This window comes from Jaculus jaculus, chromosome 1 (genome assembly GCF_020740685.1).
Source record: "Jaculus jaculus isolate mJacJac1 chromosome 1, mJacJac1.mat.Y.cur, whole genome shotgun sequence".
In the NCBI taxonomy this organism is placed as follows: domain Eukaryota; kingdom Metazoa; phylum Chordata; class Mammalia; order Rodentia; family Dipodidae; genus Jaculus; species Jaculus jaculus.
The window spans coordinates 220,212,624-220,356,802 of record NC_059102.1 but is presented as its reverse complement, the minus strand read 5'-3'; the positions used below and the strand labels follow the sequence as shown (position 1 = coordinate 220,356,802).

At 42.9% G+C, this 144,179-nt stretch overlaps 3 protein-coding genes and 3 pseudogenes across 4 annotated transcripts; 2 read left to right on the top strand and 4 right to left on the bottom strand.

Moving 5' to 3' along the window:
• The first annotated feature begins 20,188 nt into the window (after positions 1-20,188).
• LOC123458264 lies at positions 20,189-21,056 on the top strand (annotated as a pseudogene).
• A 27,490-nt stretch (positions 21,057-48,546) lies between these two features.
• Positions 48,547-50,320, top strand: LOC101603626 (annotated as a pseudogene).
• An 8,194-nt stretch (positions 50,321-58,514) lies between these two features.
• Ap1m1 (adaptor related protein complex 1 subunit mu 1) lies at positions 58,515-80,296 on the bottom strand. 2 transcript variants are annotated; one of them, XM_004665966.2, is made up of 12 exons: positions 80,135-80,295; positions 73,940-74,096; positions 72,305-72,372; positions 71,592-71,722; positions 69,901-70,048; positions 65,300-65,426; positions 64,256-64,398; positions 63,770-63,841; positions 63,223-63,381; positions 59,700-59,825; positions 59,285-59,360; positions 58,515-59,185 (listed from the first exon to the last, which is right to left on the bottom strand). In XM_004665966.2, the coding sequence occupies exons 1-12, from the start codon at positions 80,174-80,176 to the stop codon at positions 59,163-59,165; spliced, it is 1,272 nt and encodes a 423-aa protein (XP_004666023.1). In that variant the 5' UTR covers positions 80,177-80,295; the 3' UTR covers positions 58,515-59,162. The 2 variants fall into 2 exon arrangements, with proteins under 2 accessions (XP_004666023.1, XP_044990502.1); XM_045134567.1 differs by lacking the exon at positions 63,770-63,841 and having other exon boundaries at positions 80,135-80,296.
• An 11,753-nt stretch (positions 80,297-92,049) lies between these two features.
• Positions 92,050-95,734, bottom strand: Fam32a (family with sequence similarity 32 member A). Its single transcript, XM_004665965.2, has 4 exons — positions 95,610-95,734; positions 95,375-95,516; positions 93,114-93,167; positions 92,050-92,868 (listed from the first exon to the last, which is right to left on the bottom strand). The coding sequence occupies exons 1-4, from the start codon at positions 95,681-95,683 to the stop codon at positions 92,800-92,802; spliced, it is 339 nt and encodes a 112-aa protein (XP_004666022.1). The 5' UTR covers positions 95,684-95,734; the 3' UTR covers positions 92,050-92,799.
• Positions 95,735-106,591: 10,857 nt separating this feature from the next.
• LOC123454075 lies at positions 106,592-107,622 on the bottom strand (annotated as a pseudogene).
• A 5,342-nt stretch (positions 107,623-112,964) lies between these two features.
• On the bottom strand, positions 112,965-113,966 carry LOC123458248 (homeobox protein prophet of Pit-1-like). Its single transcript, XM_045142488.1, has one exon. It carries the CDS (start codon positions 113,964-113,966, stop codon positions 112,965-112,967), a length of 1,002 nt encoding a protein of 333 aa, XP_044998423.1.
• Between the last annotated feature and the right edge of the window lie 30,213 nt (positions 113,967-144,179).

Sequence of the window (144,179 nt, the reverse complement as noted above, 5' to 3'; positions counted from 1 at the left end):
CAGGCAAGTGCTTAACCACTAAGCCATCTCTCCAGCCCTTTATTTAATTTTTTTTTGTTTATTGTAACTGTTTTTAAGTTTATATGCTTCTGTGGAACTACTAACATACAACAGCCTCAAGATTTATGTTTAAATTTAGAAGTAATCAATACTGAGTTTGTTAGAAAATTTCTACAATTTCTAATAATGTGCAAGTCTGCTTACACACACACACACACACACACACACACACACACACACACACACAGTTTGTTTTTTTGAGGTAGGGTCTCACTGTAGCTCAGGCTGACCTGAATTTCACTATGTAGTCTCAGGATGGCAGCAAACTCATGGTGATCCTCTTACCTCTGCCTCCCAAGTGTTGGGCACTGCCAGCACAGGCTGGAGCATTCAGGATGCAGACCTGAGCTTCCAGGCAAGGCTAAGGACTCCCAGGCTACAGAAGGACACTTTCTCTCCAAGTCCAGCATTACAGAACTTAGGCTTTGCCCATAGCCCTGTGACCTTTGGCCAGTTGCTTAGGAAAGTCCTTATCAGCCAGCAGCCTTCACACAGCCCATCCCCCTGTAACCCTCTTCCCGCCACTGTGTAGATCACCTGACTCTCTCCCTACATGCTGGAATGAATGTCCCTAGGCATCGGTTAGGAACTTTTGAACCCATCAATCCTCTCAGGACCCTTTTCCCACTCTCAACTGCTTATAACTCTATTTCCCTACTGAATAAATGAAACTACTTTCTGAAGTCGTCTTCTGGGTGTACATCCTTTTGCGCTCATGGCCACTCAAGACCCTGCTCTCCACACTTTCCTGGATGCCTTCGGATAACTGCAGCCCTGAGGATCCAGGATTTCACACCTGAGTGCTGGGATTAAAGGTGTGTGCCACCATACCCAACTCTTGCTTTCATATTTTTTAAAAAAATGTGTTTCAGGAAAGTTATAAAAAAAGATGTTCCAAAATCAATAAATGATAAAAATTTATATGTATAGTCTGGGTAAATAGTATAAGTTAAGTCTGGTCTACTCTTTTATAAAAAGGCTATTTCAAAAAGATTTTTGAAGGCTTAATGGCTAAGGTGCTTGCCTGCAAAGCCAAAGAACCAAGGTTAAATTCCCCAGGATCCATGTAAGCCAGATGTACAAGGAGACATGTGCAGCTGGAGTTTGTATGCAGCAGCTGAAGGCCCTGGCATACCCATTATCTCTCCCTGCCTATTTCTCTCTCTCTCTCTTTCTCTGAAATAAGGAAAAATTAAATTAATAAAAAGTCTTTTGAGGACAAAAAATATCCTTAAATGGTCTTAAGATATAATATTAATATTAAAAGTCTTATGGTGGGCTGGGTAGATGGCTTAGTGGCTAAGGCATATGCCTGTGAAGCCTAAGGACCCAGGTTTGATTCTCCAGGTCCCACGTAAGCCAGTTGCACAAGGTTGCACATGTGTCTAGTGTTCATATTCAGTGGTTAGAAGCCCTGACATGCTCTCTCTCTCTCTCTCTCTCTTTCTCTCTCTCTCTCTCTTTCTGTCTCTAATAAATAGATAAATAAATAAAAAATAAATCTTAGAAAGATCTTATGGTAAGGACAATGAAAGTTTCTGTTGGTAGTTATGAGATGAACTAAGGAAGATAAAGTGGAGAAGGGACTTTAAATGTTGGATGTTAAATGTTTGATGGAAAAGATTGTTACAGAGTGGTTACATAGATTGTAAGGAAAAAGTATGCAGATGAAGGTATGAGTAAAGTGTGTGGATGAAGGTATGAGTAAGCTTAAACAGAGGGTTAGAGACAAAGTTGATTAACTAAGTCTTAAAGTATTTGATCATATTACAGACTTTTTGAGATATAACATGACTATTAGCCTAGGGCTTACAACAGTATGGCCCTGGCTGGTAGCAGGTTGCTATGGTGTTCAGGTTGTTAAAACCTTAATCCATTGATGCTAATCTCGTCATAATAATGGTTGTGAAAAACTGACTTTAGAGTACTCAACCAAGTTAGCTAGGTTCCTCTATTTGTCAACCTTTTAACTAAATTAAAATTGGCTCATTTGGTTATTATATCTAAAAGTCTGCTCAAAAAAAAAAAAATCTCACAAAGGAATTATTTACTCTCTTTTCCTATTTTATAAGGCAAATAGACCACATCTGGAGACACCAGACAGCATTTATCTGTCATGCACTTGGAAATTATTTACTTCATAGTGAACAGTAAAAGAAAATTTTAAACAAAATTATGTGATTTAAGATTTCATTCCTTGATTACTCCAACAATCAGTCTTAATACTTTAGATTTAACTTATATCATTACTGAGCAAGTTTACCAAAGTGTCATGGGCAGAATTATAGAGTGGATTAAAGTTTCAGTGGCTATAGATTGTGTTGTGAAACGTTGTGTATGTTTGAATTCACTATAGTTCTATAAAATTAAGTTGGAGAAGATTGAAAATATTTCTTTCAGGCTCAGCAGTTAAAGGTGCTTGTTTGCAAAGCCAGATACATACACATAGTGGAACATGCATTTGTACATTGTTTGGAGTGGCAAGCCCATTCCCTCTCTTTTCCATGAGACTTGTCTCTTTTTCCTTTAGATCATGGCAGTTTAGTCCAGTGCCTCAAGTATTCCAATTGTGATAAGCTTTAAAAATTATAAAGATTTTTGTGTCTTCATATTTAAGCCAAAAATGTTACTACATAATATAGATTTCTTGTTTATTTTCAATTCTGTTAGCAGATCTTTTGTTCATAATTTACTCTCATGCTCTTTAAATATGTGAACTCTAGTTTTTGTTAATATCAGACTTTTCTAGATATCAGAATATTGTATTTGGTTTATACAAAGTCCATGATATTTGGCTATCAATAAGCAAAACTATTCAGCTGAACCAATCGGTAGTAATAGAATATAAAAGAAAATGAAAGTTTTATTTATTTATTCATTTATTGATTTATTTTTGGTTTTAGGAGGTAGGGTCTCACTTTAGCTCAGGCTGACCTGGAATTCTCTATGTAGTCTCAGGGTGGCCTCAAACTCATGGTGATCTTCCTACCTCTGCCTCCCGAGTGCTGGGATTAAAGGCGTGCGCCACCACGCCCAGCCCTAGAAACTTTTAGAACTTACATTTCATTTGCTTTTTGACCAGTCAGATCATTAAAAATTTTGAAAATTATCTAAAGTTTTTCTTAATGTGTTTTTTTCTCCTGAAAAAAATTAAAAGCTCGGCTGATTTTTATTTATTTATTTATTTATTTATTTATTTATTTATTTATTTATTTATTGAGGTAGGGGGTTTCACTGTAGCCCAGGCTGACCTGGTACTCACTCTGTAGTCCCAGGCTGGCCTCCAACTCAGAGTGATCCTACCTCTGCTTCCCAAGTGTTGGGATTAAAGGCATATGCCACCACACCTGACTAAAACCCTGTAATTTTTTTTTTTTTGAGGTAGGGTCTCACTGTAGCCGAGACTGTCCTGGAATTCACTATGTAATCTCAACTCACGGAAGTTCTCCTACCTCTGTTTCCCAAGTGCTGGAATTAAAGACATGCGGCACTCTGCCTGGCTAAACCCTGTAATTTTAAGATGGTTCTTGTCTTGTTCATGCTGGTTTTGCTGGGTGGTTATCACTGAAGTTATAATCTAAACCTTATAAAAAGTGACTTAGTCATTGTAACTAAGTCACAATGTGACATTTGTTCTTAGGAAAACTGAGGAAGCTCCACATGTCTTAGGGAAATCCACTGTATACAAACAATGTTAATATAATTTGTCTAATCTTTATATATTCTAACAGTCATAAATATTTTTTATGTTAAGCTACAAAATTGTTCAATGGTGAAAGATACTTGTTTAAGGGCTAGAGAGATGGTTTAGTGGTTAAGCACTTGCCTGTGAAGCCTAAGGACCCTGGTTTGAGGCTCTATTCCCCAGGACCCATGTTATCCACATGCACAAAGGGGTGCATGCATCTGGAGTTCATTTGCAGTGGATGAAGGCCCTGGTGCTCCTATTTTCTCTCTTTCTTTCTCTCTATCTGCCTCTTTCTCTCTCTGTCTGTTGCTCTCAAATAAATAAATAAAAATGAACAAAAAATTAAAAAAAAACTTTTAAAAAAAAAGGTACTTGTTTAAGAAATCACTTTGTGAGGACTACTGGTCAAGATGGCATCTACTTAGCCACACTTCACCTTATGGGGAAGGAAAGGCAAGATGTTTGAGGATTTTTAGGGTCTGCAGATCCATTAAACCTCCAGTGGGAGGGCAAGGAGGAGCAAAGTAGGGAAACTGCTGATTCCCATGCTCTCAGGCAGCCCACCAGCCTCCCCAGCACCCCAAGCAGCCGTCCCAGCCACTGAACCACCAGGTTCCTCCTGCACTATTCACAGGCCAGCCAACTCACATTCTTTCCTCCCTCCCTTGGCTCTTTCCATTTCCACCACTGGGACCTTCGGCCTTTTTAGCCACCGCCCTGTCGTGCATGGACCAGAACCTCCTGCACTACCTGTAGGCTACATGGACCCAGGACAGCAGGGTAGCATTCCTTCCTCCCTCTCTTGGTTTTCCCAACACCAGGATTTTAGTCCCAGCTGTGACCACCTTCCCAGCTGCTACCTTGACATGCACAGATCAGGTCCTCCTACACTACCTGCAGACTTCATAGACCCAGGCCAGCAGGCTAGTATTCCCTCCTCCTTCCCTCAGTTTTCCTCTCCCTTTCTGACACTGGGACCACTGCAAATCCCCCCATGCTGAGTCACCTGACCTGCAGCAGTCCCATCCCCCCACCCCGCTGAGTCACAGGACCCTGCAGTCCCATCCACACCCCCCCCCATATGTGATCCCAATGGACTACACTGTCCCATCCCCTCACTCAACTGCATCATAGGACTAAGCAATCCCATCCTCCCTCCTACCCCACCCTACCACAACAGACAGGCCCCATTGCCATCATAAGCCTAACCGAGACAAACATAAAAGGGGATAATCTCTGAAGGCACGTCAAAGGTATACAACAGCTTCCTCCTAAATTAAATAAGATTCCTTCACTGTGGTGGGCAGACCATAGTGCAAAAGGAATAACATTAAAAATAAAATGGAAGTAAATCCGAAAAGGTTGTCCAGTCCCACATTGGAAGCCTCTAGTCAAAACATGGAAAAGACAACAGGATCAGAACCCCAAAATAAAGACACAAGCTATGCAACCATGGCCAAGCAATTGACATAACTTGCAGAAAATCAACAAAAGTTCAATAATTGTATGAATGCTGTCCTTGCTAGATTAGACCTAATAGAAAAGAACCAGGAAATGTTTCAAAAACAGTTAAAAAATCTGAAGGAGAATGGAAAAAAAGAGGACCTCAATGATCAGTTGGTTAACTTCAATGAAGATATAAATTAATGCAAAGAGCAATTCCAAGAAGCATTAAGAAAATCAGAAAATGATGTGAAAAGGGAACTCAACAGAGGGATGGATACTATACATAAAAAAGCAATAGAAAATACAAACCAAATTGAGCAAGTCCAAACCTCTATAGAAGCTCTCAAGAATAGAGTCAGTCGCATTCTCAAAGGAAGAAATATGAATGGCATATAAGCATCTAAAAAAATGTTCTACATCACTAGTCATCAGGGAAATGCAGATTAAAACTACATTGAGATTCCATCTCACTCCTGTCAGATTGGCCACCATCATGAAAACAAATGATCATAAATGTTGGTGGGGATGTGGAAAAACGGAACCCTTCTACACTGCTGGTGGGAATGCAATCTGGTCCAGCCATTGTGGAAATCAGTGTGGAGGGTTCTAAAACAGCTAAAGATTGATCTACCATATGACCCAGCTATAGCACTCCTAGGCATATATCCTAAGGACTCATCTCATTTCCTTAGAAGTAAGTGCTCAACCATGTTTATTGCTGCTCAATTTATAATAGCTGGGAAATGGAACCAGCCTAGATGTCCCTCAACTGATGAGTGGATAATGAAGATGTGGCACATTTATACAATGGAGTTTTACTCAGCAGTAAAGAAAAATGAAGTTATGAAATTTGCAGAAAAATGGATGGACCTGGAAAGGATTATACTAAGTGAGGTAACCCAGGCCCAGAAAGCCAAGCGCCACATGTTCTCTCTCATATGTGGATCCTAGCTACAGATGACTGGGCTTATGTGTGAGAATAAAAATCCTTAGTAGCAGAGGCCAGTAAGTTAAAAAGGAGACATAAAAGGAAGAGAAAGGAAGGGAGGAGGGTACTTAATAGGTTGATATTGTATATATGTAAGTACAATGATTGTGATGGGGAGGTAATATGATGGAGAATGGAATTTCAAAGGAGAAAGTGTGGGGGGGAGGGAGGGAATTAACATGGGATTTTTTTTATAATCATGGAAAATGCTAATAAAATTGTTTTTAAAAAGTTAGCTTCTGTAACGTGCTGGGACTCTATGTGTCACATGAATTGTCAATGTCAGTGCAAACTCAAGGGACAAATGGGATATGGAGGCAGCAGAACAGTCAAGCTGGGCAGGATGAAGATCAACAAGATAAAAGTAGCTTTGTGGGGGGTGGAAAGAGAAGGTGACTGTGGTGCTTTGATTCAGCTGTCCTGCATAAATTCAGGTGTTCTGAATGCTAGGTCCTCAGGTGATGGAGATTTGGGAATTAGTGCCTCCTGGAGGTGGTGTTATTGTTGGGGCGGGCTTATTGGTGTTATAGCCAGTGTCCCCATGACAGTGTTTGGCATGCTCTCCTGTTGCTATTGTCCATCTTATGTTGGCCAGGGGGTGATGTCCATCCTCTGCTCATGCCATTGTTCTCCCTGCCATCTTGGAGCTTCCCCTTGAGCCTATAAGCCAAAATAAACCTCTTCTCCCCACCCCCCAAAAAAAGAATAGAGTCAGTCATATGGTGAATAGAAACTCAGAACTGTAAGAGAAAAAAAAAAAAAAACAGAAGAAACAGTTTGTGAGTCTAAAAATTTGAATAAGTTCAAAAATTTTTGTAGGCATAACATGAGGGAACTCTAGGATACCCTTAAATGTCCCAACATTTAGATCATGGGAATACCAGAAGGGGAAGAAATTCAGACCAAAGGCATGGAGAAATTATTCAACAAAATTATCAAAGAAAAATTTCCTATCCACTCAAAAGAAAGTCCCATCAAGGTACAAGATGCTAACAGAATGCCAAACAGACTAGACCAAAGGAGAAATTCTCCAAGGCATGTTATCATTAAGACTCTAAACATCAATAACAAAGAGAAAGTCCTAAAAGCAGCTAAGGAGAAACAACATATTACATATAAAGGTAACCCCATCAGAATTACTTCAGACTTCTTAATGGAAACCCTGAATGCCCGAAAAGCCTAGACTATAACACTGCAAAGTCTAAGAACCTATGGCTTCCAACCCAATGTATCCCTCATAATAGATGGTGAAAGAAATACTTTCCATGATAAAAGTTAACTCTACAACTATATGCACACAAAGCCAAACCTACAGAGAGTACTTCAGGGAATTCTCCACTCAGAAGAGTCAAATAGCCAACCTCAAGTGCCTATAAGAATCAGATCACAATAACCAAACTCAGAAAAGGCACAAAAAACTTCAAAACCCGATAAAACACCAAATCACATAAACCACTACAATATGGCAGGGATTAAATTAAATGTCACATTTATTTCTCTAAACATTAATGGCCTTAATTTACCCATTAAGAGATATAAGCTAACAGGATGGATCAGAAAATTAGACCCCTCAATCTATGGTCTTCAAGAAACCCTCCTCAGGGCTGGAGAGATGGCTTAGCCTCTGAAACCTAAGGATCTACGCTCAATTCTCCATGTCCCATGTAAGCCAGATGCACGAGGTGGCGTATGCATCTGGAATTCTTTTGCAGTGGCTAGAGGCCCTGGTGTGCCCATTTTCTCTCCCCCTCCCTCTCTTTCTGTCTATAATAAATTTTACAAAAGAAAGAAAGAAACCCACCTCACCACTAAAGAGAGACACCTCCTCAGGGTTTCAGGCTGAAAAGATAGCAAATGATATTACAAGCAAAAAGAAATAAGAACCATGGGATATATTTTATAATCATGGAAAATGTTAATAAAAATTTTAAAAAAAGAAACAGTCATTCCTATACTAATATCAGATAAAACATACTTCAAACTAAAAATAAAAAAGACAAAGAATGCCACTTCTTACTTATTAAGGGAATGATCCAACAAGAGGATATCACAATCATTAATTTTATGCACCAAACACAGGTGCACCACAATTCATAAAGAAAACCTACTTGACAACAAAACAGAAATAAACACCAATATCATCATAGTCAGGGATTTCAATATTCCACTATCAGCAATAGATAGATCATCCAAACAGAAAAGTAAAAGGGAAGTAAGAGAGCTCAACACCAACATAGATTAATTAGACTTAACAGACATTTACAGAACATTCTACCCTAATCTACAGAATGCACATTCTTCTCAACAGCCCATGGGAAGCTTCTCTAAAACAGATCACATACTAGGCCATAAAACCTGCCTCTATACATTTAGGAAAATTGACATATTTTCCTGCATGATATCAGATCACAATGCCGTAATGCTAGAAATTAACAATAAGAGATACACCAGGAATCCTCCCAGCTCCTGGAAACAGAACAACACACTTTTAAACAATAAATGGGCAGTGGATGAAATAAAAAATGAAATTGCAAAATTTCTAGAACTGAATGAAAATGAGAGCACATCATACTAAACTTATGAGACACAATTAAAGCAGTCTTTAGGGGGAAATTCATAGCACTAAATGTCTTCATAACAAAGACAGAGAGATCTCAAATCAATAACCTAACTATCCACCTAAAGGAATTGGAAAAACAAGAAGAATCCAACCCTAAAAACTCCAGAGGGAAAGAAATAATCAAGATCAGAGCAGAAATTAATGAACTGGAAACTAAGAAAATTGATGGACCAAAGAGCTGGTTCTTTGACAAAAATAAACAAGATTGATAAACCCCTGACCAATTTGATCAAGAAAAAAAAAAAGAGAGAGAGAAAGAGAGATGCTTCAAATTAACAAAATTTGAAATGAAAAAGGAGTGTTCACAACAGACATAAGTGAAATTGGAAAGATCATCCGAACTTATTTCAAAAACCTCTACTCCACAAAACTTGATAATATGGAGGAAATGGACAAATTCCTGGACACATACCACCTACCAAAGTTAAACTCAGAGCAGATTAATCTCGTAAACAAACCTATCACAACCATCAAGATTGAAAAGGTAACCAAAATACTCCCCCAAAAGAAGAGTCCAGGACCAGATGGCTTCTCATCAAACCTTCATGGAAAAACTAAAACCAATTTTTCTCAAGCTGTGCTACATACTCAGAACAGGGAAAGCTTTCCAACTCCTTTTATGAAGCTAGTATCACCCTAATACCCTAAACAGACAGAGATGTCACAAGAAAAGAAAACTATAGACCTATTTTTATGATGAACTTATATGCAAAGATCCTGAACAAAATCCTTGAAAACCAAATTCAACAACACATCAAAAGCATTATCCATCTTGATCAAGTAGGCTTTATCCCAGGAATCCAGGGTTGGTTCAACATACAGAAATCTGTCAATGTAATACACCACATCAATAAGCTTAGAGGATCTCCATGAGTTCAAGGCCACCCTGAGACTACATAGCAAATTCCAGGTCAGCCTAAGCTAGAGAGACCCTGCCTCAAAAAACCAGATAAATAAACAAATAAATAGCTTAAACACAAAAACCATATGATCATATCAATCGATGTAGAAAAGGTCTTCAGCAAAATACAACATTACTTCATGATCAAAACATTGGAGATAACAGGCATGGACAATTTATATCTCAATATAATAAAGGCTATATGTAAAGCACCTAAAGCCCAAGTAATACTTAATGGGGAGAGACTGAAGGAATTCCCATTGAGATTTGGAACAAGAGTGGGGTATCCACTCTCACCTCTGCTCTTCAACACAGTACTAGAAGTCCTAGCTCAAGCAGGAGACAGGAGAAAGAAACAAAAGGGATATAAATCAGAAAGGAAGAAGTAAAGTTAGCCCTATTCTCAGATGACATGATTCTATACATAAGTGACCCGAAAACCTCTATATCAAAACTCTTAAAGATGACTAATTCCTTCCACAAAGTAGCAGATACAAAATCAATGCACAAAAATCAGTAGTCTTTCTATAGGCAAAAGACAAAGATACAGAGAAAGAAATTAGTGACATTGTCCCATTTCAATAGCAACAACAACAAAACATACCTTGACAATGATGTGAAAGACTTATATAATGAAAACATAAAAACACACAAGAAAGAAATTGATGAGGACTTGAGAAAATGGAAAGGCCTCCCATGCTCCATGCTCCTTGATAGACAGAATTAATATTATGAAAATAGCAATGTTACCAAAAGCAATATACAGATTTAATGCAATACTAATAAAAATCCCAACATTTTTCTAGAGTGAGACACTTCCTTGGAAAAAAAAAATGCTGTATTACAAAGACATACTTACAAAAACAACATGGTACTGGCATAAAAACAGGATTATAGAATAGAGGATCTGTACTCTGAGTTAAATAACTACAGCTACTTGGTATTTGACAAAGGCCCCAACAATGTAGACTGGAAAACAACAAATGGTGCTGAACAAACTGGATAGCCATATACCAGAAAATGAAGCTAGATCCACACATCACATTATGTGCAAAAGTCAATTCCAAATGGATCAAAGACCTCAATATAAAGCCAGAAACTTTGCCACTACTGGAAATAAAAAACAGGAGGAACTTTCCATGATATACAAGTGGGAAAAGACTTCCTTAACAAAACCCCAGTAGCTCAGGAACTTAAACAATCACTCAACCATGAAGCTGAAAAGTTTTTTCACCGACAAACAGAGCCAATAGACAGAATGGGAGAAAAAATTTGCCAGCTTTACAACTGAGAGAGGTCTAATTTCTCGAATCTACAAATATTCAAAAACCTAAACAATAATAATAAACCCACTCACTGGAGAGATGGCTTAGTGGTTAAGCGCTTGCCTGTGAAGCCTAAGGACCCTGGTTGGAGGCTTGATTCCCCAGGACCCACGTTCACCAAATGCACTAGGGGGCGCATGCATCTGGAGTTCATTTGCACACATGTCGGGAGTTCGTTTGCAGTGGCTGGAGACCCTGGCACGTCCATTTTCTCTCTATCTGCCTCTTTCTCTCTCTGTCTGTTGCTCTCAAATAAATAAAGGTAACAAAAAAATTTAAAAAAATAATAATAAAAACCCCACTCACAAAGTGGAGCAGAGAACTGAACAAGGAGTTCTCAGAGAAAATACAAATGGTCAACACACACTTAAGAAAGTATTCAACATCCTTAACCATCAGGGAAATGCAAATTAACCCAACTGTGAGATCCCACTTACTCCAGTAAGGATAGCAAACATTAAAAAAAAATGAAAATAAATGTTGGCAAGGATGTGGAGAACTAGGAACCCTCATTCACTGCTGGTGGGAATGCAAAATGGTACAACCACTATGGAAAGCAAGATAGAGGCTCCTAAAAAGTTTGACCACAGACTTACCAACAGACCCAGTTATCCCATTTCTGGGCATTTGCTCAGTTCAGAGATATTCGCTCAACCATGTTTATAGCTACTCAATTCATAATAGCTAAGAACTGGAATCAACCCAGATGTTCATCATTAGATGAATGGTTAACCAAGATGTGGTATTTTTACATGATGGAATTCTACACAGCAATAAGAAAAAAAAAATGAAACAATGAAATTTGTAGAAAAATGGTCAAACTTGGAACAGATCATTCTCAGTGAACTCACCCAATCACAAAAAGACAAGCATTGCATGGTCTCACTCATCTGTGGCTTCTAACTTGGATCTGCCTGAGATTCTGACATACCTAATAGGCATCTTGAGGACTGGAAAATAGGGAGGGTGGGGCTGGAGGGGTGGGTAAGGTTTGGGGGTGCACAAAATTGGGCTCAAGTGGAGCTGCTATCATAAAATCTTATACCCTGAAAGACAGACTAAAAGGTTGAACCTTCATCAGGTCCTTAGAAGGAACACCTGAATCAAAGGGCCCTGGAGAGACTCATCTTAATTTTATCCTGTTTCTCTCTCTCTCTTTTTCTTTTATATTACCTATCTTTTTCTTCCTCCTTTTCTCTTGTTGCTGGCCTGTAACTCCCAGTACCAGGATGGGGTTAACACCCACAATGAGCTGTTAATCAGAGAGCTACAAGGTTTCCCAAAAGAAAACAGACTTCTGTCAGAGTACTTGATTATCCACCAAAGATTAATGCCAAGACCCCACTGCCAAAGACACCATATGTTGTCGATATGGAACATAGAGAGACCTGGCAGGAATCTGGATGAAAGCCAGTCCCCAGACAGTTAGCTCATCTAGTGCCAGAAGTTGTTACATGAGCTACTGGGGGAAAATGGCCATCATCTGTCCAAGAAACTCATGGTCAAAGCTACTCAGCAGCAAACAACCTGACATGTTGCTCACCCAAGTGCAATAGTGGCATACAACTATTGTGGGCAACCAACTGCTCTTGGATTGGCTAACAGATCTGCTCAGTGGAACAGAACCTATAGCTGTAACTGGGAAACATGTCATGATTATATGGAAAAAACGAGTTCACTCTCCAGTCTCAAGTTCCCACCAATCTTGGGCCACAAGAGGGCCTACACCTATTAAATTCTCTCAAAACTAATAATGGCATCCCATTTATCTGGTGCTGACTTCAGTCTCTGTTGGAGAATCTGTTTCTCTCTTTCAGATGGATGCAGAACCTAAGGAGAAAACCAGCCCATCGCACCTCACCTGATCCCTAGCTGAAACCATAGAGTTACTGGTGAAATGAGCAAGAGTGCTGCTTTCTTGGTGAACCTGGTATCAGCACAAGGGTGAAGGAGATAGATACAGAGAACACTCAACTCCTACCAAATCAGAGATCCAGAGTTACATAGGCTCCCAACATGGCTCAGGGAAATTCACGGAAGAGGGGATGGAAAGATTGTTAGAGCCACATGTTGGTACATTATGCACAGAGACATTGCCTCCTGCCCATAACTGATGGCTACCCTAACAAGGCAAGACCCACAATCTCCAGAGGGATAACTGGCATCCCCAACGAGGAGGGTCCCTTTGGAGGGGGGAGGACAGGGATGAGGGTAAGGATGGTGCCAACATGTGTTGTTTACACACTGCATATGTACATAACTAATAAAGAAAAATGATTTTTTTAAAAAGCCAGGGTCATTTATCCAGACTTGGTTAAAAAATAAAGAAAATGATAGAAAGAAAGAAATCACTTTGTGCTGGGTGGTGGCACATGCCTTTAATCCCAATACTCAGGAAGCAGAGGTAGGAGGATCACCTGAGCTAGAGTAAAACCCTACCTTGAAAGAAGAAAAAGGAGACTTCCAGTTAAGATGGCGGCATAGGTACCATGCCAAAGCAGCCTGGGGGGGGGGGGGGGAGAAAGCCAAAAAAGACCTCAGCAAAATCTACACTTTTACTAAAAAGTGAAGTGTATAGGAAATTGAAATGGCAGCGTGGAAATAGGAGAGATCCAGAGCATCCAGAGCCCACACAGGCCAGCAGAAGCAGCTCTGGCAGGTCTGCCAACCATGGCAGCAGTGGCAGCGCACCAGAAAGCCACCAGGCTTGGCTTGAGCCACAGGAAAAGCCAGGTGAGGGGAGCTTCCACTCACACTGGAGCTCTCTGCAAACTCAAGAAATGTGATGGGAGAATGGCAATAAACAACGGAGGAGCAGATCACAAGGTAGAAGAACACATGGAACAGCAAGAGAACTAGAGCAGCATCGACAGCCTCCTCTTCCACACTGCCAGAACCCAGCTCCAGTGAACAGAGCAGTGGTCCAGGGACCCGGCCATGCCAACTTGAACCAACAGAAGGACTCAAGCAGGAGCAGAGGTAACTGGGATTAAACCAGGGAAGGGTCTCACCTGGTCACAAGCTGATTTGGAACCCTCAACAGAGCAGAAATCTTAACTTCCTTGTTGTTAGGATTAAGGATGTGGGTGGGGCACCACACACCCTAAGGGACAGTTAGAGGATATGGTTGTCATAATACCTACTCTGAGAGTCTTGAGAGCCACACCTAATGCCTTAAGCTCCTACCCTGAAGTAATATAACATCAGATTGTCTGATACATCTAATAATACCCTGCTAACTAGAAAACCCAATCATTAAATAATCCAGGATGCAAAAATATGTACATTATAACACAAGAAACAACAAAAATTGAGACAATATATATCCACCAAAAGTATTAATACATCAGAAATGACCTCCAGTGAGAACGAATTAGAAGAAATGCCTGAGAAAGATTTCAAAAGAATGATTACAAATATGTTCAAAGAAGACAAAGAAGAAATCAAAGGAATGAAAGAGGAAATCAAAGGAATCAAAGAAAACACAAGACACCAATTTAGTGAAATAAAGAGGTCAATACTAGACATAAAAATAAGGAAATAGAAATACTAAAGAAAAATCAGGGCTGGAGAGATGGCTTAGCGGTTAAACGCTTGCCTGTGAAGCCTAAGGACCCCGGTTCGAGGCTCAGTTCCCCAGGTCCCACGTTAGCCAGATGCACAAGGGGGCGCACGCGTCTGGAGTTCGTTTGCAGAGGCTGGAAGCCCTGGCGCGCCCATTCTCTCTCTCTCCCTCTATCTGTCCTTCTCTCTGTGTCTGTCACTCTCAAATAAATAAATAAATAAAAATTAAAAAAAAAAAGAAAAATCAGTCAGAATTACTGGCAATGAAGAACATAGTTAATGAAATAAAAAAAAAACTTTGTAGAAAATCTCACCAGTGGAATGGGTGAAGGAGAGGACAGAATATCTAAGCTAGAAGACCAGGTGGCAGATCTAAAACAGTCCAACAATAAGAAAGACAAACTAATAGAAAACTATGAATGGGAATTTCAAGATATTCAGGACAATATGAAAAGATCAAACATAAGAACTCAGGGCATAGTAGAAGGAGAAGCATTTCACTCCAAAGGCATCTTCAACAAAATCATATAAAAAAACTTCCCCCAAGGTGGGAAAGAGGTGCCAATGCAGATACAGGAATCCTTTAGAACACCAGCCAGACAAAACCTGGAAAGAACCTCTCCTCGCCATATCAAACTACCAAGCACACAAACCAAAGAAAAAATATTGAAAGCAGTTAGAGAGAAAAATCAAGTTGCCTACAAAGGCAAGCCTATCAGGATTACAGCAGATTACTCAACACAAACTTTAAAAGCCAGAAGGGTGTGGTGTGATGTATTCCATGTCCTGAAAGATAACAACTGTCACCCGAAGTTACTTTATCCTACAAAACTATCCATTCAAATACATGGAGAAATAAGGACATTCCACGACAAAAGCAAGCTAAAGGAGTATTTGAAGACAAAACCAGCTCTACAGAAAATTCTTGAAAGGATCCTTCATGCTGAAGAAAAAGAAAAGCACACATATAAGAAACTGAGAAAAAACAAACAATATTAAAATACTAGTTAACACAAGAAAGCAAAGGTAAAACCAGAAGAACTACAAAAAAATTGGCAAAAATGAATACACACCTTTCAGTAATATCTCTTAATATCAACGACCTCAATGCCCCAACCAAAAGACATAGTTCTGCAGACTGGGTTACAAAGCAGGATCCTACAATTTGTTGCCTCCAAGAAACTCACCTTTCTACAAAGAATGGACACTATCAGAGGGTGAAAGGTTGGAAAACTGTGTTTCAAGCAAATGGACCTAGAAAACAAGCAGGGGTTGCTATCCTAATATCTGACCAGGTAGACTTCAGTCTAGCATTAGTTAAGAAACATAAGGAAGGTCACTATATATTGATTAAAGGCAACCTCCAACAGAAGGACGTTGCAATCCTAAACATATATGCACCTAACATGGGGGCCCCAAAATTCATCAAACAAATGCTATTAGAACTACGGTCACAGATAACACCAAACACAGTGGTAGAGGGTGACTTCAACATCCCACTCTCATCAATTGACAGATCATCCCAGGAAACAATAAACAGAGAGGCATCTGGACTAAATGAGGTCATAGAAGGAATGGACCTAACATATATACAGGACATTTCATCCAAAGGCTGCATAAAATACATTCTTTTCAGCAGCACATGCAACATTCTCTGAAATAGACCATATAATAGGACACAAAGCAAATTTTAATAAATACAGAAAAATTGAAATTATTCCTTGCATTCTATCTGACCACAATGGAATTAAACTACAAATCAGTAGCAAGAAAGGCTATAGAGCATACACAAAATCATGGACACTAAACAATACACTACTAAATGATGAATGTGTCAATGAAGAAATCAAGAAGGAAATCAAAAAATTTATAGAGTCAAACGATCAGGAGAACACAACATACCAAAATCTCTGGGACACAATGAAGGCAGTTCTAAGAGGTAAATTTATAGCGTTAAGTGCATATATTAAGAAATTAGAAAGGTTGCAAGTAATGACCTAATGCTTTACCTTAAAGCCTTGGAAAAAAAATGAAGAACAAGACAAACCAAAAATCAGTAGACGAGAAGAAATAATAAAGATTAAGGCAGAAATTAATGAAATAGAAGCAAACAAACAAACAAAAAGACAATCCAAAGAATTAATGAAACAAAGAGCTGGTTCTTAGCAAGGATAAACAAGATTGATAAACCCTTAGCAAATCTGACCAAAAGAAAGAGAGAAGAGACATAAATCAATAAAATCAGAGATGATAAAGGTAACATCACAACAGATTCCAGAGAAATTAAAAAAATCATAGGGACATAATATAAAAACATATACTCCACAAAATATGAAACTCTGAAAGAAATGGATGATTTCCTTGATTTATATTACCTACCTAATTAAATCAAAATGAGATTAATCACTTAAATAGACCTATAACAAACATGGAGATCTGAACAGTTATTGATACTATCCCAAATAAAAAAAGCCCAGGCCCAGATGGATTCACTGATGAATTTTGCAGGACCTTCAAGGAAGACCTAACACCATTGCTTCTTAAGCTTTTCCAGGTAATAGAAAAAGAAGGAATTCTACCAAACTCCTTCTATGAGGCCAGCATCACCCTGATATCAAAACCAGGCAAAGATAGAACAAAAAAAGAAAATTACAGACCAATCTCCCTCATGAACATAGATGCAAAAATTCTCAACAAACTATTGGCAAACAGAATACAAGAATATATCAAAAAGATGATTCACTCTGACCAAGTAGGCTTCATCCCAAAGATGCAGGGATGGTTCAATATACCCAAATCGATAAATGTAATACATTATATAAATGGGTTGAAGGACAAAAATCACATGATCATCTCATTAGATGCAGAAAAAGCATTCGACAAAATCCAACATCACTTTATAATAAAAGTCTTACAGAGACTGGGAATAGAAAGAACATATCTCAATATAATAAAAGCTATTTATGACAAGCCTACAGCAAACATATTACTTAATGGGGAAAAACTGGAAGCTTTTCCACTAAAATCAGGAACAAGACAAGGGTGTCCACTGTCCCCACTTTTATTTAATATAGTTTCAGAAGTCTTAGCCATAGCAATAAGGCAAGAAACACACATAAAAGGGATACAAATTGTAAGAGAAGAAATCAAGTTATCATTATTTTCAGATGACATGATTCTATACATAAAGGACCCTAAAAACTCTACTAGCAAACTGTTAGAGCTGATCAAAACCTACAGCCATGTAGCAGGATACAAAATAAACACACAGAAATCAGTAGCCTTCATATATGCTAACAACAAACACACAGAGGATGAAATCAGAGAATCACTCCCACACACAATTGCATCAAAAAAAAAAAAAAAAAAAGTACCTTGGAATACACCTAACCAAGGGAGTAAAGGATCTCTACATTGAGAACTTTAAAACACTCAAGTGCGAAATTGCAGAAGACACTAGAAAGTGGAGAAATATCCCTTGTTCCTACATTGGAAGAATCAATATTGTGAAAATGGCAATCTTACCAAAAGCAATCTACACATTTAATGCAATCCCTATCAAAATTCCAAAAGCATTCTTCATGGAAATAGAAAAAACAATCCAAAAATTCATTTGGAATCACAAAATACCTCGAATATCTAAAACAATACTGAGCAACAAAAATAAGGCTGGTGGTATCACCATACCTGATTTTAACCTATATTACAGAGCCATAGTAACAAAAACAGTGTTGTACTGGCAAAAAAAAAAAAATAAAAACAGACATTTAGATCAGAGGAACAGAATAGAGGACCCAGATGTAAGTCCAGGTTGCTATAGCCACATGATATTTGATAAAAATGCCAAAAATACTCATTGGAGAAAAGACAGCCTCTTCAGCAAATGGTGTTGGGAAAACTGGAAATGTATCTGTAGAGGGGTGAAAATAGATTCTTCTCTCACCATGCACAAGAATTAAGGCCAAATGGATTAAAGACCTTAACATCAGACCTAAAACTCTGAAACTGCTAGAGGAAAAAGGAGGGGAAACCCTTCAACATATTGGTCTTGGCAAAGACTTTCTGAAAACAACCCAATTGCTCAGGCTATAAAACCCCAGATTAATCTCTGGGACCTCATGAAATTATAAAGATTTTGCACTGCAAAGAACACAGTGAAAATAGCAAAGAGGCAACCTACAGAATGGGAAAAAAAATCTTCGCCAGCTATATATCTGATAGAGGATTAATATCTAGGATATACAAAGAACTCAAAAAGTTAAGTAATAAGGAATCAAACAAGCCAATCCAAAATGGGCTATGGAGCTCATTAGAGCATTCTCAAAGGAAGAAATACGAATGGCATATAAGCATCTAAAAAATTGTTTTACATCACTAGTCACCAAGGAAATTAGATTAAAACTACAATGAGATTCCATCTCACTCCTGTCAGATTGGCTACCATCATGAAAACAAATGATCATAAATGTTGGCGGGGATGTGGAAAAAGAGGAACCCTCCTACACTGCTGGTGGGAATGCAATCTGGTCCAGCCATTGTGGAAATCAGTGTGGAGGGTTCTAAAACAGCTAAAGATTGATCTACCATATGACCCAGCTATAGCACTCCTAGGCATATATCCTAAGGATTCATCTCATTTCCTTAGAAGTAAGTGCTCAACCATGTTTATTGCTGCTCAATTTATAATAGCTGGGAAATGGAACCAGCCTAGATGTCCCTCAACTGATGAGTGGATAATGAAGATGTGGCACATTTATACAATGGAGTTTTACTCAGCGGTAAAGAAAAATGAAGTTATGAAATTTGCAGAAAAATGGATGGACCTGGAAAGGATTATACTAAGTGAGGTAACCCAGGCCCAGAAAGCCAAGTGCCACATGTTCTCCCTCATATGTGGATCCTAGCTACAGATGATTGGACTTCTGCGTGAGAAGGAAAATACTTAGTAGCAGAGGCCAGTAAGTTAAAAAGGAGATATAAAGGGAAGAGAAAGGAAGGGAGGAGGCTACTTAATAGGTTGGTATTGTATATATGTAACTACAATGATTGAGATGGGGAGGTAATATGATGGAGAATGAAATTTCAAAGGGGAAAATGTGGGGGTGGGGAGGGAGGGTATTACCATGGGATAATTTTTATAATCATGGAAAATGTTAATAAAAATTATGAAAAGAAAAAAAATTTTTTAAATAATAAATAAATAAATAAGAGGTCTGCCCCTGCATGGGCACATGCTTTCTTGCTGGCCATCCAGCAGGCAGGTGGCTCTGGGCTTGGGGTGGGTGCCTCCTGCAAAGGGAAACCCAGTTATCAAAATTGATTACAGAAGTGCAAACCTGACAAGCCAATAACAATGAATAAATTGGGAAAGTTACCAAAAAGCTGTCATCCTTAACACCAGGCTTAGCTGGTGTCACAGGGTACAACCTGAGGAGCATCTAAGTACTTCAGAAAAGAACAATAACATCCTTCAGCCTTGTTGAGGACCTTCTGCACTCCAGACTACTCCTGAGTGCTTTCCATGATTAGCTCAGTGAATTGAGCCAGCCTATGAGGCTAAAAGAGTCCTTCCTAAAGAAGAAAGTTCTTAAGCAACATGATGGATTCAGAATCTCATGAGAAGAGATCACTGATCCTAACATCTTCAAAACAAGATTTGTCTCCTCACATTACAAACATTGGAGAAATGAAGCATTACTTGTTTGGCTGCTGTGCAGCTTTCAACAATGTAGCAATCACATATCCCATTCAGAAGATCCTCTTTCGGCAGCAGTTGTATGGGTTCAAAACCTGGGATGCAGTCCTGCAGTGGAAAAGGGATGGATTTCGAAACCTCCCCCCATTGATGCAGAAAAGAACTATCCTGGCCCTTATGTTTGGTCTCTATGAGGAGTTATCTTGCCTTCTCTGGAAGCATGTCAGTGCTCTTGAGTTTGTAACCTGTAGCATGGCAGCAGTACTTGCAAGGACAAAAGAAGCCATTTTCACTCCATTGGAAAGAGTTCAGACACTGCTTCAAGATCATAAGCATCATGACAAATTCACAAACACTTACCAGGCTTTCCAGGCACTGAAATGTCATGGGATTAGGGAATATTATCAAGGCTTGGTGCCTATTCTCTTCCGAAATGGATTTAGCGATGCCCTTTTTTTTTGGCCTTTGAGGACCTATTAAGGAGCACCTGCCTATGGTGATGATGCATAGTGTTCATCTGGTCAATGACTTCATCTATGGAGGTCTTTTGGGTGCCATGTTGGGATTCTTTTTTTTCCAGTTAATGTTGTAAAGGCTTGAATACAGTCTCAGAATGGTGGGGAATTTCAGTCCTCCAAGGTTTTCAAAACCATCTGGCTAGAGTGGGACAGGAAGCTGGCAAATCTTTTCAGAAGTGAATTACCATTGGTCTCTAATCTCTTGGGAAATAATCAATGCAACTTACGAATTTTTATTAACGGTTACATGACAAAGTCACTAGTAAAATGTGATTTATCAGCTAATTAGACCCAAGAATGCAATTTGGCTTTGTTCCTAATTGGCCTCAATAAGTTGGTGTCATTAAGTCAGTAAATTATGGACAAAGCATCAACAAAAGCCTTGATTCAAATTCCCCAGCCAGATGCAAAAAGGGGCTTATATGTCTGACATTAATTTGCAGCAGCAAGAACCCCTGGTGTGCCAGTTTGACTAGTGTACTTTGCATGTTGAATCAAGATTTGAAGGGAATTCAGTTTCACACATGAAAGAGCACCTCGCTTCTGATGGTGTGTTCACATATGTGTGACCTTGAACACCCATAAGCATGTCTTGGTACCAAGCACAGGGTAAATTAGCCAGGAATTATGACTGTTTGGGGAGTAGGCTTCATTGGGCTCTCAGTGATGTGGGGCTTGTTTTTATCTTCACACTCCGTGCAGGTGATAGAAATTAAGTTGTAAAGCACTTTTATGAACTATTAGAACTAAAGGAAAATGCTTTAGTTTTTGCTTTCTCAAATATATGGCATTTTAAGTTAATTACTAAAAATTTTTATTGTTTTGGACTTCCGGTTAAGATGGCGGCGTAGGTACCACGCCAAAATAGCCTGGGGGGGGGAAGACCAAAAAAAACTCAGCAAAATACACACTTTTACTAAAAAGTGAGGTGTATAGGAAGTTGAGGCGGCAGCGGAGAAGTAGAAGAGTTCCAGAGCATCCAGAGCCTGCACAGCCGGGAACAGCGGCTCCGGGGCGGCTCAGCTACCCGCCGCAACCGCGGAGCGGCAGAAAAACCGCCGGTCTCTCGGCTCGAGCCGCAGGACAAGCCAGGTGCGGGAATTTCCCCTCACACCGCGCTCTCCGCAACTCGGGAAACGTGAGGGGAGAGCGGCAGCGAGCAACGGAGGGAGGAGCAGACCGCGAAGTAAAAGCACACGTGGAGAAACGATACAACCAGAACAGCGCGGCTCCCTCCCCTCCCCTGCCGCCTGAACCCAGCTCCAGCGAACACAGCAGCGGCCTGGGACCCGGCCACGCCAACTTGGGCTGACGGCGGGACCCAAGCAGGAGCAGAATTTGGCAGCAACTTCAGCGGCTCCAGCACCGGTACCAGTGGCCCCAGCAGCAGCGGACCCAGGAGAGCAGCGGCTTCGGGGTGAGCAGCAGCGGTGGACACGACAACGGCAGCTTCAGCAGTGGTGGGGGCTCCGGCGGTGACACCTACAACATCTGCAGAGGCGGCGGCAGCGACTCAGTTTGCCCCGTAGGAAAAGCAAGTGCCCAGCTCCAGAAATCAGAACAGCAGCCCGACGACCCAGGCAGCAACTTGACTGAGACCACAATCACCCAAGGTAACTGGGATTGCACCAGGGAAGGGTCTCACCTGGTCACAAGCTGACTTGGATACCTCAACAGACCAGAAATCTAAACCTCTTTGTTGATAGAGGATCTGGTCATTATAATAACTACTCTTGCATACATACTCGGGGCTGTTTTTGATGGAATGGGTACAGTGTTTAGCTAAATTTTAGAATCTACCTGTATTTTATTCCACTCAGCCTGCTTGAATACTCCTATAGCAGGGAAACTCAACCCCTAAGAACATCTTTGTAGATACTCTGAGAGTCTTAAAAGCCACACCTAATACCTTAAGGTCCTACCCTGAAAATATTTTACACCAAATCAATTGATACAGCTAAGAATACACAGCTAGCTAGAAAATCCAAGCATTAACTTAATCCAAGATGCAAAAATATATACATTATAACACAAGAAACACTAAAAAGCAAGACGATATAAATCCACCTAAAAGTATTAATGCATCAGAAATGTCCTCCAGTGAGAAAGAGTTAGAGGAAATGCCTGAGAAAGAGTTCAAAAGAATAATTATAAATATGTTCAAAGAGGTCAAAGAACACATGAAAACAATCAAAGAAGAAATCAAAGAGGAAATCAAAGAGGAAATCAAAGGAATCAAAGAAGAGGCAGGACACCAATTTAATGAAATAAAGAAGGCAATACAAGACATAAATAGAGAAATAGAAATAATAAAGAAAAACCAGTCAGAATTACTAGCAATGAAGAACACAGTTAATGAAATAAAAAACTCTGTAGAAAATCTCACCAGTAGGATGGATGAGGGAGAGGACAGAATATCTAAGCTAGAAGATCAGGTGGCAGACCTAATGCAGTCCAACAAAGAGAAAGACAAACTTATAGAAAAGTATGAGTGGGAATTTCAAGATATTCGGGACACTATGAAAAGATCCAATATAAGAATTCAGGGCATAGTAGAAGGAGAAGAATTCCACTCCAGAGGCATAGTAGGCATCTTCAACAAAATCATAGAGGAAAATTTTCCCCAATTTGGGAAAGAGGTGCCAATACAGATACAGGAAGCCTTTAGAACCCCAGCCAGACAAAACCCAGAAAGAAACTCTCCTCGCCACATTATACTCAAACTTCCAAACACACAAACCAAAGAAAAAATATTGAAAGCAGTTAGAGAGAAAAATCAAGTTACCTACAAAAGCAAGCCCATCAGGATTACAGCAGATTATTCAACACAAACTTTTAAAGCCAGAAGGGCCTGGAGTGATATATTCCAAGTTCTGAAAGATAACAACTGTCAACCAAGGTTACTTTATCCTGCAAAGTTATCCATCCAAATAGATGGAGAAATAAAGACATTCCATGACAAAAGCAGGTTAAAGGAATATCTGAAGACAAAACCAGCTCTACAGAAAATACTTGATAGAATCCTCCATGCTGAACAAAAGGAAAAGCACACATATAAGGAACCTAGAAAAAACCAGCCATACTCAAATACCAGTTAACAGAAGAGAGCACAGGTAGAACCAGTAACACACACACACACACACAAAAATGGCAAACATAAATACATACCTTTCAATAATATCTCTTAATATCAACGGTCTCAATGCCCCAACGAAAAGACATAGATTTGCAGACTGGGTTAAAAAGCAGGATCCTACAATTTGTTGTCTTCAAGAAACTCACCTTTCTACAAAGGATAGACATTATCTTAGGGTGAAAGGTTGGAAGACGGTGTTTCAAGCAAATGGGCCTAGAAAACAAGCAGGGGTTGCTATCCTAATATCAGACAGGGTGGACTTTAGTCCGAAGTTAGTCAAAAAAGATAAGGAAGGTCACTTTATATTGATTAAGGGCACACTCCAACAGGAGGACATTACAATCCTAAACATATATGCACCTAACATGGGGGCTCCCAAATTCGTCAAACAAACACTATTAGAACTAAGGTCACAGATAACACCAAACACGGTGGTGGTGGGTGACTTTAACACCCCACTCTCATCAATAGACAGGTCATCCAGGGAAAGAATAAACAGAGAGGCATCTGGACTAAATGAGGTCATAGAAGATATGGACCTAACAGATATATACAGGACATTTCATCCAAAGGCTGCAGAATATACATTCTTTTCAGCAGCACATGGAACATTCTCTAAAATAGACCATATATTAGGACACAAAGCAAATCTTAACAAATTCAGGAAAATTGAAATAATTCCTTGCATTCTATCTGACCACAATGGAATTAAACTACAAATCAGTAGCAAGAAAGGCTATAGAGCATACACAAAATCATGGAAGCTAAACAATACACTACTAAATGATGAGTGGGTCAATGAAGAAATCAAAAAGGAAATCAAAAAATTTATAGAGTCAAATGATAATGAGAACACAACATGCCAAAATCTCTGGGACACAATGAAGGCAGTTCTAAGAGGTAAATTTATAGCCTTAAGTGCCTATATTAAGAAATTAGAAAGGTCGCAAGTAAACGACCTAATGCTTCGCCTTAAAGCCTTGGAAAAAGAAGAACAAGGCAAACCAAAAAGTAGTAGACGGGAAGAAATAATAAAGATTAGGGCAGAAATTAATGAAATAGAAACAAAAAGAACAATCCAAAGAATTAATGAAACAAAGAGTTGGTTCTTTGAAAGGATAAACAAGATTGATAAACCCTTAGCAAATCTGACCAAAAGAAAGAGAGAAGAGACACAAATTAATAAAATCAGAGATGAACAAGGTAACATCACAACAGATTCCAGAGAAATTCAAAAAATTATAGGGACATACTATAAAAGCATATACTCCACAAAGTATGAAAATCTGAAAGAAATGGATGATTTCCTTGATCTATATGACCTACCTAAATTAAATCAAAATGAGATTAATCACTTAAATAGACCTATAACAAACATGGAGATCCGAGCAGTTATCAATAATCTCCCAACTAAAAAAAGCCCAGGCCCGGATGGATTCACTGCTGAATTTTACCAGACTTTTAAGGAAGAGCTAACACCATTACTTCTTAAGCTTTTCCAGGAAATAGAAAAAGAAGGAATCCTACCAAACTCCTTCTATGAGGCCAGCATCACCCTGATACCAAAACCAGGCAAAGATAGAACAAAAAAAGAAAATTACAGACCAATCTCCCTCATGAACATAGATGCAAAAATTCTCAACAAAATATTGGCAAACAGAATACAAGAGTATATCAAAAAGATCATTCACCCTGACCAAGTAGGCTTTATCCCAGAGATGCAGGGATGGTTCAACATACGCAAATCTATAAATGTAATACATTACATAAATGGGTTGAAGGACAAAAATCACATGATCATCTCATTAGATGCAGAGAAAGCATTTGACAAAATCCAACATCCCTTCATGATAAAAGTCCTACAGAGACTGGGAATAGAAGGAACATATCTCAATATAATAAAGGCTATTTATGACAAGCCTACAGCCAACATATTACTAAATGGGGAAAAACTGGAAGCTTTTCCACTAAAATCAGGAACAAGACAAGGGTGTCCACTGTCTCCACTTCTATTTAATATAGTTTTGGAAGTCTTAGCCATAGCAATAAGGCAAGAGACACACATAAAAGGGATACAAATTGGAAAGGAAGAAATCAAGTTATCACTATTTGCAGATGACATGATTCTATACATAAAGGACCCTAAAGACTCTACTAGCAAGCTGTTAGAGCTAATCAAAACCTACAGCAATGTAGCAGGATACAAAATAAATACACAGAAATCAGTAGCCTTCATATATGCTAACAACAAACACACAGAGGATGAAATCAGAGAATCACTCCCATTCACAATTGCATCAAAAAAAATAAAATACCTTGGAATAAACCTAACTAAGGAAGTAAAGAATCTATACAATGAGAACTTTAAGACACTCAAGCGAGAAATTGCAGAAGACACTAGAAAGTGGAGAAACATCCCTTGTTCCTGGCTTGGAAGAATCAATATCGTGAAAATGGCAATCTTACCTAAAGCAATCTACACATTTAATGCAATCCCTATCAAAATTCCAAAGGCTTTCTTCATGGAAATAGAAAAAACAATCCAAAAATTCATTTGGAATCATAAAAAACCTCGAATATCTAAAATAATACTGAGCAACAAACAAGAGGCTGGTGGTATCACCATACCTGATTTTAACCTATACTACAGAGCCATAGTAACAAAAACAGCATGGTACTGGCACAAAAACAGACATGTAGATCAGTGGAACAGAATAGAGGACCCAGATGTAAGCCCAAGTAGCTATAGCCACCTGATATTCGATAAAAATGCCAAAAATACTCATTGGAGAAGAGACAGCCTCTTCAGCAAATGGTGTTTTGAAAACTGGATAAATATCTGCAGAAGGATGAAAATAGATTCTTCTCTCTCGCCATGCACAAGAATTAAGTCCAAATGGATTAAAGACCTTAACATCAGACCGGAAACTTTGAAACTGCTAGAGGAAAAAGTTGGGGAAACCCTCCAACATATTGGTCTTGGCAAAGACTTTCTAAATACAACCCCAATTGCTCAGGCAATAAAACCACAGATTAACCACTGGGACCTAATGAAATTACAAAGATTTTGCACCGCAAAGGACACAGTGAAAAAAGCAAAGAGGCAACCTACAGAATGGGAAAAAATTTTCGCCAGCTATATATCTGATAAAGGATTAATATCTAGGATATACAAAGAACTCAAAAAGATAACTAATAAGGAATCAAACAGGCCAATCAAAAAATGGGCTAAGGAGCTAAATAGAGAGTTCTCAAAGGAAGAAATACGAATGGCATATAAGCACCTAAAAAAATGTTCTACGTCACTAGTCATCAGGGAAATGCAGATTAAAACTACATTGAGATTCCATCTCACTCCTGTCAGATTGGCCACCATCATGAAAACAAATGATCATAAATGTTGGCGGGGATGTGGAAAAAAAGGAACCCTTCTGCACTGCTGGTGGGAATGCAATCTGGTCCAGCCATTGTGGAAAACAGTGTGGAGGTTCCTAAAGCAGCTAGAGATTGATCTACCATATGACCCAGCTATAGCACTCCTAGGCATATATCCAAAGGATTCATCTCATTTCCTTAGAAGTACATGCTCAACCATGTTTATTGCTGCTCAATTTATAATAGCTGGGAAATGGAACCAGCCTAGATGTCCCTCAACAGATGAGTGGATAATGAAGATGTGGTACATTTATACAATGGAGTTCTACTCAGCGGTAAAGAAAAATGAAGTTATGAAATTTGCAGAAAAATGGATGGACCTGGAAAGTATTATACTAAGTCAGGTAACCCAGGCCCAGAAAGCCAAGCGCCACATGTTCTCCCTCATATGGGGATCCTAGCTACAGATGACTGGGCTTCTGTGTGAGAATGAAAATACTTAGTAGCAGAGGCCAGTAAGTTGAAAAGGAGACATAAAGGGTGGAGAAAGGAAGGGAGGAGGATACTTAATAGGTTGATATTGTATATATGTAATTACAATGATTGTAATGGGGAGGTAATATGATTGAGAATGGAATTTCAAACGGGAAAGTGTGGGGGTGGGGAGGGAGGGAATTACCATGGGATATATTTTATAATCATGGAAAATGTTAATAAAAATTAAAAAAAAAAAAAAAAAATAAATAAATAAAAAAAAAAAAAAAAAAAAAAAAAAAAAAAAAAATTTTTATTGTTTTTAAGTCAAACTGTTGCCACTCTTTTTTTTTTTTTTTTTTACTGATCAAGGCATGGGGCTTATTCAGGCAGACGTAGCTTATATATAGAAGATAGAACTTTTTGACAATGCTTATGTGCCTAAAATCAGTTTCACCAGGGTCGTATGTTAATCCCTCTATCAGGCGCCCACTCCACCTAGGCTTTAGGATCAGGTGTTTACTTTATCTAGGCTGTATACTAAACAATGCCTTAGGATCAGGTGCTTACTCTATCTAGGCTGCATACTAAACAATGTTTTAGGATCAAGAGATTAGGAGATTAGAGATCACCCTTAGCTCCCAAGGTCAAAGAGCAGCTGCAGATCACGAGGTCGCCTTTGTATTAAGAGATGAGAGAACACCCTTAGTTCCCAAGGTCAAAGAGCAGCTGCGGCTCCCAACATCTCCCCCTTCTTTATTTAGTAAAAGAAGCGACTATGCCTGTTTTAGGTTGCCAGAGGCAGAAGAACATCCTTAACCCGTCATTGGATAAATGTATTATCCTTCAATATGTGCCCCGTCTTAGGTTGGATGCCTCCTCCCCAGATCTTACCCATCTCTGGCTACCAGCTGGATAAAATTCAGGGAGAATTAGTATAAGGTCTGAGGGAACCAAGTACGTGTTCTATAGTGCACACCTTGGACCTCTGCGTGAACATTCACAATAGACTTCCTTAGACACTTGAAGAAAATGGGCAATAGGCATAAGAGAAACAGAAGGCAAATTCCCACAGCTGCAAAGCTGCCTATCCAGGAACTTAGAGAGTCCCAACCAGGCAACACAGACTTAATTGCAGCAAGTAAATCATTAGCAGCCTTAGTGGCATCAAAATCAAGATGACTGTTCTATATAGCTAGAATTTCTGAATGTAAATTAACTAAATCTAATGAAATGTTATCATGGTGCCAAATTTCTTCTAAGCTCATTTTGACTTTTACCCAATCTTCATAACTAACTAGTTTTAGAGGTGATGCAGATCCATTGGTAATCTGCATGGCATTCCAATCGAGCTCTAATCTTCATTCCTTGAATTTTCTCTCCTAAATAAGTCACTACATCAAACAAGGCATCTATTTTTTCTTATCTATGGCTACTTGAGTTCCCAAAGCAACAGAAATGTTTTTAGCTAGATTATTAACAAAGTGAGCAGTATGAACTTCTTTTTTTTAAAAATTTTTATTAGCATTTTCCATGATTATAAAAAAATATCCCATGGTAATTCCCTCCCCCCCCCACTTTCCCTTTTCAGTATGAGCTTCTTGTGTAACAGCAACAGCAAAAGTAGTAATAGAAGCTAATAATGTAATAAATGCAACAACGCCAGCAATAATTAAACCTACAACTCTCTTTTGTCTACTTAAACTATTTTTAACCTCCTCTAGAATTTGAATATCCTTGTCAGAATACCAAGGCTTGGAAAGATTAACAGGAATCATAACAAATGCAGGTTGTTTGACAATCATTACAGTTTCAGAATTATGAGAAACACAATTGGACAGACTAAAATTAGCACAGGTAACATTAAACATTTCTTCAGACCCATGATTCCAGGTAATATTTACATTTCCTAACATCAGGGCATAAGGTGGTATAACACAGGCCATAACAGTTCCATTTGGAAGACTATTTGAATTATTGCTGGCAGATGTAACCTTGATACCTCCCATAGCAGCAGCAATCTTCCACATGTAAATTTGCTGATGTCCATTGTCTGACCACCACAATCCTGAGGACAGTCCAGTAAACTTTTTCATAAGCAAGATGTAGATGACACCATATCATCAGGATCAGCAGTGTCCTCTTGTTTGATCTCGTGGCCTGCATACCGGACCAAACGTTCTGGCAACCATCTGGTTCCATTTTCTTTCTTATTCCAAAAGACTGAGCGGGTGACCATAGTCCTCTTTTAAATTTCACTTTATTCTGTGGATCCTGAGTTGATGTTGGCATTCCTCACTGAAATCCCTTGTATTCGGGTCCCTGTTCTGGGTGCCATGATGTGCCAGCCTGTAGCATGAAGGTCGAAACGGGCCTCAAAGGAGGGAGTGGGAATGAATCTGAGACAAGAACACAAGGAATGGAGCCAAAACAAGTTCTGATCAAGGCTTGGCTGTTGCCACTCTTAACAGCTCTTGACAAAACTGCAAATATATTATCAGAAATTTTTTTTGTTTATAAACAAGTTTGGAAAAAATTCAGGATTTGTAATCAACAAGTCAAAATGTGTAATTAAGAAATTCTAACAAATGTGGTAATTTTTTTAAGGAAAATAATTGAACTGTCTGAAAAGCTTTAAAATTGGTCTTTCTGTTACATATGTGACACACAGACCACTCAAGAGCACAGGACACTCAGCTCTGTGCCTTGTACTTCATATCTGATGCTACCAGAAATGTGTTATGGATTCTGTATTTAACACACTTTCAGTGTATGAGTTCTCAGGACTGCACCACAGTAAACACAGCCTTTAGATGATGGAATCTTGTTTAATTTGTGGTTGGGGCAAAGTTGGATGTTTTTGTCTAATAATATTCATCTTATGTTTGGACTTGCTATCTGTTGTGGCCTGCACAATAAAACAGAATTGTACATACAGTTGTGCCTGAATTTTCCAAGCTCAGTTACAATGGTAAGACTCAGCCTAAGGTTGCACAAACTTGTGAGGGAGGCATAACGAGTAGTGAACACTAGAGGTGGGATCTAAAGGGCTTACTCTGGGTGAGCCCGTCATTGACTTAGCACCAGTGCCGTAGAGATGAAGCATTGCACTGTGAGGGACAGCAGTCAGTGAAGGCTAGGCAGGTTGCATTGGAAGTAAAGCACTCAGACTTGTTTTCTTTTATATTAAGGCATTGTTTTCTCATACAAATAAATGCAGAGCAAAGACTTGAACTACATTCTTTATAAGCTTGAGGATTTTTAGTTTTTAATGCTCTTTTTGCTTAGTAAAGTTTCATTAACATGGTTAGACTGGATTTTACTTGCTCTCTTGAGTTACATGACAATGGGTTTGATAAAATCTGTTAATGTTTTCTTTTTTTGAGTAATTGGGATAAAATTTGTTGAAGTAAAAAAAAAACACAAAACTGCCAGGATACAGGCAAATGGTCTGAAATACCCTATATCCAAACATTTTTCACTCCATGTGCATGGTCTTCTCTCTGCTCTTCTCACCAGGTCCTTCAGCCAAGGTCTCAGGAATGTGTTCTTATTCAGCCCCTCCCCCATACTTGTCCTCCCCCTCTACTTTGACCTGGATGCCATAGGTGACCTCGCCCCAACAGATCCTCCAGCTCCTCCAGCTCTTTCAGCCTCTCCTGAACCCCTGCCTGGTAACATGTTTTAAATTTAGTCTCTGGAGTTGTAAATAGAACAGAGACTTAAAATGGGAATACATAGCTTCTGAATAAATAAATGAATGAATGAACGTGTGAAGGGGCAATGGTTGTCCAGAGGCTATATGAAAAGCGCACTTGAAATGAGTGTGTGGGTGAGTATGTATGTGGCTCACAGCCCTGAGGATGCAGAATGATTTCTGTTCTGAGCAGTGCCATTTCACTGTGGGGATGTTCTCCACCAAGCCCACTGTACGAGAGGGCATAGCCAGTTTCTACTGTTGAGTGTCCCTCAGAAGGAACACTGAAAGTAATCAAGATCATGAAAAAAAATTACAAGATTCTCCTACTCTTAAAGAGTTGTTAAATGGAAGGATCAGAAAGCTACCTTATAGCCCTCAGGGAAGTCCAAAACTCTCCCTGGAATTTAGGAAGGAAAAAAAAAAAAATCCCAGGATCCTATCCCCAGCATGATGATGGGTGAATACCAAGTTGCTGTGAACAGATGGGGACTTCTTATAGGAAATTTGTAACTGTTTTACATTAACTTTATTTTCCTATGCTTCTTTGAAACTACTAATAAACAACAGCCTCAAAACTTATGCTTAAATTTAGAAGTGCTTCATACTGTTTGTTTAAAATTTTTCTAAAATGTCTAATATTGTTTGAATCCATTTTCATATTATTTTAAAAATGTGTTATAAGAAACAAAGTTCCAAAATCAATAAATAATAAAACCTATGTTTGCTCTGGATAAATAGTATAAATCAAATCTGACCTACTCTTTTTAAAAAATGTTTTGTTTATTTTTATTTGTTTATTTGAAAGCTACAGAGAGACAAAGAGGCAGGTAGAGAGAGAGAATGGGCACGCCAGGGCTTCCAGCCACTGCAAACGAACTCCAGACACATGCGCCCCCTTGGCTAACGTGGGTCCTGGGGAATCGAGCCTCGAACTGGGGTCCTTTCCAGCCCTGATTTACTCTTTTATAAAAAGTGTATTTCAAAAGGCCTTTTATTAAAAAATCTTATGGGGGCTGGAGAGATGGCTTAGCGGTTAAGCGCTTGCCTGTGAAGCCTGAGGACCACAGTTCGAGGCTCGATTCCCCAGGACCCACGTTAGCCAGATGCACAAGGGGGCACACATGTCTGGAATTCGTTTGCAGTGGCTGGAAGCCCTGGTGTGCCCATTCTCTCTCTCTCTCTCTCTCTCTTTCTGCCTCTTTCTCTGCCTGTTGCTCTCAAATAAATAAATAAAGATAAACAAAAAAAAATTTTTTTTTAAATCTTATGGTAAGGACAATGAAAGTTTTTTTGAATGAAAGTTTTTGTTGGTAATTATAAGATGAACTGACTAAAAAAGATAAACTGAAAAGAAACTTTAAATGTTGGATGTTAAATGTTTGATGAAAAAGATTGTTACAGAGTGGTTACATAGAGTAAAAATATGTAGATGACAGTATGAGTAAGCCTAAATAGAAGGTTAAAGACAAAGCACTTGATCATATTACAGACTTCTTTTTTTTGTTTGTTTGTTTTTTTGTTTTTCGAGGTAGGGTCTAACTCTGGTCCAGGCTGACCTGGAATTAACTCTGTAGTCTCAGGGTGGCCTTGAACTCATGGCGATCCTCTTACCTCTGCCTCCCGAGTGCTGGGATTAAAGGCATGCACCACCATGCCCGGCTAGACTTCTTGATATATAAACTATTAACCTAGGACTTATATCAGACTATCAAAGTCCTGGCTGGTAGCAGGTTCCTGTGGTATTCAGGCTGTAAACTTAAAACTTGAACTTATTGATGTTAATCTAGTCATGATAATGGTTATGAAAGACTTAGTTTAGAGTACCCAACCAAGTAAGCTGAGTTTCTCTATTTGTCAACCTGTTAACTAAATCTGAAGGTTAAAACAGACTCATTAATATTTAATTCTCTCATAAGTTATTATATCTAAGACACTGCCTCCAAAAAAAAAAAAAAATCACACAGGAATTATTTACTCTTCCCCCACCTATTTTGCAAGGTAAATAGACCACATTTGGAAACATTAAACAATATTTATCATCACACACTTGAAAACTATTTGCTTTGTGGTGAACAGTAAAAGAAAATTCTAAACAGTTATGTTGTGATTTAAGATGTAATTCCTCAATTCCTCCAACAATCAATCGTAATACTTTAAATTTAACTTATGTCATTCTGAACATGTTTATCAAAGTACCACAGGAAGAATTATAGAGTTGGTTAAGGTTTGAATAGTTATAGATTGTGTCATGACATATTATGTATGTTTGGAATTCAATATAGGTCTACAAAACTGATTTGGAGGAGATTAAAATTATTTATTTTTGGATCATCAGTTAAAGGTGCTTATTTGCAATCCAGATGCACATAGTGGAGCACACATTTGGAAATCATCTGCAGTGGCAAGTGGCCCTGGCATGCCCATGCCCTCTCTTTTCCATGAGCCTTGTCTCCTTTTTTCATTAGATCATAGCAGTTTAGTCCAGTTTCTTTGGGTATGTTAGATATAGTTGAATTAATTTCAGAAACGGACTTATAGATTGGATAGACATCTTATTTAGCCTTTAAAAGTGCTAAGTTTCCCCATCATATGTGTGTGTGTATGTGTGTGTATAACATCCCAATTCTGACAAGCTTTAAAAATTGTAAAAATTTTTCATGTCTTCGTATTTAAACCAAAAATGTTACTACATAACATAGATTTCTTGTTTATTTTCAATTATGTTAGCAGATATTTTGTTCTTAGCTTACTTTCTGTAGCCTCATGTGCCTTAAATATGTGAACTCTGCTTTATGTTAATATCAGACTTTTCCAGATATCAGAATATTGTAATTTGGTTTATACAAAGCCCATGATGTTTGGCTATCAATAAGCATACATCACCATGCCTGGCTAAAACTCTAATTTTAAGGTGGTTCTTGTCTTGTTCATGCTGGTTTTGCTGGATGATTATCATTGAGGTTATCATATAAGTCTTATAAAATATGACTCATAACTTATAAATGTGATTTTGTTCTTAGGAAAACTGAAGAAGCTCCCCATGTTTTAGGGAAATCCAATGTATGCAAACAATATTAATATAGTTTGTCTTAGCTTCATATAACAGTCATATTTCCTTAGTTAAGCCTTAAAATTATTCAATGGTAAAAGGTACTTATTTTAAGAAATTACTTTGTGTCTGTCATATTGTCTCTAATGCATGTTAAAATCGGGCTTGCTTAACTCAACAAGAGCCAGGTTTTATTTTATTCTTCAGCTATATATAAACAGTCTCAGTCAAGGTGTAACTTAATTAATTGTCTAATTTCTGGTATCTTAAGTTCACTGCTTATAAAGATATTGATACTTAAGACATGTTATGTTTCCTGCCCTAGAAAAATAATCTTAAATTGCTGTTCTGCTTCCAGTTTGGGGGGTAACTGGCACTTAAATTGATATACAGACTAGCCAAAGTCTTCAAGCACAGATGCCAAGTTTTTATACTGTCCTGTCTTTTTCCTGGCATACAATTTCTAGATTAAATTAATTGCCTTAAAGTAAAATGTTTTCAGGACTACTAACATGTTCTGCCTATACTTATAACTGACAGATACTTAAAAGATAGAATGTGTATGCTTTATATGTCCCAGATATAGCTTATACATATGAGTTATTGATTAAATCAATTGTCTTAAAGTTATTGATAAAATAATTGGAAAAATATTGTTTTCAGGGCTACTAAATGTTCTACCTATAATTATAACTGAAAGATACTTAAAAGATAAAATGTGAGCCAGGCATGGTGGCACACTCCTTTAATCCCAGCACTCGGGAGGCAGAGGTAGGAGGATTGCTGTGAGTTCACGGCCACCCTGAGACTCCATAGTGAATTCTAGGTCAGTCTGGGCAAGAGCGAGACCCTACCTTGAACCCCCCCCCCAAAAAAAAAATATGTGTATGCTTTCTATGTTCCAGATATAGCTTACATTGTCACCTAACAATTAAATTTAAATATTAATCAGAATGATTTTAAACTAGTGTGTAATTCTCTGACCAGATCTTCTTTGATAACCAGATACATTCTTCATCTTTTTAACCAATCTGTTCTGCTAATCAGATATGTACAGTCTCTCTGAGTGAGTAATAACCATATGTAAAAGCCAAAATCAACTGGAAACATTTGAGTTAAAATGATAACCAATATTTTGGTTCCTGCTCCCAGTTCAGAAGGCCACAGGAAATGATGGGACACTTGCTAACCTCTAGCTTCTGATAAATTACCTATCTTCTTTTTTTTTTTTTAATTTGATTTATTAGTTTTTTTTTCATCAAATATAGGCAGTTTGGTACCATTGTTTAGGCTCATCTATGATCTACCCTCTCCCATTAGACCCTCCTTGTTGATGTAAATGGGTCGTGCATTGTGGAGTTAGCCCACAGTTATTGGTATGCTAAATGTCTCTGCAAATCATGACCCAACATGTGACTCTGACATTCTTTCTGCCCCCTCTTCCGCAAAATTTCCCTGAGCCATGTTGGGTTCATTTTTGGTCTGCTTCAGTGCTGAGGTGTTGGGGGCCTCTGAGGCTCTGGCTCTCTGATTTGGTAGGAGTTGATTTTTCTCTGCGTTGGTCTTCTTCCCCTTTGTGCTGGTATCCGGTTCACAGGAAAACATCATCCTTGCTTGTTTCACCAATTGTCCTTAGTTTCAGTTGGGCCCCCCCCCCCTTTTTTTTTAGTTTTATAGGCATTTAATAGTTTACCAATTGGCACAATAAGATTTTTAATATGCAGAAAACATGAATAAATTTTGGTTTACACAGTCTGAGAGCAACAAATCTTACTGTAAAACACAAGAGCAATATTATATACATTCCTTTACTGATTTTTTTTAAAAGTGTCAATGTCTTCAGTGAACTCTTACAATCTGGGGAACTGTTTTCTCCAATTAACCACCTCTGCAACGTTCATATGAAATCAATGCTTGCCTTCATGTCAATGTCAGGATCGACTTCTAATTCGAAGACTTTGTGTTTATTTTTAATATCTTCAAAGTGAACTTTAGGGATGCCTGAAGGATAGGCAGCACAAGAAAGCAGCTACTCACATGATATTGTGGGAAGATAGAAGGCCAGTTCCAGTTGTGACTTGTAAATCCTCCCTTTGCTGGAAAAAACCCCAAAACCTTTTTCAACAAATTTTTGTCCATGTCATTTCTCTATCAGGAGATTCTCCTTTGTATCGTCTAGAATAATAATTAACATGTTGGATTTATATACAGCTGGACAGAAAGAATAACCATTTTAAGTGCCTTTTCCATCTATTTCAGTTGCTTAAGGATTATCAAGCCACCACTGTCAACAAACAAAATGTTCTTTATTTTAATTTTTTTCTTTAAATTAAAAAACTATTTAATGAGTGATAGTAACCTAGAAGTTCACACAGAAACAGAAAGGCAAACAGGAGAGCAGGGCACTGACAGTAAGGAGACTGGGCTTGGTGAATCTAGAGCCAAAGCTTCCAAAGGACTACAGGGCATGCTCCACAGTCAGTTGGGCCCCTTTTGAGGTATGTTGGGGCAGCTCTCTCCATAGGATCTGCATCTATCTGAAAAAGAGAAGCAGATTCTCCAAAGGAGAGTAAGTTAGCACCCAGAAAACTGAAATAACACTTACTTTTTTGGTAGACAGATTGATAGGTGTAGGCCCTCTTGTACTCCATGATTGATGATAGCTTGATATTGTAGAGTGGGCTTGTGTTTGGGTATGGTTTTGACTTGTTTACCAGCTCCAGCTATGGGTCTAGTACCACTGAGTGGATCAGTTAGCCAAATCAAGAGTAGTTGGATCCTCAACAAAATACTCGCAAACCGAATCCAACAACACATCAAAAGCATTATCCACCTTGACCAAGTGGAATTTATCCCAGGAACACAAGGGTGGTTCAACATACGAAAGTCTGTCAATGTAATTCACCACATAAACAAGCTTAAACATAAAAACCACATGATCATTTCGATAGATGCAGAAAAGGCCTTTGACAAGATACAACATCACTTCATGATCAAAACATTGGAGAGAATCGGCATGGCCGGTCCACATCTTAACATAATAAAGGCAATATACAAAGCTCCAAAGGCCCAAATAATACTTACCTATCTTCTTGATCAGAGAGGATATGGAGACCGAGAGATAAACTCCAAGTCAGTGTATCTGCAACAGGAGAGTCACATAAGAGGAAAATCAGTCCCCAGGCTTCTCAAAAGAGGGAGGGCCACTTGGTCAGCATGGTCTTGACTTATCCTAGCAGATGACAATGCTGAGAGTCATAGAGCTCCTCAAAGGCCCCTAAAAGTCTCTTCTACAGCACCATTATTGACCTCCAAAATATACAGTTAATTCTGGCAGTCTACATAGTCTTAATCACCCAATAAGAAAAAATATAACTGTCTGATGCTGGCTTACAATACTAGACTCTAACATTAACTCATGCCTTCTGCCTCTGCCTGTCCCTGATTACTCTGAACCTCACCTACCCTGGCCCCAGATCCTCCTACTTGCCTTAGCCAAAATCAGAAGTATTCCTTGGGCCCCCTTCTTCCTTAGCCCTTACCCTACCTCATCTGGGGATAAGTACATTGCCATCCCGATGGATACTCTCAAAAACTCTCTCATGTTCCTACTCTTCTCCTGGTCCTAAAATGCTCCTCTTGAATACATTGATGCCCCTCTGCCTCCTCTCTCTTGCCCCAAGCCCTCTATCCCTTGCCTCTGAGTGCTTGTTCTCCCCTTGTGCCTGGTGCTTTGATATTGTAGCTGTTGACAAGGGTAATGAGCTCCTTAATTCTTCCTTCTGTCCTCTCAAGGGTTTTTCAGAGCCCACCTCCCTCACTTTCTCTATAATAGATGCTGCCAGTGACTTCCCAAAGCCAGCTCAATACAGGAATGGTACAAGAGAAATCTCTTCTTTGTTTAAGACCAAGTTGTAACAACATGCTCCACTGGTGCTGACTATCGATCTCACCACTCTGCCACCTCTATCTCTCATGGAATTGTCTCTTCATCATCTGCCCTGAAGTGAGACCCATTGACAGCATTATCCAGCCTCTTCCATAAGAACTCATCCACCCCTATGGTCAGCATGAAAAAATTAACCTTTATCTCTTATCATTAACAAAAGGCTGGAATGTTAGGTCTGGATGGGCTCCCAAAATGGAAAGACAGCAGAAGGGCAACAGAGATATAAGGAAGTAGGTAATCCACATTCCTCAAGAAACCACCCAGCCATATTCCTTCCTTGACTAACAATGCCCCAGGTCATAGTTTCCTGCCCCCTTATCTTATAAGTCACCTGGTCACTGTTCTGGTGTCACACCCTGGCTATTTTAGATCTCCCCTAAAGTAGCCTTTCTTATTCAGCTTTTTCCATTCCTCACCTTCCCCCAACTGAAAAGCCCTATAATGCCCACTATCTGGAAACTCTGGTTGGCTGTGCTCCTCTCTTGTGAGCCAGCCCTAGAAGCTCATGTTTTTCCAGAATAAAAGCTTTAATCTTTGCCTCAGAGTGGTTTGTGTGGGCTTGGTCACTCCTGAGCCTTACATCATGTCTTATTAAAGTAGGAATATCACTAAGGACATATTTCAGACTCCCACCTTGACATGCAAAAGCAATTTAAAGTTCTAACTGTACTTGCTGATGTGGGTGGTGCTGGTTGTTCAAAGGTGTCTCTTTGCTCAAATTTATAGAGATAAACAAGATTTTCTTACTATTGCTGGTGCTCCCCTAAATTTTTTTTTTTTTTTTTTTTTTGAGGTAGGTTCTCACTCTAGCTTAGGCTGACCTGGAATTTGCTCTGTAGTCTCAGTGTGGCCTCAAACTCATGGCAATCCTCCTACCTCTGCCTCCTGAGTGCTGGGATTAAAGGTATGTGCCACCATGCCCCGCTTCCCTTAACATTTTTAACACAAGGGGACCCAGGTACCTTCAGGGAATTGGGCCCATGCCTATCAGCCAAGGGATCTATATCTATATAGATTCATCACACCAGAGTCAAGAGGACTGATTGTAGCAGTTAACAGATTACCAGGAACCCAAAGGGTTCCTTCCAAGTCAAGCTCTGGAGGACACCTGAGAGACTACAGTCCTGCTCTAGTCACTCAGGAAGCTGACTAATCTACGCATGGCAGAAGCTAGAAGAATTCAACATGAGACATAAAAAAATAGTTTAAAATCATATAGATTGCACAAGCTAACTCTCACATCCTGCTTCTGTTAGCCAGATGCCCATTTGCTGGTATGTAAATTTGTTTTCTTGGTCACCCTGGCTCACCACTGTACTCATAATTCTGTTACTTTTAGGATTGATTGTAAGCCCCTACATTTTAAGTGCTCTAATCAAGTTTATACAACAGAGAATTTCCTCAGTAAAATTAATGGTTCTCAGGACCAAACATGAGGCTATGGTAACTTATGAGTCTAAGATTTGACTCAGTTACTAAAAACAGTGAGGGATGAAACAACCTCTGGTGAACAGACCTAAGGGAAGCCATCCTAGGCCACTCAGCCATCTTGACATTCTCAAGGAGCCATAAGAGATTAAAGATTAACTCAGAGCAGTAACTACTAGCCTGAGGGCATGATTCCAGTATAGACATCTGATGTTAGTCTTGCCCTGAGATCAAGGTGGCCTGGTCCTCCATACATGCTTCATCTGGTGTTTGGTCTTGCCCTGATCTGGAGCTCACTCTGCCCAAGTTCTGCTTTTGTAAATTGTGTTTGGTTGCTCTCGCAAAAGATAATTGGGGGCTAGGGGGTGGGATGACTGAAGAGTAAGGGGTAGGTCATTGTGAAGGAATGTGGTTTTGCCTTTAAAAATTCACTGTAGGGCTGGAGAGATGGCTTAGCGGTTAAGCGCTTGCCTGTGAAGCCTAAGGATCCCGGTTCGAGGCTCGGTTCCCCAGGTCCCACGGTAGCCAGATGCACAAGGGGGTGCACGTGTCTGGAGTTCGTTTGCAGAGGCTGGAAGCCCTGGCGTGCCCATTCTTTCTCTCTCCCTCTATCTGTCTTTCTCTCTGTGTCTGTCACTCTCAAATAAATAAATAAATAAAAATTTTTTAAAAATTCACTGTAAAAGTAGGACGGGCCTGCTCTCCTCCTTGCACTGAGGGGTCAGATGCTAACCTGCTTAATAAAGACTCTCCTTTTTTTTTAAATTTTTTTTAAATTTATTTATTTGAGAGCGACAGACACAAAGAGAAAGACAGATAGAGGGACAGAGAAAGAATGGGTGTGCCAGGGCTTCCAGCCTCTGCAAACGAACTCCAGACGCATGCGCCCCCTTGTGCATCTGGCTAATGTGGGACCTGGGGAACCGAGCCTCGAACCGGGGTCCTTAGGCTTCACAGGCAAGCGCTTAACCGCTAAGCCATCTCTCCAGCCCTCCTTTTTAATTTTTATTCAGGTTGTCTTCTGTTCATTTCTGGTCTGGGACTTGCTACATCCTGAAGCTCATGAAAACAGGGGAGTTCTTAATATTGTTTTTGTTTCTCAGTTGACTCCTTACATCAGGAATAAATTGAAAAAGCAGGGAGGATTTGAGGGAAAGTTAGTTATTGTCAGAATTAGTGGAGATAGCTCTGTTTGCCTTTAATAATAGAGACATGCCTGAGGATAAGCAGGCTGAGAAGATTACCAGAATCATGGTGGTGGCTCTTCAGAAGCTGTTCCAGACCACCAAGAGGCCAAAATGCACCAATTCAAGGTTGGGCCCTGTCAGGCAAAGGACTACAATTAGATAAATATCAGTGTGCTTACTGTAAAGAGAAAGAACATTGAAAGAATGAGTGCCCAAAGCAGCGGAAGACAGCCCCTAAGGTTTTTTTTTTTTTTTCCTTTTTTTTTTTTTTAAATTTAATTTATTAGTTTTCTTTTCAGTAAATACAGGCAGTTTGGTACCATTATTTAGGCTCATCTGTGATCTACCCCCTCCCATTAGACCCTCCTTATTTTTGAAAATGGGTCGTGCATTGTGGAGTTAGCCCCCAGTTATTAGTATGATAAATGTCTCTGAAAATCATGACCCAACATGTAACTCTGACATTCTTTCCGCCCCCTCTTCCGCAAGATTTCCCTGAGCCATGTTGGGTTCATTTTTGGTCTGCTTCAGTGCTGAGGTGTTGGGGGCCTCTGAGGCTCTGGCTCTCTGATTTGGTAGGAGTTGATTTTTCTCTGCGTTGATCTCCTTCCCCTTTGTGCTGGTATCCGGTTCACAGGAAAACATCACCCTTGCTTATTTCGCCAGTTGTCCTTAGTTTCAGTTGGGCCCCTTCTGAGGTATGTTGGGGCAGCTCTCTTCTTAGGATCTGCATCTATCTTTTTTTCCCTCGTTGTTTGTAGTGCAGCTAGGCGGTCGCCATCTTGACCGGAAGCCCCAGCCCCTAAGGTTTTACAGCTGAGGGAACAGGACTGATGAGGTCGGGGCTCCTTACCTCCAGCCCCTCAAGAGGCATGGTCACACTAAAAGTGGGGGACAAACAAGTTATAAAGCCCTGCTTTTAGACCAACCAAGCACCAGATTCTCAAAGATAACTGCTCTCAACCCTGCTACCCTCCTGCCTGATGATAATCCTAAGGAACTGATTCACAACTGCCTTGAAAGCCTCAAATCCATCCAGGGTCTCTGGCCTGACCTCCCAGACATCCCATGAGACAATGAACCTGATGAGGTATTGTTCACAGATGGTTCAAGTTTCATTTCTGATGGAGTAAGGTATGGAGGGCTGGCAATGGTAATTTTGGAAAAGACAGTATGGGCTCAAGCCCTTGGGCATGGGACCTCTGCTCAGAAGGCTAAATTGAGGGCTTTTGAGATATGGAAACAAGGTCATAAATGTGTACAGCGACAGCTATTATGCCTTTGCCATGGCACATGTACATGGAGCCATCTACCGAAAACAGGAACTGCTTATATCTGAGGGAAAAAAATTAAAAATGCCCAAGAGATATTGGCCCTGATTGAGGCTATTTGGCTCTTCAGACAAGTGGTCCATTGCCAGAACAACCAAAGAGGGAATCACTCAGAAGCACTGGGGGATCAGGCAGCAGACCAAGTGCCCTGAGAAGCTGCTCTCAAACCAGTGGGGCACCTCCTCTTGAGCTATCCAATCACCCTGACTACACAGAATGAGGCATAAAATTGGGGCATGCACTCCAGATGGAGATAAGCCCACCTGGTTGGAAGAAATATCCGGATGGAAGGACCCTCCTCTCATGGGCATTAGGACATACATTGCTCAAGAATCTTCATGAGGGCATCCATTTGGGCCTCACAGAATTGACTGACTTTAAAAAATGATTCTACATTACTGATCTCGGCCCAATAACCAAAGATCTAGTTGCTAGATGCTCACCTGTCAACAAGTGAACCAACACAGACCCCCACTGGCAGGACATGGGGTAAGATTCAGAGGAACCTTCCCAGGTGAGCATTGGGAACTTGATTTTACTGAGGTTAAGCCTGGACTTTACGGATATAAGTATCTACTGGCAGTGGTGGATAATTTCTCAGGGGGGACAGAAGCATTTCCTATAAAGGCTGAGACTGCTCAGCTAGCCACGAAGAAGCTGCTACAGGAGGTAGCCCTGAGATATGGCCTTCTCCTAGCCCTGGGGTCTGACAACGGCCCAGCTTTCACAGCCCATGCCACTCAATTAATAGGAAAAGCCTTAGGAATAAAGTGGCACCTTCCTTGTGTCTATAGGCCACAGCGCTCAGGTCAAGTGGAAAGGATGTATAGAACTCTTAAAGAGATGTTGGGGCTGGGGAAGTGGCTTAGCAGTTAAGGCATTTGCCTGCAAAGCCTAAGGACCCTGATTTGATTCCCCAGGAGGGGGGGCACATGCATCTTAAGCCAACAGGTTGATGCAAATTTGAAAGAATTAGAATCCAGAAGACCTTAGATTCTCTGGTAGAAATGGGATTAGAAAATAGGCAAGGGAGACCCTTGGTTTCCCACCAGGAATAGATGGTAAGACCCTATTGCTGAAGATTCCACATACTTGGGCTGCAAGGCCACTGAGAAATCCTGCTGGAACTGAGCTGATAACCTCTTCCATGTAGACCAGCTGACAGAAAGCTGGAAGAAGGCATTCTGCATGCAGTTCAATGGGAGAAAGAGAAAACACCAGTGAAAATACTCGACAGTGGACAGCAAGCCTTATGTTTGGCCAGCCAGGCCAAATGAGTCAACAGGTGCAATAGTGGCAGATCTGTCATGATGGAAACCAATTGCCCTATGATTTGACTGGAGGCCCGTTCCATGGGAGGGAATACATCCCTGATACTGAAAACTTAAAACAGGGGTAGTCATGAGCCTTAGGGGGTGTAATGTCTGCTTCTGTCTGGCTAAATGTACATACTATGCTAATCAAACTGCCCAGCAAGCACTTCCCTTATTGTTCATGCCCTTATATTAATGCTACTCTCACTTTTGGCAGAGAATCTTCTCTTTTCAGATGGCAGTGACCTTGGGATGACTCAGAAGGTATCATGGTGCTGGAAAGATGTGACTGGAGTGCTCAGTACTACAGTATCTCTATCACACCTTCCAAGGCTCAGGGTCTATTGCGGAAGAGGTGGTGGAAAGAATGTAAGAGCCAAAGGAAGGGTAGGACTCCTTCCAATGTGCTCTCCCCCAGATACAAAATGTCTTGGATAGCCATGACCTCACAGTGCCTGACACTATTTACACAAGACCATCATAATAGGAGGAAAAGATCATGACATCAAAATAAGAGAGACTGATTGAGAGGGGAAGGAGGTATGATGGGGAATGGAGATTCAAAGGGGAAAGTGTGGGGAGAGAAGGTATTATCATGGGATTTTTTTTATAATCATGGAAGTTGCTCATAAAAAAAAAGAAAATAAATAAATAAAAAAGAAATTATGGGCTGGAGAGATGGCTTAGCGGTTAAGTGCTTGCCTGTGAAGCCTAAGGACCCCAGTTCGAGGCTCAATTCTCCAGGACCCACGTTAGCCAGATGCACAAGTGGTGCACGCATCTGGAGTTCGTTTGCAGTGGCTGGAAGCCCTGGTGTACTCTGTCTTTCTCCCCCCTTCTCTCTGTCACTCTCAAGTAAATAAACAAAAATAAACAAAAAAAAAAAAAAGAAAGAAAGAAAGAAAGAAAGAAAGTAAGAAAGAAAGAAAGAAAATAGGCAAGGGTTAGACCTCTTGGTTCTAAAGCAAGGAGGACTTTGTATGGACCTTAAGGGAGACCTGTTGTTTTTATATAAACTACTCTGAAGTGATCTGACAGAGCATGCACGTAGTTACAAAACATTTGAAAGACAGAGCAGAATTCCATAAAAACTCAGGTAATTGGTATGAGAATTTTTTTTTTTTTTTTTGGTCACCCTGGCTCACAACTTTGATTACTGCCATTTTGTGGCCTTTATTATTATCTTATTGCTTCTGGGATTAATTATAGGTCCCTGTATTTTAAATGCCCTGATCAAGTTTGTCCAACAGAAAATTTCCTCCATCGAATTAATGGTCCTTAGTACTAGGTATGAGCCCATGGTGACTGACAAATCTAATATTTGACTCAGTTATGAAAAACCAGTGGGAGAGCTGGAGAGATGGCTTAGTGGTTAAGATGTTTGCTTGCAAAGCCAAAAGATCAAGGTTCACTTTCCCAGGACTCACATAACCCAGATGCACAAGGGGCACATGTGTATGGAGTTTATTTGCAGTGGCTACAGGCCCTGGCACACCCATTCTCTTTCTCTATCTTCTCTCTATCTCTCTCTGCTTACAAATAAATAAATAAATAAATAATTTTTTTTTTAAAAAAACAGTGGGGAATGAAACACCCAGATGCTTAACCTAAGGAAAGCCATTTTAAGACACTCAGCCATTTACCTAATAATAAAAGAAGGTCTCAGGCTGGAGAAATGGCTAAGCGGGTAAGGTGTTTGCCTGCAAAGCCAAAGGATCCTAGTTCAACTCGGCAGGACCCTCGTAAGCCAGATGCACAAGGGGGTGCATGAATCTGGAGTTCATTTGCAGTGGCTAGAGACCATGACGTGCCCATTCTCTCTCTTTTTGCCACTTTCTCTCTGCTGCTTTCTCTCTCTCAAATAAATAAATAAATAAAATATATTTAAAAAGAAGAAGGTCTCATCTAGGTTAAAGTTCAACATAGAGCCATTTAAACAAGAATGAGGCTGTAGTCTTAGTTAAGATCTGGTATTTGATCCACACCCTATGTTAACTGCAAAATTCCACTTTTTGTACTACACTTGATCTTAGCCAAAAGGCCGAGAAGCGATTAAAAGTCCACTTTTTGTAATCGTGCTTGCTTGCATTGCAAAATAGGATTATGGGGTTGTGGTTTTGTTTCCTGACCATTATGAAAGAATGTGGTTTTTTTGCCTTATAAACTCACTGATAAGTTAAGATGGGGCTGCTCTCCTCCTCAGCAACTTACTGTGAGGGGACAGGTGCTGGCCAGCTAATAAAGACTCTCCTTTTTAAAATCCTTACTCAGGTGGACTTGATCTTGATTTCTGGTCTGGGGCTCACTACAATAATCACTACCAATAATCACTACCAATAATCCCAGAACGTCAATGGTGAAGGAAGTGGAGGCAGAAGAATTTTCTGGAAGCTCATGGGCCAGGTAGCCTGGAGAATGCAGTGGTGAACAATGAGAGACCCTGCCTCAAACAAGGTGGAAGGTAAGAACTGACATCCAAAGTTGTCCTCAGACCTCTGCATAAGTGCCACACATGCATCTATATCTTCCCACTCACATCACACACTCACACACACAAAAATTTAAATAATCATTGCCAGGTATAGTGGCATATGTCTTTAATACCAGCACTTGGGAGGCAGAGGTAGAGGATCAAAGCAAATTTGAGGCCAGCCTGAGACTACATAGTGAATTCTAGGTCAAAAAAAGAAAGCAAGGGCTGGAGAGATGGCTTAGCGGTTAAGAGCTTGCCTGTGAAGCCTAAGGACCCCCGTCAAAGGCTCGTTTCCCCAGGTCCCACATTAGCCAGATGCACAAGGGGGCGCACGCGTCTGGAGTTCGTTTGCAGAGGCTGGAAGCCCTGGCGTGCCCATTCTCTCTCTCTCCCTCTATCTGTCTTTCTCTCTGTGTCTGTCGCTCTCAAATAAATAAATAATTAATTTAAAAAAAAAAAGAAAGAAAACCATAGATTGTTATTAGACAATTTTCAGTAACAGGGTTGGGATACCTTCCAGTGAGTTGTTGGCCAGGGAGATCCCTGGTACCTCCAAAACATTACAGGCCATTGCCGAGGCCCTTGGTTTCCCACCAGGAATAGATGGTAAGACCCTATTGCTGAACACTCCACATACTTGGGCTGCAAGGTCACTGAGAAACCCTGCTGGAGCTGAGCTGAAAACCTTCTCCATGTAGACCAGCTGACAGAAAGCTGGAAAAATCCATGCTGCATGCAGTTCAATGTGTGAGAGAGAAGTCACCAGTGATGCTAATCAACAGTGGACACTGCAAGGCTTATATTTGGCCAGCCAGGCCAAGTGAGCCAAGGGGTGCAGTAGTGGCATGTCCATTATGGGGGAAACCAACCATCCCTTAATTTGAGTGGAGGCCTGCTCCATGGGAGGGAATACATCCTTGACACTGAAAATCTACAACAGGGGTAGCCAAGAGCCCTAGGGGTGTAATGTCTGCTGCTGTCTGGCTAAAAGTGTATTCTATGCTCACTAAACTACCCAGTTAGCACTTCTTTTTATGTTCATACCCATATATTAATGCTGCTCTCACTTTTGATTAGAGAACCTTCTTTTTTCACGTGGCAGTGACCTTGGGATGACTCAGAAGGCATAGTGGTGCTGAGAAGTGACAGAGGAGTGCTCAGCAATGAACTATTTCATTACACCTTCCAAGGCTCAAGGTCCATTGCAGAAGAGATGGTGGAAAGAATGTAAGAGCCAAAGGAAGGGTAGGACTCCTTACAACGTGCTCCTCCAGACACAAAATGGCCTGGATATCATGACCTCACAGTGCCTGACATTACCTACACAAGACCATCATAATAGGAAGAAAAGATCATGACATCAAAATAAAAGAGACTGATTGAGAGGGGGAGGGAACATGATGGAGAATAGAGGCTCAAAGGGGAAAGTGGGGGAAGGGAGGGAATTACCATGGGATATTGTTTACAACTATGGAAGTTGTCGATAAAACAAATATATATATATAAAGAAAGCATGCTGGAAAGATGGCTTAGTGGTTAAGGTGCTTGCCTGTGAAGCCTAAGGACACAGGTTCAATTCCCCAGTGAAGGGTTAATAGCCTTCCCTGAAAACTAGAGGGAACTAAAGAGTAAATAACTAACCTTAAGATTGGAAGGCTGTAAGGAACAGAGACATCCATCCCCAATTGATAATCTTCTCTTAGCTCAGAAACCACCTGGTGGGATATCCTCCCTGGACAATTCTGCTAAAAAAGTCTATTTTGAGAAGGACACAACTAACTTCGATTCCTTATCTGCTTCCCTCAGACATGCAGCTGATTCAGTCTGTTTGCCTCCTTATAAATTTGAACCCCAGCCTGGCTCAGTGTTTCAGCCTTCATCCTGTGGGAAGGCTTCTGCCCCTAGCTGTACCTCTCAATAAATAGACTATATGTAGAGATCAAGTCCGGTGTTCTCTTGTGCTTGCACTTTTCTCTTATACTTTCCTTACACCCAGGACCATGTAAGCCAGATATACAAGGTGGTGCATGTATCTGGAGTATGTGTGCAGTGGTAGAGGTCCTGCCATGCCTATTCTGTCTTTCACACACACAAATTTAAATTTTTTTTAAAAAAAATTGCCATTCTCTCTATTTCTCTCTATCTGCCTCTTTCTCGATCTGTCACTGTCAAATAAATAAATAAACAAAAAATATTTTAAAAAAATTTTAAAAATTAAAAAAGCAAAAAAAATCATAGCATAGCCCTGGTGGGGGGGTTAGGGGGACATGGGCATGAGGTGGGAGGTCGAGGCCAGCTTGGGGCTGTGGGGGAATAGAGCAGGGAGATGGATAAACTGACCATCATCTCAGGATGTTTCCTGGCTGCTGCTAAGTTCACTATTGCCAGCATAGCCAACCCACACTGGATCAACACCGGGTGTCAGCAGTGCATCACCAAAACCGCTGCAGAAATGTTACACTAGTTACAGAATTAATACCAGTGGCAGAAGCGGTGTCTGTGGTTAACACTACTGAGCTGGAAGCCGCAGAGACAAGGCATGCATTTTCCAGGCTCCCAGGAGCACTCACTGTGGGCCTTGAGTGAACCACAGGGTCAGACAATCCACCGAGGAGAGCTGGTGGTGGCGCACAAAAAAAGAAAAGAAAACAAAAAAAAAACTAGGCTGGGGAGATGGCTTAGCGATTAAGACTTTTGGCCTGCAAAGCCAAAGGAACTCCTAGGATTCCCTAGGACTCACGGCTGCTATGCCGCACAAGGTGGCAAATACATCTGAAGTTCCTTTGCAGTGACAAGTAAGACCAAACTCATTCTAGAAAACTCCCATTTCCATTCCCTTGTTGCAACAACCCTATTCTGTAGAGAAAGGAGCTAGGACAGCGTAAGTTAGCTAGCAGTGTGTCCGTTTTTTTTTTTTTTTTTTGTTTGTTTGTTTTTGTTTTGTGTTTGGTTTTTCCAGGTGGAGTCTCACTCTGGTCCAGGCTGACCTGAAATTAACTATATAGTCTCAAGGGGACCTCAAACTCATGGTCACAATCCTCCTACCTCTGCCTCCCAAGTGCTGGGATCAAAGGCTTACGCCACCATGCCCGGTGCACTGTGCCACTTTTAAGTGAGTTCTGCTGTATCTTAGCACCTTCTTTATGTATTTGGACTGCTATATAAGCTAAAAGTCTCTCTCCAGCTGGGTGTGGTGACACACGCCCCTAGTCCCAGCACTCAGGAGGATTACCATGAGTTCCCCAGTTCAAGGCCAGCTTGAGACTACATAATGATCTCTCTTAAAAGCCCACTGTGTGACATCAATAATTACTGTGAAGGAGGTATGAATTGGGTTTGATACCCACCTCCAAGATACACTATTAAATTTTAGGCTTTTTGAGGTTTTTTTTTTTACCCTTAAGGTAGGGGCATCTTATGCTCATGTTTTCCTTTGTAACATAGAGCACAGTGTTCATTATACAGTAGCTGATCAACGTGATGATGGGTGACTTCCAACCAGCCAGTGCGATGGCAGCCTTGCCTGTCCTTTCCCTGCCCAGGCCTTTCTGAATCATGTTGACATGTACAGAGGATAAACACAAAAGAGAAACAATGTAAGATCCCCTTTATGAGAGCAGAAGAGCAAAGTGTTACTTTGTGGGAGTGTAAAGGACAAGGTCCTTGACTCTAGCATGCAGCTGGGTAGTTTTTCCTACTTGTGAGTAGAAAGCAGATAAATCTTTCTCTATTAAAAAAAAAAATCCATGGATAAGACTAGACCTGCATCCCTCCAGGTTTCCCCCAGAGTGGGTCCCCCACTTTTTTTAATCACCTGGGGAATCATTCCACTGACTGTCACATGTGGTTTGCCGGTGGTTTTGCACTGGTGCAGAGAAGCTACAAAATAAGCTCAATGGTTATTGTTCACTGGAATGACCCTTTTCTGTATGACTGTCCTCATATTTCCAATAGGATTTTGCATCAATGAAGTTGGAGGTCAACCTTATAAATTACCCAACAACACACTGGTTGCGTCATCACATATACTTTTTGTCTCATCTATTTTCTTCACAATAACAGGACTTCTATTTGCTGGCAAAGTTTGTTTACCAGGCTGATGAATGTCTAACGTGCTTGACTACCATGGTTTTATTTTTTTATTTTTTTGTTTCTTTTTATTTATTTATTTGAGAGTGACAGATACAGACAGAAAGGTGGAGAGAGAGAGAGAGGGTGGGGGGGGGAGGGAGACAGAGAGATTGAGAATGGGCACGCCAGGGCTTCTAGCCACTGCAAACGAACTCCAGAAGCCCTTGTGCCCCCTTGTGCATCTGGCTAACATGGGTCCTGGGGAATCGAGCCTCGAACCAGGGTTCCTAGGCTTCAGAGGCAAGTTCTAAACCGCTAATCCATCTCTCCAGCCCTTATTTTGGTTTTGATCTGGTTTTACATGATATTTGGTTTTGAGGTGGGAGGGCAAGATAAGGCTGAGCTCCTTACCGGAAGGCACTTAGATGAGACTGATGCTGAAAGAGAGGACACTTTGATTTGTTCTCACTATGCACTTTGGATTTAAAACAAATGAGAGCCTTTTCCATTACTAAATATAATACTGACTAAATCTCCTGAACATATTCAGTCAGACATCTGCACTGTGATAGCAACTTAGTGAAGGAGAATGTTTTATACTAAAAAGCATATAGCCCTTTGCGACTCTGTTGATCTGTTTTCAATGCCTAATGACTCATTTGAGGAAAAAAAAAATGTAAGTATTTTGAATCATGGTGGACCAGAGATATGGAAAAGAAGTTCACATAGGGCTGGCCTCACCTCCTAAGAAATTAGTGTTCACAGGCTGTTGAAATGGTTTAGCGGTTAAGGCACAAAACCTAATGACCTGAGTTTGATTTTTCAGTACACCCATACAGCAAGATGCATGAGTTGGCTCATACATCTGGAGTTTGTTTGCAGTGGCTAAAGGCCCTGGCACACCATTCTCTCCTTGTGTCTGTCTCTCTTTGCTTGCAAATAAATAAATAAATAACCAAAAAAAAAGAGAGAGAAATTAATGTTCACAACTTCCTTGTTCTGTTAAGAGCTTTTGGCACACAAAGCCAATAAATCAAAACTTGTTCACCAAAATGTAAGAAAATAAAAATCTAAAATCCACTAATCCCTGTGTACAAAAGAAAAGAAATTAAACATTAAAAGGTATGCTGTTTGGGGTAGGTGGGTAAAATCTGCCATATGTGTGTGTGTGTGTGTGTGTGTATGCAGCTAATACAGTATACGTTGTGTGTGTGTGTGTGTGTGTGTGTGTGTGTGTGTGTGTGTGTGTATGTAAATTTATATATATACACATATACAAAGAGTTCCTGGGAGAGAACTCTTAATGCTTTGCTAGCCAAACGCTGTGGTGTACAAACTTAGAACTCAATAGAAAAAAGCCATTTGATGACTCAGAAGGCACCATGGTGCTGAGAAGTGACAGAGGGGTGCTCAGCACTGCAATATCGCTATCACATCTTCCAAGGCTCAAGGTCCATTGCAGAAGAGGTGGTGGAAAGAATGTAAGAGCCAAAGGAAGGGCAGGACTCCTTACAACATGCTCCTCCAGACACAAAATGACCTGGATATCCATGACCTCACAGAGCCTGACACTACCTACACAAGACCATCATAATAGAGGAAAAGATCATGACATCAAAATAAAAGAGAAACTGATTGAGAGGATGATGGAGAATGGAGTTCCAAAGAGGAAAGTGTGGGGGGGGGGGGGGAGGAAATTACCATGGGTTGTTGTCTACGATTGTGTAAGTTATCAATAAAAAATAAATTAATTTTCAAAAAGCCATTTATCTGAAGGTGTGTAGTGGAGAGTCTTCAGTTACCTTATTCTTTGTAGCAACCTTTGGTTTTTGACAGGCTTTTGTACAAATAATTTCACACCTTTTCAGGTGCAATTTTAAGTTAAGCTAAAGATTCTTTGTAGATCTAGTTTATTTGCATATGATAGTAGAAGGTAAGATCATGTCAAATATTATAATCTTGGAAATCTAACATTTTTAAAATTATTGGCAACTATTGTCTATTGTGTAAAGATTCTTTTTTTTTCCTACTGGCTCAGTGTTATATTAGTAATGGATCTTATATCTTCACACAACTTTACATAAATAACTAGCAAATATGTGGATGATTTAACTATTTATGAGACCAATTTCACTCTCCCATAAAAATTAAATGTCTTTGTTTTTTAAATTATTTATTTATTTTATTTTTTGAGGTAGGGTCTTGCTCTGGCCCAGGCTAACCTGGAATTCAGTATGTAGTCTCAGGGTAGCCTCAAACTCTCAGTGATTCTCCAACCTCTGCCTCCTGAGTGCTGGAATTAAAGGTGTGTGCCACTATGCCTGGCTTTATTTATTTATTTCTTATATTTATTTTTATTTATTTATTTACTTGAGAGAGAGAGAGACAGGAGGGGAGGAGAGAAAGAGAGAGAATGGGCACACCAGGGACTCTGGTTGCTGCAAATGAACTCCAGACACATGTGGCACCATGTGCATCTCACTTATATGGGCACTGAGGAATTGAACCTGGATCCTTAGGCTATGCAGGCAAGAACTTTAACCACTAAGCCATCTTTCCAGCCTTTTTTCATTCTTAGGTATTACTAATACACCTTTACCAAAAACTTGAACAATATGATTTTTTTTTTACAAAGATTTATTTTTATTTATTTATTTGAGACAGAAAGAGGGAGAGAGTGAGTGAGAGTGGGTTTGATAGCGGCTCTAGCCAGTGCAAACGAACTCCAGACACATGCCCACCATGTGTATCTGGCTTACGTGGGACCTGGAGAATCAAATGTGGGTCCTTAGACTTCACAAACATGCACCTTAACTGCTAAGCCATCTCTCCAGCACTGATGTTTTCTCTATATGTTCTATGCCTCTGTTTGCTAAAGGCTAACAATTTTGTATTTAAAGGGCTGAAAAAAAAAGAGGGCTATACTAAACCCAGAGTAAGTTTTTTTTTTTTTTTTTCTAAAAGAAGCATTGCAGCTAACCTTTGAACTCACAGATAGTTTTAAAAATTCAGTATTTCTCCTCTTACATTTCTATGTCAATGCCTAGATTTTTCTTGGTGGAACACTACATTAGGTAGGGCAGGAAGGTGTTTCCTAGCAGTGGAACTGAGCTTTTCCTCGTCTGAGTGAAATGGCAATCTCATCCCTACTACTAGGGTTAGTCTCGTGGAGCCCATGTTTAGCAGAAAGGATGCAGTTCTTAGGAAGCTGATTCAGTTCAGAAGGCTGACTTCAGAGTGAGCTTCCTCCTCACATGCACACAGTATGAAATGAAGGTGCTTGATGGTTTTACACAGGCTTGTTTGATATTCATCTTTCCAGTATTTCACTGTGAATGAGAACCCAGTGTTTCAGCTAATGTAGGAATCAAGGAGTAGGACCACCTCTGGGGTGAGTTCTTTTGATTGTTTTACAAAAGAAAGGTCATACCTTTCCTTCTACCTGTGTTAAGAAACCTTTAGTAAATTCAAGAGAGTCCATTTTCCTCAACTATTATACTGTCAGTTTTAAGACTACCAGCAGACATGTGTGGACATTTGGGACTGTGATTTGACTGGGTCTCATTCAGACAGATGACTTTGAAAGGTGTTGGTTGTTGCCATTTTATCATTGAAATAAGTGTTAGCAAAGTGAGGCTCACATTAATTGATATGACCAAGTGGTTTTCCTTCCAAAAGATGGATTGTGGGCTGGAGAGGTGTCTCAGAGGTTAAGGGACTTGCCTGCAAAGCCTCACAATCTGGGTTCAATTCCACAGTACCCATGTAAAGCCAGATGCACAAAGAGGCACATATATCTGGAGTCCATTTGCAGTGGCTGGAGGCCCTGGTGTGCCCATTCTGTCTCTCTTCTATCTCTTTTTGCTTGCAAATAAATTATATATAATTGGGGGAGGGGATTCGAGGTAGGGTTTCACTCTAGCCCAGGCTGACCTGGAATTCACTATGTAGTCTCAGGGTGGACTTGAAATCATGATGATCCTCCTCTACCTCCTGAGTGCTGGCATTAAAGGCATGTGCCACCACACCCAGCTAAAATGGATGGTATTGCAAATAATTTTTCTTTCTTTCTTTGTGGGTGTGTGTGTGTTTCAAGGTAGGGTTTCACTCTAGCTCAGGCACTGCAAACAAACTCCAGATGCATAACGCCACTTTGTGCATCTGGCTTTACATGGGTACTGGGGAATTGAACCTGGGTCTTCAGGCTTTGCAGGTAAGCTCTTTAACTGCTGAGCCATCTCTCCAGCCCCTCACTCTAGCTCAGACTGACATGGAATTCACTATGTAGTCTCAGGGTGGTCCTGATGATCCTTCTACCTCTGCCTCCAGAGTGCTGTAATCAAAGGTGTGTACCACCACACCCAGCTCTAGTTTAGATCTTAAAGAATATTTTATTTTTATTTATTTATAATAAACCTCTCTCTCTACCGGCCCCCCACATTCTCTCCCATCTCTCTCTCTCTCTCGGAAAGAGGCAGGTAAAGAGAGAGAATGGGCACACCTGGACATCTAGCCACTGCAAACAAACTCCAGACACATGCATCACCATGTACATCTGGCTTATATGGGTACTGGGGAATTGAACCTGAGTCCTAAGACTTCACAGGCAAGGTCCTTAACTGCTAAGCCATCTCTTGAGTCCAAACTTGTCACTTATTGTTTCTAGAGTATGCATTCTTTTCATACCTAAGGATATCACTGTAAAATATGCTGAAAACTATTTTTAGGTATAATTTGCACAAGACTCAATTAGTTTGTATTTTGGGGGAGCTCCTATTGATCATGTCTAAACATCTGTAAACATAAAAATCTTCAATTTATTAAAACAAACACTTCAGGGCTGCAGAAATGGATTAGTGGTTAAGGCATTTGCCCATGAAGCCAAAGGACCCAGGTTTGATTCCCCAGGACCCACGTAAACCAGATGTACAAGGAGCACATGCATCTGGAGTTCAGTGCAGTGGCTAAAGGCTCTGGTGTGCCCATTCTCTCTGTGTCTGTCTCTCTTCTCTCTCTCTCTGATTGCAAATAAATAAATAAATAATAAAAACAAACATTTCCATATGATTCTTTCCAAAGGTTAAAAAAAAAATCATAGCATAGGGGCTGGGAAAATTGCTCGGTGGGTAAAGGAGCTTGCTTACAAAGCTTGCCAGCCCAGATTCAGTTCCCAGCTGGCCACATAAGCTGGATGCAAAAAGTGACTGTGTCCGCCATTCCTCTGAGACACAAATAAATAAATACTTTGGGGGGGGGGGCTGAAGAGATGGCATAGTTGTTAAGTTGCTTGCCTGTTTTATTTGAGAGACAAAGGGAGAGACGGAGGGAGGGAAAGACAGAGAGGGGGGGGGAGGGAGGGAGGGAGGGAGGGAGAGAGGGAGAGAATGGGTCTGCCAGGGTCTCCACCTGCTGCAAATGAACTCCAGATGCATGTGTCTCCTTCTGCATGTGGCTTATGTAGGTCCTGGGGAATTGAACCTAGGTCCTTTGGCTTTGCTGGCAAGTGTCTTAACTGCTAAGCTATCTCTCCAGCCTACATCTATTTTTTTTTTTTTTTTTTGACTTTTTGAGGTAAGGTCTCACTCTAGCTCAGGATGACCTGTAATTAACTAGGTAGTCTCAGGGTGGCCTCAAACTCATAGTGATCCTCCTACCTCTGCCTTCCAAGTGCTGGGATTAAAGGTGTGTGCCAGCATGCCTGACTTTTTTTTTTTTCTTTCATTTTTATTCATTTTATTTGGAATGTTCTCAAACCTACTGGCCTCAATCTTCCTAGGTATATACTACCCAAAGCCTAAATTCTGCTCTTTCTACCTCTGCCGTTTAAGTGCTAGATCACCAGGCGTACACCACCATGTCAGCTATGTTATTTTTTTCATTTTCACTTTTGCAGTGCTGAAGACAAATCAGGCGCCTGTTCATGCTTGGCAGGTGCTCACCACAGAGCTGCTCCTGGGCCCTCTTGCACCTTGACCTTCCACCTGAGATTTCTCTTCCTTTAATCTAGAATAGATTGTGTAGAAGGTTCCTCAGGGTCCATTGGCTGCAGACCATGCTGAACTTCACACTTGTCTAAACAATGTTTTTTGTTTTTCAAGGTAGGGTCTCACTGTAGCCCATGCTGACCTGGAATTCATTATGGAGTCTCAGGGTGGCCTCAAACTCACGGCAATCCTCCTACCTCTGCCTCCCAAGTGCTGGGATTAAAGGCATGCGCCACCACGCCTGGCTAAACAATGTTTTTATTTCAACCTTTCAACCTCAGTCTTAAAATAGCTTTTTTTTGGGGGGGGGTACATAATTCAGGTTTGAAAAGACAGCTGTAAAACATTTGAAGGTCATATTTATTTTTGCTGGCTGCCTCAGGTATCTATATAAATTTTGGGGCTGCAGAGATGGCTTAGTGGTTAAGGCACTTGCCTGCAAAGCCAAAGACCCAGATTTGATTCCCCAGGACCCATGTAAGCCAGATGCACAAGGTGGCACGTGCATCTGGAATTCATTTGCAGTGGTTGATGGCCCTGGTGTGCTCATTCTCTATCTACCCCTTTCTCTCTCACACACACATACAACAACAACAACAAAAAATTTGCTTTCTCCCCCTTTGGGAAGTATTTTACCAAAGTGTAACATACATACAGTGAATGAACCCTAAATTCCCCACCTGTCAGCCTATAGCACTCTAATGACCAGGCAGGAGGGTTAGGAGTTAAGGCCAGTCTCGGCAACATGAGACCCTGACTCAAAAAACACATGTAGAAACTGAGCATGGAGCCGGGTATAGTGGCACATTCCTTTAATTCCAGCACTAGGGAGGCCGAGGTAGGAGGATCACCATGAGTTCAAGGCTACCCCGAGACTACATAGTGAATTCCAGGTCAGCCTGGGCTAGAGCAAGACCCTACTTAAACCCCTGCCCCCCGAAAAAAAGAAAACAAAACAAAACAAAATGTCAGGCATCGTGGCACATGCCTTTAATCCCTTGCACTCAGGAGGCAGAGGTAGGAGGGTTGCCTTGAGTTTGAGGGCACTCTGAGAATACAGAGTGAATTCCAGGTCAGCTAGGACTAGAGTAAGAACCTACCTTGAAAAACAAAAACAAAAACCAAACAAACAGATAAAAGAAGCTAAGCATTGTAGTTCATGCCTTTAAATCTCAGCACTCAGGAGACAGAGGTAGGATCTCTATGAGTTCAAAGGCAGCTTGGAACTACAGAGTAAAGTCCAGGTCAGCCTGGGCTAGAGTGAGACGCTACTTTGAAAAAACAAAAAACAAACAAAACCCATGTGGTGATAAATATTCAGAAACAAGTCTGCCCAAGGGGGCATCCATGAGAACTTTCCTAGCTGATTATGCTGCTGTAATAAAATGCCACAGGCTGGGTGGTATATAAAGAACAGAAATGGAGCTGGAGTGGTAACTTAGCAGTTAAGGCACTTGCCTGTGAAGCCTAATGACCCAAGTTTGATTCCCCAGTGCCAATATAAACCAGATACACAAGGTGGTAATACATACAAATTCATTTGTAGAGGCTGGAGGCCCTGGTGTGCCCATTCTTTCTGTCTCTTTGCCTCTTTCTCTCTTAAATAAGTAATAAACTATTTTAAAATATAAAGAAAAGAAATGTATTTTGCACAGTTTTGGAGAATGGAAAGTCTAAGGTTGAGCCTCTGGTGTCTATGAGGTGCCATCTTGCTGTGGCTTCACATGGCACAAGGGAAAAGAAAGACAAACTCCCTTCCTCAAGAACTCTTTCCTTTTCTTAGAACTCCTTTTCTTTTTTCCCATTATTTATTTATTTATTTGAGAGAGAAGATATAGGGGTGGACCAGGGCCTCCAGCCACTGCAAATGAACTCCAGACGCATGCACCACTTTGCGTATCTGGCTGACATGGGTCCTGGGAAATCAAACCTGGGTCCTTTGGCTTTGCAGGCAAGTGCCTTAACCATTAAGCCCTCTAGCCCCTTTCTTTCACTTTCTCTTTTCCAATTCTTTCCTTCCTCCCTCCCTCCTGCCTTTCTTCCTAATGTATTTTTGTGGTGTGGGAGGAGGCCAGAGAGCGTTGTTCATGCAGATGACAAGCAAGCACTCTACTGAGCTGTAGCCCAGCCCCCCTCCACATCCCTTGTTTCTGCTTTGCAGATGGGAGGTTTGACAGAGCACCCATAGAGGATGCCCAGGGAAACTGTACTACATTGTATCAGAGAGAAAAGACAGGTGGCGAGTTTGAATGGCGTTTAATGGAACGATTAATTACACATGCACGCACGCACACAGGGTGTGAAGGCAGGGCAAACATGCACAGCTATGGATGACCCATACCTGCCTGTGGGCCCTTTAGGGAGAAGGTTGAGGCCATGTACCCTCTCATCAAACACTGATGTGGCTGAGGTGCAACCTGCACTGGGATGGCACCTGGTGGCCATCAAGAGACTGGGCAGGCATGGCAGGAAAGGGAGGTGAGAGCTGTCCTTGCTTAGTGCTGACTGGTTGCTCAAGGATGTGCAGGACACATGGAGAGGTGACAAAAACAGTAATGAACAACAAAAACAAGCTTGGGAACACCTATGACAAACATGCTCAACAAAATGGCAATGAAATGATGTCCTGCCAGTGGGTGAGGCAGCTGTCCCCAGGTGGTGAGTGGCTGAGAGTGTGGCACCAGGAGCCAAGGCTCAGGGATGGCACTTCAACTGGGGGTTAGCTTGCACACCATTCCCAGGCCCGAGAAAGGCTCTGATGAAGGAACTTTGCACCCAGTGTGTCTGGCAAGGTCTGTGGAGGGAGGAAGACCATGTCCAGGGTGGCTCTTCTGCATCAGCAGGCTAGGCAGGTGCATCCTGAGGCCGGGTGGGCCATGGTGGCTCCTCACTGTGTTCGGAGCTGGTAATCTAGGAGACACAAGGGAGACACTCATCCTCAGCTTTGCACCAAGAACTCCATGCCCTTAGAGTCCCTCATCATATCCATTCACTGACTGCCACACTTACCTCCATTCTGTGTGATGTACCGGACCCAGGGCAAGGCCTGGTAGCCACTCTTCTCAATGATCTTCAGGTAGCGCACCTGGGACAGAGGGACCAAGCGCTGAGCATATGCAACCCATCCAGGTAGATTCCTACTATTACTCAAGGGGCAAGGCTGAGGGGACAGGTCTGTCATAACACATGGGGCTACCTCTGGTCCCATAATCCTTTCCTTTGTCTATACTTTCTGAGGAGCCCCAATGCAGATCTTGCTGGCCAGGTGGATACAGAACCACAATGGGGGGTTTTTGGAGGTGGACTGTACCTTTGGGCAATGGGCTAAAGTAGGGATTGGTGGCCCAGCAGGAACAAGCTGGGGAACACACCTTTCTCACTCACAACCCTCTAGGCTGAGATGGCCTCCAGTATGGCCACATACCTGAATGCCAGAGGTAGTGAAGTAGGGGATCTCGAACTTGACACTGATAGGGGGTTTGCCCTCCTTGTCTTCGGCCTCCACACTAGGCAGACCAAAGTGAGCCCGCATCAGGTACTCCTTGCCACCCTGGGGAGTTAACACAGGGAAGTGCACAGGACAATGGTGAGGCAACAGCCCTACCTGCTCAATCTCAGGATACTATGCGAAAAGCAAAAGATCAAAGTGAGACTGAACACGGAGGAGACAGAGGCCATGGCTCTAGGACTATGGTGATTAAGGTGTGGGTGTGGAAATCAATCAATTAGGACTGTCTGTGACCCTTGCCCTGTCTTGCCGTGAGGAGCCATAGGTCTTGGCCTACCCTCTCTGGAGCAGTGGGGTATATAACTCCAGCTCTGACCACATCTGGAACACTGTGGTCACTGGTCCCAGAGCTCCAGCTGAAGTAGAACAGGAGTGGCTGTCTGTGACCAGGGCTCCCAGGCCTCGGCTTCCAGGACCCCAGCTCTACCCCCTTGGGAAGGCCACAACACAAGAGGATAGTGCTGGAATGACAGACAAAAAGGGGTCAGGCCCTGTCATAATCTGTGTGGAAGATACATAGCTATACGTAGCCATGCACCACCAAACATGGCAATAGCTTTGTAAAGAAAAGACGTGCAGACAACGGGGAGATGGACGCAAGTCTGTGTTTTTGGTACACAGGTATTCCCTCCCTCAATGACAGAGATTGTAACTTCTTTTCAAGTTCTGAGGGATGTTTATAGTATTTCCCTTCCCTCAGTCCATGAAGGACACTGAGAATTCTGAACAGGACACAGGGTAACAGTCTCTAACTTTAGGCATCCAATCTAGAGTGGGGAGGAAGTGGAAACAAAAAGACCCTCCTCTAGGAAAACCACAAAAACAGATATAAACTGACCTGATGGGAGATAATCTATAATTACAGTACTCAGGAAGCAAAGGTAGGAGGACTGGAGCAAGATCAAGACTAGCCTGAGCTACTGAGTAAGTTGTAGGCCAGCTAGAGCTGCACAGAGAGGCCCTATGTCAATACTAAACAAACTCCACTTGAACACTGAAGTTATAGCAAACAATAATATCAAATGTCTGTTACATGTCAGAATCTATAGGTATACAGCTAAGGTAGAGCTCAGAGAAATATTTTGGCATAAGTACCTCTATCAGTACACATTTAAAAAACATGAATAAGAAATGAATAAGAAGATAAGATTATGTTTAAATCGATTGGGGTGTGGATCAGTGCCTCAGCCCATGCTCAGGGTACAGTTTTCTAAATAAAACTAAAGCCTTACAAAATAGAAAAGTAATAAAAAGATAAATTCCAAGGGTGGGCATGGTGGTGGATGCCTTTAATCCACTCAGTTGAGTTCAAGGTCACCCTGATACTACATAGTGAATTTCAGGTCAGCCTGGGCTAGAGACCCTACTTCAAAACAAACAAACAAACAACAAAAAACACAAACAAAACAGGAAAAGAATATCCAGGTTCTATCCTCAGTCCCATCCCACCCCCCACACAAAAGACTGTCTATAGACAAAAAGACAAGCCAGAGAATAAGAGAAAGTATTTGTTGCAAACCATGTAGCTGATGAGGTTAATATTCAGAAAAGTAGAGGATCACTTAAACCCACAAAAACCCAACAGCCTAATCCCAAGGAGTGGTGTCTTAACAGGTAGGAGGCGCATCATGTTTATCTTTATTTGCAGTTACTTCCATGTGTGCATCCTTAAGGAGATTATCTGTGCACAATCCTTTGCTCTTTGGGATTAGGCAGCTGGGACTAAAGAGTGAGTTCCAGGTCAGCCTGGGCTAGGGTGAGACCCTCCTTGAAAAACCAAAACCAAACCAAACCAAACCAAGAATGGAAAGCAGGATGTGCAAGAGAAGTCTGAACACCCAACAGCTACACTGTAGCAGCAACCTTAGCATCAACCAATGGAAAATGAATGGACAAATACAATGTGGCAATCTATACAGTAGAATATTATTCATCTTTAAAAAAGGACCTTCTGAGTCAAGCTTGGTGGTTCATGCCTTTAATCCCAGCACTCAGGAGACTGAGGTAGGAGGCTCATCATGAGTTCAAGGCCAACCTTGGCTATTGAGTGAGTTCCAGGTCAGCTTGGGCTACAGTGAGACCTTACCTCAGGTGGGAGGGGGGGAAGAGGGGCTGGCTTAGTTAGCTGTTCTTAGTTAAGGTGCTTGCCTGCAAAGCCTAAGGACCCAGGTTCAAATCCCCAGTACCCATGTAAGATAGATGGTGGCACATGTGTCTGGAGTTTGTTTGCATTAGCTGGAGGCTCATTCTCTCTTTCTCATAAATAAATAAAAACATTAAATAGAAAAGGATCTTCTGTAATAGGTAGGGCATGGATGAACTTTCAGGACACTGTTAAGTAACAAAAGTCAGTCACAAAAGGGTAAACCTAGGGCTGAGGACATGGCTCAGTGGATAACGGCACTGGCTTGCAAAGCCTACTGCCATAGATTCAATTCCCCAGTATTCACATAGAGCCAGATGCACATTGTGGCCTATGTATCTAGAATCTGGGTGTGTCACTTAAAAGTCATCTCATGTCTGTCTGACTTGACAGGCTGGTGAGTTCATATTTTTTTTTTTTTTTTTGGTTTTTCGAGGTAGGGTCTCACTGTGGCCCAGGCTGACCTGGAATTCACTATGGAGTCTCAGGATGGCCTTGAACTCACGGTGATCCTATCTCTGCCTTCTGAGTGCTGCTGGGATTAAAAGCATGCGCCACCACGTCCAGCTCCATCTTGACTTAAAGCCATACTTTGAGACATTGTTTCAAACATGGTGGTAGAGCCTGTTCTAGAATTCTGTCGGGGTTTAGGGAGATGGCTCAGCAGTTATAGATGCTTGCTTGCACAGCCTGCCAGCCATGGTCCAATTCTTCCCCACTCATGTAAATCCAGATACACAAAGTGGTGCATATGTCTGGAGTTTGTCTGCAGTAGTCAGAGGCCCCAGTGTGCTCATTCTTCTCATTCTTCTTTTTTTTTTTTTCACTCTAGCCCAGGTTGACCTGGAATTCACTATGGAGACTCAGGGTGGCCTTAAACTCATGGCAGTCCTCTGACCTCAGCCTCTGGAGTGCTGGGATTGAAAGTGTGCACTACCATGCCTGGCTTTTTATGGAGGGGTAGGGGTCAATTTTCGAGGTAGGGTCTTACTCTAGCTCAAGCTGGCCTGGAATTCACTATGGAGACTCAGGGTGGCCTCAAACTCATGGCAATCCTACCTCTGCCTCTTAAGTGCTGAGATTAAAGGCATGTGCAACCATGCCCAGCTAACTCCTATTATTTTGTTCACCTTCTATAGTATGACTGTGCTACCCATAGTGTACAAATCATGGTATCATGATGGCTGCCTTCCCACGATATGGACAAAGATAGCAGCACATGCTCAGAGGGGTATGTGAGACCATATTTTCCTGGAGCAGCAGACATTTGAGGATGTCCCCGTGGATGGTGCTCACCGGAAAGGACTTGATGGACCATACAATTTCACTGTTTTCGGGAACCCACTTGACACTCCCCACGGTAGTCTTGAACTTGGGTGAGTCCGCGTCGTTGGGGACAGGGATGTGTATCTCCACATTGTTGGCTGTTGACCTCCGCTTGAACTGACTCTTGGCCTGTGGACAAGGCCACAAGAAGGTGGTTATGGAGGGTATAGGTGGCCTGTGGGTTCTTTAAATGCTCTACGTGCTGCCCATCCCATCCAGCTCTCAAGATGCTCCCTACACCTCATCTTAAGTCCTCTCTCCATGTCCAGCCCTTCTAGGCATCTATCCCTCTCTCTAGGATGAGATCAGTCCCTGAAATGGGCCTGGATGCACACTTTTGGACAGGCAAGAATGTTCTACTTACTGGGCAGCACTTCAGGAGGCCTTCCTGGATCTTTGGCTACAGACCATTCTCCCAAGGAGGTAACCATCTGAACAGGCCCTGTGGGCTTCTCTTCCCTGTCCCTGCCCAGTGTAGCAGCATGGGTGGTAACCCAGGGCCCTGTGTCCCACTGACCTTGATCATGTACTCAATACGGCTGTGGGAATGCTTCTCGATCACAGACTCGATCCAGATCAAGGGCTTGACCTGTGAGAGGGCAGAGGGAGCTCACACTCACTCCTGTCTCACAAGGCTCCACTTCTGAGGGAAAACTGAGGCCTAGGCAAGGAACCATTCTCCCAGGATTATGCCAAGCATACTGCTGCCTGAGGCCCCAGGATTACACTTAACCAGTGCCGTAAGAAGCAAGGCACAGAGGGTAGGGACAGGGAGTTTCCAAGGCCTATGAAAAGGCAGGGCACATCCAGGGTGTCCCAGCAGGAAGCCTGGGGAAGGGCAGCAATGGCTAGAGGGTTCTGCCCTCCTCAGAAGGCTTGAACTCTACCCGCTCCAGCCTCCTTGAAGCTGGGAAGCCCATGGAGCTTGAGGAATAGGAGCTGTTCTGCAGAAGCCCTCGTGGATAGGACTCTTTACCCTGGTCCTGGTGTAAGGTGCACTCACATGGGTATTGAGGCGGTAGGACATGAGCTCGAACTCGCCATCAGGTGGAATGAAGGAGATGGTCCGGTCGTTCTCAAAGCGTGAAAGCCTCACACACTGGTGGAACTTCACATCCTCCAGCTCCACAGACTTGCTCTTGCCCCCTGTGTGGAAGTAGCAATGAAGATGGAATGGGCCCTGGGGTCCTTCTCTGAGATACCCCACTGCCCGGGCTACCCCTGAGAGAGCAGAACACTGCCCACTACTGTGACAGCATCTTGGGCCACACATGCCAAGGGAGTTCTTCTAAAACAACCTCTTGTCATCCTCCCACCCTCTATCACAGCCCGATGCTGGCCATGTATCCCTGGGATCAAGGATGTTCAAGTTCCCAGCAGTCAATCCAGGGCTGCTTAGGATATATTTTCTGAATGGCCAAATGACTTAGTGGCACATGGCACAGTCTTCCCTAGGACCAGGATGCAACTCATGGCTCCAGGTCCCACTTCACAGAGGGCCCCAAGCAGGAAGTGGTCCTCTGTACTGGACAGGCTGGTGGCCAGAGCCCAGCATGGTGGGTGACCTTCAAATATCCCAGGGTCACAGCTAAGGAGGGGACAACTAGGATTGGGACAGGCCTAATGTCCTTCAAGGCTTCCATACTGTAAGAAAGGAATAAGCCTCAGATGATACCTAAGTGCCCTAGGTAACAAGGCAACAGGTTCTGGGATTTTTTTCCTCTTAAGTTTGCTGAAATGGTGTTTTGTTTTCCATTTTGTCCATTTTCCCCCCTTTAAAACAGGGTTTCACATTGTATCCCAGGTTATCCTCAAGCCTGTAAACCTGCTTCAGCCTCCTGAGCACTGAGATGAAAGGCATGTGCTGCCATGCTGAACTGTGGTCTTTTGAACAATGTAAAAGTCTAAACTAGCAACTGAGAATAGTGGGCTTGGTCATCTGGGAGCATGTGGGGGCACAGATGATGCTACCTGCATGGGACAAGGACTGCTCTGATCACATACTGCTCTGGGGCCACCTGTTGCCCACCCTTAACTAGGTACTCACGGCCTGTGTTGTCGAATAGGACCTTGTCATTGAGGCCCAGGCGCAGCTCAGGCATCCCCGACAGGAAGACACGCATCTTGATGGAGCCCACAATCTCACTACGCAGGACATTGCCATTAGCACTGACCTAGAGACAGTGGGTGCATGTGAGGGGGGGGGGTGCCATGGACCAGCCACAGCTCCCATCTCACCCAGAAGAACATATCCAAGCCTGAGCCTGGCTCTCTTCTAAGCATCCTCTGAGTTGGGGCAGCCAGCTCTCTTGCCATGGCCACTATGCATGGGCCATAGTCACAGCAGATCCAAACTTGGACACTGAGGCCTGCTGTCAGCTCATGTGCCAATGGGTGCAGGGCCTTGTGTTCTTTCTGCAGAGAAGTAGGGACATCTGTCCAGTCTGATACAAGTGTACAAATAAAATCTTCAGCTGTCTGCTATCACTAAGGGAAGTAAGGAAACAGAAGTGAATGATAACCTGAGAAAAGCCAGGAGCTCAAAAGACCTGTGATGGGGCTTGGCCTATCCTATCCCATCTCTGACCTCAGTTCACCTCACTCTACCTTCTCCCCCAGAAAGTGCTCCCCAGCCCCACAAAGCACAACACACACCCCATCTCTGGCTCTCGTGTCTGTCTGTCACTGGCCTTCTGTGGGAAGGGGTCAAGCTGGACTGCTGGATCCAACCCTGGAAATAGCTCAGTGGGCTTGGGAGTCCTGGTACTTCACTGGCAAGAGCTCTGGCATTGTGCTCCAAAGGCCCTACCCCATCATGACGGCCCTGGATCCTTCTCTGGGGTATGGTTTCCTCCTTTAAATGAGCAGGTGTTTATTAATGCCAGAAGGCAGACCCAGTGAGGAGACTCCTGTGTGTGGCAGTCAGGATAGGGGCGGGGGCTTGCTAGCATGTACATGGACTCCCAAACTAGCACTCCTACCCAGAATGGGCTAAGGAGGATCAGCTGCTGAGTAAAATGTCACCTTCCAGATGATAGGAAGCTGGGGCCACTGCTAATCCAGACACCAGTACTACATGAGACCACCAAAGTGATATTCAAGTGCCTATTCTTCAGTTGGACTGAGATCCTTCTAAGACCATCTCTCTACCTATTTTCATCACAGGACATACTAATGGAAGGTACACCCTGTTCTGGGTCCATCAATTCATACAAGGGTCTCCATGTGGCTACAAAGTCATCACCTCACTCCATATCTCACACACACACAAAAAGGTAAGCAGAGGTTTGCATTGACTATTTTGGAAAAATCTTGGGAAGCATGCTTGCTTGCTAGACAATCTCATGTCTGGGGAGGATGGGAATGAATGTATGAGGGTAAGCAAGCCCTGCACTGTCTGTGACAGAAATGAGGATACTAAAAATAAGGATACCAAGTAACACATATAGCAGATCTGACAAGGTAGGGAAGAAGAGGCCAATGTACCATGGAGAAAGCATGCAGCCCAGGGGTAACAGCTCATATTGGTACCCACCTGTCTCCCTCCACCACACACTGCAACTATGAAGTCTGGGGAGAAGGCTCAGGTGGACAGTAGAATGTTCTGAAGGGAGCAGTGGAGGACCAGGGGATAGCTGCATGATTAATGAACAAAAGTGGAATGAGCACCAGTATGGGCAGAGCTCAGTTAGGAGAATCTGGTGGTAGACCAGTGCTCAGGACCACAGTACCTCATCATCTTTGCTCTACTCATGACCCCAGGCCAGACTATCTCAGGGGGACTGGCAGCTGGCTGTTCTCCAAGGATGGTGAGCCTGGCTGCTTTCTCTCTCAAAGGCTCACCACCTAAATGTGCAACACAGTGGGAAATAAAAGCCTCAACCTTATCCAAGGTGCAAAAAGAGCCCCCCTGGGAAGGGTGCTGAAAAGATGGTTCAGCAGTTACATGCTTTCAGTGCAAGCTTGAGGGCCTGAAACCACTTGAGTCTGAATCTCTAGATCCCATTTAAACAGGTGGGTGGACAAGGCCATGTGCACCTATAATCCCATACCCACAAAGGAAAGCACAGACCAAAGGATTTCCCAGGACCACGAAAACAGAATGCTCAGGTATCAGTAAGAGACTCCAGTTCAAAATGAGAACAGGCAGAAAAGCAAGAGAGCAAGACATAGGACATTCTTCTCAGGGGAGTATTCCTGCCACAAGTGAGTACAAAGTACAGCAAGGGCACATACACATACACACACACAAGCAGGAAAAAAAAAATTCCCCAGGGAACTACAAAGTACTGGAAAGTGAAATGAGAAGAGGAGCTTGGAAACTACATGAAGTTGCTGATATCCAGAACCTTGTGAAATGCTGCTTGTGTGAATTTGATCCTCATACTATACTCTGCCTTGTCAAAGACTAAGGACCAAACCAGTCACCTAGTGCCACACTGACTCCTGGACAGTGTTTGCTTAGGACAGACCTGATGGCAAGTGGCCCCAAAGGGCTCTGAAAAGGGCAAAGAGAGCCCCTAGGAGTTGGAATATGTGGCATGGACCCAGTGTTAAGAGTCTCAGAGCCTCCTTTCCCTCTCAAATGACCAAAACTGAGGTTTTCAAAGGGCCGGCCTCCACAGAAGACTCACTTGCTCAACAGGGGATCTTGCCAGCCTAGCTCCTTCCTTGAGCACTGGCCCATACCCTCATAATCCCCTGTCACTGGCCAGTTGGACATGAACCTTAAAGAACAAGTGTCATTCTACCTGTCTATCTTTGTTGGCCTCTTTCCTGAAGCAAGGTACATATTTCTCTCTGTCCCCATATCTCTCTGTCTCAGCCTCTTATCCGCATTTCTTTCATTTATATACACCTTTCTCTACCCCCATGGGCTCCAGAGCCCTATCTCCTCGTTGCCCTCTTCCACCGCCAGAGCACCCCGCTCTGATCAATCTTTGCCAGCTGCAAGCACATCTCTTGAATTTTTCATTGGGCTTGGGCAATGCCCAGAATGAAGCACTTGACTCAGCAGAACTTTTTTTTTTAGTTTTTTTGAGGTAGGGTTTCACTGTAGCTCAGGCTGACCTGGAATTCACTATGTAGTCTTAGGGTGGCCTTGAACTCACAGCAATCCTCCTACCTCTGCTTCTCAAGTGCTGGGATTAAAGGTGTGTACCACCATGCCCGAAACAGCAGAACTTTTTTTTTTTTAATTTAATTTATTAGTTTTCTTTTCAGCAAATACAGGCAGTTTGGTACCATTGTTTAGGCTCATCTATGATCTACCCCCTCCCATTAGACCCTCCTTGTTGATGTAAATAGGTCGTGCATTGTGGAGTTAGCCCACAGTTATTGGTATGATAAATGTCTCTGCATATCATGACCCAACATGTGACTCTGACATTCTTTCCGCCCCCTCTTCCTCAAAATTTCCCTGAGCCATGTTGGGTTCATTTTTGGTCTAACAGCAGAACTTTTGAACAGACAGAAAGTGGGGCTGGTAACCTGGCAAGTGTCTTAGTGGGGGGTTTGACCAACATGGAAGAATGGCAGTGGGTGGGTCAATAGCACAGAAGCAGAGGTTAGTAACAGAAACAGAGAAGAAGCTTGTAGTACATGAGACTCTGTTCAAAGTAAATAAACAGAAAGAAACTAAACAGAGGCTGGGTTGCTTTTCTGTGGTGAAGAATGTCCCCAGCATGCAGAGGTCTGGAATAAACCACCAAACCCACAGAGAGATGGGACACCAAACCCAAAAGCTCACAGTAAAACAAGCTGCAGGATGGATACATTGTACCATCTTAGTTTTCTAGTTAGTGTAATGACATATGGCCTGAGAGGGTGATAATGAAGAATCATAGCTGGGCAGCCTTTCAATGGCAGATCTTGGTTTATATAAACTGCCTTGTTTTGTTTGTTTGTTTTTGTTGTTGTCATTGTTATCTTTGAGACAGGCTCTCCCTGTGGTCCAGATTGGCCTGGAACTTGAGATCTGTCTCAGTTACCTGAGTACTGGGATAACAGGCCTTTGTCCCCTTGCCCAGCTTTTTTTTTTTTTTTTAATATTTATTTATTTGAAAGAAAGGAGAGAAAGAGGACAGAATGGCAGATAGACAGAATGGGCATACCAGGGCATCTAGCCACTGCAAACGAATTCCAGATGCATGCACCACCTTGTGCATCTGGCTTATGTGGGTAGTGGAGAATGGAACATGGGTCCTTAAGCATCACAGGCAAGCACATTAACTGCTAAGCCATTTCTCTAGTCTTGCCCAGCTTTTTAAACAAAACAAGTTGGAAGCAGGCCTGGCGGCACAGGCCTTTTAATACCAGCACTTAGGAGGCAGAGGTAGAAGGATCACTGTGAGTTCCAGGTCAGCCTGAGCTAGACTGAGATCTTACCACACACAAAACAACAAAACAAAACAAGATGCTGAGCTGGAGAGATGCTCAGTGGTTAAGGTGCTTACCTACAAAGCCTAATGATCGAGGTCCAATTCCCAAGTCCCCACATAAAGCCAGATGCAAAAAGTGGTGCATGCATCTGGAATTCGTCTTCAGCCAGACATGTTTCTAAAGGTGCTGCTATGTTAGCAATTTTGTTTGTTTGACTTTTAGCATAGGAAAGACAATTTAAAAGAATACAGAGAGAAGGAGTCCTACCAAAAGGTTGACGGACTCAATGACGTCCAAGAACACCTCATTCTTCCGGTACTTGATGCCCTCTGACCTCCAGGACACTGCATTGGTGACGGTAGCTGGGGGCCGTGGGGCCCCTGTTTCCAGCTTGTGGCCTTCCTGAGTGATGTACCTGTGGAGCCACCACTCAGAGTTACAGAGGGGATTCTGTGTTATCTATCCTGACATTGGGGCAGGGCTGGGAGCAGCAAGAGAAGGAATGACCCACTTGAAGCCCCCCAAGATATGAGGAGCACACAGTGCTAGATCTTAGTGGTGGTGGTGTTGGTTCTGAGGAAAAGAGGAAATGATCAGCAATGTGCCCATCCCTGCTGGGTATATAGAGGGAACTGAGCCCTGGGGCTGCCTAAGGGCAGCAGACAGAAACAAGACTGCTAGGGCATCCCTGTGCTCCCTGTACAATAGAGAGATGGCTCCTCAGATTGCACAGCAAGCTGAAGGAGTAAATGGAAAGCACTGGGAGGGGGACTGGCTCCCAAGAAGTGCTAACTCATGCCCACTAACTTTCAAAGAAGGAATATTTCCATTGATAGGTCTCCTTTAAGTCAGTAAAGGGGTAAAATAAATAAATAAATAAATAAATAAATAAAAATAAAAAGGCTGGGCATGGTGGCACACGTCTTTAATCCCAACACCATTCAGGAGGCAGAGGCAGGAGGATGGCCATTAGTTCAAGGCCACCCTGAGACTACATAGTGAATTATAGCTCAGTCTGGGCTAGAGCAAGATCCTACCCTGGGGGAGAGGGGGTTAGGGCTGGGAGATGGCTCTCAGTTAAAGACACTGGTTTGCAAAGCCTGATGTCTGGGTTCAATTCCTCAGTAAACCATGTAAAGACAGATACACAAAGTGGAGCATGTTTCTGAAGTTCATGCAGCAGCAAGAGGCTCTGGTGTACTCATTCTCTATTTGCTCTCAAACAAACAAATAAATAAATAAAGGCTAGAGAGATGGCTTAGTGGTTAAGGCACTTGCCTGGAAATCCTAAGGACTTGAGTTCCATTCCCCAGTACCCATGTAAAGCCAGATGCATGAGGTGGTGCACGTGCCTGGAGTTCATTTACAGTGGCTGGAGACCCTGGTGTGCCCATTCTCTCTACCTGCCTCTTTCTTTAACTCTCTCAAATAAATAAGTAAATAAATAAATAAAATATTAAAAGATAAAACAAGGTGGAAAGCAATTAAGGAACATCAACCTATGGTCTCCATATGCACCCACACACATGCCCACATGCATATAAATTGCATGCATGAACACTACACATATTTAGAAACCCATGTTAGCCAGGTGTGGTAGCACATACCTTTAATCCCAGCACTATGGAGGCTGAGGCCAGTCTGGACTAGAGTTCCAGGTTAGCCTGGGCTACAGTGAAAGCCCTGTTTCAAAAACAGAACAAAATAAAACAAAAAAGGCATCCCCCTACATCTAGTAGCCAGGCACGGGGGCATAAGCCTATCATTCCAGAGAACCAGAGGTAGATGCAGTAGGATCAGGACTTCAAGGTCAACCTCAATTACACATTGAGTTCTAGGCTACATGAGGCTTTGTCTCAAGAAACAAAACAAAAAAATTAAGGAAAGAAAGAGCCTCATGTTCAGCTGTCAATGGAGACTGGTGGCATCTGGGAGTTGAGGACCTTCTACACACTCACTCCTGCAGGATCTTGCTGTCGGTGGTCTGGGGGTAGCCGAAGTCCATGAGCTCATCCAGCAGCTCATAGATGATGACAAAGTTGTCACGGATGCTTTCCTCTTCCAGTTCCTTAAAATACTCAGAGAAGACCTGGGGTGTGGGTGCCACGAGAGGAGGGACAGAGGATGAATGACATGTACAGCCTCCTCTGCCCCCAGGCCAGAGCCAGCAGTCTTCTGCCCATGTGCTAGACTTGGAGACATGCCATGGGGGCCTTGGTCAGAACGTGGACCTCTCAGGTAAAGCCCAGCAAGGCTTTTCGTCAGATGGGAGATGTCACACTCCTGCAAAACTCTGTGACCCAGCCCTGCTATACCACACACTCCAGCCCTAAGGCCTCTGCATTGCCATGCTGTGTCTCCATCTCACTGTCAGCCTGTGTCTGGTGCCAGCCCTCTCCAAGAGGAGCATCTCAGAATCACAGCTCTGCCCCTTCCTTCCTAAAGCCAATGTCAGCTGGTCACCACCTCTCTCCCGAGTGGGAACATACTTCTGCCTGAATTTTCACATCCTGCCTCCCCAGGGTGGGGATAATGAAGGACAGAGACTCTCTCCTGGTAGGGAGGCTGGGGCTTCCATTCCCAGAACTTCTTGGGGCTGCTGCCACCCACAGCCTCCTATGGGGCAGGGAACCTTCATAAGCACAGCTGGACACCCTATCCCCAGCCTCACCTGTACCACCTTGTAGAGGAAGGAGAAGACAAGTGACACACATGCATTCTTCTTGGATGTGGCGACCACTGCATGGCAGCCAGAATCAAGGAGCCTTCTGTGGTTGCCTGCCATTCTGCACCCTAGTTCTCCACATATGCCACCACTATCCCCACTCCACCCATTTACTTGGCTCAAGGTAGACACCAAGCCTCTGGTCCAAGCAAGGCCTGGGACACATGGTAACCAGCCAGGGAGCACTAGGGACACAGACAATGACTAGGTGGCAAGGAGCACAGGGGCTGCTCACTGCCAGGGGACCCTGCTAGGGTCCTCCACCCTGAGGAGGTCTGAGCCTTCTGCCTTTGCACACTGCATTGAGCAGAGCCAATATTTTTGGGAAGCTACAGGTTCTCTCCTGCGAGGTGGGGCCATATAAGCCAGCACAAACTTGCTCTTAGATGGGGGGGGGGCAATTCCTCCCACTAGGCCCCTTTCCCTATGGGGATGAGGGCCTAGACTGCCAGAGAAGTCACTTCCTCCTCCTCCTCTGCAGAGCCTCAGACCGTACTGTCCACACTATGTTTCTGCCACTTTGCTGTATACCCAGAAGAGAGGCCAGGGCAGGAGGGAGGTCAGAGCAAGAGGGAGGGCTATGTTCACTTATGTCTTATCCTGGCATGACAAAGGAGCCACTATGTGACACAGAACACCAGCTGGGCCAGGATGAAGGGTGTCCCGTCATGCAGAAGGGAGAACCCACCTGGCTCCACCACTGGCATGTTCCAATGGATGGTAGGGAACTGATGTGAAACTCCTGATGAGCTCAAACCACAAATGCCAGGCTTCCTCCCATCGCTGAGAAGCCATAGTCCACAGCCAGGTGGCTTTGAGGGACAGCTAGCTCAAGGGTCACAGGCAATTCTGTGACCTCTCTAGAGTTGTCTTTAGAGCCTTGGATGGGGGGACCAGACTGGGATACACCTGGGGGGCTGTCACCAGAAATGACCTGTAACCCTGCAGATCCTGCCTGAGTGGAGGGTAGGGCTGGGAGGATGTGGGGTGAGGGCAGCACTGATGCCTGCTGGGGGTCACAGGCATATGCTGCTCTGACCCCAATTACTGTGAGCGAGGAGACCTGCGACCACTGGAGTGGGCTTACCCTGTTGCCAATGGCCAGGCAAGACCTTCTAGTAGGAACCTAGTGTGAGCTGAGCCAAGGAGGGGCTGAGAAATCTAGGCAGTGGTAACGATTCTGCTCTCTTTGCACTCTTGCCCTTCATGGTCAGGGTGGCCACGGCTCCTCTCCTCTCCCATGTCTACTTCTGTTCCTTACCATAGCCATAGACCTCAATGAGACCCCTTACAGTCTCCCTAACATGACATCCTTCAAGACCCCAACTTTAGGCTCTGTTAACGGCCCTCCACACACACTCCTGCCCTGCATCCCCCTTCCCACTGCTGTGGCGGCTCCATCATGGTTTCTGGAGGAGTCTTCCTTGAGCTGATATTTCCTGTGCTTTTGCTCTCTCTTAGAATGTCACACCCTTCCTTATACCCATTGAGTCATTGTGGTCTCCTAGGGTGGCCCTGGCCTCACACTCCACATACACCCACACATCCACATAGTGTTCCCTTCTCTGGGCACAAGGATACAATATAAGTTGTTGTGCTTGATCCACATGAAACGGACACCACCATGGGCCAGGATGGGGGACAGCATGCCCTCCTCCTCCTTCTCCATCAGGATAGGCATGAAGTGCTCCACCTCTGACATGTCCACATCGCCGCGGTAGTTCCTGCAGATAAGCACCTGTACAGGGGAAGAGGGTAGCATTCATTGATTTCTACCCCACTTCCTGCCCCTGAGGCACAGGGATGCACCCCTGTCTCATTCAAGACCTCAATCTATAAAGAATGGGACCAATGCCAATCTGAACTCCACTCCAAGGAAGTTCTGGAACAAGGTATCTTCCACAGCAAGAATTTCTCCCAGGACCTGCATGGTTCCTGAAGACTGAGGGTGGAAGAGGACTTGGGGCTGAATTACTCAGGCACCTGATATGCAGACGTCTTCAGAGTCTTCCCACACTGGCTCACCCTGCTCTCCTATTCAGTGTGCTCAATCTCCATAGGGGCCCATGTTCATGGGCACTCCCCTGCAACCTGCATGGGTGCAGCTTTGCCTGTCTTTCCCCCATGTTACCCAGCCATTTCTCCTGCAGACATTTACCCAAGAGAAGGAGCCAAGTATCTGCACAAACACTCACAGGCAAATGGTTTGGGATTTTTGCATGAGGGACAGAGGGTTGAAACAGTAGTACAGGGTGGCCTCAAACTCTTTTATAGAGCTGAGGCCTTGAATTCCTGATCTTCTTGCCTCCTCTCAAATGCTGGAGTGACATGCATGTACCACCATACTGGGATCTCACATATAAATGCTCATGGTCACCCCCCCCCCAACCATGTGCATGTGTGTGTGCACATGTGTGCTGTGTGGAGGACAGAGGTTGACCTCAGGTATCTTCAATTACTCTGTCACCTTATTTACTGAAGTAAAATCTGCCCCTTGAGCCCAGAACTTATTTGCCCCACCTCCCCAGCACTGGGATTACAGGTGGGCACCATGCCCTCCTGGCATTTATGTGGGCACTAGGGATCCAAACTCAGGTCCTTATGCTTACACAGGAATCCACTGAGCCCCAGCAGCTTTATTGTAAACAGATGTAGAGTGGATACAACGGCCAAGTCTTTCAACAAGTGAAGAGAGAAACAGGGTGCCTCCATGGAATACGCCACAGCTACAGAAAGGAATGGAGCCCGTAAGCAGAGAACAGGTTCCAGACCCCCATGTTTCCAGAAATCACAAATATTCAAGGTCCTTCTAAATAATGACCTGTTACTTACACAAACCCAAGCATCTTCCTGGAGATGTTAAACCATCTCTACATGACCAGAACTCTAATGTGATGGGAGTACTGAACTCAGCTGTGAAGCTGCATTGTTTGAGGGGGTGGGTCACAAAAGAAAAGTCTGCAGTTTTACTAACTCAGGCTGACCTGGAACATGTGCCACATAGCCCAAGTGACTTGGAACTTGCTACAGTAGCCAGCCAGAACTCACTATGCAGCCCAGGTTGACCTTGTTCCAGAGTCTGGGGTAACTCTATAACCCTGGAGAGCCTCAAACTCATAGCAATCCTCCTGCCTCAGCCTCAAGGTGCTGGGATTAGAGGTATGAGTCACCAAACATGATTCAAAACAGCCCAGGCTGATCTTGTTCCAGAGTCCAGGGTAACTCCATAGCACAAGAGAGCCTCAAACTCATTAACAATCCTCCTGCCTCAGCCTCAAGGTGCTGGGATTATAGGTGTGAGCTACCAAACCTGATTCATCCAGATGCAGAATAAGAGTCATGAGGATGTTCAGGGCCGAATGTACCCATACATGGATGAATCCCAGAGTTGCTGTGCCAAGAGAAAGAAACCAACAGAAAGTGTGCCTTATAGAACTGTGCTTACACATTCAAATCTGAGAAAAGGTGTAGAAACATGAGAGGCTGGGGCTGGGGGACTGGACAGTGGCTATCTGAAGCCATGGGATAGGTGGCTCTGGCCTTCCACAGTGACAGTGTCCACCTCATCAGATGGTATGCTGTAAGCATGGTGTGCTTGTGAATCAGTCCTGAATGGAGGAACATGAAGGAGGCTTGAGCTTAGCCAGTGTGAATGGCTATGTGGAGAGCCATAGCTCTTGGGCCCTAGGATGGGGGACTCAGCCCCAAGCAGGAAGCAATGGTAAGCTGCCCACACCATGACTGGCACAGCCTGCCATGCAACCTATCTTTTCAGAAAACAATCTTTAACTGATTTCAGAAAACAGTCTTTAACTGCTTCTAGCCAGAAGGGGTTCAAAGGTACTTTGCTTTCCTAATGCCTCCTTTGGGGCCTTCTGGCTAGGGCTCCGGAGGCCTCATAAGGACCTAGCACCCAGAGTGGGTGAGCTTGTAGGTCTCTGGGTGAGGGACTCCAATACGCCCTCTCTTGTTCCCCTTGCCATCAGTTACATGGTGGGCCCTTTGCTTTTTAGCTACAATGCCCAGAGAAGTGGAGGTACCTGCCTGAGGTCACACAGTAGGCAAAGCAGGGTCAAGAGCTGAGTGGCCACTTATACTTGGTGGACACTGCTGTCCTGGGCTCCTCTGGACTATCTTCTCCAGGTGCCCAGCATCTGGAACCCAGACTGCTCAAAGAGTGAACCCGATGCACTTGATATTGCAAGGGATTCACTCCTCCAATAAGTACACACTGTGTTCTGTATGGTAGCACCGTGCTAGGCAATGCATCTGCTTGGGAGGATCTGGGGCATTCCCAAGGGCCTGATCTGCAGTCAAGGCCTGAAGGGGCAGCATAGGATGGCAGGATCTGTGTGCCTGAAGCCATAGGGTGGGAACCCCCAGAACTGTGGTAAGTGTGAGGATAGCCTTGGAAGGCAGATGAGGTTTTGAAGAGACAGCTCTTCCCCCCATGTTAATACCCTTTGCCCCACAGTCCTTGCCCACAGAGCATGAGAAGGCTCAATCTTTCCCTACTCAGGTTGGTCAGAAAACTTATGGCCAAGCATGTGCCTGCCAGACAAAGCCTCTGAGCCCCAAGGAAGTGGTGTTGCCCCTACAATTTCTTCACCCCAATGTTGACTCTATATGAGTTCACTGAGCACTAATTATTGGCTGGAGTCTTCCATAATGAGTCAGGAGTGGTTGTTGTTCCCAAGAAAGACAAAGCATAAAAAGACATACAAATAAGGATATGATACCGTGGGTAGTGTGGGCGGTGAAGATAGTGTGGCTGGGGTCAAGGTAGTTGGAATAAGATCTTAGCCAATGCATGCAAGGAAGGCTTTAGGGAGAAGGTGTTGTTTGGGCTGAGGCTTATGAAACGATTAGATAAAAGACCTTAAGGTAGGAGCAGATGCATTGCCTAGAGACCAGCTAAGGGTTCCTGTTGGCTGCAGTGTTATATCTAGGACATCATGGACAGAAAGGATGGAGGGACATGAGGAGCCCGACCACAAAGGTCCTTGTGAATTATGAGGATGGCTTTGGGCTTTTTGTTCCCAGTGCCCAGGAATTAGGCAGCATACACCATGAAAAACAGGAGGGAAACCAAGACAGCATAACACCCCAGGGCCCAAGGTGCTAGGGCCATGATACTAAGCAGAAAGCTGATCAGAAGCAAGATGTAGTGGCCAAGTGTCCTCAGAGGGTTTTATTTATTTATTTATTTTAGCCTGCTGTAAGTGGCCATACTTGCTTCTCGAGGACAAAGCTCTGCCTTGGCAGAGAGAAGTGTGGTTATGGGGGCCTCTCAGCTGCAGAAAGAGGGAGGAAGGGAGATCCACGGTTGACTTGGGGAGTTTCCCAGAGGCAGGTGTGATCATGCTTCTCCTGGGCCATCACCTTCTCCTGGGGAAATCCTCCTTCTAGAACTGAAGTGGTACCTGGGCCCCTACAATTGGAGCCTTTGGGTGTCACTCTGCAGGCCCACAGCACTCTAGTCTTCTAGCTTTCCAGCCCACATGGGGAGCCCTGTATCCTGCATGTTGGCCGGGGTGTCTCTCTCTGTCTCTTTTTTTCAGAGAAAGAAGGGGGGGGGAGAGGGAGGGAAGGAGGGAGAAAGAGAGGGGAAGAATGGTTATGCCAGGGCCTTCAGCCATTGCAAACGAACTGCAGACGTGTGTGACCCCTTGTGCATCTGGCTAATGTGGATCCTGGGGAACTGAACCTGGGTCCTTTGGCTTTGCAGGCAAACACCTTAACCACTAAACCATCCCTCCAGTCCATGGGGTGTCTCTCTTCTATCTGACCATCACCTGGTCACCTGCTCAAAACCAGCTTGGGCATCACTTGCCAGGGAACCTTTTGTAACTTCTTCTGATGGCATAATACAAGGTTGAGCAACTTTATTACTTGGGCCCTTATCCATGCCCCTGTAGCTATAGGTTCAAGTCTCTCTCTTGCTAGAACAAGGGGGTGGGGCTTGTACAGCCTAAATAAGATGTGCTGTGGGCCTAGTCATCCTGTCTCACCCATCTGCACAATAAGGCTCAGAAAGAAGAAGGCACATACCCAAAGTCACACAGCTTAGCTGCAGAGATGGGTTCTTATTTGGGCCCTAACTTCACAGCTTGGGCTTAAGACTAGGCATTTGCTAGACATTCCTGAGCTGTTTGCAAATGAGCAAGCAAGCCAAGACAAGCAGCCTGCTGTACATCTAGGGACATGGTGGCTAGGGTACAAGCCAGAGCACATGCCATGGAACACTGCCACCACCCAGACCTGCTGAGCCTCTGAGGAAGCCCAGCACTGCCACTCACCCGTTGTTGACTTTGGGTGACATCCAAGGCAGGCATGCACTCAAGGTCTGGGGAAAGTACTGGGGGTTGGACATGCTACCCCTTCACTTCTGAGAAACTCCTGCTTCCTTCACTTTGGAGCCACACCTGAGTTTTCCCTAATGGATGAATGCTGGGCTTGTTTAATATAGCTATACCTGTTCTCATTGCTTCAGCATGCAAAAGAATGACCACTTGCCTTCTGCCCAGGATACAGCCGAGGAGGGTTATGGATCATTTCGGAAGGTCTGAAGGTTGGGATAAGACTTCCGGCTGGAAATGTGGCTCAGTGGAAGAGCAGCTATATATATAAAAGTTATTTTTTAAAAAAACAAACATAAAATTGGGGCTGGGGATGTGGCTCAGTTGGTAAAGTGCTTGCCTAGCATGCACCACATAATCTGGGATTGGCGCCACATGTCTGTAATCGCAGCACTTGCGAAGTAGAGGCCAGAGGATCAAAAGTTCAAGGTCAGGGTCTGAAAGATGGCTCAAAGGGTAAAAGCGCTTGCCGCTCAAGCATGAATACCTGAGTTTGGGTCCAAAGAACCTATGTACACAGTGGATGCAATAGAGAACCTCTGTAGTACTAGCCCTACCACTAAATAGAGTATGGAGGAAAAACGTTCTAGGCCAATCTCAGTTATATGAGTTTGGCTGGGGCTACACGAGACCCAGTCTCAAAAAAAATGCATAAACTACTTTTTTCTTTATCTGATACTGCCGGGAAAGATGCCTGGGTGTTACTTCTGTCCAAAGCTTTCATGTTTCATCTCAGCATTTGTCATTTCCCTCAGAGGAGTTCTCTGTGAACCCTCCTCCGCCAGCTGGGGTGACAGTCTATTATATACATATTACTCCACAGCATTGACGGCCCACTCACAGCTCAGCACTTCGCTTGACTCTTAGGTGGTTCTCTGTTGGCCCGGAGTGGGACTCCTAGACTATCCGCAATCGGTGTGACCGTGGACAAAAATGTTCCACCTCGGGACGCCTCACACTTTCTCCCTCCGTAAAACGGCACTATCAGCACCTGCCTCCTCTAAAACTAGAAATTCAGTCACCGCGAAAGTGAAATCATTACAGGGGAAAAGTGCTGAAGTTGCTGCACCCTGTGAGGACCGCACAGCTCCCAACACGCGTCTGACCAAAGGTCGCCCGGTCCCCTCGGTCCGCAGTGGCCTGCCCTCCCCGAAGCTTCCAAGGCCTGGGCCCAGAAGGCGAGGCGGGAAAGGGACGAAGCAGCGGGTTATCGGACCACCGCAGCCCACCTGTATCCTAGCGACAGGGCGGGTGACTGAAGAGGGGTCACCCAGCAACAGAGCGGCCCCTCACAGGAGACGTGATGGTCTCTAGGGAAAGGCCAGTCGGCCGGTTACCTAGCAACACTGCGGGTCCTGGTGGGGCGAGGGCCCACGCTGGTTGCCGGGCAACAGGAAAGGTAGGGAGCCTTCAGTACCTTGCCCTTCAGATCCAGCACATAGACGGCGCTGGCGGACATGACGACTGGGAAAGACCTCGGCAGCAGCCCAGAGCGGCAGCAACGGCAGAAACTGCCGGCGTAGGACAAAACCCGGCGCGCCCCGAGACAAGCCGCCTCCACTTCCGGTCCATAGAGCGGCGCGCGGACCGTTATGTCCGGTTAGAGTGGAACCGCCAAGGATGCGCAGGCGCAAAACGGAATATGCGCAGGCGCACTACATGCTATGTGACCAAATATCTCGCCCTTGCCTCCAACATGCCGGAAGTAAGACCCAAGGGGGCCGGGCAGACCGGCTAGGCGGGTCTAACTAAGTCTGCGCCACTTGGGTTTGGCTACCGTGCCGGTGGGCTGAAGGCGGTGAGGAGAGTCTTGTAGACTTGGGGTTCAGCCTTCTAGTCCGGAGGGGGTGACTATGAACTGATACCCACTCGCCAATGGTGATTCGCTGGAAGGTGGTGCTTACCTGAAGAAGTGAAACAATCTGGTAATGAAAAGCCTTATCAGCAGTCACTGCCTGTCAGTGTCGACTTTTATCAATGATCACACCAGCCGGCTCAATGCTTGGATTGCTTTTGAAACACCACTCCCACGGAACCTGCTCAGAAAACACGTGCTATTTCTGTAGTTAGTAGGCACTATGTGTATTGTAAATTGTGTCTGGTTGCTCCTATTAGCTTTTTTTTTCCTGCACCCTCCCCTCTTTTTGTGGTGCACAGGGTCGAACCCAGGGCTTTATACCTCCAATCACTTTTTTTTTTTTTTTTTTTTTTGAGATAGGGCTTTACTATACCTCAAGCTTACTTGGAACTCACTATAGAGCCCGAGGCTGGCCTCGAACTCACAGCTATCCTCCTACCTCCGCTTTCCCAGTGCTAGAATTAAAAGTGTGCACCACCATGCCCAACTCAGGCCTTTAGTTCCAGCACTCTGGAGGCAGTGCTGGGACTAAAGGTATCACAGTGAGTTCAAGGCCAGACTGAGACTACATAGTGAATTCCAGATGAAACCCTACCTCAAAAACAAAACAAATCAAAACAAACATTTGCAAATGGAGAGGGGGAGAAAAAGAGAGAATATTAATAATGCCAGGGCCTCTAACCACCGCAAAAGAACTCGAAATGCATGTGCCACCATATGTATCTAGCTTACATGGGTTCTAGGGCATTGAACCCGGGTCCTTAGGCTTTGCAGGCAAGCACCTTAACCTCTAAGCCATCTCTCCAGCCCCCCTTATTTTGGGGGGCACAGTAGGGTCTCACTCTAGCACAGGCAGTCCTGGAATTCACTATGTAGTCTCAGGCTGGATTCAAACTCAAGGTGATTCTCCTACCTGTGCCTCCCAAGTGCTGGGATTAAAGGCATGTGCCAACATGCCCAGTCCTCCCTTACTTTTTTTTTTCCTTTTTAAATAATTTATTTTCTATTAACAACTTTTATTATTGTAAACAATATCCTATGGTAATGTGCTCCTTCCCCCCACTTTTCCCTTTGAAACTCCACTCTCCATCATATCCCCTCCCCCTCTTAATCAGTCTCTCTTATTTTTTATTATTTTGTCTCCCTTATTTTTTAATTATAATTTTATTATACTTTCCCAGGCACATAGCTCATGTCTGTAATTCCAGAACTTGAGAGGTTTAGGCAGGATTGCCATGAATTCATTGTGAGCCTGAGCAACAAAGAGACTTTCAAACAAACAAACCAAAGAAGAAGGCTGGGGAGATAGTTCAGATTAAAGGAAATTGATTGCAAAGTCTAGTGGCTTAGGTTCAGTTTCACAGTACCTACATAAACCCAGATGCATAAAGTGGCACATGCATCTAGAGTTCATTTGCAGTAGCAAGAGGTCCTGACACACCCATTCTCTCACCCTCTCTGCTTACAAGTAAATGAATAATATGTATGTGTATAATATATACAGACACATATATGCATACATAAATTTGCTGGATGTAGAGGCTCATGCACGTGGGAGACAGAGGTAGGAGAACTGCGTGAGTTCAAGGCCAATGTGAGAGTACATGGTGAATTCCAGGACAGCCTGTGCTACAGTGAGACCCTATCCCAAAACAAGCAAACAAACAAAAACTATATTTCTAGGAGGCAGATGTGGAAGGATTGTCATGAGTTTGAGGCCACCCTGAGACTACACAGTAAATTCCAGGTCAGTTTGGGCTAGAGTGTGACTCTACCTCAAAAAACAAAAATAGCAAAGCAACCTAGGGAGGGAAATAATCGGAAACACAGCAAAATACACTCTTCTACTGAAAAGTGAAAGTGTATAAGTTATTATCAACCACAGCAGAGAAGCAGAAGAGGCCAGATCTTACAGAAAGGAGGAAACTGGCCAGAATCTCTCTGAGGTGCCAGCAGCCCCTATTTGTGAGCCCAGCTAGTGGCACAGAGCAACAGGAGAAGAAACAAGGTGAGATTTTCCACTCACATCAGCCTCTCACAAAGTCAAGAAATCTGAAAGAATCAGCAGAGACCAGCTGAACAGCTGCTAAAGAAGATACAAACTGGACCAGTCAAGCAGCTCTGGTACAACTCCATGCATCTTGCAAAGTCTCCCATACACCAACCGCCAAGGCCATGAATGTCCAGAGAACTCATTCACCCCTGGCCGTCCAGCACTGAGAGAGCATCGAGGTGGGCACTCAATGTTGGTGAGATTGGAAGCCATCACAAAAGGTAACAGGGCCGACTTGTGCAAAGCCAGATACATAGGGCTGTACTGGAAGTGCTAATCTCTCTTTCCATGTCAGGAAAGGAGATAGATAGATAGATAGATAGATAGATAGATAGATAGATAGATGATAGATAGATAGATAGATAGATAGATAGATAGATAGATACATACATACATACATACATACATACATACATTTATTTGAATGATATATTCTTGGTGGCTTTACCCTTTTCAAATAAGTTATATTTTGGTGTTGACTATTGTTGCCTTTGATGTTTCCTGATTTTTAGGGCCTTTTTTCTTCTTCTTTTATTACTGGGGGCAGGAACTGACTGGCCCCAGGCTAACATGGAACCCATTTCAGACTAGAAATCTCAACCTCCTAGTTGACAGAATTAAGGGTGTAGGACAATGCTGAAGAGACAGAAAAGCACACACATAAGGAACCTGAAAAAACAAACCCTACTCAAATACTAGTTAATATAAGAGAGCAAAGGTAAAAGTAGAAGAACTACAAAACAAGAAAAATGGAAAAAATATATACATATTTTTCAATAATAACTCAATAATATCAATGGCCTGAATGACCCGACCAAAAGACATAGGTTTGTAGATTGAGTTAAAAAGCAGGATCCTTCAATTTGTTGCCTCCAAGAAACTACCTTTCCACTAAAGATATACACTATTGTTGCAGTCCGGTTCGCATTGGTGTTAGAAATCACCCAACCAAGAGCAGCTTCTGGGAAAAAGAGATTTATTTTGGCTTACGGGCTCGAGGGGAAGCTTCATGATGGCAGGGGAAAACGATGGCATGAGCAGAGGGTGGACATCACCCCCTGGCCAACATAAGGTGGACTACAGCAACAGGATGGTGTGCCAAACACTGGCATGGGGAAACTGGCTATAAAGCCCTTAAGCCCGCCCCCAACAATACACTCCCTCCAGGAGGCATTAATTCCCAAATATCTATCAGCTGGGGAGCTAACATTCACATCACCTAAGTTTATGGGGGATACCTGAATCAAACCACCACAACTATCTTAGGGTAAAAGGTTAGAAAATGGTGCTTCCAGCAAATGGACCTAGAAAACAAGCAAGTGTCACTATCCTAATATCTAACAGGGTAGATTTCAAACCAACATTACTTAGGAAAGAAAGGACACTTTATATTGATTAAAGCACACTCCAACAGGAGGACATTATAATCCTAAACATATATCCACCTAACAGAGGGGCTCACAACTTCATCAAACAAACACTATTAGAACTAAGGTCACAGGTAATACCAAACACAGTTGTAGTGGGTGACTTCAACACCATACTCTCAATTGACAGGTCATCCTGGCAAAAAATAAACAGGGATCCATCTGGATTAACTGAGGTCACAGAACAAATGGGCCTAACAGATATCTACAGAATATTTCACCCAAATGATGCAGAATACACATTCTTTTCAGTAGCACATGGAACATTCTCAAACTACAAATCAATAGCAAGAAAAGCTTTAGGGCATACACAAAATCATAGAAACTAAACAGTACACTACTAAATGATGATTGGGTCCATGAAGACATCAAGAAGAAAATCAAAAAATTCATAGAGTCAAATGATAATGAGAACACAACATACCAAAACCTTTGGGACACACTGAAGGCAGTCCTGAGAGGGATATTTATAGCTTTAAGTGCCTATATTAAGAATTAGAAAGGTTGCAAATAAATGACCTAATGCTTCACCTTAAAGCCTTGGAAAAAGAAGAACAAGGCAAACCAAAAATCAGTAGATGGGAAGAAATAATAAAGTTTAGGGCAGAAATTAATGAAATAGAAACCAAAAGGAAAAAAAAATGAAAGAATAAATGAAACAAATTTTGGTTTTGGAAAGGATAAACAAGATTGATAAACTATTAACAAATCTGACCAAAAGAAAGATAGACCCAATTAATGAAATTAGAGATGAAAAAGGCACATCACAACAGATACCAGAGAAATTAAAAAATCATAGGGCCGGGCGTGGTGGTGCATGCCTTTAATCCCAGCACTCAGGAGGTAGAGGTAGGAGGATTGTTGAGAGTTCAAGGCCACCCTGAGACTACACAGTGAATTCCAGATCAGCCTGAGCTAGAGTGTGACTCTACCTCAAAAAAACAAAACAAAACAAAACAAAAAAATTATGGGGACATACAATAAGAACATATACTCCACTAAGTTTGAAAACTGAAAGAAATGGATGATTTCCTTTTATGACCTACCAAAATTAAATCAAGATGAGATTAATCATTTAAGTAGACCTATAGAGTATGGGGAACCAGTTATCAAAAATCACCCAAGTAAGCCAGGCATGGTGGTGCACTCCTTTAATTCCAGCACTTGGGAGGTAAAGGTAGGAGGATTGCCATGATTTTAAGGCCACCCTGTGACTACATAGTGAATTCAAGGTCAGCCTGGGATAGAGTGAGACCCTAGCTTGAAAAACAAACAAAAATCTCCCAACTAAAAAATGTCCAGGTCCAGATGGATTCACTAGTGAATTTTGCTAGACTTTCATGGAAGATCTAACACCAATGCTTCTCAAGTTTTCCAGAAAATAGGAAAGGAAGGAATCCTACCAAACTCTTCTATGAAGCCAGCATCTCCCTGATACGAAAACCAGACAAAGATAGAATAAAAAAGGAAAATTACAGACCAATCTCCCTTGTGAACATAGATGCAAAAATTCTCAACAAAACATTAGTAAACAGAATATAAGAATATATCAGAAAGATCATTCACCCCGACCAAGAAGGCTTTATCCCAGACATTCAGGGATGGTTCAACATATGCAAATCAATAATGTAATATATTATACAAATGAGATGAAGGAAAAAAAATCACATGATCATCTGATTAGATGCAGAAAAAGCATTTGACAAAATCTAATATCCCTTCATGATAAAAGTCCTACAGAGACTGGTGATAGAAGGAACATATCTTAATATAATAAAGGCTATTTATGACAAACCTACAGCCAACATAATACTAAATAAATAAAATAATAAATAATAAATAAATAATAAATAAATACTATTTTTTGTTGTTTTTTTATTTTTATTTATTTATTTGAAAGTGACAGAGAGAGAAAGAGGCAGATAGAGAGAGAGAGAATGGGCGCACCAGGGCTTCCAGCCACTGCAAATGAACTCCAGATTGTGCACCCCCCTTGTGTATCTGGCTAACGTGGGTCCTGGGGAATGGAGCCTTGAACCGGGGTCCTTAGGCTTCACAGGCAAGCACTTAACCACTAAGCCATCTCTCCAGCCCCTGTTCCCACTTTTATTTAATATAGTACTGGAAGTCTTAGCCATAGCTACAAGGCAAGAGATGCACATAAAAGGGATACAAATTGGAAACAAAGAGATCAAATTATCATTATTTCCAGATGATATGCTTCTATACATAAAGTACCCTAAAGACTCTACCAGCAAACTGTTAGAGCTGATAAACATTCATAGCAATGTAGCAGGATACAAAATAAACACACAGAAATCAGTAGCCTTCCTATATCCTAACAACAAACATGGAGAAGATGAAACCAGAAAATCAGTCCCCTTCACAATGGCATCAAAATAAATAAAGTACCTAACCAAGGAAGTGAAGGACACTGAGGACAGAAATTGCAGAAGACACTAGAAAATGGAAAGACATCCCTTGTTCTTGCATTGGAAGAATATTGTGAAAATGGCAACCTTACCAAAAGCAATCTACACATTTAATGCAATCCCCATCAAAATTCCAATGGCATTTTTCATGGAAATAGAAAACACAATCCTAAAATTCATCTGGAAGCATAAAAGAACCTTGAATATCTAAAACCTTTTTTTTTTTTTTCCCAAGGTAGGGTTTCACTCCAGCTCAGGCTGACCTGGAATTCACTATGTATTCACAGGATGGTCTCAATCTCATGGCAATCCTCCTATCTCTGCCTCCTGAGTGCTGGGACTAAAGGTGTGTGCCACCACACCCGGCTTCTAAAACATTGTTAAGCAACAAAAACAAGGCTGGTGGTATCACCTACCTGATTTTAACCTCTTTTACAGAATTATAGTAACAAAAACAGCATTGCACTGGCATAAAAACAGACATGTACATCAATGGAACAGAATAGAGGACCCAGATGTAAGTCTGGGTAGCTACAGCCACCTGATATTTGAAAAAAAAATGCCAAAAATACTCACTGGAGAAAAGACAGCCTCTTCAGCAAATGGTGGTAGGAAAATTGGATATGTGCCTGTAGAAGGATGAAAATAGATCCTTATCTCTCTCCATGCACAAAAATTAAATCCAAATGGATCAAAAACCTTAATATCAGACTCAAAACTCTGAAACTGCTAGAGGAAAAAGTAGGGGAATCCCTTCAACATACTGGTCTTGGCAAAGACTTTCTGAATACAACCCCAGTTGCTAAGGGAATGACACTACTGATCAACCACTGGGTCCTCATGAAATTACAAAGCCTTTGTACAGCAAAGGACACTGTAAATAGAGCAAAGAGGCAACTTACAGAATGGGGGAAAATCTTTGCCAGCTATTCACTGAAAGAGGATTAATATCCAGGATATACAAAAACTCAAAAAATTAAATAATAAGAAATCAAACAGCCCAATTAAAAAATGGGCTGTGGAGCTAAATGGAGAGTTTTCAAAAGAAGAAATACAGATGGCATATAAACATCTAAAGAACACCAGGTGTAATGGCACATGCCTTTAATTCTAGCACTTGGGAGGCTGAGGTAGGAGGGTCACTGTGAGTTCAAGGTCACCCTGATACTACATAATAAATTCTAGGTCATCTTGGGCTAGAATGAGATCCTGCCTAGATAAACAAAAACAAAACAAAAATCTAAAAAAAAAAAAAAATGTTCTACCTCTCTAGCCATTAGGGAAATGCAGATTAAAACTATGTTGAAATTCCCATCTCTTTCTTGTCATAATGGCTATCATCATGAAAACAAATGGCAAAAATGCTGGTGAGGATGCAGAAAAAGAGGAACCCTTCTACACTGTTGGTGGGAATGCTATCTGGTCCTGCCATTGTGGAAATCAGTGCAGAGGTTCCTAAGACAGCTAAAAGTAGATTTATCATATAATCCAGCTATACCACTCCTCGGCATATATCCTACTGACTGATCTTAATAACTTAGAGATACTGGCTCAAGCATGTTTATTGTTGCTGTATTCACGATAGCTGGGAAATGAAACCAGCCTAGATGTCTCTCAGTTGATGAGTGGATAATGAAGATGTGGCACATTTATACAATGGAGTTCTACTCAGCAGTAAAGAAAAATGAAATGATGAAATTTGCAGGAAAATGGATGGATCTGGAAAAGATTATACTTAGTGAGATAATGCAGGCCCAGATAGCCAAATGTCATGTGTTCTTTCACTTATGTGGATCCTAGCTACAAATTATTGGACTTCTATGTGAGTTGGAATAAAACTCAATAGCATAGGCCAGTAAGCTACAAAGGGGATATAAAGGAAATAGAAAGGGAGGGTAGGGGAACTTAATAGGATGGTATTGTACATATGTAAGTAGAAGAACAGATTAATGGGGGTTGAATAGCCTAAGGGAGGTCAGGGGAAGAAATTTCATAAAGGAAAGGTGGTGGGGAGGGCTAATCAAAATTTAAAAGGGTATGAATAAGTCATATGGAAACCTACTTTTTTGGACAATGGAACACACAAGAACCATAGATTGTTGTTAGAAATACTTCAGTGCCAGGGATGGGATACCTTCCAGTGAGTTGTTGGCCAGAGAGGGTCCTTGATGCCCCCCAAATCATGACAGACTATTGCTGAGGCTCTGGGTTTCCCACCATGAATAGATGGTAAGACCCTATCACTGAGAACTCCACATACTTGGGCTGCAAGGTTACTGAAAAATACTGCTGTTGCTGATCTGAAAATCTCCATGTCAACTAGCTGACAGAAAGCTGGAAAAAGCTATGCTGCATGCACTGAAATATCTATCACACCTTCCAAGGTTCAGGGTCCATTGTGGATGAGGTGGTGGAAAAAAATGTAAGAGCCAAAGGAAGGACAGGACTCCTTACAATGTACTCTTTCAGATACAAAATGTCCTGGGGTATCCATGACTTCACAGTGCCTGACACTATCTACACAAGACCATCATAATAGGAGGAAAAGATGATATCAAAAGAAAAGAGAAACTGATTGAAAGGGGACAATGTATGATCGAGAGTAGAGTGGCAAAGGGGAAAGTGGAGGGAGGGAGGGAGTTACCATGGGTTATTGTCTATAATTATAGAAATTGTCAATAAAAAATGTTAAAAAATTAAAAAAATATAAAATGTAAAAAAAAAAAAAAACACAAAAAAACAGAACCACCCAGATTGGCGCATCTGTTCAAGGATTTTTTTTAAGTGTTTTGTTGTTTTCTTAATATTGCTTTGTCTCCAAAGAAATGGTCTGATTTAAACAATCTTCACAAATAGACATAGGCATGAAAGAGACTGTCTCTTCATGCTTGCTATAAAGAAGACTGTGTCCAGGGAAGAAAACAGCCCTCATTCTAAGGATAGCTTAGCCAGTGAGATCCATCCTGTGGTTATACAAGTTCTCACTGTTGGTTTGTTTCTTTTAAATTATTTTAGCTTTGAAAATATGGAAATGGAATCTGTCAAGGGCAGGTATTTCATACAGCAAAAAAAAAATGAGTGTGCGGACTGAGATAGGAGGTTTATATTGCAAAGGATAGTACACCTGCAAAGCTATGCTGTGAGCAGCACTTGAAGTCCAGAGGAACAGACAGTTTTCTCAGAATTCAGGGTCTGAAAGAGCTTGGGTTAAATCTAGGTACAGTTACCCATGTGTATAGACTTGCATGGATGCAATGGAAGCTGGCTGAAGTAAGGCTTAGTTGTTCTTTCCACTTAAATGCCCTGAACTCTCTTCTGCTCCCTCTCCCCTCCCATTTTGCACTGTGTTGATTCAATCTCCCTAGCACAAGCTCTTGTCACTAATAGTCATTTTTGTTTCCCATTGCAAATGCTGTTGGGTTCAATTCTGTTTTGTGTTATCTTAAAATTTAGGAAAGCAATTGTTTTCTTTAAATTTAGTATAATATTTTATGTCTAGCAGCCTTTATATGCAAAAAATTTGCAAGATTTAAAAAAACACAAACAAAAACAAAACAGGAGCCAGGCATGGTGGTGCATGCCTTTAATCCTAGCACTTGGGAGGCAGAGGTAGGAGGATCACTTTGAGTTCCAGACCATCCTGAGACTACATAGTGAATTTCAGGTCAGCCTGAGCTAGAATGAGAACCTATCCTGGGGGTGGGGGTGGGGGCAGGGCTGGAGAGATGGCTTAGCAGTTAAAAGTGCTAGCCTGCAAAATCAAAGTACACAGGCAGGTTTGATTCCTCAGAACCCACATAAGCCAGATGCACAAGGTGGCACATGCATCTGAAGTTTGTTTTCAGCAGCCAAAGGCCCTGGTGTACTCACTTCTCTTTCTCTGAAATAAATAAAAATAAAATAAATTTAGGGCTGGGTGTGATGATATGCGCCTTTAATCCAAGCACTGGGGAGGCAGAGGTAGGATTGCTGTGAGTTTGAGGCCACCCCGAGAATAGCTAGTGAATTCCAGGTTAGCTTGGGCTAGACCAAAATCCTACCTTGAAAAACAAAAAAACAACAAAAAAAATTAGGGCTGGGAATGGCTTAGTAGTTAGGGCATTTGCCTGCAAAGCCTAACAACTTGAGTTGGGTTTGATTCTCTAGTACCCACATAAAGGCACATGCACAAAAAAAGCCAGGATGAGAAAAAGAGAAAGAGACAGAGTTTCAATCAGCTGGGGCTTGAGTGAGACCCTGCCCTGGGGGAAAAAAATAAAACATACACACACACACACGTATGTATGTATGTATATATCATGAGCATGGGTGGAAGGTTATTTAATGGAATGTGGGCAGTTAGTGACTATACCACTGAAGACCATGACTTCCCCTCCCCTAACAACTGTTAGCTGCCATTAGCTATTGTGGGAAGTTGTGAGCTTACGAGCCCTTCCCCCATCCATGATGAAACATTGCCAGGCTCAGACCTGCTCCAGTTCTTTGTTTTATTCTCAGATAGGGTTTCATGTAGCCCAGGCTGGCCTCACACTGGATATGTAGCAAAATATAACCTTGAACTGATCATCCTGCCTCTAGTGCCCATTCTTTCTCTGCTTGCAAATAAATAAAAATAATCTTAAAAATATATTTTATTTGCACCGACAGAATGAAGTCCAGATGCATGTGTCATTTGTGCATCTGGTTTTTATGTGGGTACTGAGGATTTGAACTGGGCCAAACCCAGGCTGAAAAGGCTATGCAAGCAAGTGCCTTTAACCACTGAACTATCCCTTCAGCTTTCACATATAAGGTTTTAAAACAAATATATTTTGTATGCCAACTTAAAAAATAAAGAGGGCTGGAGGGATGGCTTAGTGGTTAAGGCATTTGCCTGTAAAGCCAAAGGACCCAGGTTTAATTTCCCCAGTACCTACATAAGCCAGATGCACAAGGTTGTGCATGTGTCTGGAGTTTGTTTTCAGTGGCTACAGGCCCTGGCACACCCATTCTCTCTCTCTCTCTGCCTCTCTCACTCAAATAAAAAATAAAAAGATTTATGTGTAAATTACCTCAGGGCTAAAAAATATGTATGAAATTACTTCAAGGTTGTATGTGCAGGTAAATATGAAACAAAATGAATTGTCTTTACCCTTGGGTCTCACCCCCAGAATATCTCATCATGTAACATAAATGTTTCAAAATTCTGAAGAGAAACCCCCAACTTGACAATTACCCTCAGCACCTTGGGTGTGGGGCACTCATACCATGTGTTGTCTCACTCAGGAATGAGCCACGGGGAGAGACAAACCTCATCTTTCTCCTAGTTCAGCAACAGCTTGTCACCATGCACATCCTTTGTGTTGTAATTCAAAAGGCATTTCTGGACAGCCTATAAATAAGACATTCATCCAGGTGTGGTGGCGCACGCCTTTAATCCCAGTGCTCAGGAGGCAGAGGTAGGAGGATTGCTGTGAGTTTGAGACCATCCTGAGATTACATAGTGGGTTCCAAGTCTCCTTGGGCTAGAGGGAGACCCTACCTTGAAAAACAAAACAAGAAAATAAAGACATTCAACACACGTTAATGATAGACTTTTGCTTTACTTTGCAGGTACAGGACAGTGGCCCGCACTTGGACTTCCTTGATTTTGTTCTCTCAGTATCTATAGCCACAGGGCCTGCTTCTCCCAATGATAGATAAGCAGTTTGATCTTCATGTGCTCCATGGAGACCCTTAAACATCCCAACTCTCCAGTTTCAGTTCCACATTTCTCCCATTTCATTGCCCCCACTTGTGCTGGCAATCTGCCCTGGTTGTGTCCAAAGCCTCCTGGGGAAGTCTGGCAGTGTCCACATGTTCCAGGCCTGCTGGCCTGAGCAGCCTGTCCTCCAGATGCATGTGCCACCTTATACATCTGGCTTTACGTGGGTACTGCGGATTTGAACCCAGGTCCTTAGGCTTTGCAAGCAAGCACCTTAACTGCTGAGCAATCTCTCCAGCCCCAGCCTGTCCTTTGTAGTCTACCACATTGTCCAAGTGTAGACAGCTGCTGGCCTAAGCATGTGGGATATACTTGGGGATAAAATCCTCCTTACACAGCCCTCATACAGAAAGGACTCCAGCCCAGAATTTCTAGTCTACACCTAAACCAAGACTGAGTAAAAGAACAGCCTTATTTTAATCAAATTCCAAAACAAGGACACAATTTCAGGTCTGGGCTCAGCAGAGGATGCATGTGTATGTGTGTAGAAGACTTGTTTCCCAAAACACCAAAGGGAGCAAGATGGCCAAAGTGGCCTCTTGCTTTCCTGGAAGCTGCCCCACAGGCGGCTACTTGGTCCAGCTGACTTTGGGGATATCGTAGTGCTCTGTGAGAGTGTCCAGGTGTCTGTTGAAGTCCTGTGGAACAGAGGAAAAGTAGTGTCAATGTGGCCCAAGTGAGCAATGGTGTGGATGGCACTTCCCGGCCTACTTCCCTCCCTACTCCACTTCTCCTTGGTGGACCACCCATCATACCCAACTCCTGTGGGCCTTGCAGTAACCCAAAAGAACTTAAGAGAGGGTCCTCCCCCACACACCAGTGCTTGCTCCACTGGACTCTTGGCCTCCAGGCCCATCAGGCACTTTCAAGGACTAGGGCTTACCTCTACTCTCTGTTTGTGGGTTTTAGATGCTTTCTTCAGGATTCTTTCCATTTGCTAGACAGAGAAGAGATAAAGGTGAGTTCCCATGTGTGATGTGGCCGAAAGGCCATCCTGCCTGGTTGCTCTCTGGTCTAGCCTCCTGAATAGCAGGAAATGAATAGTAAACCCCAGAGACAGAAGCTGGGCATATGCTTCTTGTAGCCTTAGGTGGTGGTAAACAGGGCCTTCTTTCCTCATTTTTTTTTTGGAAGTAGGGCTTCACTCTAGCCCAGACTGACCTAGAATTCACTATACAGTCTCAGGGTGGCCTCAAACTCATAGTAATCCTACCTCTCTGTCTGCAAAGAGCTGTGATTAAAGGCGTGCATGACCACACCAGCTCCTCCTTGGTTTTCTAGGCTAGTCTCCTTCTGTAGTTTAGGTTCACTTAGAATTCACAATGCTCCTGTTTCAGACTCCTAAGTGCTACAATGAAAGGTGTACACCACCACACCTACTCAAAAAGGCTTTTTTTTGTTTGTTTGTTTGTTTTTCAAGGCAGGGTTTCACTCTAGCCCAGGCTGACCTGGAATACACTACATATTCTCAGGGTGGCCTCAAACTCACGGCAATCCCCCTACCTCTGCCTTCCAAGTGCTGGGATTGAAGGCGTGCACCAACATGCCCAGCAACGAGGCATTTTGAACTTATTCCACCTCTCTTTCCCCCTGACGGGAGTAACTAGCCTACCTTCATTCCCATACTAAACATTGATTGAAGGTACTCTGCCACCATTATTGTCATTGTTACATTGTTTATTCTGACTCCAGTTGTCAACCCTTCCGATGACAACCAAATGTGTATGTGTGTAGAAGACTTGTTTCCCAAAACACCAAAGGGAGCAATATGGCCAAAGTGGCCTCTCGCTTTCCTGGAAGCTGTCCCACAGGCAGCTACTTGGTCGAGCTGACTTTGGGGATATCGAGACACTCACTCGTTACATAAATCCTCACAACCCACTGAGGTAGCCTTCAGCCCTAAAGTGGATAAAACCAAACATCTCATTGGCTTTGGGGTTAAGCACTTGCCTGTGAAGCCTAAGGACCCCAGTTCGAGGCTCAATTCCCCAGGACCCATGTAAGCCAGATGCATGAGGTGGCATATGCATCTGGAGTTTGTTTGCAGTGGCTGGAGACCCTGACACACCCATTCTCTCTTTTTGCTTCTTTCTCTGTCACTCTCAAATAAATAAATAAAAGCAAACAAAAATAAATAAAAAAATTTAAAAAAGCAAACATCTCAGAATTACACCATTATGAATAGGTAGAGCCAGGCATGGTAGCTCACACCTTTAATTCCAGCACGTGGGAGACAGAGGTAGCAGGACTGCCATGAATTCAAGGTCACTCCGAGACTACAGTGAATTTAAGGTCAGCCTGGCTAGAGCAGACTCTACCGAGGGGGCGGGGGGGGGGGGAGAGAACTGGTAGACGGAATGAGATCCAGGTTTATTTTCATAGTGCCAGGACACACGTGTTCTTTGCATGACAAAATTAGACCAAAAGTACTGCATTCACTTTCCTAACTACTACCTCACATGATCTTATATAGCAGGGTAGGGGTTTCTCAGCCTCGGCATAACTGACAAATAGGAACTATCCTTTGCTAAGAGATGGGGCTGTTCTATGCATTGTAAGACCTGCGACAGCATTCCCGGCTTACCTGGGCATACCAGGGCCTCTCCTCTCCCTCACATTCTTTAGTTATCAAGAGAAATAACACCAACACACGTCTGTAATCCCAGCACTTACTTGATTGGTGGAGGCAGGTGCTCAGGAGTTCAAGCCAAGCCTGGACTATGTTGAGACACTGTCTTCAAAAAAAAGAAAAAAATCCCAAACAATGAACTTATCTGAAGCTGCCAAATTAATTCATCATGAAGAGATTTTTTTTTTCTCTTTTGGTTTTTCGAGGCAGGGTCTCACTCTGGTCCAGGCTGACCTGGAATTAACTCTGTAGTCTCAGGGTGGCCTTGAACTCACGGCGATCCTCCTACCTCTGCCTCCCGAGTGCTGGGATTAAAGGCGTGCGCCACCACGCCCGGCCATGAAGAGAGATTTTGTGGTGACTTCGAGCAGCGAGCTCGGAGACATTCAATAACAGAATCTAGCAGAATGTGGTAGTGCTCTGGGGACGGAGGCAGGGACACTGCCACGAGCACCGCGCGCGTACTGGGGCCCGTCCTCCCTCGACCGCTCCGAGCGCCCGGGTTCGGGCCTCACCCGCTTCTCCTGCATCTTCTCGAAGGCCGCCTGCGCCGGGGTCCGCTTGTCCAGACAGCGCCTCTTCTCCTCCTCGCTCTTCTTGCTAGTTCCCATAGCTTCCAGAAGCTTCGCCTTGTCCTTGTCCTTCTTCTTCTTCTTTCTAGGAGAGGAGACGGGAGACATGAGCGTGGGTCAGGGCCCCGGGCCCGTCAGCCCGGCTTCAGGACCGAGGAAGAGGTCCCGCGGGCTTTACCGCTTCGTTACGCCGAGCTCCGCGACGCCTTTCAGCTTCAGAGGTCCCTTTTGGACCTGTTCATACGCTTCCATAGCGCGCAGGCAGTCGGAGGACAGACTGGAGCACTTCCTGTTTGCAAACAGTGATTTCCGCCCAGCGCAGGCCTCACGGCTTCCTGATTGGCCGAGCTAGGTGCGCATGCGTTATTGACTTTCAGCCTTGAAATGCACTTCCTTCTTGGCATGGCAGCGCTTCCCGGCTTATGTGGACCTTGTACGCGTGACCGGTGCCACACTTCCGGTTTGGGTTCCTACTTCCCCTTCTTAGCTTTAGGCTGCACTGTAACTCGCTAGGTTCTAACGTGGTGCTGCAGTGAAACCTTGTCTCAACTTCTTAAATTTTATTTTGCGGGCATTTGCAGCTTCTCCCCCCCCCCCTTTCTCTTTATTTTTGAGTCTGTCATTGTTTTCACTTTTTTATTGACTGACAACTTCCATAATTATAGGCAATAAACCATGATAATTCCCTCCCCCACTTTCCCCTTCTCAAATCCACTCTCCATCATATCCCTTCCCCCTTTCAACTAGTCTCTCTTTTATTTTTATTTATTTATTTTTTTGAGGTAGGGTCTCATTCTAGCTGGGGCTGACCTGGAATTCACTATGTAGTCTCAGGGTGGCCTCAAACTTTTGGCAAGCCTCCTACCTTTGCCTCCGGAGTGCTGGGATTAAAGATGTGCACCAGCATGCCCAGCTTCTTTTATTTTGATGTCATCATCTTTTCTTTCTATTATCAGGGTCTTGTGTAGGTAGTGTCAGGCACTGTGAGGTCATGGATGTCCAGGCCATTGCGTGTCTGGAAGAGTGCGTTGTAAGGAGTCCTACCCTTCCTTTGGCTCTTTCCACCACTTTTGCAATGGACCCAGAGCTTTGGAGAGTATGATAGAGATGTCTCAGTCCTGAACACTCTACTGCTTCTCATCGCCATGTGACTTTTGGGTCATCCCAATGGTCATCACTACCTGAAAAGAGCAGTTTCTCTAACCAAAAATGAGAGTAGCAGTAATATGTGGGTATGAAAAGTGCTTACAGGGAAGTTTGGTGATGTAATATATGCATTTAGTCAGACAACAGGAGGCGTTACACTACTAGGCTCATGACCTCCCCTGCCATTGGCTTTTGACTGGGTTTTCAGTACCAGGCATGTATTCCCTCCCATAGAGTGGGCCTCCAGTGCAATTAGAAAGTGGTAGGTTTACCCCATAACAGACATGCCATTATTGTACCTGTGGCTCATTTAGTCTGGCTGTCCAAAGTTAAGGCTTGCAGTGTCCACTGTTTTCACTGCTGATGACTTCTTTCTCCAATAGGGTTGCATGCAGCATAGCTTTTTCCAGCTTTCTGTCAGCTGGTCTACATGGAGGAGGTTTTCAGCTCAGCTCCAGTTTGATTTTTCTGTGACCTTGCTGCCCAAACATGTGAAGTCTTCAGCAATAGGATCTTACCATCTACTTCTGGGAGAAAACTAAGAGCCTTGGCAATGTTTTGGAAGTAGTTGGCAACCAACTGTATAGTATCATTTTTTTTTTTTTTCTGAGGTAGGGTCTCACTCTAGCTGAGGCTGACCTGGAATTCACTATGCAGTCTCACAGTGGCCTGAACTCCCAGTAATCCAGCTCCCTCTGCCCCCCAAGTGCTGGGATTAAAGACGTGGCCACCACACCCAGCCCCCAGCCTACATTGTCATTTTAACCCAGCCTGGAACTTGTTATGCAGCTCCTCCTGGGATTAACGGTTTGCACCACCAAAGTGGCTTTTTTTTTTCCAGAGTCTCACTATCTCAAGGTGACATGAAGATATTTAATCCTGTAGGGTGTCTTTATAGAACTCATTTTTCACCCTCCCCCCACCCAGGTAGGGTTTCACTCTAGCCCAGCCTGGCCTGGCCATCACTTTATAGTCCCAGACTGGCCTCAAATTCACAGCGATCCTCTTACCTCTGCCTCCTGAAGGCTGGGATTAAAGGCATGTTGCCATCACACCTGGCCATTTTGAACTTTAATATTAATTTAAAAAATTAAAAATATTATTTATAAGTAGAGATAAAAACGAGAGACATGGAGAGAGATCTTGCTTTTCATAAGCATCAATGATACTCTGGTTATTGTTCCTCACAAGACCAGGATTATAGATGTTTGTGGCTACAGCAAGCTGTTATATAGGTGATGGGAATTGAATTCAGACCGACTCTGGTCCTTACTTTCCATGGGAAGAATCGTTACCCAATGAGTCATCTGTCCAGTCGCAGACATCTTTTTCTTGTGGAGGTGCTGGTGAGGTAGGGCCTCACTCTAGCTCAGGTCGGCCTGGAATTCACTCTGTAGTCCCAGGCTGGCCTTGAACTCACAGTGCTCCTCCTACCTCTACCTCCTGAGTGCTGGGATTAAAGGTGTATGCTATCACACCCAGCCTAAAACTTAAAATTAAAAAAAAACAAACTTAGTATTTACTTGAAAGCAGAAAGAAAGGGGGGAGGGAAGGAGAGAGAATGAATATGAAAATGAGAATGAAGAGACTGAATGGACATACCAGGGCCTCTTGCCATTGAAAATGAACTCCAAACACATGTGCCACTTTATGCATCTGGCTTTACATGGGTCCTGGGGAATCAAACCTGAGTCATCAGGCTTGGCAAGCAAGTGTCTTTTACTGCTAAGCCATTTCTCCAGTCCTAAAACTTAAATGTTTATCAACCCTCTTTCAACCATGACTCTTACCCATCCACTCCTCTGACCCTACTTAGACCATTCCACCCTATTATTCTACACATTTTATCTACTATGCCCTCCCCACTCCTCCCTTATAACCCTTTCTAGCTTCCTGGTCTCTACTATTGACTGTTTAAATTTTTAACATTTATTTATTTGAGAGAGACAGAGGCAGAGAAAAAGGGGGGGGAGAGAGGGAGAGGGAGAGAGAGAGAGAGAGAGGTAGAAAGAGAAAGGGCATGCCAGGGCCTTAAGCTACTGCAAATGAACTCCACATGTGCCACCTTGTGCATCTGGCTTATGTGGGTCCTGGGGAATCAAACCTGAGTCATCAGGCTTTGCAAGCAAGTGTCTTTTACTGCTAAGCCATTTCTCCAGCCCTCTAATAGTGACTTTTACTCTTTTATTTTTGTTAAGTTTTTTTTTTTTTTCCCTGAGGTAGAATTTCACTCTAGCTCAGGCAGACCTGGAATTCACTATGTTGTCTCAGGGTGGCCTTGAACTCATGGCAATCCTCCTACCTCTGCCTCACAAGTGCTGGGATTTAAGGTATGTGCCACCATACCTGGCTTTCTAATTTTTTTTTAATTGAAAACTTCCATAATTATAGAAAATAAATTGTAGTGATTTCCCCCCCCCAGTTTCCCCTTTGTAACTCCACTCTCCATAATAACCCCCCTCAATCAGTTTTTCTTTTATTTTAATGTCATCATCTTTTCCTTTGTTATGAGGGTCTTGTGTAGGTAGTGTCAGGCAGTGCAAGGTCATGGATATCCAGGCCATTTTGTGTCTGGAGGAGTGCGTTGTAAGGAGTCCTACCCTAACTTTGGCTCTTACATTTTGCTCCTACTTCTTCCACAATGGACCCTGAGCCTTGGGAAGGTGTAATAGAGATATTTTAGTGCTGAACACTCCTCTGTCACTTATTCTCAGCACTATGATGCCTTTGGAGTAATCCCAAGGTCACCACCATCTGAAAAGAGAAGCTTCTCTAACCAAAAGTGAGAGTAGCATTAATATATGGACATGAACATTAAGAGAAGTGCTTACAGGACAGTTTAGTGAGTATAGTATAAACATTTAGCCAGACAACAGCAGACGTTACACCCCTAGGGCTCATGACTACTCCTATTGTAGGTTTTCAGTATGGGCCATGTATTCCTTCCCATGGAGTGGGCCTCCATTCCAATTAGAGAGCTGTTGGTTCCCCCCATAAGAGACATACTACTTGCACCCATTGGCTCATTTGGCCTGGCCAAATTTAAGGCTTGCAATGTCCACTGTTGAGTATCTCTATTGGTGATTTCTCTCTCTCTCCCATTGAAATGCACGCAGCATAGCTTTTTTTCTTTTTTCCAGCTTTCTGTCAGCTGGTCTACACAGAGGAACTTTGCTCCAGCAGGGTTTCTCAGTGACCTTGAAGCCCAATTATGTGGAGTCTTCAGCAACAGGGCCTTACTATCTATTCCTGGTGGGAAACCAAGAGCCTCAGCAATGGCCTGTAATGTTTTGGGGGCATCAGGGAATTCCTTGGCCAACAACGCACTGGAAGGTATCATCCCTGGCACTGAAAATTTTCTAATAATGATCTAAAAGTGGGGACAGTAGACACCCTCATCTTGTTCCTGATTTTAGTGGAAAAGCTTCAAGTTTTTCTCCACTTAGTATGATGTTGGCTGTAGGTTTGTCATAAGTAGCCTGTATTATATTGAGATTTGTTCCTTCTATTCCTAGTTTCTATAGGACTTTTATGATGAAGAGATGTTGCATTTTGTCAAAGGCTTTTTCTGCATCTAATGAGATCATCATGTGATTTTTGTCCTTCAGACCATTTATATAATATATTACATTCATTGATTTGCATATGTTGAACCATCCCTGAATGTTTGGGATAAAGCCTACTTGTTCAGGGTGAATGACTATTTGATATATTCTTGTATTCTGTTTGTCAATATTTTGTTGAGAATTTTTGCATCTATGTTCATGAGGGAGATTGGTCTGTAATTTTTTTTTGTTGTTGTTCTATCTTTGTCTGGCTTTGGTATCAGGGTGATGCTGGCTTCAAAGAAGGAGTTTGGTAGGATTCCTTCCTTTCCTATTTTATGGAAAAGTTTGAGAAGCAGTGGTGTTAGTTCTTCCATGAAGGTCTGTTAAAATTCACGGTGAATCCATCTGAATGTGGAGTTTTTTAGCTGGGAGATTTTTTTATATATAACTGCTTGTATCTCTGTACTTGTTATAGGTCTATTTAAGTGGTTAATTTCATCTTGATTTAATTTTGGTAGGTCATATAAATCAAGGAAATCATCTATATCTTTCAGATTTTCAAATTAAGTGTAGTATATGTTCTTATAGTATGTCCTTATGGTTTTCTGAATTTCTCTGGTATCTGTTTTAATGGTGTCTATTATATCTCTAATTTTATTGTGTCTCTTCTTTCTTTCTTTTGGTCAGATTTGCTAATGGTTTATCAATCTTATTTATCCTTTCCCCCCAAAAAAACAAGTTTTAATTTCATTGATTCTTTGGATTTATTTTGTTTCTATTTCGTTAGTTTCTTCCCTAATCTTTATTATTTATTCCCATCTACTGATTTTTGGTTTGCCTTGTTCTTCTTTTATCAAGGCCTTAATGTGAAGCATTAAATTGTTACTTGTGACCTTTCTAATTTCTTTTTTAAAAATTTATTTATTTATTTATTTATTTTTGGTTTTTTGAGGAAGGGTCTCACTTGGGCTCAGGCTGACCTGGAATTCACTATGTAGTCTCAGGGTGGCCTCGGACTCTCGGCGATCCTCCTACCTCTGCCTCTCGAGTGCTGGGATTAAAGGCATGTGCTACTACACCTGGCTTTTAATTTCTTAATATAGGCATCTAATGCTATAAATTTCCCTCTTAGGACTGCTTTCATTGTGTCCCAAAGGTTTTGGTATGTTGTGTTCTCATTATCATTTGATTATGTGAATTAAAAAATTATTGACAGGGCTGGAGAGATGGCTTAGCAGTTAAGCGCTTGCCTGTGAAGCCTAAGGACCCCGGTTCGAGGCTCGGTTCCCCAGGTCCCACGTTAGCCAGATGCACAAGGGGGCGCACGCGTCTGGAGTTCGTTTGCAGAGGCTGGAAGCCCTGGCATGCCCATTCTCTCTCTCTCCCTCTATCTGTCTTTCTCTCTGTGTCTGTCACTCTCAAATAAATAAATAAATAATTTAAAAAAAATTATTGACAAATTCCATAATTGTAGACAATATACCATTGTAATTCCCTCCCTCCCCCACTTTCCCCTTTGCAGTGCTACTCTCCATCATACCTCTTCCCCCTTTCAATCAATTTCTTTTTTATTTTTATTTTTTATTTTTTTGGTTTTTCAAGGTAGGGTTTCACTGTATCTTAGGCTGACCTGGAATTCACTATGGAGTCTCAGGTGGCCTCGAACTCACTGCAATCCTCCTACCTCTGCCTCCCAAGTGCTGGGATTAAAGGCATGTGCCACCACGCCCGGCTTCTTTTTTATTTTTGATATCATCATCTTTTCCTCCTATTATTATGGTTTTGTGTAGGGAGTGTCAGACACTGTGAGGTCATGGATACCCAGGCCATTTTGTGTCTGGAGGAACATGTTTTAAGGAGTACTACACTTCCTTTGGCTCTTACATTCTTTTGCCACCTCTTTCATAGTGGACCCTGAGCCTTGGATGGTGTGATAGAGATATTCAGTGATAAGCCCTCCTCTATCACTTCTTCTCAGCATCATGGTGCTTTCTGAGTCATCCCAAGGTCACTGCCATCTGAAAAGAGAAACTTCTCTAACCAAAAGTGAGAGTACCATTAATATATGGGTATGAACATTAAGAGAAGTGCTTACTGGGCAGTTTGATGAGCATAGTGTATACATTTAGCCAGACACCAGCAGACATTATACCCCTAGTTGTCACAATTTCCACTGTTGAAGGTTTTCAGTGTCAGAGATGTATTCCATCCCATGGAGCAGGCCTCTATTCTAATTAGAGAGCAGTTGGTTTGGTTTCCCCCATAACAGAAATGCCATTATTGTACCCATTGGCTCATTTGGCCTGGCTGGCCAAATTTAAGGCTTGCCATGTCCACTGTTGAGTATCTCTACTGGTGATTTCCCTCTCACACATTGAGCTGCATGCAGCATAGCCTTTTCCAGCTTTCTGTCAGCTGGTCTGCATGGAGGAGGTTTTCAACTCAGCTCCAGCAGGATTTCCCAGTGACCTTGCAGCCCAAGTATGTGGAATCTTTCAGAACTTGGAATACACCATTGCAAGCCTGTCTGGCTTTTAATGTTTGTGTTGAGTAATCTGCTCTTATCCTGATGGGCCTGCTTTTGTATGTGACTTGATTCTTCTCTCTAACTGCTTTCAACATAGCTTCTTTGGTTTGTGTGTTTTATTGTCTAATTTAATATGATGGTGAGTGGTTCTTTCCGAATTTTGTCTGTTTGGCATTCTATAGACTTTCCTGTATCTGTATTGGCATCTCTCTCCCTAATTGGAGAAGTTTCTTCTATGATTTTTTTTTAATTTATTTATTTATTTATTTTAGAGCGACAGACACAGAGAGAAAGACAGATAGAGGGAGAGAGAGAGAATGGGCGCGCCAGGGCTTCCAGCCTCTGCAAATGAACTCCAGACGCGTGCGCCCCCTTGTGCATCTGGCTAACGTGGGACCTGGGGAACCGAGCCTTGAACCGGGGTCCTTAGGCTTCATAGGCAAGCGCTTAACTGCTAAGCCATCTCTCCAGCCCCTTCTATGATTTTTTGAAAATACCCACTGTGCTTTTGGAATGAAATTATTCTTCTTCTTTTATGCCCTGAATGCTTGATATGTCTGTTATGTTTGATCTCTTCATAGTGTCCTGAATGCCTTGAAATGCCATTCATGCCCTCCTATTAGTTTGTCTTTCTCTTTGTTGGACTCTGTCAGATCTGCCACCTGATCTTCTAGAGTAGTTATTCGGTCCTTTCCTTGGTCCATTCTGCTGATGAGCCTTTCTACATAGTTTCTGTATGACTAACTCTGTTTTTATTTCTAATATTTCTGCATGATATTTTTTCATTTTTTCTATTTCCATACTCATGTCTTGTATTGACCTCCTTATTTCATTAAGTTGGTTTCCTGTGTTATCTTGGGATTCCTTCAGGAGTTGGTTTTCTTCTTTGATTCCTTTTATTTCTTGTTTGATTTCTTTACATATAGATATAATCATTTTTTGAAGTCTTTGCCAGGCATTTCCTCTAATGTAGGTCTGGAGGTCATTTCTGATGGATTTTAAATTTTTGGTGGGATTGTATTGTCTTGATTTATTTAATTTAATTAATTAATTAATTTTTAATTTTTGTTTTTTCAAGGTAGGGTCTCACTCTGGTCCAGGCTGACCTGGAATTAACTATGTAGTCTCAGGGTGGCCTTGAACTCATGGCAATCCTCCTACCTCTGCCTCCCAAGTGCTGGGATTAAAGGCGTGCACCACCACACCCAGCTTGTCTTGATTTTTGTGTTTCTTGTATTATAATACTGAGATTTTTACATCTTGAGTTAATTTGATGTTGGGTTTTCTAATTATCTGCAGTGTTCTTAGCTGTGTAAATCTGACTTTATATATCTTCAGTGTAGGAGCTTAACTGTAAGCTCCAGGTGTAGCTCTTATATTCCAAAGAAATAGCAGAAGCGACCCTAGGTGTTGAATTTGTCTGCTATTGAAGTATTGTAGTAGACTGAGTGGAGCAAATTACTTGCAAATTCTAAAATTCAACTGAGCAATGCACACATACAATCAAAACCAGCACAGGTATTTATACAAGCATGGTGATTAAAATAAACAGATAATCTAATTAAGCCAAAGTCCCTAACAGTATGTATTGCCTCACACCCTTAATCTTGTCACCTAGGAGATTGAGATTTCTGGTCTTAACTGGGGTCTAATTCAGTCTTGGGGCCAGTCAGACCCTGCCCCCAATAATGACAGAAGAAAAATATAAAGGTCCTGTAAGTCAGGAAACATCAAAGGCAACAATAGTCAACACCAAAATAAAGTTTATTTGAGTGGTAAAGCCAACCAAGAATATATCAATCGAATGTAATACACAACCTTTTGTGACATGGAAAGGGAGAGTACCACTTCCAGTGCAGGCCTGCATATCTGGCTTTGTGTATGTAGACCCTGTTATCTTTTGGGGTGGTTTCCAGTCTCACCAGTGCTGAGTGCCCACCTTAATCTCTCTCGGTGTAGGGACTGAATCAGTTCTCCAGGGGCTCGTGGCCCTGATGGTTGGGGGTTGGGAGGGTATGCAGGCTGCCTGGAGTTGTGCTGGAGCTGCTCAGCTGGTCCCATTTGTGTTCTCCTTCAGTAGCTTCTCAGCTGGTCCCTGCTGTCTTCCCCTTCAGATTTCTTTACTTTGCAAGGAGGCTGATGTAAGTGGAAAATCCCTTCACCTGGTTTCTGCTCCTATTGCTCTGTGCATGTCAAGCAGGTGGCTGGGTGTGTGAATTGGAGCTCCAGGCACCTTGGCAGGACTCTGGTTGGTTTCCTCCTTTCTGGAAGATCCTAGATACTGCTTCTCTGTTGTTGATAACTTATACACCTTCACTTTTCAGTAGAAGAGTGTATTTTTCTGTGTTTCTGCTTATATCCTCTCCTAGGCTGCTTTGGTGTTGTTAGTATGCCACCCTCTTACCTGGTAGTGACTTTTACTCCTTTTAAAATAGTTATTCATTGGCAGGCATGATGGAACATACCTTTAATTCCAGCACTAGGGAGGCAGAGGTAAGATGGTTACCATGAGTTCAAGGCCAGCCTGAACTCATAGTGAATTCCAGGTCAGCCTGGGCTAGAGTGAGACCCTATCTTTAAAAACCAAATATAAAAAATAAAATAAAAATGGACTGTAGAGATGGCTTAGCAGTTAAGGTGTTTGCCTGCAAAGCCCAAAGGACCCTGGTTAGATTCCCCAGGACCCATGTTAGCCAGATACACAAGGGGGCACACATGTCTGGAGTTTGTTTGCAGTGACTGGAAGCCCTGGAGTGCCTATTCTCTCTCTCTCTCTCTGTCAAATAAATAAATAAAATTTTTAAAAATATTTATTTATTTATTTATTTTTGGTTTTTCGAGGTAGGGTTTCACACTAGTCCAGCCTGACCTGGAATTCACTCTGTTGTCTCAGGGTGGCCTTGAACTCATGGCTATCCTTTTACTTCTGCTTCCCGAGTGCTGGGATTAAAGGTGTGTGCCACCACGCCCAGCTAAAAAAGATATTTTAAAAATAAAATATTTATTTGAGAGTGGGGGAGAGAGAGAATGAGAGAGAGAGAATGGTCATGGCAGGGCCTCTAGCCTCTGTAAACCAACTCTAGACACATGTGCCACCTACATCAGGCTTACATGGTTAGTGGGGAATTGAACCTGGGTCCCTAGGCTTCACAGACAAGCACCTTAACCACTAAGCTATCTATTCAGCCCACAACTTTTACTCTTACATGCAAATCTAAACATTAGAAGCTAAGATCCACATATAGGAGAGAACATGTAGCATTTGACTTTGGTTACCTGGGTTACCTCAGCATAATCTTTTTCATGTTCATCCATTTTTCTGAAAATTTCATAATTGTATTTTTCTTTATAGAGGTATAAAACTTCATTGTATAAATGCACCACATCTTCATTATCCATTCATCAGTTGAGGAACATCTAAGTGGGTTCCATTTCCTAGTTATTATTAATAGAGTGGCAATATACATGGATGAGCAAGTGAATCTATAGTAATGAGTGGAGTCTTTAGTGCATATGCCAAGGAGTGGTGCAGGTGTCACTCAGTTTTTAGCTGTCTCAGGGCACTCCACACTGATTTCTACAAGGGCTATACCAGTCTATCTTCCCACCAGCAATGGGTTGTTTGATTTCTTATTTACTTTTGAGTTCTTTGTATATCCCAGTTAATAATCCTCCATCAGATGTATAGCTGGCAAATTTTCTCCCATTCTGTAGGTTGCCTCTTTGTTCTATTCAGTGTCCTTTGCTGTACAAAAGCTTTTTTTTTTCACTTTATTAAAATACTGGGTTTATTTCACATGTGATAGTTTTGTTTCTCCACCATTTCCATGTCTGACCACTACTACTATGTCCTATTATAACATTCCATACATACTTAAAACTAAGCAAAGGGTGGAGTCCAGCTTTAAAAACTAAACAGGCATTTTAGACAACACATTCTTGGCAATGGAACTTGGACAACATTTATCAAACATGGTAGAGAAAGTTCTCACTTTGCATTATAAAAAAGACGCCAGATATCAACTGTTACAGAAATGAAGACAGAAAATTTCAAGGAACTGTTTAAACTACTTTCTTAAAGAGATTTCCTCCACTGCCAGAGATCTTGAATAGCCTCCTGGTCAGTCATCCGGAAGCAATTCTTCACATAGTTGATGAACTTGGCTTCCACTTTGGGAAGAGAACCACCCTTTTCTATACTTGCTTGCATTTTTGCTTTAATGTCTTCAACAGAACTAGGTCCTTTTGGTGTTTTAGGAGTTTTTTCCTGTTTTTTGAAGGCTTCTTGACCTTTTGATCTTGGTGTTGAGGGTTTTGAGTCTTTTCCATTTTGGTTTGATTTTTGTGCATTTTTGGCTGGAATATCTCGTATAGATTTCTTCACTGGAGCTTTTTCTTCAGCTTCATCATCATCATCATCATCATCTTCATCCTCCTCCTCATCATCTTCATCAGCAGCAAGTTTTACTTTTTTCTGTGGAACTTTGTTACCACCTCCAGGTACAGATCGCTTTCCAGACATACTTAAGAGTTTTACATCCTCCTCCTCTTCATCTTCTGATTCTGCATCTTCCTCCACAACTACTAAGTGCTGTCCACTAATATGCACAGGCCCTGAACCACACTTCAACCTTAAGACCACAGGTGGTGTAATTTCAAAGCCCCCAAGAGAAACCGTTGGTTGTACAGACATTTTCAAAATTGCCAGTGTTACTTTAATTGGACTGCCTTCATAATTCATTGCCTCTGCCTCAAGATGTGCAGTTCATCTTTTGCCCCAGTCCCTAAACTGACCGTTCTTAATAACTGGTGCTCATTTTCATCATTATCCACCTTAAAGTGATAATCTTTGTCAGCCTTTAGTTCACAACTGAAAAGGTATTTCTGAGGCCTCGGCGGGCTCATGTCCATGTCCATCGAATCTTCCATGGGGGGTGGCACGCACTTGGGGGGGTGTGAGGAGACGGACGGAGACAACTAACTATGGTGCCTCGCACTAGACGCGTAGGACAGAATCACACCAGGGATGTACAAAAGCTTTTTAAAAAGAGTTTTTAAAAAAAATATTTTATTTATTTACTTGAGACAGAGATTAAGAGAGAAAAAGAGGCAGATCAAAAGAGAATGGGAATGTCAGGGTCTCTAGCCACTGAAAACTCCAGACGCATGTGCCACCTTGTGTATCTGGCTTATATGGTTATTGGGAAATCCAACCTGGGACCTTGGGCTTTGCAAGCAAGTACCATCTAACTGTTAAGCCATCTCTCTAGCCCTACAAAAGCTTTTTAAAAAATTTTTTATTTATTTATTTGAAAGTGACAGAGAAAGAAAGAGGCAGATAGATATATATATATAGAGAGAGAGAGAGGGAGAGAGAATGGGCGCACCAGGGCCTCCAGCCACTGCAAATGAACTCCAGATGTGTGCACCCCTTGTGCATCTGGCTAATGTAGGTCCTGGAGAATTGAGCCTTGAACTAGGGTCCTTAGGCTTCACAGGCAAGCACTTAACCACTAAGCCATCTCTCCAGCCTCCTACAAAAGCTTTTTTTTTTTTTTTTTTTTGGTTTTTCGAGGTAGGGTCTCACTCTGGTCCAGGTTGACCTGGAATTAACTCTGTAGTCTCAGGGTGGCCTCGAACTCTTGGCGATCCTCCTACCTCTGCCTCCCGAGTGCTGGGATTAAAGGCGTGCGCCACCACGCCCGGCCCAAAAGCTTTTTAATTCATGAGTTCCCAATAGTTGACTAGTTGTCTTACTTTCTGAGCAACTGGACTTCTATCCAGAAAATCTTTTTGTCTATATGTTGAAGTATTTCCCTTACTTATTCCTCTAGTCATCTCAGAGTTCCAGGTCTGATGTTAAGGTCTTTTGTTTTTGAGGTAGGGTTTCACTGCAGCCCAAGCTGACCTGGAATTCCCTATGTAGTCTCAGAATGGACTTGAACTCACAGTCATCCTCCTACCTCAGCCACCCAAGTCCTGGGATTAAAGGCATGCAACACCATGCCCAGCTGATGTTAAGTAAGGTCTTTGATCCATTTAGAGTAGATCCTTATGAATAGGGAGAGATAAAGATCTATTTTTATCCTTCTCCATATAGATATCCAGTTTTTAAATTTTTTGGGAGGGGTGCCCGGAGAGATGGCTTAGCACTTTAAGTGCTTGCCTGCAAAGCCTAAGGACCCAGGTTCAATTCTCCAGTAACCACATAAGTCAGATGCTAAGGTGGCACATGCATATGGAGTTTGTTTGCAGTGGCTAGAGGCCTGGCATGCTCATTCTTCCTCTCTTTATCTGTCTCTTTCTCTCTCTCAAATAAATAAATAAAATATTAATATTTGTGGCGGGGGGAAGTGGAGAGATTTCCTAGTGGGTAAGGTGCTTGTCTGAAAAGCCTCAGGGCCCAGGCTCAAATCACCAACATAAGCCAGATGCCTAAGGTGGCACATGCATCTGGAGTTCATTTGCAGTGGCTAGACACCCTGACACACCCATTTTCTTTCTCTCTATCTGCATCTTTCTCCCTTTCTCAAATAAATAAAGAAAATATTTAAAAAATATTTTTTTTTGAGGTAGGGTTTAACTCTACCCCAAGGTGACTTGGAACTGACTGTGTACCTTCACAATGATCCTCCTGCCTTATCTACCCAAGTTCAGGGACTAAAGGCATATACCACCATACCAAACTTTGTGTGTGTGTATGTTTTGAGACAGACTCTGTAACTCTGTAACACAGGCTGGCTTCATATCAAGGTAATCCTACCTTGGTCTTAAGTGCAAGAATTACAGGCCTGACCCACCATGCCTGTTTTTATTTTAAAGGTAGGTTCTTATGCTACTTGGTGCTGTAGTTACCTTTGCATTACTGGGACAAAAACACCTGACCAAAAGCAGCTGATGGGAGGAAAAGTATTTTGTCTTACGGTCTCCAGGGGAAGCTTAGTGTTGGCAGGGGGAAACATGGCACAAGCAGAGGCTGGACATCACCCCTGCCACTGCAAATGAAAAACCACAGCAGGAAAGGGAGCCAAACTAGCAAAGGGGAGCTGGCTACAACAACCCTAAGCTTTTGCCCAACAACATACCTCCTCCAGCAGGGCTCCATCTCCTAAATTGCCATCAACTGGGGACCAAGCATTCAAAACACATGAGTTAGATGGGTGTGGTGCACATGCTTTTAATCCCAGCACTTGGGAAACAGAGTAGGAGAAGTGTTGTGAGTTTGAGGCTACTCTGTGACTACATAGTACTAAGTCAGCCTTGGCTAGAGTGAAACCCTACCTTGAACCATCCCCACCAAAAACCACATGAGGTTATAGGGGACAGCTGAATCAAATCACCATACCTAGATTGGTCTTGAACTCTATGTACAGCTAAGGATGACCTTGATTGCCTCCTCTTGTTGCTTCCACCTTTCAAGTACTGGAATATCAAACACAATCATAACATGTGACTCCTTAAATTATAGCCTTAGCCAGGCATGGCAACATACACCTGTGATTCCAGCACAGGTAGGAGGATCATGAGTTTGAGAACACCCTGGATTACATAGAAAAATTCTTGTAGAGCTCTTAGAGAGAGGTTAAGACATGTGCTTGCAAAACATATGGATCCAGGTTTAATTCTCCAGAACCTGTGTAAATCAGATGAACATGGTGGTACATACATCTGGAGTTTGCAGTGGCTAGAGGCCTTAGTGCATCCATTCTTCCTATCTCTTGTTAAAAAAAAAAAAAAAAAAAAAGGAAAGAAAGAAATGTTAGGCATACTGTCTATGCCTGACATCCTAATTACTTGAAAGGTGGAGAAAGGCCGGGCGTGGGGGCGCATGCCTTTAATCCCAGCACTCGGGAGGCAGAGGTAGGAGGATTGCCATGAGTTCAAGGCCACCCTGAGATGACAGAGTTAATTCCAGGTCAGCCTGGACCAGAGTGAGACCCAACCTTGAAAAACCAAAAAAATAAATAAATAAATAAAAGAAAGGTGGAGAAAGGAGGATTAGGAGTTCAAGGTCATCATTGGCTAATAAATGAGTTCAAGGCCATTCTGGGTTATAAGAGACCCTCTTTTTTTTTTTCCTTACAGGATTATTAAAAACCTTATTTATGGGGCTGGAGAGATGACTTAGTGGTTAAGTGCTTGCCTGTGAAGCCTAAGGACCCTGGTTGGAGACTTAATTCCCCAGGACCCACGTTAGCCAGATGCACAAGGGGTACATGTGTCTGGAGTTTGTTTGCAGTGGCTGGAGGCCCTGGCATGCCCATCCTCTCTCTCTAACTGCCTCTTTCTCTTTCTGTCGCTCTCAAATAAATAAATAAAAATAAACCAAAAAATTAAAAAAAAACTTTATTTATGGTTGGAATTATTCGACAACAACAAAAAGCAGAAGCAAATGAGCCTGAAAAAGGAATTAAGCTATTGTCTAGAAGGAGTCCCTATCCAGACCTTAGCTGGGCAAAGTGATGCACTTTATAGACCCAGGTTGGCCTCAAATTCACAGTGATTCTCCTACCTCTGCCTCCTGAGTGCTAGGGTTAAAGGCGTGTGCGACCACACCTGGCCATTTTAAACTTTAATATTAATTTTTTAAAAATTAAAATATTTTTATTTTATTTATAAGCAGAGATAGAAAAGAGAGATATGGAGAGAGAATGGGCATACTAGAGTCTCTAGCCTCTGCAAAGCACCTCTAGATGCATGTGCCACTGTGGATCTGGCTTTATGTGGGTACTGGGGAATCAAACCCTGGTCTTTAGGCATTGCAGGGAAGCACCTTAACCACTGATCCATCTCTCCAGCCCCTAATGTTAATATTTTTGTAGTGCTGAGGATATGTTAGGGCCTTGCATGTGCTAGGCAAGTGCTTAGAATGTGTGTGTGTGTGTCTACATAGTGAATTCCAGGTCAGTCTGGGCTAGAGCAGGACCCTACCTTGAAAAAAAAAAAAGAGAGAAAAAGAGAAAAATAAAAGTAATGGAAGAACATAGAGTATAAGGGTATGGCACAGAAATGAATGAAAGTTTGGGGCAATACAGATAGCAGCCCACTTCAGGTGCAATTGTTTGAGGGATTATCACAACTAAGGCTTGGGCGGCTCTTCAAATTGGAACAGTAGAAGTCAGGCGTGGTGGTGCACTCCTTAAATCCTAGCACTCGGGAGGCAGAGGTAGGAGGATCGCCATGAGTTTGACCCTGAGATTACATAGTGAATTTCAGGTCAGCCTGAGCTAGAGTGAAACCCTACCTTGGAAAAAAAAAAAAAATGGGACAGAAGAAAGAATGCTGACTCTTTTTTAAAAAATCTTTTCTAACTAATTTTTATTTATTTATTTGACAGAGAGGGAGAGAGAGAGAGAGAGAGAGAGAGAGAGAGAGAGAGAGAGAGAATGGGTGTGCCAGAGCTTCTAGCCACTGCAAACGCACTCCAGACGCGAGTGCCCCCTTGTGCATCTGGCTAATGTGGGTCCTGGGGAACTGAACCTGGGCCCTTTGACTTTGCAGGCAAATGCCTTAACTGCTAAGCCATCCCTCCAGCCCTGACTCTTTTTTGAAAAGAGAAGACCTAAAGGAAGGGTGCTGAAAGTTCCTGAATTTTTTTCTTTTCTTTTTTAAAAAAATTATCTATTTCTTATTTATGAGACAGAGAGAGAGAGAGAATGGGCATTTCAGGTTCTTTAGTCACTGCAAACAAACTCCAGATAAGTAAGCCACCATGTACATCTGGCATATGTGGGTTCTGAGGAGTTAAACCTAGGTCCTTAGGTTTCACAGGCAAGTGCCTTAACTGCTGAGCAATCTCTCCAGTCTTTTGGGGGGGGGCAGAAAAGGTTTATTTTGGCTTACAGGCTCTAGGGGACGGCAGGGGGAAACAATGGCATGAGCAGAGGGTGGACATCACCCCCTGGCCAACATAAGGTGGACAATAACAACAGGAGAGTGTGCCAACCACTGGCAAGGGGAAATTAGTTACAACACCCATAAGCCCGCCCCCAACAATACACTCCCTCCAAGAAGCGTTAATTCCTAAATCTCCATCAGCTGGGAACTTAGCCTTCAGAACACCTAAGTTTATAGGGGACACTTGAATCAAACCACCACACCCATCAATGCCCACTCCTCCACACCATGTCCAAAATATACAAGGGCATACCCATGCCCATCAAATGACCAGGTGGGGCTAGTGAGCAGAGTCCACCAAGAACAAGTGTCCCATCCAGCAGGAAGGAAGGCCAAAGCAATAGGATGCGATCTAGGGGTTCTGCGGGACACAGCAGACACCCGGCCCCATAGATTGACTCATGTCCTGGGCCCACTAGTCTTGGTGTTCAAGTCCACGTCTTCCCTGTAAATCGATATCCTCCAAAGAACGCAGGTTCCTAGAAGATGTCCTGGGGTGAGAAGACCTTGGTGAGGTCAGTGTCCCGGGGCATGTCCAAGTCTTCCATGAGCTCCTCCCAGAGCTGCTCAGGGGCTGCTTGGTCATCTGCTCCTGCGCCTCCTGCAGCAGCGGGGCCGGGCCCTTCCTCTTGGCATGTTGGGAGGACTGCACACAGGCACAAGCTCGTGCCAACGGATGCTTCTGCATCGGGGGTGGCATCTGGAGCTGGCGAAGGGCTTGTGCCTGGGGCTCCAGCTGCTCCTGCACGACAGGGTCTTGCAGCTGGGACGTGGCAGTTGCTGGGCGGACTGGGCCATCCTTTGCTCTACCTGGCACTTGCTCATCCCAGACGCTCTGCTGGTCACTAGCGCTGTATCCACCTGAGTCTCGATCCACGCTGCTGGAGCTGTGCGGCGGTGTTGGGAAGATGACGCCAGAGGGCCCCGGGCACCCTGCATCTGCACTGGCAGGGACGGAGGCTGGGTCATTGCTTCCAGGGCAGGAGGGCCCAGCACTGGCAACAGCAGCACAGGCTCCTTGGCGACTCACCCAGGGGCCCTCTTCTGAATGCTGCTGGCGTTGCAGCTTAGACATTTTAGCTCGATGGTTCTTGAACCAGATCTTTATCTGGGGCTGGGTGATGTCGGCCCTTTTTGCCAAGCTCACGCAGTCGCCATGGGACGGGTACTGGTTCTTTTCGAATGCTGCTTCCAGAAGCTTCTTTTGCCAGTGGGTGTACACGATGCGCTGCCTTTTCTCCGCGTTGTAGGGCTTTGGGAGATGTGCAGACCTTGGGGGTCTTGGCAGGGATGGGAGCTTCCTGGAGCCAGGGAGACTTGGAGGATCTTGGAAGCTTGGAAACACCCCAAAACCTGAGTAAACCGAGGGACTATAGGGGGCAGCAAAAAACCCCGTCTCTGGAGAAACGGGGGCCATTGAGGGAGCGGGTTGCATTGTTAGACCCTGGGCCACGTGGGGTCCTACTGCGCCTGGATGCATTTGATCGTTTAGGAACATTGGGGACATTTGGAAGCTTGGCAACATTCCAGGTCCAGGTGGCATTTGGGGACCTGGTGAAACTGGAGGTCCTGGGGGAGGGGGCCTTACAATACCAGGATACATTGCAGGGGCTGGGGGTACTGTTGGAAATGGGTGACCCAGGGGGTATGGACTACTTAGGGGATGTGGGTTAAAAAGAGGAGATTGTTGCGTTGTAAACCCAGGGAAGTTCGGCAGCTGCTCCATCTTGTCCAGCTCCCTCCTGGTGTCTGAGCTGCACCCAGACACCAGCACTGAAAGCGTACCTCCAGGACCTCTCCAGTCTTTTTTGTTTGTTTGTTTTTGAGGTAGGGTCTTGCTACTTCATTGGTTCACTGAACTGGTATTGTTGTAATTGTACTTTGGTCTGCCATCTGAGCCTTATTTGGGTGAAGACATGTGTTCATGTCTCCCCAGAGGAAGTTTCCGGTGACAGAGGGTCACAAGAACCTCATCTGGGATCCCAGCGAGGCTATAGTTCTCTCCTACTCATCCCCTACCTCAAGTGATCTTGGGAGAAGCTAGGGATATAGGAAATGACTCCAGGATGCAGTTTCCATGAAATCATCATCCAGAGTGGATGGACTCTGTGTGATGCAGTGACCTATACTCTTACTGTGCTCTGTAAGTAATACCAGTAAACTCACTGATTCACCAAAATTGGATCTTGGTGCAATTGTTACTTTGATCTGTTGTCTGAGCCCTATCTGGTGTGAACAGATGATGTTTGTGTTTTCCCAGATTAAAACAATACCTGTTACCACCTCTGTAGGCCATAACACTGGGGTATGTTCATCTTCCCACCCCAGACCCCAGAGGATGTTGGATCTACTCTGTCACTATGAGTAAGTATAAAAAGAAAGGGGAAAATATCGTAACATGAGAAGAGGGGTATGGGAGAGAAGAGGCTTTATCCCATGCTTGAAACCTTTGGACTTCAAACACCCTTGATAAAGGTAAAACATAAGACTTTTGACTTTAAACTTCTGAGCACCCTGGTGGAGGCCAAATAGCCTACCAAGATAATATCCTAATTTCTTATTTATTATTGTTTTGGTTTTTCTAGGTGGGGTCTCACTCTAGCTCAGGCTGACCTGGAATTCACTATGTAGCCTCAGGGTGGCCTTAAACTCATGGCAATTGTCCTACCTCTGCCTCCAGAGTGCTGAGATTAAAGGTGTGTGCCACCACGCTTGGCCTAAATCTTTAAAAAAATTATTTCTTTATTTATTTTCAAGGAGAGAGAGTGCACACGCGCACACGCACGCGTGTGTGCTTGAGAGAGGGAAAGAGAAAGAGAGAGAGACATCAAGAACACAATGTATCAGGTCCTCTAAGCCACTGAAAGCAAACTCCAGATGCATGCACCACTTTGTGCATCTGGCTTTACATGGGTACTGGGAAATTAATCTGGATCATTAGGCATTGCAGGCAAGCACCTTAACCACTGAGTCATCTTACAGGCACTCCTAAATCTTTCACACTCCCTGTCATTCCTAGTTCTGGATAAATTCCCCTTATATATCCACTTTACAAATTACACCCTTTAAACAGTGTTAGAAGGAAGGAATGGTTTCCTAACAACCTTTATGGATGTAACTTAAAATCACCAAGTCCCTATATATGCTCATTACCAAGAAAGCTAACTACTATTCATTCTAAAGTGTCCATGACCATCCTCAGGTATGCTTTTTCCTTTTCCTAGGGCACTGGAGAAGCCCACATCTGCTTACTTTCCCTTTCCATGAACCTCTCTCTTTCTGCCTTTTGTTTTGGTTTGCTTTTCAAGGTAGGGTCTTGCTCTAACTCAGGCTGACTTGCAATTCCCTGTGTATTCTCAGGGTGGCCTTGAACTCCCAGCAAGCTTCCTACCTTTGTCTCCCAAGTGCTGGGATTAAAGGTGTGTGCCACCATGCTTGGATTACTTTTATCTTTTTTTGTTTTGTTTTGTTTTGTTTTTTCAAGGTAGGGTCTCACTGTAGCCCAGGCTGACCTGGAATTCAATATGGAGTCTCAGGGTGGCCTCGAACTCATGGCGATCCTCCTACCTCTGCCTCCCAAGTGCTGGGATTAAAGGCGTGCGCCACCACACCTGGCTTGGATTACTTTTATCTTTTAACAAAAGTTACCAACTGTGCTTTCCAATCAACTGTCCTAGAATTCATGTTAGCCATGAACATATTAGCCATATTAGGCCATGAACTCAGGAATTCACCTAGGTGGAGATCTCTAAAAAGAAGTCTCTGGGCTGTAGGGAGAGAGAGAGAGAGAGACAGATGGTTCAGATTGAGAGACTGGGAGTGAAATTTCTGTTCTAGTTGCCATTGCTAACAACCACACATTAGACAGTACTTTTTTTTTTGGCTGGGGAGATGGCTTAGTGATCAAAGGCATTTGCCTGTAAAACCTGCTGGCCCTGGTTCAGCTCCCCAGTACCCATATAAAACCAGATGCACAAATTGGTACATGTGTCTGGAATTTGTTTGCAGTGGTAAGACACTTTGATATGCCCATATTCTCTTTCTGTCACAAATAAATAAAATAAAAATAAAAAGCATCATATGGGCTAGAGCGATTGTTTAGCAGTCAAAGTGCTTTCCTGAGAAGCAGGACCTAGATTTTATTCCCCAGTACACACATAAGTCAGATGCACAATGCATCTGGAGTTCATTTGCATTGGGAAGAGGCCTTGGCACACCATTTTCTCTCTCTCTCTCAAATAGATATAAAAAACATTTTTTTAAAAATATTTATTTATACTTAGTAGCAGAGGCCAGTAAGTTGAAAAGGAGACATAAAGTGTGGAGAAAGGAAGGGAGGAGGATACTTAATAGGTTGATATTGTATATATGTAATTACAATGATTGTAATGGGGAGGTAATATGATTGAGAATGGAATTTCAAACGGGAAAGTGTGGGGGTGGGGAGGGAGGGAATTACCATGGGATATATTTTATAATCATGGAAAATGTTAATAAAAATTAAAAAAAAAAAAAATATTTATTTATTTGAGAGCGACAGACACAGAGAAAGACAGATGGAGGGAGAGAGAGAGAATGGGCGTGCCAGGGCTCCCAGCCTCTGCAAACGAACTCCAGACGCGTGCGCCCCCTTGTGCATCTGGCTAACGTGGGACCTGGAGAACCGAGCCTCGAACTGGGGTCCTTAGGCTTCACAGGCAAGCGCTTAACCGCTAAGCCATCTCTCCAGCCCATAAAAAACATTTAAAAAGCACCATACACATGACTAGAAAAAGGGTTCAGTGGGTAAAGTGCTTGCCATGCAAAACATGAGGACCTGAGTTTGGATCCTCAGCTCCCATGTAAATGCCAGGTGTAGTGGTGTGTGCCTGTAGACCTAGTGCTGGGGAGGCAGAGACAGGATCCCTGGGGCTTTCTGGCTAGCTTGTCTAACTAAATCAGCCTGCTTTGGGTTCACTGAGAGATTTTTGTCTGAAAAAAAAAAAAAGTTATTAAGGCTGGGTATGGTGGTGCATGACTTTAATCCCAGCACTCAGGAGGCAGAGGTAGGAGGATAAATACATATTTTATTTATTTGTTTGTTTATTTGAGTGGGAGGAAGAGAAAGATAGAGAGAGAATGGGCATGCCAGGGCCTCTAGTCACTGCAAACGAACTCCAGACATATGCACCACCTTGTGCATATGGCTTACATGGGTCCTGGGGAGTTGAACCTAGGTCTTTAGGCTTTACTGGAAAGTGCCTTAACCACTAAGCAATCTCTCCAGCAATAAAAATATTTAAAAATAAATAAATCAAAGTTTCAGATTCTTTCAACTGGCGACATGCCTTATGTGTTCTCTTGACCTAAGACTTTGACACTTAGCACAGGCATTTGGGATTCCTCCCGAAGTTGGGTGTAACCATAATCCATCCTTTTTGGATGGGAAGACAGGGTCTTACTCTATAGTCCAGGATATCCTGAACTCACTATGTAGACCAGGTTGGCATTGCACTCATGGTGATCCACCTGCCATGGCTTCCTGAGTGGTGGGATTATAGATGTGAGCCACCATGCTCAGCTTAGTTCATTCACTTTTACTGATGAATCTTCTTCCATGATATAATCATATTCACTCACATGTTGACAGATTCCTGGGTCATCTCCAGTTTGCAAGCTATGATAAACACAGATGGTAAGAACACCACTGTATAAGGTTTTGTGTGAATATGGGTTTCATTTCTTGTGGTCTCACTTTTTTCCTTTTTGTCTTTTGCGTGTATGTATGTGTGGTATATGCATGTATATGTGCCCATGTGGTGCCCCATGGATTCACCTGCAGTAGTGTGCAACCAATCGTGGCAGCTGAAGTGGAAAATTTGGTGTCCCATTCCATCACTCTTCTACTGTTCTTTTTTTTTCTTCCAAATTTTTATTAACAGCTTCCATGGTTATAAAAAATACCCCATGATTCTTCTACTATTCTTATTTGAGTTGAATTCTCTTACTGATCCCGAGCTTGCTAGTTTCCCCCCTGTCCCCTCCCAGGCTGAGTGTCAGTCATTTTGGGGTCTCTGCTCTTGTATAGGACTTGGGTTCCACATGTCTGTGGCCATGCCCAGCTGTTTATATGTGTCTTGGGGATGGAATTCAAGTGGTTTCTCAGGCTTCCTCCACTGAATCCCTTTATCTTTCCAACTAGTATCTCTACTTTTCTTTTTTTAAATTTATTTATTTATTTTATTTTGAGAGCGACAGACACAGAGAGAAAGACAGATAGAGGGAGAGAGAGAGAATGGGCGCACCAGGGCTTCCAGCCTCTGCAAACGAACTCCAGACGCGTGTGCCCCTTTGTGCATCTGGCTAACGTGGGATCTGGGGAACTGAGCCTCGAACCGGGGTCCTTAGGCTTCATAGGCAAGCGCTTAACCGCTAAGCCATCTCTCCAGCCCTCTACTTTTCTTATTTAAGAAGTTTTTGTTTTTTACTTTACTTTTATTTTTAAAAAACTTTTTTGTTGTTTATTTTTACTTATTTATTTGAGAGCGACAGACAGAGAGAGAAAGAGGGAGGGAGAAAGAGAGAGAGAGAGAGAGAGAGAGAGGAGAGTGGGTGCACCAGGGCTTCTAGCCACTGCAAACGAACTGCAGACACGTGCACCCCCTTGTGCATCTGGCTAACGTGGGTCCTGGGAAATCGAGCCATGAACCGGGGTCCTTAGGCTTCACAGGCAAGCACTTAACCACTAAGCCATCTCTCCATCCCCTTTACTTTTGTTTTTATTTCTCAAAAATATTTTTCTTTCCTTTCTTCTTTTTTTTGGGGGGGGGGGAAGGGGTTCTCACTCTAGCCCAAGCTGACCTGGAATTCACTATGTAGTCTCAGGCTGGCCTCCAACTCTTGTGATTCCCCCTTCCTCTGCCTCCCAAGTGCTGGAATTAAAGGTGTGTACATCACACCCAGCTAAAAAAATGTTTTTATTTATTTATTTATAGATAGAGAGAAAGATGCAGAAAGAAAGAGAGAAAGAATGGCACACCAGGGCCCTTAGCCACTGCAAATGAATTCCAGATGCATGTGCAACCTTGTGCATCTGGCTTTACATGGGTACTGGGGAATTGAACCAGGGTCCTCAGGCTTAGGCAAGTGCTTTAACCACTGAATCATCTCTCTGGCCTTTTATTTTTTCCCAGCCCTTTATTTTATATATATTTATTAGAGAAAGAAGAGCTACACACACACACACACACACACACACACATACACACACACACACACACAGAGAGAGAGAGAGAGAGAGAGAGAGAGAGAGGGAGAGAATAGACTGCCAGGGTCTTTAGCCACTGCAAATGAATGCCCATCTGGCTTAATGTTGATGGCTGGGGAAGTGAACCCAGGCTGGAGGGTTCTGTAAGCAAGTGTTTTTAACTGATGAGCCATCTCCCCAGCCTCAATTACCTTTCACATTTGACCCTTGCTTGACATTTTACAGAGAACTTGCAGACATACCTATTTTGGATCTATGAGTATGGGGTGTATGCCATTCTGATATTTATGAGCACAGGTGTACACATGGTGGTGTGTAGAGTACGGAGGGCAACCTTCAGTGTCAGCCTTGCATTACACCAGGTTCTGTGTTCACCAGGTTAGCTGGCCTGTGAGCCTCCTGGAATTCTCCTGTCTCCATCTCCTCTCTCTCCACAGGAGCACTGGGATTACAGACATTTGTGCTACTGTGTTCAGCTTTTACATGGGTTGTAGACATCTGAATGCATGTCCTCATGTTTACATGACAAGTGTGGTTTTTTGCCATGGAACCATCTATCAGCCCCCCAACACACACTTATTTTTTTGAGGTAGGGTCTCACTGTAGCCCAGCCTGACCTGGAAGTTACTATGTAGTAGTCCGGATGGCTTCAACTCACAGTGATCCTCTACCTCTGCCTCCCAAGGCATGAACCACCACTCCTGGCTGTTTACTTTTTTTTTTTTTTTTTTTTTGAGAGACAGAATGGGTGTGCCAGGGCTATTCAGCTGCTGTGAACAAACTCCAGATGCATGCACCCCCTGTGGACATGTGCGACATTGCACACTTGCATCACTGTTGTGTTTGGATATGTGGGATCTGGAGGATTCGAACAGGAGTCCTTAGGCTTCACAGGCAAGCACCTTAACCACTAATCTCTCCAGCCCACAGCCCTTTTGTTTTTATTTGTTAGTTAATTGATTTTTTGTATTTATTTATTTATTTATTGACAACTTCCATAATTATAGACAATAAACCATTATAATTCCCTCCTCCCCCCACTTTCCCCTTGGCAACTACACTTTCCATTATATCCCCTCCCCCTCTCAATGAGTGTCTCTTTTATTCTGATGTCATCATCTTTTACACCTATTATGATGGTCTTGTGCCAGGCACTGCAAGGTCATGGATATGCAGGCCATTTTGTGTCTGAAAGAGTGCATTATAAGGAGTCCTACCCTTCTGTTGTCTATTACATTCTTTCCATCACCTTTTCCACAATGGAAACAGAACCTTGGAAGGTGTGATAGAGATATTTCAGTTCTAAGCACTCCTCTGTCACTTCTTCTTAGCATCGTGTACCTTTTGAGTCATCTCAAGGTCACTGGCATCTGAAAAGAGAAGTTTCTCTAACCAAAAGTGAGAGTAGCATTAATATGTGGGTATAAACATTAAGTGGTTACTGGGCAGTTTGGTGAGCATAATATATACATTTAGTCAGACACCAGCAGGCATTACACCCTTAGGGCTCATGACTTCCCATGTCAAAGGTTTTCAGTATCAGGCATGTATTCCCTTCTGTGGAGCAGGCCTACATTCCAATTAGAGTGGTTGGTTTCCCCCATAACGGACATGCCACTATTGCACCCATTGGCTCATTTAGTCTGTCTGGCCAAACATTTTTTTTTTTTTTTTTTTTGGTTTTTCAAGGTAGGGTCTCTCTCTGGTCCAGGCTGACCTGGAATTAACTCTGTCATCTCAGGGTGGCCTTGAACTCATGGCAATCCTCCTACCTCTGCTTCCCGAGTGCTGGGATTAAAGGCGCACCACACCCGGCTTGGCCAAACATTTTTTTAAAAAAAATATTTTATTTTTATTTGAGAGAGATACAGAAAGAGAAATAGGCACCCCAGGGCCTCTAGCTGCTACAAATGAACTCCAGACATGTGCCACCTTATGCATCTAGCTTACATGGGCTCTGGGGAATTGAACATGGGTCCTTAGGCTTCACAGGCAAGTGCCTTAACTGCTAAGTCATCTCTTCAGTCCTGTCTGGCAAAACTTAAGGCCTGCAGTGTCCACTGCTGTTTATTTCCATTGATGACTTCTCTCTCTCAGGTGGAACTACATGCAGTATAGCTTTTTCCAGCTTTCTCTCAGCTGGTCTACATGGAGGAGGTTTTCTGCTCAGCTCCAGCAGGGTTTCTCAGTGACCTTGTAGCCCAAGCATGTGGACTTTTCAGCAATAGGATCTTGCCATCTATTCCTGGTGGGAAACCAAGAGCCTTGGCAATGGCCTGCAATGTTGGGGGCATCAGGGACCTCCCTGACCAACTCCTCTCTGGAAGGTATTCCATCCTTAACAGTGAAAATTTTCTAGTAACAATCTATGGTTTCTGGGTGTGCCATTGTCCAAAAAGTAGGTTTCTATATGACTTATTCATACCCCACCCTTCCTTTACTCAGTCTCTTCCCCTGATCTCACTTAGACCTTTCCACCCCCAGTAATCTATTCTTTTACTTACATGTATACATCCCCTTAAGTCCTCCCCTCTCCTCCCTCCCTTATAGCCCCTTTATAGCTTACTGGCTTCTGCTACCGAGTTTTATTCCAACTCAAATACAAGTCCAAACATTTCTTGCTAGAATCCACATATGAGAGAGAAAATGTGACACTTGGATTTCTGGGCCTGGGTTACCTCACTAAGTATAATGCTTTCCAGATCCACCCATTTCCCTGCAAAGTTCATAATTCAAATTTTCTTTACTGCTGAATAGAACTCTGTTGTATAAATGTGCCACATCTTCATTATACACTCATCAGTTGAGGGACATCTAGACTGGTTCCATTTCCCAGCTATGTGAATAGAGTAGCAGTAAACATGGATATGCAAGTATCTCCAAGGTAGTAAGATGAATCCTTAGGATATATGCCAAGGAGTGGTGTAGCTGAGTCATATGGTGAATCTAGTTTTAGCTGTCTCAGAAACCTCCACACTGATTTCCACAATGGCTATACCAGATTATATTTCCACTGTTGCATCAGGTTTGCATTGTTGGTAGAAATCACCCAACCAAGAGCAGCTTGTGGGGAAAAGAGGTTTATTTTGGCTTATAGACTCAAGGGGAAGCTCCACGATGGCAGGGGAAAATGATGGCATGAACAGAGGATGGACATCACCCCCTGACCCACATAAGGTGGACAATAGGAACAGGAGAGTGTGCCAAACACTGGCAAGGGGAAACTGGCTTTAACACCCATAACTCTGCCCCCAACAATACACTCCCTCCAGGAGGCATTAATCCCCAAATCTCCAACAGCTGGGAATCTAGCATTCAGAACACCTAAGTTTATGGGGGACACCTGAATCAAACCACCACACCCACCAACAATGTAGAAGGATTTCTCTTTTTCACATCCTTACCAGCATTTATTGTCATTTATTTTCTTGGTAACAGCCATTCTGATAGGAGTGAGATGGAATCTCAATGTAGTTTTAATTTGCATTTCCCTGATGGGTAAGGATGTAGAACTTTTTTTTTGTTTGTTTGTTTTTTTGAGGTAGGGTCTCACTCTAGCTCAGGCTGACCTGAAATTCACTATGTAGTCTCAGGGTAGTCTTGAACTCATGGCGATCCTCCTGCCTCTGCCTCCCAAGTGCTGGGATTAAAGGTGTGTGCCACCACACCCAGCTTAGAATTTTTCTTTTAGATCGTTTAATGTCATCTGTATTTCTTCTTTTGAAAACTCTCTATTTAGTTCCATAGCCCATTTTTGTTTTGTTTTGTTTTTTGAGGTAGGGTCTCACTCTGGTCCAGGCTGACCTGGAATTAATTATGTAGTCTCAGGGTGGCCTCGAACTCACAGAAATCCTCCTACCTCTGTGTGGTGGTTTGATTCAGGTGTCCCCCATAAACTTAGGTGCTCTGACTGCTAGGTTCCCAGCTGATGGATATTTGGGAATTAACGCCTCCTGGAGGGAGTGTATTGTTGGGGGCAGTGGGTGTTAAAGCCAGTTTCGCTGTGCCAGTGTTTGGCACACTCTCTTGTTGCTATTGTCCACCTTATGTTGGCCAGGGGGTGATGTCTACCCTCTGCTCATGCCATCGTTTTCCCCTGCCAATGTGGAGCTTCCCCTCAAGCCTGTAAGCCAAAATAAATCTCTTTCTCCCAGAAGCTGCTCTTGGTTGGATGACTTCTACCAGCAATGTGAACCAGACTGCAACACTCTGCCTCCTGAGTGCTGGGATTAAAGGAGTGTGCACCACACCTGGCCCCATAGCCCATTTTTTAATTGGATTGTTTAGTTTCTGTTTTTTGTTTGTTTGTTTGTTTTGGTTTGTCCAGTTAGGGTTTCACCCTAGGCCAGGCTGACCTAGAATTCACTATGTAATGTCAGGGTAGCCTTGAAATCATGATGATCTTCCTACCTCTGCCTTCTGAATGCTGGGATTAAAGGTATGTGCCACCAAACCTAGCCTGGGTTGTTTGAGTTCTTATCTGAACTGGCATCATTTTCCCTATTTGGCAGAAACTGCTTCTATGATTTTGACTTTTAATCTTTTTAAAATTAAATTTTAATTTAATTTGTTTGAAAGAAAGATAGAAATAGGGGAAGAGAGAGAGAATGGGTACACCAGGGTCTTCAGCCACTGTAAGAGAACTCCAGATGCATGTGCCACCTTGTGCATCTGGCTTACGTGGAACCTGGGGAATAAAACCTGAGTCCTTTGGTATCACAGGCAAATGCCTTAACCACTAAGCCATGTCTCTAGCCTTTCTTCTATAACTTTGTTGAAAATACCTGCTATGCCTTCATAGTGATATTCTTCTCCTTCTACTATTATGCCTTGAATTCTTATGTTTGATCTCTTCATAGTGTCCTGAATGTCTTGAAATTTCCATTCATGCTTTCCTGTTAGTTTGTCTTTCTCTTTGTTGGACTATGTCAGATCTGCCACATGGTATTATAGCTTAGATATTCTGTCCTCTCCTTCATTCATTCTACTACTGGTGAGGCTTCTACAGAGTTTTCTACTTGACTCAACTTTCTTTTTCATTTCTAGTATTTCTGATTGGTATTTTTCTATTTCTATTATTTCTATTTCCTTATTCATGTCTGGAATTGACCTCATTTCATTAAGTTGGTTTCCTGTGTTCTCTTAGGATTCCTTCAGGAGTTTGTTTTCTTCTTTGATTCCTTTGATTTCTTTGAGCATAGATATAACAAATTTTTTGAAATCTTTTTCAGTTATTTCAACTAAAACAGTCTCACTGGAAGTCATTTCTGATGGATTTTTAATTTTTGGGAGAATTGTAGTGTTTTGATCCTTTTGTGTTTCTTGTATTATAATGTAGAGATTTTTGCATCTTGAGTTAATCTGATGATTGAGTTTTCTAATTATCTGCAGTGTTCTCAGCCATGCAAATCTGAATTTTTATATCTTCAGGATAGGAGTCTAAGGTGCGAAGTGCAGCTCTTGTACTCTAAGAGAAAGAGCAGAAGTAAACTAGGTGTTGAGTTTGTCTGCTATTCTAGTAGACTGGGTGGAGCAAATTACTAGCAAATTCTAAAATTCAACTGAGCAAAAGGTACATTCAATCCAAACCAGCACAGAGTATTTATGCAAGAATGGGGATTAAGACAAACAGATAATCTAATAAAGCCAAAGTCCCTAAGGATGTTAATACTGTCAACTGGGAGGTTGAGCTTTTGGGTCTGAAATGGGTTTCAGGTCAGCCTGGGCCTGAGTGAGACCCTGCCCCCAATAATGACAGAAGAAAAATACAAAGGCTTTATAAATCAGGAAACATCAAAGGCAACAGTAGTCAACCACAAAATACAGTTTATTTGAGAATTTTTAAACAAGCCAAGAATTTATCTACCAGTTGTAACATATAACCTGTCCTGACATGGAAAGAGAGATTAACACTTTCAGTGCAGGCCTATGTACATGGTTTTGTGTAAGTAGGCCCTGTTACCTTCTGGGATGGTTTCCAATTTCACCAATGCTGAGTGTTCACCATGATCCCTCTCTGTTGCACTGTGGACTGTTAGGCTGCTTGAGTCACTGGATCTGATATTCTGATTGGCTGGGATGGATGCCATGGGGCGAGAGACTGAATGAGTTCTCTGGTGGTACAAGGTACTGGTGGTTGGGGTATGGGAGGCTGTGCAGGATGCCTGAAATTGTTCCAGAGTTGCCCAGCTTGTTCTGTTTGTAATCTCCTTCAGCAGCTGCTCAGCTGGTCCCTGATGTCTCACCCTTCAGATTTCTTGACTTTGCTAGGAGTCTGATGTAAGTGGAAAATCCCTTCAGCTGGTTTCTGCTCCTGCAGCTCTGCACTGGCCAGGTGGGTGGGTGCACAGACAGGGCAGTTGGGGCCTCAATGGGATTCTGGCCATTTTACTCCTTTCTAGAAAATCTGAGTCTCTCCTGCTTCTCTGCTGTGATTGATAGAGGAGTGTATTTTGCTGTTTTTCTGATTATTTTCCACCCTAGGCTGCTTTGGCATGGCTACTATGCCACCATTTTACCTGGAAGTCTATTTATTTATTTATTTATTTATTTATTTATTTATTTATTTATTTATTTATTTATTATATATGAGAGAGAGAGAGATTGAGAAAGAAGAGAAAGAATGGGTGTACCAGGACTTTTAGCCACTGCAAATGAACCCTAGATACATGTGCCACTCTATACATCTGGCTTGACATGAGCACTGGGGAAATCAAACCTGCGACCTTGCGCTCTGCAAGCAAGCACCTTACCTACTGAGCAATCTCTCTAGCCATAATTTATTTTGAGAGAGGGAGAAAGAGAGAGAGAATGGGCACCTGACACTTAAAAGGAATGCCAGATGTAGGTGCCACACTGTGTATTTGGCTGTATGTGAGTACTGGGGAATCAAACCCTGGCTGTCAAGGTTTGCAAACAAGCACCATATCTCCAGCCCTCCCAGCCCTTTTTTGTTGTTACTTTTGTGGTGGGGTCTCCCTCTATCCCAGGCTGTCCTGCAATCCACTATGTAGTCTCAGGCTGGCCTCAAACTCACAGTGATCCTCTTACCTCAGCCTTCTGAGTGCTAGGTTTAAAGGTGTGTGTGCCACTACACCTGGCTCTTTTTGTTTGTTTTGTTTTGTTTTGTTGAGGTAAGGTCTTACTCTAGCCAGGCTGACCTAGAATTCACTATGTAGTCTCAGAGTGGCCTCAAACTCACTGTCATCCTCCTATCCCTGCCTCCTGAGTTGCTGAGATTAAAGGCATGTGTCACAATGCTCAGCTTCTATTTTTTTAAAAAAATATTTTATTTATTTATTTGAGAGAGAGAGAATAAGCAGGTAGAGAGACAGAGATGGGTATGCCAGGGCCTCTAGACACTGCAAATAAACTCTAGATGCATGTGCCTCTTTGTACATCTGGCTTATGTGGGTCTTGGGGAATTGAACCTGGGCCCTTTGGCTTTTTCAGGCAAGTGCCTTAACTGCTAAGCCATCTCTCAAGCCCCCATCTTTTTGTGAGACAGAGTCTCACTCTAGTCTAGGTTGACCTGGAACTCACTCTGGAATTTATGCTTGTCTGATAGTCATAGTGATCTTCTTACCTCAGCTTTCTAAGCAGTGGAATTACAGACATATGTCACCATGCCTGGCTCCAATTCTTCTTGAAAGTATTTATCTGGGGATTATGTTTATGGTTTATTATCTATATTTATGGAGGTTGTCGATAAAAAGTTTAAAAAGTATTTCTTTGTGTATTTGGGGTGTGTGTGCACATGCCACGGCTCACGTGAGGTTAAAAGGCAACTTTGAATTGTCTCTGTTCTTCTTCTACCTTCATTAAGACAGGGCCTGCCTCTTAGCACTTCTGGCAAGCTGCTATCTGGTCCATGAGCTTTGGCCACTTCTGGTTCCACTTCTCTTTGTTATAGGTGTGTTGGGATCACAGATATATGTGCCACTTTGTACCTGGCTTTATGTTGGCACTGGGAAGGATTGAACTCAAGTCTTGGGCTCTGCAAGCAAGCACCTTTAACTTCTGTGCTATCTCCACAGCTCTTTTTGTTATTTTTGTTGTTGTTGTTTGTTTCATGTGGGATGAGTGATCTTGAATCTTCAGTTAAAATGCTGGCCCCTGATTTCTCCAAATGCACACTTCTTTGCCTCTGATTATTTGTTTTTCTGAGATAGGTGATATGTAATTCAGGCTACTCTCAAACAGCTCACTGTGAATCTAAGAGCAACCTTGAACTCCTGGTCTTCTTGTCTCCATCTTTTCAGTGCTGGAATGACTGGCTTGTGCCACCACTCATAGCTTCCATGGTCTCATTTTTATGAACTCATTACCTTGAAGCATAATTATAGCAAATTTTGGATCTCTCCTGAAAAAAATGTTCACTCTGGACCACTCTGATTGGAGGCCTACTGCTGTTCCCTCTGGTCCAGCATGAGCTGTTCTGTGTGTGCCTACTAGGGTGTTTAAGAGAGTGAAGGAAGAAGAGAATAAGATAATTGTTCATCTTTACTGGTTATGGCTGATGCAAATTCTATAGATGCATTATGTATTGGTTACTTTTCTTATCATTGCAAGAAAATTGCTGACAGGCAGCAACTTAAGGAAGAAAGAGTTTATATTGGTTCACAGTTTGAGGATGTAATTTATGGCATCTATGGCAAGGGAGGCATGTTGGAGAGTGGTTCAAGGCTTCCACAGCAGGAGTGTGGAGCTGTTTGCTCACATGTCCACAGACTAAGAAGCAGAGATGGCACAGGAAGTGGGACTGGGTTATAAACCTCAAGGTTCATACTCAAAGACCCACTTCGTCCAGCTAGGTTCTACCTCCTAAAAGTACCACAAACAGTACCACCATCTGGGGACCTAGTGTTCAAACTCATGAGCCTGTGGGAGACCAAATCATGACACATCATCACATGCTTTCTAGCATATTCCAACAGACTTCTTGTTATTTGGATGTTGAATAGTGTGGTAGTTTGAATATATGTCCCCCAATATATTCAGTGTTTTATTAGTTTGTAGTTTGGATCTGCAGCCACCTGGCTGTAGAGGTGTCACTGGGCAGATATACCAGGACTGTACAAGGGCTACCGTGGCAGCTGTTAGCTAGGAATAGAAGTTTTCCCTGGCTACTCAGCCTAGCTGGAGGGGTAGAATTAAAAAAATCTGGATATGGCCAGTCACTGGACTTGAACTACAGAAGTTTGATGTTTGCTTGATGGTGGTTGAGTTTGTATTTGTAGTCTCTCCTTGCTATGCCTTATACCAGTTGAAAATGTTTACTCTGTGCCTCTATATGTTGAAAGTATATAACTTGTTTGATTTTACAGGACTCACAGGTAAGAGATAATCTTAAATCTTAGATGAGACTTGGGACTTTGGAACTATCTTAAGTCGGTCCAGACTGTGGGGACCTTTGAAACTGGACTGAATACAATTTACAATGTGTGATGGTTTTGAATCTATTGCAGGCCAGGGTTGTAATGTGGTAGTTTGCATAGATGGCCTCCAATATATTCAGTGTTTTATTAGTTTGCAGTTTGGATCTGCAGCCACCTGGCTGTAGAGGTGTCACTGGGCAGATCTTAAGGTGTGGTGGTGGGTTTGAGATTCCAATCTAAAGATATGCAAAGTGCCTAGTTCTGCCTGGATTTCCTGAAGTGTCTTGTGTGGTGTGGTTTTTAGGCTTGTGAAGGGTTAATAGATTTCCCAGAAAACCAAAGGGAACTAAAGAGTCCCTAAAGCTGCAGCATATGGTAACCTTTCTAGCTGAAGGGATGCATCAAAATGCCTATGGCAGAATTAATTTTGACAAACTGAAAGAAATTATCCAGGGCCCCTCTGAAAACCCAGCCCTTTTCCTCCACTGACTATCTGAGGCTGTAACTAAGTTTAGTAATGTAAATGTAAACCCCCATGAAGCACTTTGCTTCTTCAGGTTCACTTTCTTGGACAGTCTGCTCTCTACATCAGATGCAAATTCCAAAGACTTGAAAAGGGACCTGTGACCCCCCCCAAAATGAATTATTTGATATGGCTTTCAAAGTCTTTAATGGTATAGAGGAGGAGGCCAGAAAAGAGAGAGAAAGAGATTGGGAACAGACTAGGACAGAGTGCCAGGCAGACTTTCAATTCTTGGCCACCACCTTACATCATCCCCAGTCACAGCCTTTGTCCTCTATCTCTGGGAGGCAGAGTCAGAACCCCCACCCCATACCTGTTTCCACTGTGCCAGGCCACTGGGCAAGAGGGCCCAAACCTTCAGACCCCTTCCAGGGCATGTCCAGCCTGTGGTCAAAGGGGACATTGGAAAATGGATTGCTCAGGGCTGGAGAGATGGCTTAGCAGTTAAGAGCTTGCCTGTGAAGCCTAAGAACCCCGGTTGGAGGCTTGATTCCCCAGGACCCACATTAGCCAAATGCACAAGGGGGCACACGCTTCTGGAGTTCATTTGCAGTGGCTAGAAGCCCTGGTGCGCCCACTCTCCTCTCTCTCTCTCTCTCTCTCTGCCTCTTTCTCTCTGTTGCTCTCAAATAAATAAATAAAAATAAACAAAAATCAAAAAAAAAAAAAAAAAAGAAATGGATTGTTCAACTAGACTCTTTTGGCAAACATGCCAAATCCCCCTCTCATGCCCTTCGCCAATGATGGGGCCAAGTTCCTGGCACCCAGCCGAATTAATACCCAGCTCATGGGAACCCAGGGTAAGAGGCATAGTGGCTCATGAAGAGATCTCTTTCATCTTAGATAGTGAGGCCTCCTATTCTCTACTTACTTCCTGGTGGGGACAACACTCACCATCACAATCCTTTTTACAGGGGTGTCAGGGACCCCCCATAACCCTTGCTGCACCCCACATGGTCTTTGCCAATTTGGTGATCTACCTTTAACTTACCAGTTCAGCGTTATGCCTCAATGTCCACTCCCCCTCCTTGGCAGGGATCTCCTATCCAAACTTAAAGTTTCCATTTATATAACCCCTCTGAAGGCAACCAGCATTTTTCTCCTACACATGGATTCAAGTCTACCTAAAGTCTGCTCTCAAACTGCTACCTCTCTCTCTCTATTACCCTCAGTCAATCCTTTGATATGGGACACTTCCCATCCTGCTGTCACCTCTCACCACCCCCATCCTCATAAACCTTAAAGATCCTTCTGTTTACATCTCCCAAGAACAATGCCCCTTAACCCCTGCTGTTCCTAGAGGACTAAAGCCCATAACTCAATGTTTGCTTTCAGCCTCTCTTCTCACTCCCATCCATTCACCCCATAACATCCCCATCCTGGGCATAAGAAAACCTAATGGATCCTATCATTTAGAACTGGACCTCTGAAAAATAAATTGTGCTATCATCCCAAACTTTCCAGTTGTTACTAACCCCTACATGCTCATCTTTTTTTTTTTTTTTCTGGTTTTTCGAGGTAGGGTCTCACTCTGGTCCAGGCTGACCTGGAATTAACTCTGTAGTCTCAGGGTGGCCTTGAACTCACGGTGATCCTCCTACCTCTGCCTCCCGAGTGCTGGGATTAAAGGCATCACTCATCTTCTTTATCCTATCCCCTTCAAAATATTTTTCTGTTTTTGATCTCAAGGATGCCTTCTTTACTATCCCCCTACACCCTAAATCAAGACCACTTTTTGCCTTCACCTGGGAAGACCCTGACTCCCAGCAAGCCCAACAATTGACCTGGACAGTCCTGCACCAGGGTTTTAGGGACAGTCCCCACTTTTTTGGCCAGGCTTTACAACAAGACCTCAGACCTAGCCTTCTTCTTCAATATGTAGATGACCTTCTACTGTGCAGCCCTTCTAGGGATCTCAATTTAACACATGCTACCATGCTTCTCAACTCCTTGGCTTCTTGGGGATACAGGGCCTCTAAAGATAAGGCTCAACTCTGCAAAATCTCTGTTCTCTATCTCGACCTTTCACTTTCACAGGCAGGAAAACCCATTCCTGCCTCCAGAATTAAGGACCTCATTAATTATCTCTTACCCCATACTAAGCACAAAATTCTTGCATTGCTTGGTTTGTTTAATTTTTTCTGTATTTAGATTCTAAATTTCTCTCATAACTCATCTTCATGAGGTCACCAAGGGGGTCCCTAGATGAGCCACTCCTATCCCCCACGTCCCTTCAGGCCCCCATAGACCTTCTCATATAATTTTATTCACTGTCACAACTGTCTCCTTACCTGACACTAACAGGCCTTTTTTCTTTTTTAAAAAAATGTGTATTTATTTATGAGAAAGAGAAAGAGAGAGAGAGAGAGAGAGAGAGAGAGAGAGAGAGAGAGAGAAAGAGAATGGGCATGCCAGGACCTCTAGCAATTGCAAATGAACTCCAGATGAATATGCCACCTTTTGCATCTGCTTTTATGTGGGTACTGGGTAATCAAACCTGGGTCCTTTGGCTTTGCCAGCAAGTACCTTAACCACTAAGCAATTTCTCCAGCCCCCTTTCTTCTTTTCTTACATGTCAACCAAGGTCAAGCTTTAACCATCCTCTGCCAGAAAGGAGGTGACACTTTTCGCCCCCTAGCCTAGCTTTCCAAAAAATTAAACATGGTGTCACAGGGATGGTCTGCTAGCCTCCAAATGCTTGCAGCAATAGCCCTCCTTGTCCCTGAGGCTAATAAAATATCCCTCCATGGCGCACTCCATATTCTCACCTCTCACTCTCTAAAAGACCTCCTGAGTCACCAAGCCTTTCTCTCTTCTCCCTTCCCATGTCCAGATTCTCCATGCTCACCTTCCTGATCCCAATCTCCTTGAACAATCTCCCCCTCTGAATCCTGCTACTCTTTTACCTGCCACACATTCCTCTACACCATCTGACAGATGTTGAAGGACTCAGGAACCAGATGGACACCATGACAGGCTTCAGAGTCCTCAGTAGGCCCAAGTTTCTGTTTCCTGGCAAAATCTAAGGTTTTTTTTTTTTTTTAATCTTCTAGTAAGGGTGGGTTTAGCAGTTACTGGAAACTGACTACACCATACATTCCTGTAGTCATAGATAAGTTCAATTCCCCTAGACCCAGCCCGCCAACTTTGCCCACTAAAATCCTAAGCCAACCAGAAGAGTAGAAGTGCAGTTACTGTTTAAATCAACCAATCATGTACCCATCCCCTTCTTCTATGTTCAAATCCCTATAAAATCCCTACCCTCCCACTGCTCTGGGCTCTTGTATGGATCCACTGCATTGGTGAAGTCAAGAGACCAAGCTTAAGCCCGAAATAAAGCTCCTTGCCCTTGCATACATGTTTGGTTCTCCTTGGTGGTCACTGGGGGTGCCGAGAACTGGGCATAACAATGTCTACACAGATATTCTAGATTTCTCTCTCAGTCCATTTATACACATTCATGACTCCCCCTTACCGGATGCCCCTGACTGGTTTATTGATTGCAGCACCCTTGAACAGGAATCCTTTACAGGAGGTTATGTCATCCTCCAGGGTAATCCTCAACACCCACAGATCATAGAAGCAAGGTCTCTGCCTCTACATACTACCTCACAACAAGCTGAACTTAGGCTTTAACCAGAGTTCTCACTAGAGCACCCATTCTCAAGGTGAACATTTATACGGATTCCAAATATACATATAACATTATACATTATTCAAACATTTTGATCTGGAGAGAGGCTTCCTTACACAAAAAGGGTCCCCCATCATCAATTCATCCCTTAATCAGGACTTCCTAGACTCAGCCCTATTTACCCATCCACACTGCTATCATTCACTGCAAAGGTCACCAACGAGACACACAGTACACGTCTGTTCTTAATAATCAGGCAGACTCTCTCACTTGCCATATGGTTTTCACTTACCCACAGCACTCTTTGAAACATGCTAACAAACTTCTCCTCTTTCCTGGAACTACACCAGTACTCCTAGCCCATAAAACCACTCACAGCCCTTCTAGCCCACCATTAAGGAGATGCTTTCATACCTGTACTCCCTGTGCCATCTAGCTGAGAGCACTTTGCTTTACTTTCTTCAGGGCTCATACAACCTCATTCCTGAAGACAAACAGTTTCTCTAAAACTTAACTGCTTCTTGCTTTATCTGTCAGAAAATTAATCTTATCTCTAATATATGTCCCCCTGAATTTCCAACCCATCAAATGAGGGGAACCTCACCTTCCATGGACTGGCAGACAGACTTTACTCACATGCCCTCTGTCAAATGCTACTGATATCTTTTGGTCTTTATTGACACCTTTTCAGGTAGGATAGAAGCTTTCCCCACGACTAACAAGAGGGCCCCAACAGTTGCTACACTCCTCCTTACTGAACTGATTCCATGATTTGGTTTATCCTCCTCCCTGCAATCTGATAATGGGTCAGAATTTATTTCTGCTGTCACCCAACATGTAGCCACAGCCCTTCACATACCTTGGAAGTTTCATATTCCCTACCACCCACAATCTTCTGGGAAGGTTAAAAGGGCCAATTGTTCTCTTAGAGGAATCTTAACTAAACTCACTCTGGAACTAAAATTAGACTGGATTAAACTTACCTTAACTCTCCTTTGTCTCTGTGTCCTCCCCTCTACACCAGTTAACATCAGCCCATGTGGCAGGTCCATCATTCACCCTGGACTGCATCCCACAAATTCTGACCTGCCCCCTACTCTTGCTCAAGATGTTCTTTCTTTCCTCAGAGCAAAACTGTTGCAGTCCCGTTTGCATTGCTGGTAGAAATCACCCAACCAAGAGCAGCTTCTGGGAAAAAGAGGTTTATTTTGGCTTACAGGCTCGAGGGGAAGCTCCACAATGGCAGGGGAAAATGATGACATGAGCAGAGGGTGGACATCACCCCCTGGCAAATGTAAGGTGGACCACAGCAACAAGAGGGTGTGCCAAACACTGGCAAGGGGAAACTGGCTTTAATACCCATAAGCTGGTCCCCAACAATACACTCCAGGAGGCGTTAATTCCCAAATCTCATCAGCTGGGAACCTAGCATTCAGAACACCTAAGTTTATGGGGGACACCTGAATCAAACCACCACATTCTTCCCCTGGCCCCCATAAACTGATATCCATGCATGATATAAAATACAATGCATTCAGTCTGGCTTTAAAAGTCCCCATAGTTTTTATCAATTCCAATGATGTTCATACATCCCCATAGTTCAAGATCTTTTAACTGATCCATAATACCAAAAAATAACCTCAAAAAACCCAGAATGGCACAGAATAAATATTCACACTGCAGCAGATGATATTGGGCATAGCAAAGAAACATTCAACCAATACAAGATTTAAAACAACCAGGGCAAACATCAAACTCTGTAGCTTCAAGTCCAGCAACTCTAGCCAGTGACAAATCTTCAAGTCCAATAATTCTAACCAGCAAGTCTCTGGCATTGCAATTCTGCCCCTCCAGCTAGGCTACTCACAGTCCTGGAAAACTTCATCGGGGCCGGCAGCTCCTTGGCAGCCATCTCATGGTCCCGGCATCTCCACTGGGTCTCCACTGCAAGCCACGGTTCATCCTCATGGCCCCATGGGGTCTCTATGCAGGCAACCAGCAAACCTGCTTCACACTGCCCATGGCCATTTCCAAAACACAAGACTGTGTTGCAAACTCCATGACCCCTTTCTAGCATTTCTTATACTCCATGATACCAGGTAGGGTGCCAATTTGTTAATCTGGGGGGAATAAAGCAAACTTTGAAGACCAGGACACTTCTTGAGCACTCAGGCCCCTTCTAAAGAGTCTACATTCTTCTTGTTGCCCCAGCACAGGTCAGCTAGCCCAGTCTCAAAAGTTGTAATCACTCAGTTACTGCTAAACAGGCAGCATTTCACCCAAAGATTTTTCTTTCTGTGCCATATCATTCTGCACACACCAGTTCATTTCTATGCAAAGCAACCCTGTACAGCTTCTCAGGACACAGGCATAAGAGCAAGCTTCTCACACAAACTGATAGCCCAGTCAAAGCAAAGCTCTTTCTCACCCTCATAAGCCAAACCTCACAGTCCATAGTTCTTACTGCCTTCAGGTCTTTCAGCTCTGACCAGAATAGTCCATCAAGCTGTACTTACAGTACTGCAAGGCATCTCTTAGGCCAAGGTTTCAACTCCTTCCACATTCCTCTTGAAAATCAGCTCCAAAAGGCCAAAGCTACACAGTCAGGTGTCTAGCAGCAACCCCACTCCTGGTACCACTTTACTGTTGCAGTCCAGTTCATATTGCTGGTAGAAATCACTCAACCAAGAGCAGCTTCTGGGAAAAAGAGGTTTATTATGGCTTACGGGCTCGAGGGGAAGCTCCATGATGGCAGAGGAAAACGATGGCATGAGCAGAGGGTGGACATCACCCCCTGGCCAACATAAGGTGGACCACAGCAACAGGAGGGTGTGCCAAACACTGGCAAGGGGAAACTGGCTTTAATACCCATAAGCCTGCCCCCAACAATACACTCCCTCCAGGAGGCAATAATCCCCAAATATCCATCAGCTGGGGAGCTAGCATTCAGAACACTGAAGTTTATGGGGGACACCTGAATCAAACCACCACAAAAACTAAGGAAGACTGCTTACTCAAACCTCCCCAAGCTTATCCCTAATGTTCCTCTCTTCAAATTGGGGATCAGGCTTATATTTCTCCCAACACTCACTCTTCCTTTCAACCTAAATCGCAAGGACCTCATAAGGTCATACTCCTCACCCCCACATCCACCAAACTCCTCAATTGTGCTCCTTGGTTTCAACTTTTATGTCTCAAAAAAAAAAAAAAAAACCACCAAAAACCTTCTTCCTAGTCCTCTACCCACCAGACTCAAAAATTTTCACCTCACATAAATTTCTAAAGAGACAACTGAGACCAGAGTTAACCTCATGCTTCCTTTTCTAGAGCCACCCAATGACAGTGTGCCTTCATTAGTTTCACCTTTTCCTGACAGACCTGTTAGAAGACATATGGTTAATTCCACTCTCCATCCACATCTTTGGTCAGCTACTCAAGGCTATTGAAATCCTTTGACTACAGGGGACTTTTTTATTTTAATTTTTTATTGACAACTTCCATAATTGTAAACAATATTCTATGGTAATTCCCTCCCTACCCCCACTTTCCCATTTGAAACTCCACTCTGCATCATATCCCCTCCCCTCTCAATCAGTTTCTCTTTTATTTTGATGTCATCATCTTTTCCTCCTATTATGATGGTCTTGTGTAGGTAGTATCAGGCACTGTGAGGTCATGAATATCCAAGCCATTTTATGTCTGGAGGAGCAGATTGTAAGGAGTCCTACCCTTCCTTTGGCTCTTACATCCTTTCCACCACCTCTTCTGCAATGGACCCTGAGCTTTGAAAGGTGAGCTAGAGATATTTCAGTGCTTAGATCTCCTCTGTCACTTCTCAGCACCATGGTGCCTTCTGAGTCCTCTCAAGGTCACTGCCATCTGAAAAGAGGAGTTTTACAGTTGGGCATGGTAGCACATGCCTTTAGTCTCAGCACTAAGGAAGCAGAAGTAGGAGGAGCAACATGAGTTTAAGGCCACTCTGAGACTATGTAGTGAATTCCAGGTCAGACAGGACTAGAGTGAAACCCTACCTCAAAAAAACCACACATGACTTCCAGTTAAGATGGCGGCGTAGGTACCATGCCAAAGCAGCCTAGGGGGGAAAAAGACCAAAAACACTCAGCAAAATATACACTTTTACTAAAAAGTGAGGTGTATAGGAAATTGAAGCGGCAGTGGAGAAGTAGGAGTGATCCAGAGCATCCAGAGCCTGCACAGGCTGGCAAAAGTGGCTCCGTCAGCTCGGCCAACTGTGGCAGCAGCAGTGGACCAGAAAGCCACCAGGCTCGGCTTCAGCTGCAGGAAAAGCTAGGTGCGGGAGCTTCCCCTCACACGGGCGCTCTCCGCAAATCAGGAAGCGTGAAGGGAGAGCGGCAGTGAGCAATGGAGGAGCAGACCGTGAGGTAGAAGAACATGTGGAGCAGCGAGAGAACAAGAGCAGCTGTGACTCCCTCCCCTCCCCCACTGCCTGAGCCCAGCTCCGGAGAACACAGCAACGGTCCTGGGACCAGGCCACACCAACTTGAGCCGACAGCAGGCCCCGGCACCAGTAACAGCGGCCCCAGCAGTAGCAGCTACAGTTGCAGCAGCAGTGGCACACCCAGCAGCGGCAGACCCAGCAGCAGCAGCAGCTTCTGTGGGAGCAGCGGCAGTGGACACAGCAGCAGCAGCTTCAGCAGCAGTGGTGGCTCCAGCAGTGGCAGCTACAGCAGCAGCAAGGCAGCAGCAGTGGTGGGTCCAGCAGCAGCAGCTTCAGCAGCAGCGGCTATAGACCCAGCAGCGGCAGCTTGAGTAGCAGTTCCAGCAGCAGGGGTGCTGATCTGCAAGGCCACACTTGCCAGGCTTGGTTTGCCCCACAGGAAAAGCCAGTGCCCAGCACCAGAAATCAAAACAGCAGCCCGACGACCCAGGCAGCAACTTGACAGAACAAAATCATCCAAGGTAACTGGGATTGCACCAGGGAATGGTCTCACTTGGTCGCAAACTGACTTGGATCCCTCAACAGACCAGAAATCTTAACCTCTTTGTTGATAGAGGATCTGGTCGTTATAATAACTACTCTTGCATACATACTCGGGGCTATTTTTGATTGAATGTGTACAGTGTTTAGATAAACATTAGAATCTACCTGTATTTTATTCCACTCAGCCTGCTTGAATACTCCTATAGCAGGGAAACTCAAACCCTAAGAACATCTCTGTAGATACTCTGAAAGTCTTGAGAGCCACACCTAACACCTTAAGCTCCTACCCTGAAAATATATTACATCAAATCAATTGATACAGCTAAGAATACCCAGCTAGCTAGAAAATCCAAGCATTAACTTAATCCAAGATGCAAAAATATATACATTATAACACAAGAAACACTAAAAAGCAAGATGATATAAACCCACCTAAAAGTATTAATGCATCAGAAATGTCCTCCAGCGAGAACGAGTTAGAGGAAATGCCTGAGAAAGAGTTCAAAAGAATGATTATAAATATGTTCAAAGAGGTCAAAGAACAAATCAAAAGAAACAAAGAAGAAATCAAAGAGGAAATCAAAGGAATCAAAGAAGACGCAGGACACCAATTTAATGAAATAAAGAAGGCAATACAAGACATAAATAAGGAAATAGAAATAATAAAGAAAAACCAGTCAGAATTATTAGCAATAAAGAACACAGTTAACGAAATAAAAAACTGTAGAAAATCTCATCAGTAGGATGGATGAGGGAGAGGACAGAATATCTAAGCTAGAAGACCAGGTGGAAGATCTAATACAGTCCAACAAAGAGAAAGACAAACTTATAGAAAAGTATGAGTGGGAATTTCAAGATATACGGGACACTATGAAAAGATCCAATATAAGAATTCAGGGCATAGTAGAAGGAGAAGAAATCCACTCAAAAGGCATAGTAGGTGTCTTCAACAAAATCATAGAAGAATATTTCCCCCAAATTGGGAAAGAGGTGCCAATGCAGATACAGGAAGCCTTTAGAACCCCAGCCAGACAAAATCCGGAAAGAACCTCTCCTTGCCATATTGTAATCAAACTTCCAAACACACACCAAAGAAAAAATATTGAAAGCAGTTAGAGAGAAAAGTCAAGTTACCTACAAAAGCAAGCCCATCAGGATTACAGCAGATTATTCAACACAAACTTTTAAAGCCAGAAGGGCTTGGAGTGATATATTTATTCCAACTTCTGAAAGATAACAACTGTCAACCAAGGTTACTTTATCCTACAAAGTTATCCATTCAAATAGACAGAGAAATGAGGACTTTCCATGACAAAAGCAGGTTAAAGTAGTATTTGAAGACAAAACCAGCTCTACAGAAAATACTTGATAGAATCCTCCATGCTGAAGAAAAGGAAAAGCACACATATAAGGAACCTAGAAAAAACAAGAAATACTCAAATACTAGTTAACTGAAGAGAGCACAGGAAGAACCGGAACCACAAAAAAAAAAAAAAAAAAAAAAAAAGGCAAACAAAAATACACACCTTTCAATAATATCTCTTAATATCAACAGCCTCAATGCCCCAATGAAAAGACATAGGTTTGCAGACTGGGTTAAAAAGCAGGATCCTACAATTTGTTGTCTCCAAGAAACTCACCTTTCTACAAAGGATAGACATTATCTTAGGGTGAAAGGTTGGAAGGTGTTTCAAACAAATGGGCCTAGAAAACAAGCAGGGGTTGCTATCCTAATATCAGAGAAAGTAGACTTTAGTCCAATGTTAGTCAAGAAAGATAAGGAAGGTCACTTTATATGGATTAAGGGCACACTCCAACAGGAGGACATTATAATCCTAAACATATATGCACCTAACATGGGGGCTCCCAAATTTGTCAAACAAACACTATTAGAACTAAGGTCACAGATAACACCAAACACAGTGGTGGTGGGTGACTTTAACACCCCGCTCTCATCAATTGACAGGTTATCCTGGGAAAAAATAAACAGAGAAACAACTGGGCTAAATGAGGTCATAGAAGGAATGGACTTAACAGATATATACAGGACATTTCATCCAAAGGCTGCAGAGTATACATTCTTTTCAGCAGCACATGGAACATTCTCTAAAATCGACCATATATTAGGACACAAAGCAAATCTTAACAAATTCAGGAAAATTGAAATAATTCCTTGCATCCTATCTGACCACAATTGAATTAAACTACAAATCAGTAGCAAGAAAGGCAATAGAGCATACACAAAATCATGGAAACTAAACAATACACTACTAAATGATGAATGGGTCAATGAAGAAATCAAGAAGGAAATCAAAAAATTTATAGAGTCAAATGTTAATGAGAACACAACATATCAAAATCACTGGGACACAATGAAGGCAGTTCTAAGAGGTAAATTTATAGCCTTAAGTGCCTATATTAAGAAATTAGAAAGGTCGCAAGTAAACGCCCTAATGCTTCACCTTAAAACCTTGGAAAAAGAAGAACAAGGCAAACCAAAAATCAGTAGACAGGAGGAAATAATAAAGATCAGGGCAGAAATTAATGAAATAGAAACAAAAAGAACAATCCAAAGAATTAATGAAACAAAGAGTTGGTTCTTTGAAAGGATTGATAAACAAGATTGATAAACCCTTAGCAACCCTGACCAAAAGAAAGAGAGAAGAGACACAAATTAATAAAATCAGAGATGAACAAGGTAACATCACAACAGATTCCACAGAAATTCAAAAAAATAATAGGGACATACTATAAAAGCATATACTCCACAAAGTATGAAAATCTGAAAGAAATGGATGATTTCCTGGATCTATATGACCTACCTAAATTAAATCAAAATGAGATTATTCACTTAAATAGACCTATACCAAAATGGAGATCCAAACAGTTATCAATAATCTCCCAACTAAAAAAAGCCTAGGCCCGGATGGATTCACTACTGAATTTTACCAGACTTTTAAGGAAGAGCTAACACCATTGCTTCTTTAAGCTGTTCCAGGAAATAGAAAAAGAAGGAATTCTACCAAACTCCTTCTATGAGGCCAGCATCACCCTGATACCAAAACCAGGCAAAGATAGAACAAAAAAAGAAAATTACAGACCAATCTCCCTCATGAACATAGATGCAAAAATTCTCAACAAACTATTGGCAAACAGAATACAAGAGTATATCAAAAAGATCATTCACCCTGACCAAGTAGGCGTTATCCCAGAGATGCAGGGATGGTTCAACATACGCAAATCTATAAATGTAATACAATACATAAACGGGTTGAAGGACAAAATCACATGATCATCTCATTAGATGCAGAGAAAGCATTTGACAAAATCCAACATCCCTTCATGATAAAAGTCCTACAGAGACTGGGAATAGAAGGAACATATCTCAATATAATAAAGGCTATTTATGACAAGCCTACAGCCAACATATTACTAAATGGGGAAAAACTGGAAGCTTTCCCACTAAAATCAGGAACAAGACAAGGGTGTCCACTGTCCCCACTTTTATTTAATATAGTTTTGGAAGTCTTAGCCATAGCAATAAGGTAAGAGACACACAAAAAAGGGATACAAATTGGAAAGGAAGAGATCAAGTTATCATTATTTGCAGATGACATGATTTTATACATAAGGGATCCTAAAGACTCTACCAGCAAAATCTTAGAGCTGATAAACACCTGTAGCCATGTAGCAAGGTACAAAATAAACACACATAAATCAGTAGTCTTCTTATATGCTATCAACAAACACACAGAGGATGAAATCAGAGCATCACTCCCATTCACAGTTGCATCAAAAAAATAAAGTACCTTGGAATAAACCTAACGAAGGAAGTAAAGAATCTCTACAATGAGAACTTTAAAACACTCAAGCAAGAAATTGCAGAAGACACTAGAAAGTGGAGAAACATCCCTTGTTCCTGGATTGGAAGAATCAATATTGTGAAAATGGCAATCTTACCTAAAGCAATCTACACATTTAATGCAATCCCTATCAAAATTCCAAAGGCATTCTTCATGGAAATAGAAAAAACAATCCAAAAATTCATTTGGAGTCACAAAAAACCTCGAATATCTAAAATAATACTGAGCAACAAAAAAGAGGCTGGTGGTATCACCATACCTGATTTTAACCTATACTACAGAGCCATAGTAACAAAAACAGCATGGTACTGGCACAAAAACAGACATGTAGATCAGTGGAACAGAATAGAGGACACAGATGTAAGCCCAAGTAGCTATAGCCACCTGATATTCAATACAAATGCCAAAAACACTCATTGGAGAAGAGACAGCCTCTTCAGCAAATGGTGTTTTGAAACCTGGATATATATCTGCGGTTGGATGAAAATAGATTCTTCTCTCCTGCCATGCACAAGAATTAAGTCCAAATGGATTAAAGACCTTAACATCAGACCTGAAACTCTGAAACTGCTAGAGGAAAAAGTAGGGGAAACCCTTCAACCTATTGGTCTTGGCAAAGACTTTTTGAATACAACCTCAATTGCTGAGGCAATAAAACCACAGATTAATCACTGGGACCTCATGAAATTACAATGGTTTTGCACTGCAAAGGACACAGTGAAAAAAGCAAAGAGGCAACCTACAGAATGGGAAAAAATCTTCGCCAGCTACATATCTGATAGAGCATTAATATCTAGGATATACAAAGAACTCAAAAAGTTAAATAATAAGGAATCAAACAAGCCAATCAAAAATGGGCTATGGAGCTCATTAGAGCATTCTCAAAGGAAGAAATACGAATGGCATATAAGTATCTAAAAAAATGTTCTATGTCACTGGTCATCAGGGAAATGCAGATTAAAATTACATTGAGATTCCATCTCACTCCTGTCAGATTGGCCACCATCATGAAAACAAATGATCATAAATGTTGGCGGGGATGTGGAAAAAAAGGAACCCTTCTACCCTGCTGGTGGGAATGCAATCTGGTCCAGCCATTGTGGAAAACAGTGTGGAGGTTCCTAAAATGGCTAAAGATTGATCTACCATATGACCCAGCTATAGCACTCCTAGGCATATATCCAAAGGACTCATCTCATTTCCTTAGAAGTAAGTGCTCAACCATGTTTATTGCTGCTCAATTTATAATAGCTGGGAAATGGAACCAGCCTAGATGTCCCTCAACTGATGAGTGGATAATGAAGATGTGGCACATTTATGCAATGGAGTTCTACTCAGCAGTAAAGAAAAATGAAGTTATGATATTTGCAGAAAAATGGATGGACCTGGAATGGATTATACTAAGTCAGGTAACCCAGGCCCAGAAAGCCAAGTGCCACATGTTCTCCCTCATATGTGGATCCTAGCTACATGTGGTTGGGCTTCTGTGTGAGAGTGAAAATACTTAGTAGCAGAGGCCAGTAAGTTGAAAAGGAGATATAAAGGGAAGAGATAGGAAGGGAGGAGGATACTTAATAGGTTGATATTGTATATATGTAATAACAATGATTGTAATGGGGAGGTAATATGATGGAGAATGGAATTTCAAATGGGAAAGTGTGGGGGTGGGGAGGGATGGAATTACCTGGGATATATTTTATAATCATGGAAAATGTTAATAAAAATAATAAAAAAATCCACACACACACACACAAAAGAGAAGTTTTTCTAACCAAAAGTGACAGTAGCATTAATATATGGGTATGATCATTGAGAGAAATGATTACTGGGCAATTTGGTGAGCACTTGTAGCCAGATACCAGCAGACATTACACATTACACCCTGGGGCTCATGACACTTCTCATACTGTTGTAGGTTTTCAGTATCAGGGATGTATTTCCTCCCATGGAGGGGGCCTGCAGTCAAATTAGAGTGCGGTTGGTTTCCCCATAACAGATGTGCTATGATTGCACCCGTTGGCTCA

Coding starts and splice junctions, on each gene's coding strand:
- Ap1m1 (XM_004665966.2), bottom strand. CDS start 80,176: ATGTCCGCCAGCGCCGTCTATGTGCTGGATCTGAAGGGCAAG. Junction 72,373..73,939: donor CAAGCACAACAACTTATATT/GTATCCTTGTGC, acceptor GCTGCCATGCAG/TGGTCGCCACATCCAAGAAG. Junction 59,186..59,284: donor GTACATCACACAGAATGGAG/GTAAGTGTGGCA, acceptor TGTGTCTCCTAG/ATTACCAGCTCCGAACACAG.
- Fam32a (XM_004665965.2), bottom strand. CDS start 95,683: ATGGAAGCGTATGAACAGGTCCAAAAGGGACCTCTGAAGCTGAAAGGC. Junction 95,517..95,609: donor GAGCTCGGCGTAACGAAGCG/GTAAAGCCCGCG, acceptor CTCCTCTCCTAG/AAAGAAGAAGAAGAAGGACA. Junction 92,869..93,113: donor CCCACAAACAGAGAGTAGAG/GTAAGCCCTAGT, acceptor TCTGTTCCACAG/GACTTCAACAGACACCTGGA.
- LOC123458248 (XM_045142488.1), bottom strand. CDS start 113,966: ATGGCCCCCGTTTCTCCAGAGACGGGGTTTTTTGCTGCCCCCTATAGT.